General features: G+C 41.6%; 12 protein-coding genes and 2 long non-coding RNA genes across 32 annotated transcripts in view; 8 read left to right on the top strand and 6 right to left on the bottom strand.

Moving 5' to 3' along the window:
• Positions 1-2572: 2572 nt before the first annotated feature.
• On the bottom strand, positions 2573-21537 carry hk2 (hexokinase 2). 7 transcript variants are annotated; one of them, XM_076104226.1, is made up of 19 exons: positions 21231-21531; positions 18514-18676; positions 17912-18060; positions 16432-16551; positions 15347-15442; positions 13732-13831; positions 11599-11782; positions 10145-10306; positions 9372-9605; positions 8235-8539; positions 7968-8116; positions 7730-7849; positions 7046-7141; positions 6240-6339; positions 5876-6059; positions 5409-5513; positions 4556-4711; positions 3601-3837; positions 2573-3350 (listed from the first exon to the last, which is right to left on the bottom strand). In XM_076104226.1, exons 1-19 carry the CDS (start codon positions 21291-21293, stop codon positions 3206-3208), a joined length of 2868 nt encoding a protein of 955 aa, XP_075960341.1. In that variant the 5' UTR covers positions 21294-21531; the 3' UTR covers positions 2573-3205. The 7 variants fall into 7 exon arrangements, 5 of the variants coding, with proteins under 5 accessions (XP_075960341.1, XP_075960342.1, XP_075960343.1 ...); XM_076104227.1 differs by lacking the exon at positions 5409-5513 and having other exon boundaries at positions 21231-21530; XM_076104230.1 differs by lacking the exons at positions 2573-3350; positions 3601-3837 and having other exon boundaries at positions 4572-4711; positions 5383-5513; positions 21231-21535.
• A 1956-nt stretch (positions 21538-23493) lies between these two features.
• figla (folliculogenesis specific bHLH transcription factor) lies at positions 23494-27191 on the top strand. Its single transcript, XM_076104994.1, has 5 exons — positions 23494-23679; positions 25168-25314; positions 25432-25521; positions 26797-27030; positions 27183-27191. The coding sequence occupies exons 1-5, from the start codon at positions 23494-23496 to the stop codon at positions 27189-27191; spliced, it is 666 nt and encodes a 221-aa protein (XP_075961109.1).
• A 4643-nt stretch (positions 27192-31834) lies between these two features.
• LOC142964346 (uncharacterized) lies at positions 31835-36460 on the bottom strand. Its single transcript, XR_012957523.1, has 2 exons — positions 35298-36460; positions 31835-33263 (listed from the first exon to the last, which is right to left on the bottom strand). It is a non-coding gene; the product is annotated as an uncharacterized LOC142964346 (long non-coding RNA).
• On the top strand, positions 35777-49930 carry add2 (adducin 2 (beta)). 6 transcript variants are annotated; one of them, XM_076104620.1, is made up of 16 exons: positions 35777-35853; positions 35964-36017; positions 37027-37219; positions 37604-37745; positions 38074-38225; positions 39936-40016; positions 40428-40577; positions 40819-40962; positions 41253-41351; positions 41820-41996; positions 44417-44665; positions 45988-46104; positions 46212-46298; positions 46399-46525; positions 47471-47554; positions 48552-49930. In XM_076104620.1, the coding sequence occupies exons 3-16, from the start codon at positions 37073-37075 to the stop codon at positions 48806-48808; spliced, it is 2013 nt and encodes a 670-aa protein (XP_075960735.1). In that variant the 5' UTR covers positions 35777-35853; positions 35964-36017; positions 37027-37072; the 3' UTR covers positions 48809-49930. The 6 variants fall into 6 exon arrangements, with proteins under 6 accessions (XP_075960735.1, XP_075960739.1, XP_075960734.1 ...); XM_076104624.1 differs by lacking the exon at positions 35777-35853 and adding an exon at positions 48365-48398 and having other exon boundaries at positions 35861-36017; positions 48552-48692; XM_076104619.1 differs by lacking the exon at positions 35777-35853 and having other exon boundaries at positions 35861-36017.
• A 295-nt stretch (positions 49931-50225) lies between these two features.
• Positions 50226-53652, top strand: snrnp27 (small nuclear ribonucleoprotein 27 (U4/U6.U5)). 4 transcript variants are annotated; one of them, XM_076104630.1, is made up of 7 exons: positions 50255-50398; positions 50999-51100; positions 51473-51608; positions 51927-52021; positions 52130-52209; positions 52926-52990; positions 53338-53652. In XM_076104630.1, exons 2-7 carry the CDS (start codon positions 51076-51078, stop codon positions 53390-53392), a joined length of 456 nt encoding a protein of 151 aa, XP_075960745.1. In that variant the 5' UTR covers positions 50255-50398; positions 50999-51075; the 3' UTR covers positions 53393-53652. The 4 variants fall into 4 exon arrangements, with proteins under 4 accessions (XP_075960744.1, XP_075960743.1, XP_075960745.1 ...); XM_076104631.1 differs by having other exon boundaries at positions 50256-50398; positions 51013-51100; XM_076104629.1 differs by lacking the exon at positions 50999-51100 and having other exon boundaries at positions 50226-50398; positions 51930-52021.
• Positions 53653-54539: 887 nt separating this feature from the next.
• On the top strand, positions 54540-68667 carry mxd1 (MAX dimerization protein 1). Of its 2 annotated transcripts, none has more exons than XM_076104627.1 (6): positions 54540-55417; positions 56065-56164; positions 60352-60381; positions 64120-64234; positions 64429-64576; positions 65249-68667. In XM_076104627.1, the coding sequence occupies exons 1-6, from the start codon at positions 55351-55353 to the stop codon at positions 65443-65445; spliced, it is 657 nt and encodes a 218-aa protein (XP_075960742.1). In that variant the 5' UTR covers positions 54540-55350; the 3' UTR covers positions 65446-68667. The 2 variants fall into 2 exon arrangements, with proteins under 2 accessions (XP_075960742.1, XP_075960741.1); XM_076104626.1 differs by lacking the exon at positions 54540-55417 and adding an exon at positions 55444-55880.
• A 6544-nt stretch (positions 68668-75211) lies between these two features.
• On the top strand, positions 75212-79702 carry neff1 (neuronal intermediate filament family member 1). The gene is made up of 4 exons (XM_076104248.1): positions 75212-75961; positions 77800-78117; positions 78517-78641; positions 79205-79702. Exons 1-4 carry the CDS (start codon positions 75212-75214, stop codon positions 79545-79547), a joined length of 1536 nt encoding a protein of 511 aa, XP_075960363.1. The 3' UTR covers positions 79548-79702.
• Positions 79703-80238: 536 nt separating this feature from the next.
• Positions 80239-87076, bottom strand: LOC142964109 (uncharacterized). The gene is made up of 3 exons (XR_012957500.1): positions 86706-87076; positions 81775-81891; positions 80239-80365 (listed from the first exon to the last, which is right to left on the bottom strand). It is a non-coding gene; the product is annotated as an uncharacterized LOC142964109 (long non-coding RNA).
• cds2 (CDP-diacylglycerol synthase (phosphatidate cytidylyltransferase) 2) lies at positions 86288-97876 on the top strand. The gene is made up of 13 exons (XM_076104250.1): positions 86288-86510; positions 89691-89833; positions 90274-90370; positions 90719-90816; positions 91315-91454; positions 92104-92162; positions 92725-92807; positions 93019-93106; positions 93284-93352; positions 94190-94342; positions 94980-95099; positions 95323-95426; positions 95919-97876. Exons 1-13 carry the CDS (start codon positions 86439-86441, stop codon positions 96052-96054), a joined length of 1362 nt encoding a protein of 453 aa, XP_075960365.1. The 5' UTR covers positions 86288-86438; the 3' UTR covers positions 96055-97876.
• A 2006-nt stretch (positions 97877-99882) lies between these two features.
• Positions 99883-112601, top strand: arhgap25 (Rho GTPase activating protein 25). Its single transcript, XM_076104249.1, has 11 exons — positions 99883-100305; positions 103135-103337; positions 105016-105103; positions 105892-106005; positions 106602-106806; positions 108709-108841; positions 108975-109048; positions 109282-109403; positions 109883-110037; positions 110451-111001; positions 111624-112601. The coding sequence occupies exons 1-11, from the start codon at positions 100242-100244 to the stop codon at positions 111826-111828; spliced, it is 1914 nt and encodes a 637-aa protein (XP_075960364.1). The 5' UTR covers positions 99883-100241; the 3' UTR covers positions 111829-112601.
• A 2378-nt stretch (positions 112602-114979) lies between these two features.
• Positions 114980-117016, top strand: bmp10 (bone morphogenetic protein 10). The gene is made up of 2 exons (XM_076104821.1): positions 114980-115385; positions 115950-117016. Exons 1-2 carry the CDS (start codon positions 114980-114982, stop codon positions 117014-117016), a joined length of 1473 nt encoding a protein of 490 aa, XP_075960936.1.
• Positions 117017-121235: 4219 nt separating this feature from the next.
• On the bottom strand, positions 121236-123728 carry LOC142964362 (cholesterol 25-hydroxylase-like protein). Its single transcript, XM_076104650.1, has 2 exons — positions 123273-123728; positions 121236-122683 (listed from the first exon to the last, which is right to left on the bottom strand). The coding sequence occupies exons 1-2, from the start codon at positions 123710-123712 to the stop codon at positions 122308-122310; spliced, it is 816 nt and encodes a 271-aa protein (XP_075960765.1). The 5' UTR covers positions 123713-123728; the 3' UTR covers positions 121236-122307.
• A 2784-nt stretch (positions 123729-126512) lies between these two features.
• LOC142964205 (cholesterol 25-hydroxylase-like protein) lies at positions 126513-130097 on the bottom strand. The gene is made up of 2 exons (XM_076104422.1): positions 128413-130097; positions 126513-127370 (listed from the first exon to the last, which is right to left on the bottom strand). Exons 1-2 carry the CDS (start codon positions 128850-128852, stop codon positions 126995-126997), a joined length of 816 nt encoding a protein of 271 aa, XP_075960537.1. The 5' UTR covers positions 128853-130097; the 3' UTR covers positions 126513-126994.
• A 150-nt stretch (positions 130098-130247) lies between these two features.
• erlin2 (ER lipid raft associated 2) overlaps positions 130248-140549 on the bottom strand; it is a 12909-nt gene continuing 2607 nt past the window's right edge. For all 4 annotated transcript variants that reach the window (XM_076104418.1, XM_076104420.1, XM_076104419.1 and 1 more), the window contains 10 exons: positions 140479-140549; positions 139966-140012; positions 139640-139701; positions 139301-139426; positions 138427-138500; positions 137335-137393; positions 134490-134581; positions 134305-134394; positions 133080-133159; positions 130248-132973 (listed from right to left, as the gene is read on the bottom strand). The exon at positions 140479-140549 is cut by the window's right edge and continues 11 nt beyond it. In XM_076104418.1, coding sequence (XP_075960533.1) covers positions 132794-132973; positions 133080-133159; positions 134305-134394; positions 134490-134581; positions 137335-137393; positions 138427-138500; positions 139301-139426; positions 139640-139701; positions 139966-140012; positions 140479-140549 — 881 coding nt within the window. In that variant the 3' untranslated portion in view covers positions 130248-132793. The remainder of the gene's footprint in view (positions 132974-133079; positions 133160-134304; positions 134395-134489; positions 134582-137334; positions 137394-138426; positions 138501-139300; positions 139427-139639; positions 139702-139965; positions 140013-140478) is intronic.

The raw sequence follows: 140549 nt of genomic DNA on the forward strand, positions 1-140549 counted from the left end.
TCCCTCCTTCCCTTAATTAAACCACCAACTTCCAGGAGGGCCACAAATCCTTACTCTTCACATTGTGACTACTGTGAATGAATTAACTTTGCCCTCCAGGTTGGCAATCTACACACAATAATGCAATTATCTGTAACTACAGGCTTTGTACAAAATCACATGAGATCAGGCTTTGGCTCCAATGAAAGTCTTAGTATTTTAATCCATCATTAATAAGGTCTGGAGCAGATGAGGCTACGCAACAGATTCACCTTTACATTTCTCAATCCATGATGATACTCAAAGGTTTATCATGAGACCTACTGTCTGTTGTGGTATGAGATATACAATGAGATTCAATTCTGAGGATTATTTACACTTTTAAACAAATGTGTTTTTCTTTAGTTATCATGTCAGTGATTAAAGTTCGGTGCACTGCAGAGCCGCCTTTTTGGCTTCAGTTGGTTTGCTGCTGCACCAGCCGGCAGTAAAGTGAACGGTAGCTGGACATTTCCAGTTGTTCATCTGATCTACTCTGCGGTAGAGTTGGGGGAGGCAGCACAGTGGAACATGGAGGTGATGTGGAAAGAAAAAGTAAGGAAATAAACGAGGGCACTAAATGGAGAAAGCACATCAACGACGTGAAAATGTGAGGCATGTTGAGAGCGGTTCCCTGTGAATCTATTTGAGCGCCAATCTGAGTAGAACAAAACGTGACTTCCACTGAATAGAGACCAACAGCAGCTCAAGCTTATGGTGACGGTCTTTGTTTGATGACACTGTAGAGTAATAATGATCAGATTAGTAAAACAGCTGTAGCTGTAGCTTGTATCTAAGTGACAAAGCGGACAAACTGTTGTTGGCTGAATTAATTCTAGGGTGTGTTCTCTAAGGAGATACTGAGTTTTAGTTTCAGAGCACATCAAGCTGCTCAAACATTATGGTGTCATCAGTGGGGTAAAAATAATGCCATTGGATACAGTCATTACTAATGTGATTATTATTTGTTCCATAAATAAGGATAGATTGTAGTGATTATAGGATGTTAGTTGTCTATGATTTTAATAAAACAATTCAGGAAAATGACTGATTCTCACAATTGTACTGAAATATCTCTCTGAAGCTGCAGACACTTAGTGTGTAGAGAAGAGACAATCTCTTCTTTATTTATTTATTTTTCAGGGACAATGCACACGAATCAACAGTTGCACTGTAAGTGAGCCAGAGTTAGCCAGAGAGGCTAATTTCCATCTGCTGTCCCCGGCCAGATGTTTCAAGGCAGCCTAATATAACAAAATCTCAAATTGAAACGGAATTAAAATTCATAGAGAAACAGACAGCAATGTATAGACAAAACCAATACACAGCAAAAGAAAAGTGTACGACATTAAAGCAGAGCAGACATAACAGGCTTCAGCATGCATCACGCAGAACAGACCCACCTGACAAGCACATAACATACACATCAAAAAAATGAAAAATAGCAACACTGATCAAGACAAATGCACATATAGGCGAAACAAGCAGGCAGGACAGACAGCACATCAATGCTGGCACACCTGATTGGCAACAAGCAATTTCTTGAAGTTATGCTTGAATGTTTGGTACGTGTTTTGTGTGCGTATGTGTGGTGGCACAGCATTCCACGAGTGAGCTGCCTTCACAGAGAATGTAGATTTACTAAACGAGCTTGACCTATGTGGAATGACACAATCACCTCTTGAAGCAGATCTAGTGAGTCTGCTGCTTTGAGTGCTTTGTTTAATAAAATCACTAAGTGGAGGCGGGGCCATACCATGTAAAACTTTAAAAACCAGACACACATCATTGAATTTAATGATGTTCTCCCAACTCAGGATATGGTGTTTGGTGAGGATATTGCAGTGATGGTGACTTTTGGGTTTTTTATCAAGTGTTTTTAGGGCTTGTTTATGGAGAACATGTATGGATTTTAATGTTGTGCTGCTGGCTTGTGCCCAGCTGGTTAAGCAGTAGGTCAGATGGGGGACAATCATTGCATTAAAATACAATTTTGCAGCTTGCATGGTTAGACAGTGTCTTATATATCTAAAATTCATGAGATTACATTTTAAGACATTTGTCACATGTTTTACCTGTTTTTTAAAAAAGAGATTAGAATCAATAAAAATTCCTAAATATTTCTAATCTGACACTACCTGTAGCCTCTCACCAGCAACATAAACATCTGGCTCCAGTGACACTTTGCAAGCCCTCTTTGTGAAGAACATAGTCTTTTTAACATTCAGGTGAAGGCAGGGATCGTCTTTAACCTTTTGTATTCCCTCCAACTACCAGACCCAAGAGAGCTACTAAGCCGTGCCCTTTACGTTCTGATCAGTTTAATCAACTCGCCCCTCCAGGTAGGCAGTTAAAGGTCTCTGAAACTAACAGTGTGACTAAAAGAAACATACTGTATGATTAAGCTTTGACTCAATTATCCAATCCATTCATTCTAGAGTGAAGAGATGGAGAGTAACACATTTATTTTGTATGACCTTTTTAAATGGTTTATACTTGCACGAGGTAAGTTGATATCAAGAATAAAGTAAAAGTTTACAACTTCATAGAAGAGTTTCAATTCAAATCTCAAGTTTAATCATTCTTACTACAGAGCCCAAATAAGAAAAGCATTATAGAACAAAGTATTCTAAACACAAAAAGCATGCAGACAGGGTTCATTTTGTAGATCGGCTCATTTCCAAGTTAAGATACACAATGTCCTTTCCAGCTTCCTTTATTTCATGTCTTGCTTTTGACTTTTATTGTGAGGCACTTTGTGACTTCAGATCTTGAAAAGTTGCTGTATAAATAAACTTTTCCTAGCTATAGTCTCTACACAGATGACAGACGTTATATTCATTATAAAGAAATGAAGTCAGCCGGCTGGAAACCTGCAGCTTAGAAGTTGCAAATAAAAAAAGGAGGGAGTGTAAAAAAAGAAAAAAAGAACAGCTTCTCTAACACACAAGCTAAACTGAAATCATTCTCCACCGTCCCATGCAATGTCAGCTCATACAATAAATATTTATTCCAAAAACAAACAAAAAGCTAACATGCATATTTGTGTACGTGGAAACACACAAAATAAGTCAGATTAAACATTTCAGTACTAAAGATCTAAACTAACCAACTTGTTTGTAACTATATGTTGGTGACCTCAGTAGTTGTAGCTCTGGTTCTACCCGTCCACCCCAGTCGTGGCGGTTCAGTGCTGCCCTTCACTCTTCATCCTACAGGCCACGGCTGTGATCAGCGCTGCTCCCTTCCCACTTCCATCCTCTGACTTGTGGAAAGTCACCTGGCACTGCGGTGCCAAATCCTGCAACGTCTCTTGCATGATGCTGGAGAAACTAAAGGAAGAGTGAGGGGGGGGGAGGGAGGGAACCAGGGTTACATGAAAATCCTCTCATATTTGATGCAAACTTGGTAGCTTGGTAGTAAAGAATAAATGAACATTAAGTGGCTGTAAAACTCAAAATTGAAGAAAACTTGAAAATGTCATCATGCTTCTGCATGTGGTCCATCCAGGAGGATGACCTCCTGTGCTTAAGTCAAAGTCAAGCTGCTTAGTACTCGTGTTGGGACACGTTTGCTCCTTACTGAGGGTGCGTCTTGTAAAGGGTGCCATCCACTCCCACGGTGATGGACAGCTGATTCAGGTTGCGGTTCTGTCGTATCTTGTCGACCACAGCGGCTAAACCAGCTCCACAGAGCTGAGCGGCGCGGCGTGAGACCACACTGCACACCTCCTTCACCAGCACGCTGTCATCACACGTGGAGCTGGTGAGGCCCAGGTGCTGCAGGATTGAGCGGACCTGTCGCATGGCCAGACGGTCACTTTGGGGTCAGAGAGAATTAGGGTTATACACATCAAAGAGATGGCTAACACGCAGGGTGCGTGATGGACTTTCTTTGTAGCAATGATTTTAATTTACTCAACTTGCTTCAAATGGGTGATTTTACTGTAGGTTGAATGCTGTTGTGTTATATAGACTAAAACACTGTTAAACTGCACTTCATCATTAAAAACAATGGGTTTATGCAATATTCAGTACTTTAATCTTAACGTAAAGACACTTAAGTATGTGTGGCCATAAGTGCACTGATATAATCAGTTAACTTTAACTTTGCTCACAGTGCTGACATTGTTTCTTTCCTGAGCGGATTGCTGACAGAGATTCGTTCGATGCAACCTTATTTGTCTTTCAGCAACTTGAGAACATGAGGTTATTGTATTTTAGATGAAAAAACACAGATAATAAGACACTTCTTTTGTGTAGACATCTCTTGAAGATTATTTGAGCGGTTGAGCCCCCACAACTCTTCAGTTGTATGTGTATCAATGTGTTTGAGAACTGATAAGGTACATTTAATATATCCCTGAAAGGATACACAAAAACATTTGAGATTTAACTTTAACTTGATGAATAACTGTCTTTATTCACTCCGTATCCATTTATTCGGCATTGAGATAATTTCAGCATTAGAACGTATCTCCACATGTGTCTAAGACCAAGTGTGAACAGGGTTACTGAGACTAGTCTGTAATACTCACCTTTCAATCTGTGCCAGGAACTTGGTCTCGAAGATGCACCGGGTCTTGAGTTGCTCAGACATTTTTCCTCTGAACAGCAAGCCCTTAGCAGTGAAATCTATCAGCACATTCCTCACTATCTCCCCCAGGTACATGCCACTGATCATCTTCTCATACCTTAGAGAAAAAGACACACAGCGACACATTAACATTCACAATATTCAAATGAATAATATAATTTACTATTTTTATCATACTATAAAGCTATTTATTGTAGTGTCACAACCTCCAAAGAGAATAGATCCGACTTTATTTTCGTGAATAAAACTGAATAAACAAAGACGTACTGGCAGCCCAGTTGTTAGAGAGGTTGGTTATTTGGCCTTTTTACACTTCATAGTAGGAGGTGTATTCAATAACATCAATGATAGCTGCATTCAACCTCACAGCAAGAGGGGCCCGGGTTCGATATGGCAGCCCCCCCCCCCCCAGCTCAGCAGGGACCCATGCTTCTGTACCCCCCCCCCCCCAGTGACAACTCTCTCTATTCTGGAGGGAGACGTCAACCGGCTGTTTAAAAGTCAGAACCCCCGCAAAGCAGCCAGCCCAGACCCAGTCTCCCCCTCCACCCTGAAGCATTGTGCTGATCAGCTGTCTCCGGTGTTCACAGACATCTTCAACACCTGCCTGGAGACATGCCACATATCAATCTGCTTCAAGGCCTCCAGCATCATCCCCGTCCCCAAGAAAACAAGGATCACAGGACCTACAGGCCCGTCGCCCTGACCTCTGTGGTCATGAAGTCTTTTGAGTGCCCTGTCCCGTCGAACCTAAAAACCCTCACTGACCCTCTCCTGGACCCCCTGCAGCTCACTTCAGCTCTTCCTTTAACACCATCATCCCGTCTCTGCTGCAGGACAAGCTCTCTCTCAGCTGGACGTGCCCGACTCCACCTGCAAGTGGATCACAGACTTCCTGTCTGACAGGAAGCAGCACGTGAAACTGGGAAAACACGTCTCAGCCTCCCGGACCATCAGCACCAGTTCCCCCCCCCCCCAAGGCTGCGTTCTTCCCCTCTGGTCTTCTCCCTGTACACCAACAGCTGCACCTCCAGTCGTCAGGCAAACAACTAAGTAATGTCACTAACTAACACCCAGTTTGAGGCTGCGTCTAGGACTCTCAAGCTACTCAGTGCTCTCTGTCCTTGGCACCTTCTTGCTTATTAGTTTTAACTTTATTTATGACAAAGTGATGCTGTTTGATGAGAGTATTGGCACTTTTTGGTTGTTTTTCATGGACATAAAGTTGATTTTATAATGTCATAAACTACTAATCCAATACCTCTGTTTCCCAGGATAGTTAGAGCAATTATCGACAATGCGGTCAAACTCGGTGCAGAAGTCATCAAGTTCGCCATTGTCACCAAATGCTCCCCACTCCATGTTGACACACATACGGCCATCATCGCCCTCCACCACTTCGATGTTCTGCATTTCCTCCATGAAGCACGCATTAGTCCCTGTGCCTGAGTCAAAGAAATGTGGAAAAGTATTTATCCAAGTACTGACATGGAAGGAAAACATCCACCAATCTTTGATGAGCTTCATTCCAAAGTGAAAACATAAACCACTCAATGTTTGCTCATAGTTAATTGATTATAATGTTTAAAAATGGCAAAAATAGAGGACGGGGGGGACAGACTTACCCACGATGAGTCCCACTTCACATTCGGGGTCCTCATAGCTGCAGGTCATCATGGTTCCCACTGTGTCGTTAACCACCGCCACAAAGTTCAAGTCAAATTCCTGGAAGCAGTGATAACGTGATTGACATCTATAATACTGGAAACACAGTTGTAGTGCAATTGTTTGTAATTAGAAATATCAGATGTATCGTAATAAGTCGTTACGTATTAAAAGTCCGTCGTCCCTATTCAATAACCTTTCAGCATATTGCAATTCAAGTGATGTAAGACAAAACAAGACTTCTGCACCTCTTCTTGACTTGTATAATAAAGAAGGATTACTGGTAAAAAACACATAGAAGTCATAGATTTAGAGTTACATCTCCCTGTTACAGCGATAATGTAATTTAAACACATTTTCATAACTAGATGCTGTATTATGCAAAGATTCAAAAGAGAACCTGGTTTAAGATGAAACCATTCAGTCTGAAACCTGACTAGACAGTCCTTTTAAATTAACGGCTGATTAAATGTCCCCTCTAAAGGTTATACGTTGCTGCCTGTGGCAGTTTGTAACATCAGATGTAAAGGGTATAAGAGAGGGAGAAAGAATACAGCTGTAGACAATGAACTTAAGGGATACAAATATGACACCTACATCGAGAAAAACTGAACTCAAATACATTTCTAGAGGAAACAGACAAGATCAGTGTGACCATTTAGTATATTGCCTTAAGCCTCTTGGGAGTACTTTTTCTTGTGTCAACATTAACAGGCCACATTTCTCAATAAAGTTGAGACAAAGTATTTGTAATGCGTTTACTGACCTGTCTGCGGTGGACAGCATCTTTAAGTAATGTAATGACATCTTGTCCCTCACACCCACTGGCTTTGAAACCCTTTGTCCACTTCAGAAGAATGCCCTGAACAAATGAGAACATAGATTTGCGTGTGAGACTTTTACAATTACAGAATTTAAAATCTTGAATGGCTTGTACGAGTTTACTCGAGTGGTTCTTGCATGAGGGCCATTGTCGCTCTGTAGACCCAAGATTACTTTGCAGGTAACTGGCCAAACCACATTTCAAATAACTGAAATCCTTTGCACGGCAGCTGACATAATCATTTACACAATTCACCAAAATATGTTTCTTTTATGGACTTTAAACCTTATTTTGGAGGTTAGAAATTGAAGAGCTGGTGATTCAGAGTGTAGTTTAATAGTTCAGAGCTTCTCATTGTCGTCATCAGCTGAACCACACTTCCCATAGTTCACTGATGGCAACGCTGTGGTTGTGCTGGTTTGCCTAATGAATACAAACAAAACATGTACCCTTCTTCCTGAACTAATAGTGACGAAGCAAAAAACAAACGGATATTGTTTCTGCCAACTTTATGTGATTCACACCTTAAGTTCAGGAAAATATGCAAAACTACTGGTAGAATCAATATGTTGCGATACAAATTATAGCTAGTATTACACTTATAATACATCTTGAATCAAACATTACCTGATCCAGTTTGCTTTGATGACAGGGGAAGGAGAATGTAAATCCCAGAGGTAAGGAGGCTCCTTTCATGCCCATGTACTCCAGAAAGTCAGCGATGCAGTACACGATGTGGCTGAAAAGCTGGCACGCAAGAGAATACTGAAGTTACATATCTGTATGAACTGAATGCAGCATCATGCAGTCATCAGAATCCTTTTGTCAGAGGACCAGTTTCAAATATTAAAAGAGGGGTTTATACTTCGTCCCCTGTGCCCTGCATAGTCTCCTGAGGAATACTGTAGATCTTTTGGTGCATGTCCACATTGTGTCTCTTTCCACTTTTCACTCGCACCAGCAGCACCCGAAAGCTGGAGCCCCCAAGGTCCAAAGCTAAGAAGTCGCCGTGCTCTGATGAGGGCAACAAAGGACAAGAATCCTGAACATACACATAACAGCAAAATAGACAAAAGAAACCTGAACTCAACAACAAGTCAATTGGAATAACGGATTTTCTTTTAAAAGCTACCTGTTCCATCTGGTGTGTCTCTAACAAAGGAGGGAAGCATCTTGACACTCGCCTGCTCATGGGTTTGCTTTGACAGGCCTCGCAACATCTCTTCACTCATTCGCTTCTTCACCTCCAGCAGCTGGCGCCGGCTCAGACGCAAGGTGTCAAGGACGCGCTGACGCTCAGCATGTTGAGTGGCAAGACGGTAGGCTACTGCCGTTACCATGGCTGCACCTTTCCCACTGCCACACGGCGACTGCAAAAAACGCACATCGCAGTCCGGCACAAGTCGGCGTACCATCTTGTGGAGCCTCCTGGAAAACCTAGGACAAGTGGATACACTTTGTAATATCTGTGTTGTTTTGCAATCGCTTCTGTCATCCCTTTTCTCTTCAACAAACAAACTCAATAAAGTAAAAAATAATGTGTAGTGTAATACGAGTATCCGTGTGTGTGTGTGTGTGTGTTATTTACAATGTATGAAGAGAAAAAGGAATTATAATGCTGAACTTCATATTCTATGAAACTAGCTTCATTCTGTACATTACTGTGCTGCTGCTGCTGTGCAGTAAGCACGAGGGGTCAGTATTGTGACAGGGACATTTATGTTCACATTATCTTACTAACATTATTCAAATGTAGTGAGTAATTAATGTTTAGAAGAGTTTGAATAGATTTGCATATGCTATACAAGCCGTGTTATGTTATACATGCTAGGTTTTTGGATACCCTGGAATTCTGGATTGGATTCTGGATTTCTCACTAGATTCTGAATTGGGGGATGGCGATTGAGGACTCTTGCAATTCTTCACCTGCCCAGCTATCAGTGTGGTAGGACTGAGGGGAGAGGCCTCAAAGAACAATTGAACAGAACATTCTTCTTGTTTTTGGGAGGAGAAATGTTGTATTGTATTTAGGGTGCACCCAGTTTCAAAAGACATTTCAATCAGAATAAGGTTGTTTGCCGGCAATAGTGAAGTAGTTCTATTAAATGTGTGTCATTACAATCATCTTGCTTTAAACTTAACTCTGTGTGCGGTTTACTCATTGTGGTGTCTTATTATTGTTCATTACCTCTCCTTATGAATCTAGATACTGGTCCAGTGTGCACTCACCTCACAGGTGGGTTACGCGTGTGTTTGTTGAGACACTTACTCCGGATGATTTTTGTAAACAGAGCCGTCCACTCCAATAGTGGTACGCAGCTTCTCGGCTGCTTTGTTGTCCCGGATCTGCCGCAGCACTGCCCCTAGAGTGGCAGCACACAAGTGTGCGGCTCGAGTAGATACTATCTGACACACCCTCTGAGTGGCTATGCCGTCCTCAACCGACGGGTCCAGACCCAGGCCCCGGAGCACTTTCTCCGCACTCGCCAGACCTTCATCATCCCTGCAGGTAAAGTAGAATACAAATATATATACTATAACTTTGACTGCTTATTGTGATTCTGAACAGTGTCAGCAGCTAAAACAAATGGATGAATGAATGGACACGTGGCGACTGTGGCTCAAGAGGTAAAATGGATCGTCTAATCACAGGGATGGTGGTTCCTTCTGCCCGCCAGCATTTTGAGCTGACAGCATGACCCGCCTGCATCTACTGCTCTACTTCACTGGCCTACAAGTAAGACTTCAAATGTAATGCAAACTTATATTTTCAGTCCTTTTCTGCCCTAGCATATAACATACAAGACAGTAAGAACAGAAACATTAGTGAGCATGTTCTTTGTGTATTTAAGTTAGTCAGTGATTAGCAGCTTGACTAACACACGTAAAGTTCTCTCTTTCATCCTGGTGATAAGATGTCGGGTCCAAGTTAAACAAACCATTGGAAGACCTTAAAGACGTCTTTTCAGTTCTAACTGGACACTTTTTATCTGCTTCTTACACTGTGTCATCACTGCATCAGACTCTCACAAACACACTAACTTTTCATTCTCAATGGAATAGATGTAGCTTGTGTTGAAGCTTCCGGTGGTGAGGAGCTCTGCTGTAGTCTTTCCCTGGAAGAGTAGCTTGTCTTTGGTCATCTTCAACAGGATGAGACGCACCAGTTCCCCCATGTACAGGCCACCGATCATCTTCTCAAACCTGTACACCAACACAAGAAACTATTGTCACGTCCTTAAGAGTTGGATTCATACCTTAAACAGAGCCACCAAAACTGTATCTACACATGCACAACCAAACACAGATGCAGCTAGCAGATGGTGAACTCTGATGAAATCAGTGATGTTTCAATAAGGACACCTCCTGATATATTTGTCAGTCTAAAAAGGGCTGGATACATTTCACATGTTGCAGTCTTTTTCAACTTGATCTGCCTTTGACAGCAGGTGATAATATCCCACAGGAGATATTACGTTCACAAGAATGGACTGGGTGGACAAGATGCTGTTGAATCTCACACTAAACCTCTTTTTGAGTGGTTCCACCAAGTACTTCAGCTTAAACAATATTAGATAAAGACAATTAATAGAGATATTATTCCACCTACTGCTTACTTTAGTGTAGTTAATAATAATGTAAGAATAACAGCAATGAGTAACGCACAAAAATACATAAATGTAAAGTACTAACCATAGCAAAACTATGGATAAAAGGAATTAACAGCCAGAAACACAAAACCTTCAAATGACTGAACTGACGGAAGTCCCAAAAAATCTAAGTAACACACCAGACTAATTTACATATAGATATATAGATATATATATATAAATATAAATAAAGAGCTTTTTGATCATAGAGACTGGATATAGCTGTTTTTGTTTTGCAATACTGAATCAATTAGGTTTAGGATCACACTGGCAAGGTGGCGTAATCAAGTGTTAGATAACATGTTAGCAATAACAAGGATTACGTCCCTTGAGCAGCTGGAATGCTTATTAAAGTGAAACATCAAAGCAGAATGTGTTGTGTTCCATTTACGCAAGCGTAACAGCGAGAAAGAACATGAAGCTGCAATGAGAACAGCATCCATCTGCTACAAGAACCAATCAGAGTTAGAGTCGTGAGTATGGCGTGATAATGCTGTGGAAATGTACATTATGCCGAATTAAACAAGACAAATTGTATGCAGTTTACATTAACAGCAAAATGAAATAGGAGTAGGTCAGACAAAAGGGAGGGCTCAACTAAAATATCATGAATATACCGATATGAATTACAAAACACTAAATCACGTCCATTGTATTCACAGTCGAGGCCAGTGTTTACATGATCGTACCGCATGCGTGTCTGTGGCCCCTCCCCCTTCGCCCAGAGGGTTGACTCTGACGCGATGACGTGATAAAAGGCATGCTTGTCTGCTGCGGAGTTAAGTGAAGCCACTACTGAGGGATGTTTAATGTTGTACCAGGTAAAATAAGCTCAAAGACACTCACAGCTGCTTGCCAGGGTTTAGAGAGCCTGCATCTATTTCCCGGTCGATGTCGGTGCGCAGATCCTCCAGGGAACCATCGTCTCCGAAAGCGCCCCACTCTGTATTAACACACATCCGGCCCTCATCACCGTCCAGCAGGTCAAGGTTCCTCATATGCTCCATGTAGCAGGCATTGGTGCCCGTTCCTTGAAGGAAGGGATGTTAGCACCAACATTACTAAGTAGTTCACATTCAACATTTTACTGCAGTATCAGTAAAACCTGGGCTCTTCTTCCTCCGCAGGCATGGGAGGTTTAGCATGAATTTCAGGATACTTCTACAGGTGCACCATTGAGAGACTGCATCACCAAATGCAGTTGCAATTGCACCACTCTCAACCGTAAGGCTCTACAGAGGGTGGTAAAAACGGCTCAGCACATCACCAGGACGGAGCAGCCAGGAGGACCTCTACATCCAATCCAACTGTCTCGACTGTCTCCATCGATGGCACCGCCAACGTGTTATCTGTTCGGTGGCTAATACAGGGTCACCTAAGATAATTGGTTCACAAGTAAAAAAAACTTTCACAAAAAGCTGTCCTTCACAAACTCAAGCAGCAAAACAAGCTTCATGCTTGTTAAGATCGCAATCTACTGACAGAGCTATAAAAATTAGATTGAAGGCCACCAGAGACCCAAATCGCCTCATCTGCCACAAACTGCTCTGCCTGCTGCTGACTGGCCCACAGACTCAGAACAGCTTTGCCCGCAGGCCATTCATAGGTTTTCTTATGGCATTGATTCAACCATTCATTGATTTTTTCTGTTTATTTCTGTACACATGTACAGTATATTACAGGGGTCACTAATAGGCGGACCGCAGTCCGGATCCGGACGCCGTTGTATCCGGACACTGGACCTAAAACCGATTTTAACCAATTTTAACCGGCGCAGCTTTTCTAGCCTCGTTTAGCGGTCCAAGAAACACCCCGACCAATTGCATGCGTTGTAAATCACATCACGTGATGCTGCTCAGCCAATCAAATATGTGTATTCCGATAAGTTTTCCGACTCGAGTGACATTTACACACACGGGGGGAGACGAGGAAAGAGAACGAGGAGCAGGAGAATTGCGTGAGTCAGAGAAGTTATTTCACATGACGTTCTCCAAAAAGAGAACAGTGGTCAGAGAGACCAGAGAGACCAGAGTCTTTAACCAAGAATGGACAGACTCGTATACCTTCATTCTTCCTACGGGCAGTTTTAAAACCAGTATGTCTCACGTGTTCAGAGACCGTGACGATTATTAAAAGCAGTAATGTGAAGCGTCACTACGAGAAGCCTGTTCAGCAGGGTAATGGGATCCAACTGGCTGATTAAAAGAAGCAGTTGGCAACTCCCATCTGAATCCAAGGAAACACAAGTCTGTCCAAATTTTCCCCAGAACGAGACTGGGAGTTAGCAGTGACAGGACCAGCAGTGCAGGAAGAACTGGCTGATCCAAAACTGGGAGAAACTGCCAGGAGCTACTCTATTTCCTGCAATAATTTCTTTAGTATGGATAGTAATGTTAAAATATATGTGATTTAATACAAGCACCAAGTCTGACATATAAAATGAAATAACACCATGACACTATAGCAAAGAGGACAATCGACTAGTAACATGTTATCACATGTCAAGACTTAGACTGAGGATCTAACCTTCCCTGCCTTACTTCTGCACATTATACACCTGTTATGCTCACATAAACAATGAATAGTAGCTTGCAGCACAGGAGACAAATCTGAATAAGAAACAGAAAAATGCAGCTGCTTCCATATAGAGGGATCACAGGAGGAATACTATGTAAATCATGTGCTACGGTCTTTACAGTCACCAAGTCTCAACACAACTTTACACCGGTGGGAGTTTATTTCACTGCCTCTTAACATGGTAACGTTTGCTCCACCAACGTTAGTTACACAATGGGCAGTGTAACATGTCAAATGTTGGCAATCCCCAAAGACAGTGCATTGTTTTCCCTGAAATGCTGCTCAGTACGTTGTGTGTCTTCCAGCATCAGAATCCAAATGCTCTGCTAACTGGCACGTGTGCAAACAAGTGGTGACTTTATCCAATCCTTCTTATTTGATTCACAGTTAGACTGGACTCACCCACGATGAGGCCAATTTCACAGTGATGATCATCGTAGCCACAGGTCATCATGGTTCCCACTGTGTCATTGATCACAGCCAAAATGTCAACGTCAAAGTCCTGCAATGAGATTGGATTTAATTGTATACATTGAAATCAACACAGACACAACGTGGTTTTTGGTTTGGCATAGAACTTTAGATTGACAGATATCCTTTGCTGGACTGTGGCCAACTATAAAATAAGGTTAATATACATTATTTTCCTAATATCTAAAAATATTTTAAGTCACTACTACTTACATTCAAGCAAGTAAAAATGGTCATAGATTTGGACCATACAACACTAGAAGTCTGGCTTTGTTTTTAATGTAAACAAATGGTTCCTTAGCATCTTACCATTAGCTTGTCTGTAACACAAATGGAAATTCTTTTAGTGGGCAAGAGTGATGATTTTATTTTTGTAAAAATGAGTTGCAAACATCCATGGCTGTTTTCCTGGGTTTTGACGTGGATTCTGCAGCACTAATTTGGTCATTGTGGCTACACTTCACAATCCTCGACGTGTCATCACACCTCGCCGTTACCCACGTCGCTCGCACAAGGTGCCTGCAGAGGTGGCCAACACATCTATACTTGACTTGAGGTATTACTTCAAGACACTGCTGTCTTACCTTAAGCAAGTGGCCAGCAAGGTTAAGGACCACTGGAAGGATCGCCTTTGTTCTTATTAGGACTGAGCGATATGGCCAAAATGTTCTACCTGGATATACAGTAGGTCATTTCATGTCTCGAATAATATAAATCAAAATATAGCAGGTTCTCTGGTAATTCAATAAATGAACAGTCTATATTATGAAATAACCACATGGTAAAGCCTATGTTGTATATTCCTGTATGAATTAAATACTTATTAAGTAAGGACAAGTACTTTGTATTTTTTCATTTTCTGGTCCGTGTCTGACTTTCTCACGAGCTCTTCTTGTTCGTGTTGGACTGAGTCTGAGACCCAAATCCACATGTTGAGACGCCTCTGTCTAGCAAAACAGCCGTTTGCTCCAGCTCCGCTCCCACCAGGCAAGGATCTGCATGTAAATCATCATCCAACTGACAGAAACTGTTGGCGAAGGCAACCTCCTGCACTGCTGTGTTTGCAGACTCATCTCTAAGGGATGCTGCAAAAGCTGGCAAATGTTCACTTATCAAAAATGAAATCAGTTCGTCATGACACGGTTGGAAAGCCACAAAGAATCAATATTTGTGAGCTATGAGAAATCCTCGTTCTCTCAGGGCTCTGAGAGGGCTACTGATCCCCCTGAATTGGATGCGTTTGCACATTGGCCACAACCAAGCTGTTGGTGAGTGCCAATGCGTGTTCAAACAGAACTTGCAGATGTTTCCCTCACGTTGAAACATTTTCAACTCATGCAGACACATATTTGCGTCAATTCGAGCTTTCCGAGCAAACTGGCATGTAATCTCGCAGCTTTTCACCTTTAATACCCGCACTGCATTCGACACTAATAATGGGTTGCTTTTACTGTTTTTTTAGCTTTGGTGGTTACATTTCTTTGCGTTATCTCCATACAGTAAATAGTACATAATGTAACATGAAAACTAGATTTTGTACACTTACCCCTCGTTTTTTGATGGATTTCCTCAGAAGGCTGACCACGTCCTTTCCCTCTACTCCGTTTGCCTTGAAGCTTTTGGTCCAAGACACCAAAACACTCTGCAAATAGGAAAATACAGACCGAGTAAAACCAAGATTATCTGCCCGTTTCTTTTCAGCGAGGCTGACCTTCACAGTGGACCAGCTATTCTCATTTTAGTGACAAGCTGCTCCTCCGAGTTTTAATTTATTATTTCAACTGTTAAACTGAAAGCATTCATCGGTCAAAATTCTTATTGTCGGTAAACAGATACATTATTAAAATGATTAACATCCCTAATACACACCGACGTAAAAAAAAAATGAGAAGGGCATTTTACTAAGCTTCAGAGCATAATAACCAGAATGTATGAAAGATGTCTCACATGTTTCAGAGTTTCTAGCGGGATGATTAAGGAGTTTGCTCCAGCTGAACTTTCTTATGTTTGAATAAAGTTTCTACTTTGAAAAAAAGGTTCTGAATGTTTCCAGTATTATTCTGTTCTATAGCTCCGTCTTTAACAACATTACACTTATTTTACTGCTTGTGATTCCTTTTCATTGAGTTTGTGAAGGCCATCTTTTTGTGGAATGTTTTTCTACTTGTGAACCAATTAACTTAGCTGACCCTCTGTATTAGTCACCAAACAAATAACACGTTGCTGCTACCATCCATAGAGACAGTCCAAATTGGTGCAGAAAATTAAGTGTTTCCTAGGCAGTATTAAAGTTGTGGCAACGCCTCTCACTATCACTGGAAGGAAGCGGTCACATTGTTCCTGCAGTCAAACGGTATCTCCAGCTAGGACAAGCTTCCTGGGTTTAGTCGCGGTGCACCTTACTTTGTGTTCTGTTGGATCAAAGCCTAACAAAACCAATGAGTCTCTGGTGTATTTGATGGATCGAAGAGCCACTGTTTACACCCATTTCTATTGTTTTGTACAAGGCCAAAACAAACTCACTGTATGCTATATTGACAAACTTCACCAATGTTTGTCTACGAAACCAAGTTTCACACTTATGGTTTGAGAATTACTTGAAGTAGATAAAATAACTTGTAAATCACTCACCTCATCCAACTTGGTCTGCTGGCAGGGAAAAGAGAAGGTGAAACCCAGAGGAAGCTTTTTATGCTTTATGCCCAACTTCTCCAGGAAATTAGCCAGGCAATCAGCTACGTGGTCAAATAACTACAGGAGAGAGAGAAAAGGTCAGTTTTCTTATTAACCAAGAGCTGAAAAATGAGGGTGTGTGTGTTTGCGAATAGCCCATCTTGTGGGGACAAAAAGCTGATTACAGTCACATTGTTTTTTGGGGACAAAATGGGGACATTTGCAAGTCCCCATGACATAATATCAATACATCCTATTGTTTCATTAGGTCCTCTTTCTACTTTCATTTATTTTTCTCTGAGTGGCTGTGTGACATAATCTATTTCATACTAGTATATAAATCCTAATCCGTCTTCTGATCCACTAAACATGTGTTTGTGAGAAGTAATACATTGGATTTTGTTGAATGTTGCCGTGTGCTCATTAAAACACTTCCCGCTGGGTTGCAACTCCAACTAAACGTCTCTTCTCGTCATTTTGCCGCAACAAATGGATTGTTAGTCAACACGAGCCACTCCACTTCTTGATTAAATCAATCAATCAATGGTGTCACGTGCACGGAATACAATCCTATATGTACACACATCATTCTTTCTCCTGACAAAAGCTTCGCTGCGTGTACACAGAAAGGAGTAATTAATCACTCTCATCAAACCTTTTATCTCTTTTAAGGCAAAGACTAATGTTGAAAACGTGCACATAATGTTAGCAGCAGGCTTTTTAATTTATAACTCCCACTAAGCGTTGTAGCTTGGTCAGTCCATACCAACTCGTCGTGACCTTCCAATTCATGTCATGGATTTACTTACATGTATAGTCCCATCAGGACGAACTAACATTCATTACCATTCATACACCGCAGGCACAGCCACAGGAGCAATTTGTGTCTTGCCCGAGGACACATCGACATGGACCAGAAAAATGTAAATCTCCATTAATTTCCCCTTTCTTGCAACCAAATGTTGATTATGTTTCATATTAATATAGTTCTATGACATCTAGATGTGTTCCTTGCTAAATATAACTTTGCAGCTAAAACTGAAAAACCAATTAAATGTATTATTAATTTATTTACTCCATAATAAAAAATAAAAAAATGTAAATAGCTAATTATTCTGAACTTTCACTGGCTGGTATATTACATAAAGTGGTTTTATTTCAGGCTTTCTAGCTATTTACATGAATACATGGTGCAAATTATCCTTCAGGTTTCTTGGATGTTCAGTACAAATTGCAACCCGGCCCAGTGAAAACTAAGCAATTGGTTAGAATACATAAACTTCTAAAACTTCAAAAATTCATAATGTAAAAAGGGATTTGGAGTGGAGCTATAGGGCTTTTCAATGTCCCATGACTTTAATAAAAGTTTTCCAAGACAATCCACGACATGTACTGTACACAACATTGTTTGCAGAGCATATTAGCCGCATGTTATTACCTCTGACCCGCTGCCTCTCATGAGGTGTTCAGGAATGGCATAAATCTGATTTTCCATCTCCACCTCTTGCTTGCCATTAGCCATAACTTTGACCAGGAGCACCCGGAAGTTGGATCCGCCAAGATTGAGGGCCAGGAATTCACCTTGCTCTTTGAACAAAAAACAAAACACAAGATATAATCACATATCACACATTGCACACATCACACACACACACAACACACATAACACACATAACACATGGAATTCAAGTTTCAATCAGAGTTTCTTACTGTGAAAAATAACTATTGACAACTGAGGGGTGTACAACATTATTGAAGTTCCAGCAATGACTGTAAGTCTGAATAACATACATCAAATTGTGTCATTCAGATATAATTGGTTTTCAGAGGAAGCATGGATGACATGGACCCTTTGCCTGATACTGAGGTACAAACAGCTTGTCTGATTTGTTTAACTTTAAGGAGGGAAAGTTACTGAATAATTTGGAAGAGAGGTGTTCAGGGGCTATTGATCCTTTAACAGCAATCTAATATGAATGGGTCTAACATGCGTTCAATGGACCCATTTCATACATGTTTATCTATAAAAAGCCGTATTACCGGTTCCATCAGGAGTGGAGCGCACAAACGTGGGCAGCATCTTGACAGCAGCTGTGGGGTTGGTGTCTCTGCACAGGCCTTTGTCCATCTCTCGTCTAAATCGTATTGACAAATCCATTAAAGTCTTATCCGACAGCTGAAAATGGTGCAGGTATTTGTCCACCTAAGCCATTGTAGAGAGGAGAAACCGTTACATGCCAGCCAAGACGTTATATATAACAGTGAGTTAAAAAAGTAAGATTGTGAATTTAGAATGTCATTAAAATAATTACAAATGTATAAATATATTACATTAAAAAAAATGGGCAGTTCTGCATTGAGAAAAGCTCAAAAACTCTTTAGATGGATTCCTTTATTTTGATACCAAGTTGTGTTTACTGTCTGTGAAGAAGGGTGTGTCAGTAGCAAGTGTGTCAAAGGCATGGTGCACCTGGAAAAGATGCAAAACAACATGTTTTGTTTGCCCAAAAGCAGTTCCGTTCATATTGCTGGCTGATACATACGTGTGAATATTGTAAATTAACTGAGCTGCATTTACTGGGCCAGATAACATCCCTAGTTGTGTACTAACATGAGCCAACCAGCTAACTGATGTCGTCACTGACATTTTCAATAAACATTTCCAACCTGCTTCAAGACAGCCACCATCATCCGTGCACCCAAAAGGTTTGCAGTGTCCCGTCAAACGTGAGTAAATGACCACCGCCTTGTGGCACTCACCCCCATTCTGATGAAGTGCTTTGACAAACTGGTTCTCCAGCATACCAACAACAACATCCCAGCCAGTTTGCATACAGAGCCAACAGATCCACAGAAGATGCCATCTCCACTGCTCTGCACTCAGCCCTCACACATCATGAAAATAACAACACCTACATCATAATGCTGTTTGTTAATGTAAGGTCAGAGTTTAACCCAATCGACCCCATGAAAGTGATTAGCAAACTTAGCACTGTGGGCTGGAGCATCTCACCCTACAACTGGATATTAGACTGACAAACAGACCCCGGGCAGTTGAGATTGGCAGCCATACTTGCTACACTTTAAGCCCCCCAGGGCTGTGTACTCGGCCCCCTCTTGTTCACGCTGCACACCCACGACATGAAGAGAACTCTGTTGGGAAGTTTTCCGATGGCACTACCATTATCTACGAACAATGATGAGACTTCATATTGAGAGGAAATAAACAATCTTGCAGAGTGCATCTCCAGCTCGGGGGAAGAAAACAAACAAACAAACAAACAAAACAAACTAATAAAAGAAGAATTTAAATAAAAATAATTTAAAAATCGCATGCCAAGTTCTGCAATTCCTTAATGCATCTGATGTTAGCTTGGATTTCTATAACCGAAAATGACAATTTCAACAGCCGCTCCACAGCTGAGTGCCGTAGCAGACAGCACTGATGTGATGTTGAGCGGACTTTGATTTGAGTTGGCTCAGATCTTTTACAATTGAAAAGTGCTCGTGGAATAGTTATGGCTCGTTAGCCCAAGTACAAATATGACTGCTGGTGTCAGTGTTTGTGATAAAGTGGATAAGTAACATGTGATAGGAAGTGGAAATAAATGTGAGAGAGGCATCATTTTTACGTACAATGACGCCTCTCATATTTATTTCTACAATCTAGCTGTCTCCATGTTGTGCGTAGAGTTTCTGTACAGGGGAAGTTTTATTTTTATACATCACAACTTTCGTAGACGAAGAAGATGCATCAGCTCTTCTACTAGGTCACCTTGCCCCCATGGTCTGCACATCTGAGCAAACCATTGAACAAACACCTTGTATACTACACAAGGCTCTGCTGGCTCACCTCACAGGCACACACTGTCTGAACTGCAATGTGAAACAGGAGATAGTGGATGATAGCAGAGTTTAGACACAAGTAGCGAGACAAAATTAGGTGAGAAGGCCTTTCCCCATATAATAGGACATTAAAAAAAAGGCCCAGTCTACTATCTGGCATGTTTTGTCTGACAAAGCAAGTAAGCTCAGGGTAAGGAGTGAGTGCAAAAAACACATGTAATACGGGCCTGGCATTAACTAATGCAAATGCTATGTTTTGTTTCAAGTGACACTTTATTTATTTTTATTTTTGCACAAAGAGCAGAGGCCCAATAAGAGTGGTGACAGCTGAAACCTTCCCAGAAACAGAAATTAAACAACAATGGCAGCTATTCCAGTACAATGGCAGCAAACAGCGAGACAAACGAGTAAATGAGTTCCATTCAACTATTTTTAAGAGTCAGTAGAAAGGCCCATGTGTAGTGTTACTGAGCCTATTAGATGCGATGCTTTCTATCACTGATTGCACAATACTGCAATCAGGAATTGTAATAAATAAGAAATAAAACAATAGGAAATGATAACCAGTATATGCAGTGTATTATAAAGGAAATTAAGATGTCTAGAAGTTGTTTTTTTACAATAACATTTCCCATAATAAAGAAAGCACAGGTGTTCATGTTAAAAAAAATAGCTACATTTAATGCAGCGTTATATAGCTGGAAAGATATGAATGCAGTAGATAAACATATTACACATGTTGTGCATTAAACACCATCTGAATGTATGCAATGACCTACGTGCAATATGCAGCTACAGTAGTGACTCGTTGTCACTGTCACACAGTAACGTTAGGCCTTCAAATATCCCGTCACGATTGACTATAAACACCCCAGAACAAATCCAGGCGAGTGTTTCACACCAGTACTCACTTTGTTCGCTTGGTCATCTTGGTGTTCGGTGCAGAAATTATCCAAAAGACTGGAGGCCAACATCTTACAGTGATGTGTGGCGACTTTAAATTAAATTAAGTCCTGCTCGTCAGCCTTGCTGTAGACTCGGAACAAAGTTGATCTCCAAAGATAGCTTCTTTAAATAATGAATACTAATTTCAAAAAATGATTATTCGGCTCGGCTTCTTGACTAAACTCTGGAACTAAAACTCTAAAGTTAGTTTAAAACGCAGCCGTAAAAAAAAACAACTTCCAGCTTCCTGGAGTTACGAGTAGCTTGTCGACGTCATCCCGGAAGGATGGCGCTGATTGGCTGCAGAGAGATGACGCAGGGCCTCTGCGTCATCTCTTGGTTCCTACTAAAATATTGTCCAAGGTAGGGGGGGGCAAACTAATACAGTCTTACATTAAGAGCCTTGCAACCTCTGGGAAGCATTTAATATTGTTCGGTTTTCGATAATAATTAGTCAATGAAGTGTTGTTGTTTTTTCAACTTACAGGCATCCAGTACTGTATTTAAGCACAATTTCAAGGCATTGAATTTTAATTGTTCTAATTTTATGCTGGGTTAGGCTACTTTACACTCACTACATTCAGCTGCAGACATACTTTGCAGATCATGACTTTTCATACAAAATGCATCATCTTCTTATAAAAATGTATGCATTTAGCTGTAGGTTAAATACCCAATATATATGTATACTGCATAGACACTTGTGACTAAGACGTTACAGACAGGAGGAGGGGGTGATATACACCACACTACCATCAGTCACTGTACATGTCTCAGAGGCTTGAAGACCTGTGAGTTTGATCGCTTTACATGTGAGTTGTCGTTATAATTTTCAATTGTTTTGACTCATTATTTGCTCATTTATGACCGTCCTATGAAAACGCACGTGGGCCTCATCAAATCAGGCATGTATTGACTTGTGAACATGTATGGCATACATATAGTTATGAGTTGTGTGTGAGCAAAGAACGGAACAGATCATTTAGAAGAACTAAGCAAGGGAACATGAGTGAGGTTCACAAACAGAGCCCACAAGCTGAAATAGAAGGATAGACAAAGTGATTCATCCACATATTGAGGAAAATAATGAGCATTTTTGAATTGCACACAAAAGAAAAGTTATTGAGTATGGCCCTGTAAACCTCTGCTCCTGCTGTTTCATTTGTTTAATGCAGCGGCACAAAAGATAGCAAACGCAGGAAGGCTGAGGGACACAGACTGTGAGGAACACTGCTCTTGGAGAATAATGGATACTTTGTATTTGTTGAACAGAAGCTGGCATGGAAACCACAGGGAAACAAGATGTTTTATAATTAGTTTCTCTGAGGTCTACATGGTCGGTGCATGGGGTCCATGTTGAACATGAGACTTCTTTGCACATTAGATGCTCTGTAGATTTGCTCAGAGGTCTGAAGTTATTAGTGTATTTTGCATGACGTGTTTTTGGTAAAGTAGTCTGGTAATAAGTTAACTTGATCCATGTTATTTTGGAGGAATTAGATAAAATAAACTATACTCAACTATAGTGACAATGTGTGTACCGTTATGTTGGATGGACCATACTGGCCATATCAACCAAAATAAATCTGAATGAAAGGTTTAGCTACTTAAGATATGGAAGCTGTGAAACAATAAGCATGGGTACAACAAGCACAAGACACGCGTTCTCCAAATGTCAATTCAAAGTTGAATACTTAACCCACTTCATAAAGATGCAGCTATCAAAGGGTCAGATTAAGAATTTAACATGATTTCTATATAAAGGGGAGTTTAAAAAACACCTTCCATCAAATATTTTTTCTGAGCAAATGTATTAACTTCTCAAATGCATCCCATAGAATAATTTGTCTAGAAATGCAAGGCACTGCCATGTCTTCTACGTTGGCCTTAACATATTATAGTTATTCAACTTTAACTTTTCATGTTAAGTTAGTAAAGTTCTTCTAATTCCAAAAACGATCTTAAAAAAATCACCTCGAGGCCTCCATACAATGCTTCTTTTGCCTGCATAGAGGGAAAACGAAATAGCTGAACGGTGTATAACCATTAAATCCATCTTGAAGTTGCCGCAGGGGACTAATTACAGACGTAGCGCAGGTGTGTTCACAGCAGCTCGCGCTTCTCCTGTCTTTGCCCTATTTACATGCGAACGTGATTTAGGCCGTAGGGAAAAAAATGCCATAACAGAATCAACAGGTTGTAAAGTCTAATATATGTAATTGGTTTAAAATGAAGGTGCCGGAGGAGGAATTAATGAGCGATATTTTGAAGCGGTTAACGGGCGAATCTGCGCTCCCCGCATACAGCAGCATTGAGAAGTTCAAACGGGGAAAGGACGGCTTGTACTTCGTCGCCGAGGACTTCAATCATACTGTGAAAAAGAGAGAACTGGTCAACGCCAAGGAACGACTGAGAGTGAGTGTTCATTTTAAATGACACTGTATTAAACACGAATAACTGTTTGATAGTTTGGTAATGTGTTTGACAGGAGGGGAGCTCTACTGCGCAGAAGCTCAGCATTCAAACTCTGTCAGTTCAGCTAACATTAGCTAGCAAGTAGCTTAATGTTAGCTGTTCCCCAGCGTAATGTTAGCTGTTCCCTAGCTAACGTTATCTATAACGTTAAAACGTATTAAAAACGGTCAGGCATTATATTTCACACACCACCTAACGTTATCATACAAACTAGCTGTAGCACAGCAGTAATACATTTCAGCCTTGAGGTTTTCCAGCTAAAGGTAGCTCAATTCTTTTGGGCGAAATATGCTAACCACTGTCAGCAAATGTTAGTTCTGGTGTATTTTCATGCTTTTTTTAAAAATATTTTTTTTTAACATGGTTGCAACATTAAATACAGAATTCCCCCGTGGACATAAGGTAAATTAACGTCCAGGCCTAAATCTTGTTTTAAGATTTCTGTATTTGGCAGTAAGCCTGACCCTTTTAAAATTTGTAAATATAGTTTGGCACAAAGTGGAAGAACTCAAACTTTTTCATAAACACTGTTAAACTGGGGAAATGAATAAATGGAGGTATTGGTTTATGGTTTATGATGTAATATAACTGTCTTATCTTGGTGTCTTGGTGTACTATTATATAGGCCTATATAATAGTATTCTGACAGTAAAGATTTGTACGGATGATTTTAAAGAGATAGTAACATTCAGTTGGCTAAATTACATCCATTTAAAACTCAACTCTCAAAGGTTGACTGAGTCAGTATTTAAATACCTTTGCTAGCTTGGGTTGCTGCAGCTGTTGATGTACAGAACCCTATTGATTTTATTGTTCGTCTCTATCTGGAAAGACAGAAATAATTTCACGATAATGGACTTGTATTCAGAGGGAAACCTTGTCTTTGCAACAATTACCACGGACCCATGGTTTAACATCAGCACATTTCTATAGGTACCTCCAGATTAGACATTTTATTATGGACCATATACCTCTCTATGAGCATAAACCCAAACATAATATACTGGTCCGCGTTCTTCGCCATGTACCCGGCACTAAGTGGTCAATCTCTTACTTGTATGATATTACACAGGTTCATGTAGAGGTCTCCAGTGACAAAATGAAAATCGATTGGGATCAGGAACTCGTTACTGAAACCTCTGTTGTAGTATGGGAGGCTAATCTTTATATTATGTATCGTAGCTCTATAAATGCTAGACATGCCTTAGTACAATTCAATGTAGATCACACCTCTCCGCCATGTGATAAGTGTAAACGTGAGTAGGGAACACTTCCCCATCAGTTCTGGTCCTGCCCAAAGTTTGGACTCTTATATTTGACAATATATCCAAGCACGGGCTTGTGTTTTGGTAACAGAACGTAGGATACCATTTTTTGTTGCTCTAATCTGGCTAGTTAATGTGAAACTTCAGCCTCTTCTCTGCATAGATTAGGAACTTGAACACCATGTTCTCCCGCTTGAAACGCATGGTGCCACTAATGCGACCGGACCGGAAGCCCAGTAAAGTGGACACACTCAAAGCTGCGACGGAATACATCCGATTGCTTGTTGCAGTTTTGCAGGACGCAGACAATGTAAGTACTGCATTCATCAGGATTCTATCAAATGACAAGTGCCCTCTGTTGTTTTCCGCTGACAGCACTGACACTTATTTTGAGATGTTGATTAGTGTGTTATTTTTTTTTCCTCAGGATGATGGCAGTGGGACTGATTTCCTAAAGAATGCAATCAGTTATGGTCAGACCGACGGCTTGAGCAATGACCTGTGGAGGGTGGAGGATGTGAGTATTAGTTTTTTTCCACTGTGTAGTTATGACGGGTGGTTTGATACATTTTAGTTTATATAAACTAGAATTAGGGCTGGGCGATATGTAGAAAATCTAAATATTACAATATTTATTTGGAGCAAATTCCTCCATATCGATATTGTGACGATATCGTAGAGTTGATTGGTGTTTTCACAAAATATTTACTTATGCCTTTTTACGGTATGCAAAATCTCAGTCGAGAATTGTAATCTCATATCATGATATCGATGCATCGATATATTTCCAAGCCTTAACTAGAATTGTAGTGGTACAATTTTATTTATTGGTTTATTTGGTTGGGACAGTGCACATTAATAAAACATTCCTGTGAATGCACCAGAGTTAGCCAAGAGGCTATTTTTCATCTGTAGTCACAACATTATCATTGAAACTAATCCGTTCAGTATGCAGGTGGGGAGCCACCTATAACGCTTGACACCGTTTCTTAGTGGATGTAGTGGCTTTGGGGTTAGACTCCTAACAATGGACCTGCCTACAGTACGTGTATTTGTAAAAGTAAACAATGAGCATCAGTACTGTAGATAGAACAATGGCTATGAGGTTTAAAAGCTGACTTTGAGCTTTAAGGGTGTTTGATGGCATTTATAAATGGATGGACGGATTACCTTTATTGAGGGTGAATTTGTCTTTGGGTACACTGCTACAGGTAATTGCTCTATTAAAAAAAAACACCACAAAAACATGGCGACCTTTACTGAAAAGATACAGTAAGAGACATTTGAAGCAAGGCCGAAGTGCTTAAGCCGTGGAGCTCAGCAGCTGGATGGAGGCTGGAACACAGGATAGTTTCAAGCAGTTGTTTTTTTTGCACTTTGGTACAAGGAGTCTTCTTCCTAATGGCGGAGGTTTATATTTAGAGAAGAGAGGATGTTAAGACTGCAATTATTTTTGTTGCATGGCTGGTGTAATTCAGTGCTCATGCTTATACTCAAATTGATATGTATCTTCCTTCTTGAGCAGGAACAACATCCTCTAAGCCTTTCATGATAAAAGCTGCAGGAACAAAATATTTTTATCCATAATTACTCCATATTGGCTGACAGTGTAACAATCGCCTCCCATTTTATCGTACAATGCAGCAGGTCAGTGCTCCTAAATTGTACAACAGTAATGTACTTTTTTGAAGGCCAAAGTGGAACACTTTTCAAGTCTAAGGCAAGTGGTTATTTGAAAGTAGAAGGTTATATTTTGTTCTAGTCTCTCCTGCATGCTTTTTTTTCCTGACAGTTGCTGAACATGTCAGAGGAGCGTATGGAAGATGGATTCGCGATGCCCTCAGAACCGGTAACGGAGGATGGAGATATGACCCGACTGATGTTGCAGCATTGTGTGCCTGCCTACCAGTTCATCATCCAAGTATCACCTGATCAGACTTTGGTACCTCATTTAACTTTTCTAGTATTCTGCCTAATCTTATGCTTGGTGTTTGTCGGCTACACTCCAGCTACATCTCTGACGCTGGTCAGGGAGCTGTTGTTGTGCAGCAATGAAGAAGACGGACAGTCATCCTGTCAGTCTAAAGGGAAAAAACTCACTCACGACTTTATCGCTAGGGTTTTACACATACATGTGCATTTGATGAGGTTGACATCACACTTGTCTCAATCGCGAAGGGAATGTGACAGTGTTAACAAGAATTAACTTCAAGGCTTCACTCATGCGCTCAATTACTGAGCTTCCATCCTAATTCCATAAAATACAGCCTCAGGTTAAAAACATCATATTGTTTCTGACATACTCTACAGTAGAATTACATAAAAAGGATTGAAATTAAATTGGAATGGAAATCTCTTAGTTTATTTTGCCTATATGATTAAACACAAAACAGTGGTGTTATGTATATTGAGTGGAATTATCTAATATTTCATCTTTTTACATACATGAGGGGGTAGAGAATATACATGCATACAAACATTGCAACGTTTTATAAATCAGAATGAAATTGTTTTAATTAATATATCCTCATTTTGTTTTGGCATTGATATGAACTATTAGAGTAGGATGAGTAGATGATTATGATGCTGCAGGGGGAGAACACAACTACAGCAACATCTGTATAATAGACCTCTAATATTACAGTTTTGAAGCTAACGATCAGAAGTGGTGTTTGAAGTTGTGAAACACAGCTGCTTTGTCACTCCTGAGGCACAAGGCTCCCTCTAGTATCTGTATGATACAAAGCAGCAGTATTGTTATGACCTAGGATGGGAACACATTGTTGTATTGTTTCTATGTGCTTTAGGCCCCCCACACACAAAGCCAACGAGATGAATTGTGCCTTTTGTCTGCCTTCATTAAAAACCCATCAATGCAACACCCTCCCGCAGGGCAGATGGGTGTCTTTATTGGCGTTTTCCAAAGTGGCCTCCATTATCAATCAGGAAACAATGTTTTCTTTCTCTAAAGTCACTGCTTTGTTCTCATTAACGCTTCTCACGCTTTCTTCCTCTTTCTGCTCGTTGAGTTGTGGCCGACTTTGAATGCTGTGTGTTAGCATGCCAGCATATTGTACCTTTTTTAAAGTTCTCCAGGTTTCTTCATAACATATTTACCTACTACATTTTTAAGTTTAAACATAACAAATTAACTGTTTAAGGAATTCCTTTTCGTCCCGGCTGATGAGGGGAAACGAACCATCGCTCTCTGTTGACTTTGTATTGTGTGAAGGTGCCTCCTTGTCACTTTTGTCTGCTAGCAAATAACAGAAAAATGCCTAAAAGCTGCTGTGAGATGGGTCGCACTAACGGGGAACTACGTTTTTATAAGCTGCCCAACCAAAAAACTGAGCTTTTAAAGTAGTGTGTACGATTCTTAGTGACAAGGGATTATACACTAATGAAAACAAAACTTACTTTATCAACTAAAACAACTCATTTACAGTTAGCAAGGTTCTTCAATCTCTCATCATCAAAACAAAAGTGACTCAATTTACGTCACTAATATATAAAGTCTAACATTTGGAGTGTTTCTATCTTGTGTCTGAATGGCACTGCCTGCCTAAAGGCCGTATACTGAATCTATGTAGGATTTCTACATAAAAGATATTGCTAAAGGAAGTATATTAGCCATTCAGAATAAGAAAGACGTTTGTCACATTTTTTATTCATTCTAGACAGGCACAGTTGTCTTATGCTTATGACCTTAAATATGAAACAGTATCTGTGCATTGGTAGAAAAATACAAGGATTATAAAGACAACATGAGCCTCTTTTAACATAAATTCTGACCTGTTCAACATACTAACACTAGCTTCAAGCAGCTTATAATACAAAATTAAAACTAATGATGACGAAGATGTTTTTTTTCAATGACTCAAGGATCATTTATTGTCATTATGCAACACAGGGATGCACGACGAAACTAATTTGTGATTTTGGGCTATACAAAAATAAATTGAATTGAATTGTTTGATTACCAAGCATCATGATGTCGACACAGAGTCCACCTCCTCTCGTCCCATGCTTCCTTTTCACATGTTGATCAATGTATTCTGTCATATGCCATTAGTGATGAACACACAAATAACAAAGACAAAAATGTAAATTGTGCCAATAGAAATACAATCTTTTATCTCGTTATTCTTTTAATTGTGTGGTTTTATAGATGATGGATTTAATTGGATAATTCAGCTTTTTGATTATGTAAATGAAAAATCCTCTTCAGTTGTAGACAAATGATGTAACCTTTTGAACACAATGCAGGCTGCCTTCATACTGTATAATGACTGAATGCAGACCCTTCAAACAATACGCAATCAGACACTCTTGATTCCTGAAATCATCCGACAGGAATACGCCACGACTGCATCTGGCAATCAACACAAAGAATTTGATTGTCTTCAGTGTAGCCCTGTCATCACTCATTCACAGCATCCTCACAAGTACCTCATCATTTGATTGGATAAATCAAGGTGAAGAGGTTTAGATAAATACAAAGCTACTTTTTTTTACTATTCCATTGGCCTGACATGTTATCACAACAGCTGCCCAGATGTGGAAATCTGTCTAAAGACGAAGCTGAACCTGTAGCTCAAGAGATTTGTCGTGGCCAGTTTATCTTAAAGTTGCTGAAAAATGTTTTGAGGGCAAATGTATTGCTTATGCTGTTTATTCCTTGAACATAATACGCTGTTCAGAACTCGGACGTAATCACCGTCTTCTTTATTCCACAGCTGTCTCAACCCTAAAGCACATGGCTTGGACCAATATTGGAAACCTGCCAGGTTGGATATGTTTAATACATGAATATCTAATCAGTTAAAATCCAGATGGCTGAAATCATACCAAAAGTTGGTAAGATTTCGTCTTTTCCTTTTTCTTCTTCTTCCTTCCTTTCTACCTTTTCTTCTTCTTTCACCTTTTTGTCTTCATCTTCATAATGTCATTAATAATATTATTAATTGTAGAAGTAGTAATAGTACCATTGGACCACATTGATCTAATAGTATACAAGTGCTGCCCCAGTGTGGTCTGATAGATGATTGTCAATTTTCAGAAATTGACAATCACCGGCCTTGCACCGGCCTTGCTCACAGGAATATTTTTTTCATGCCATATTAGGAAGAGCACATGTGTAAAAAAAAAAATAGAATTAATGACGACTGAATTGCATTTGGCTGCATCGGTTTCAGGGCCCTGAATGCTGGCTCACTCATTGATTAGAGCCCTCGTTAATGTTATTAGTAACACCTGTGCTGTTCCTGTTACGAGTCAAAATGTCTGCTGTGAAAAAGGCCTGTTGCTTGATATTGTTTCCTTTCAGAGGGCTAATTAATTCAGAGTATATGTTAGTTTGTTAACTGACCTATTCATAACTGAACTGTATTTTCAAGTGTAAAATGTGCTCACAGGCCAGCACACTGACGCAGATGAGTTCAGTTATTTTGGCTGATTACACCTCTGCTTCTATCGAAAGTAAGCGCGACTGATAATTTGCTGAGGTCACCAAACCCTTGAGCAAAGAACTAATCACCCCTCTCTGAAGTTGTCATGCTTTTATTTTATTTTTAAACATTTGAGCACAGTGAAAAGAAGTAGAGTATTGTTTCCCAGTGATTTGAAAAGCATTGCTACAGTGCCCTCTTCTGGTCGGATGTTTCACTCCTGAGTGTGATCAGCAGTGTGCTGAGCTGAAAGTTTATCACTTTCTATCAACAAGTCGCTGAATGTAGTAATTGTGTTAAAGGAACTGTGCTACTTAAGAGTTCATTTTTGTTTTATTTTTAGGGGCCTGTTGAAGAAGAAAGGATTTTTCTCGAAGAAAATGCTGAATTTATTTGTCTTATTTAATTTAACTTTTGAAATTTACATTTCTTTTGACTAAATATGAATGTTTTTATTTAACTGTATCTTTGGCCTTAAATAAAATAAGCAAGACTGTCTCTGTTTTTTTTAAATTACTCTCTGAAAGGGTTTGTAGTTTTTATTAAATCAAATGCCTTCTTTACATCAACTCTTCATTGTACCAGGAGTACTTACAGTACGCTGTACATGATGAATATTATCAGCTTTCATCAATTGTCCTTTGAAGGAAGACATTTGTACCAAGCGGACAGACATGTTTTGTTACGTTTCTGGCTCTCATAATATTAATTTACACATATAGCTGAATGCTGTTTGAGTTGTCTCGTTGTCATCACACTACTAGCGTCTACTAATCTGATTCCAAAAATACAACTGGAAATATCAAAAAGCCTGAACGTTATAATAAGCCATTGTAGCTGGTGGTTGTTTTTTATTAAATACATTTAAATTTACAGGAGCAAGAAGATTTTTTAATTAAGTAAAAGTAACAATACCACAGCATAAGAATACTCTATTATAGACGTGTAGAAGGCCTGCTTTCAGATGTTTACATAAGTAAAAAGGTCATAAGCATGTTACCTAAAGTTTAAAAACAACTAGTAGCCTTCTCATTCTATAAAATCAATGTATGTTATTATTACTGATGCATTAATAATTAAACAGCATTTTAAAGGTCGAGGAAACCTTTATTGTAGTCTCATGATCTATAGCAACATAATGTGTTTTGTATGTAAATCTGTATCAGCAGTGTAACGAATAAGAAGTACAATGTTTCCTTTGTATTTTATTTTGTGGTAGATTAGAAGTAGAACCTGGTTATAAATTGAAATGGTTAAGTACAAGTACCTCAAACGTGTATGTCAGTACAGTAATATACAGAAATATACTGTTACTTTTTTGTGGGTGTGAATCTTGGTTCAGATGTTGCAAAATAATCTAAAATGTCTTTTTTTTGGGGGGGGTTTACAGTGTAGGTTAGAGGCTCTTCTCCATCAGAACAGAAGGTGGCGCCTCTCTTGTGGGAAACATTTAGTCCGTATTGAAGAGGGCCTAGCTAACTAAACAACGTGTCAGGAGCCAGCATTAGATGCCCACCAGGGCTGCACGTAGGCTTTACCAACGCAACAACTAAGTGCTTTGCAAAAAGGTTCATTCCCACTGCAGCTGTGTGAGTGGGAGCCCTCGGGTGTCAGACGGTGGACAGGCGTGGCAGTGGGCTGGTCCAGGCGCACCGAGCGATGAACAACATCAGGGTCCACTGGCTTGGTATCAGCTGAGGCCCTGAAACAGTCTGACAAAGGATCCCTGGTGTCGCAGCCCAATATAGTGACAGATTGATTACAATTACCCACAGCTGCTTCTTTCTGAGGACGCGGCTCCGGGCCGTGGGTGTGCCGCACCCTCAAAGACGACTCTGTCCTGAAAGGATGCACTGAGGTGAGTACCGCCTGCAATCATCTGTGTTTAGTTGTGTCGGTACGAGGCACTCGTAGTTAAATGGCTGGGGCGTAGTAACCTACAAGGTCCTCCCTGACGCGTGTGTGCGCCGATAGCATCCTTTACTGCCTGATGTTTACCATGTTGTCGGTCGTATACGGCGCATCCCACTTCCTTCCGTTGATGTATTGTACTGTGTGCTTGGATAACGCTATTTAAATAGCATAAATACTCGGCGCACAGCACCCTCTCCATATTGGCCATGCTTTTCTTTTTCTCCATTGTGCTCTGCAGAAGAAGGCCCGTGACGAAGGTCTCATGTGTGCAGTTTGCGACGTGTATTCAGATCGAGGCTGCAAGTCTGTGATGGCAGTGCGTTAGAAAAGCACCGTCTAATCTGGCTCATTAGCGTGATGGCTGTTTGTTATTTTACACAAGCTCAGCCTGTGTGTGTGTGTGTGTGTGTGCGCGTGCGCGCGTGTGTTTTCCGGACAGTGTCAGGATTAACATGCTGGACATTATGAGCTCTTTTGGCAATTTGACGTGATGTTTTTTTTGTTTTAAATGCGCGGTTCTTTACGGAGGGAGAGTCGGGAGAGTCGTGCGGTGTTGAGCTGTGGCTGCATTTTGTGGGTGGCCATTAGCGGATCCTGGTGCTGATGCTGCAGCGCGCGCGAGTGTTGCTAGGCAGCCATGCAGCGCGCGGGCCGCTAGCGGGTAGAGGAGCGGAGGAGGATAAAAAAAAAAGAGCAATAAAACGAGGTTGTTAATTCACGTTGAAATGTGGAGCTGTAGATACGTAATAGGTTGCCTTGCACTCACGTGACTATCTGATCGATAAACATGTCCTCCTCTTCCTCCCCCATGTCCTCCTCTTCCTCCCCCATGTGGCTCAGTGTTGTTGGGAGTGTAGATTGTAATCTCCCTCAGCACAATGGCAGTGGATGGATTCATCTGAGCCACAGAAGTATAGAAGTTGATGTTGGTGGAATTAAGTTTCTATTATTTATCCTTAATCTAAATAATGTCACGTATGTTGAATTACTGAATAGTCTTACATGAATAAATATAAACTATTCATACTAAAAAAAAAGAGTCTTGATATAGAAACTGTGACTATACATTATACAAAAATGAAAGGATGTTTGCTGTTTAAAAACACCTTAATATCAAGTTTGTAGTTATTGAAATTCAAACATGAGCTGAAAGGAATTAAACAATCAGCAATGATTAAGGGATATGCACCTCTCTGGCCAAAAGCTGTTTTTCCATTTGCTCCTTAAGTGTTTTGTATGTTTTGCTGTTGTATATTTACGTTTAGGTGGAAGCCAAATGTCCCATTAGAGACTAGAATCTCCTGCACCGAGTCAGCAAAATACCTCTACACCATTCATGCATTTTCATCTTGTGCATGCAGCACTTAAACACTGCTTGATGTTTAGAATTAATTTATTTTGGAGTTGAATACAACAAAGGTTCCCTTGTGAGTTAATAAAAATGCCATAATAATTTAGTTTAGTATAGGCTTATTTTAGTGTGTTGTGTTAGGCAGGAATATTAGTTTGGAAGTCCTTTTTAATTGACATTGTGTTCAATAAAAATGCAGTTGAGTTTCAATTATATGTAGGTGTAATCAATACAGAGGTAATCACTGTTGAATTAGTGAGGACTCATTCATTCTCCAACATGCTACTACATGACTCTAAAGAAGTGTAACATTGGATTACAACGTGTTGTCTACCATAACATTAACGGCAAATATGATGAGTTGCAGTGATTTTAGAAAGTAAAACCATGATCACAACACCTTTAACGTATTTGTTATAGAAACTGGTTTGTTGGAAAGTCGCTACTTAATGGTTGGGATCCACTGACGGTCATCATGATTTAATCCCAATGAAAGTGAAGCCAAAGAAAATCAATCCAGAGCTATTTAAGTAATTTATACCCGTCTGCCTCTCTGCTGATGGATGTCAGTGCTCTGACATCAGTCGATACCGGCATGTGTATGTGAATATATTCTACATCAAACTTAATGCATGGGTGGTTTCGTTGACCTCTTTTTAAGGTACAGATTAGGCCGAAGACCTCAGAGTATCTCGCAGCAGAGCATTACATCTATTTATCGTGTGTTCTGGTGAAGGAAAACACAGCGAATAGTATTTGTTAAATATTTATTTGTTAAACTGAACATAACAGAAATTCTTCTTTTGCTGTTTGATAAGAACGCGGCTGTAGAAGAGGAGAGACGGGCAGCTTTCCTTCTTCCTGGGATTTAATGAAACAAGTGTGAGGTGATGATGCGGCATGATCAGCCATCACAGCGCGACTAAAGATGAGAGGAAGAGGGAGTGATGTTGGGCCAACAGCCAGATCTATAGCTGAACAATTATTTGAAAATGTTATCAAAATGTTACCACAATTTTCAAATCACAGGAGGCGTAATATTGTGTGTCAGAATATCATTTAAAATGTAATATTGTCATGCCTACAAATCATATTCTACAGACTTAACAAAACATCTGTGTTTGTACATATGCCGGGTAAACGTTTTTCAATTAAAATGATTTTAAAATGGTCATTCCCTCTAATATTGCAATATTGGTCAAAGTAATTCGTTTTGTTTTCCAACGTTTTTTTCAGCCCCAGATCTCTAAGTCTCCCCATAGTCATTAGGAGCGTCCCTTGAGAGAGAGAGGCTTTATGTCTGCTGCCTGCCAGCAGCTGGGCCCCTCTACCCCCAGAGAGAGAGAGTCAGAAACACTCTGAACCAACCTCTATTGTGAGTCTGTAAGGCAGTAAGCTGCCTCACATTTAGGCTTTTATAGAATGACTGCTGCTTATTATTTTAAGATCAGCGACTTTGTTTAAAACGTCTTCCTGGATGCATTCGACTGAAGATATAAATATCCGTATGTGATGTGCATAAAATCTAAAAACTGACCATCAAATCACAATGAACACACCCTTTATTTGAAAGGCAAATACCTTGTATTAGTAAGTTGAACAGAGCAGCTCCTTCTTTATTATCGAAACAAGACAACATAATGCTCGTATGTCAGTGTATGATTCTGGAGTTTAGTTAATCCTTTAGTGAAGGGATGATGTGGCGTTTCAATGCTTTTCAGTGCAGGCAGCCTGGCGTTGTCGTCGGGTTAAAAGTTTATCCAGAAACTCCATTAAAGGTTTAGTCATTTAGTCAGAATTTCTCGTGTGCAAAAAAAACGAGATTTAGAAAAAGCACATGGATCTGATGTAAGTTGCTTTTGTGCTGTTAGAGCGAGTGAGCATCTTAAAAGCTTGAGACATCAGGGATGGATGACGCACGTGATTACGGATACACAAATAGTTATGTTTCAGTTATTCAACTTATCAAGTAACCAACGAATCATGTCAGTCCGTGAGATGTAGCACAGGAGAGAGGGTGTGGTGTGTCTGGGACCTTATCTGCTCCCTGCAGCACTGTGTTTGTGTTTGTGTGTTTGTGTGTAAGTGTGTGTGAATCGGGGAGTGGCTGGCCAGCTCTTCTCTGAAGATCCTTACGGTAACTCTTTACTCTTTCTCCAGTTACGGAGCCGTATCACTAGCTAACTTCCTGTTCGTGGTTCTGTCGCTGCTGCATGTGAGCTCTGCTAATGCTGCATTTTTCTATAGCTCTGCACTTCCACTGGCCAGTGCCCTCAGGAATACAGCATCCTTAATGTGAGGGTAGGTTTTTCATCTCAATGCTGCCATTTTAACAATACTAAGAAATCCAGGCTTGATGTGCACTCAAATACACTGTTTAGTTTTGCTCTTGTCAACAGGAAACACTGTTTTCATTGTAATGCAAGATGCAAACGGATTGTCATGGGTTTGAATTGTACATAAGGGAGAATATTGATTGAACTGACAATTGTTGTTTAATATTTGATCGTCTTTGTTGGATCTCTTCATAGCTTGGGTTGATGTGCTCCCCAGGATACCGAGGCAGGCCTTTAGTGCACTCCTACAAGCATAGGCAGCAAGATTAAACAATTTACTGCTCACTGCACTTCTCCCATTTGCAAATTTCTTAGAATACGCCAGCAATGACTCATCTGAACAGGGTTCTGGCTGCTGCTTTAGGAGCATATGGCTCGTATAATTTCAATAGTTTTATTTGTGTAACCTTTTTGTGATGTCTTTTAAGATATTATTCCTTCTTTAAGTCATATCTGCCCATCACCGTTGTACCGCACATTCAAAAAAATGACTTTGGCAAGAGAAAGCTCAACACTTGCAGCTTGTGCTGTATCTATCATTAGAAGGTTTGTTGCTCATCCTGCCTGAAGCTCCTGAAGCTCCTGCCATAAGGAAGGGCTGGTCGGTCCAGTCGCCAAGAATTGCTCCATTATTCCAATAAGCCGGGACGTGCGCTATTTCCCATGTGTTTCTGATTCAGGCTGTATCATGATGTTGATCTCCAGACTGTTCTCTGGCTGAATTCACTGTATTCTTTCTGTTTTGTAAATGGAATGCATCTCATCAGTAACTCTAACTTGGAAGTTAAAGAAAGTTGTCACTCGATGTGATAAAGTAAATTAGGGAGATATCTTAAGGAGTTGGGGGTCTGAGTAAAGTAGTCAATATTGGGAAGTCTAGATGTTTAGTGGTCTGCAGTTTACTTCTAACTCCTGTGTTAAGGTATTTCTCTAAAAAGTTCAACATTTATAAAATTGGAACTCTTTCTTTACAGTCATCTCCACCCACTCCTGGCTGTAAGACACCCACTGCGATACAAGATGAGCAAGTCCCCCACCCCCAAAGGCACCCCGGTGCAGCGCAGCCCCAGTGATGGGGTCCCTGAGGGCCTCCTGTCTCCTCAGCATTCCACACCCAGCTCCGGACCCCAGCATAAGAAACACATCTCCAGCCTTCTTCAGAGTCCGGTGAGATGGCCGTTTGTCTGCGTGTGTGTGTGTCTTAATGTCTCCGTCTTTTTCCTTCTCCGTCTCCGCTCCTCTAGATGAGTTCATCTCCTCACATTACAATAAATCTGTTCTCAAATGCAACTTGACAGCTTGGGCTGCAGCTGCTTCTACATATGTGTGGGAAGCTACATGACGCTGAAGAGGAGAGGGTGACCATGAAGTGAAAGAGAGGCTGACTCATTAAATATGTTTACTCCTCCTCGCCCCTGTGGTGTAGGAGTGTGTTCAAAGGCCAAAAACAGAAATGTTCAACTCCTACACATTGAGTATTATTATTAAACATACATGATTTATAATGTGTGGTCCGTGTATACGTGTTAATATCTGTGTTTGTGTGTGTAGTCATTCAGGGAGGAGCTGGATGTGCTGATCCAGGAACAGATGAAGAAGGGTGGCAGCTCATCCAACCTATGGGCGCTGAGACAGCTGGCTGATTTCATGGCCTCACATGGCTCCCCAGCCGCCCTGCCCGTCTCCCCTTCTAGTACGTGCTGAACACTTTTAAACAACTCTCTATTATACTGCATATACTTTATCAAAGCCATTTATAGGCCTGGTATTCTATTATTTGTCTGAGTATTTCATTCACACACTTTTATGTGAATTTGCACCACACGATGTTATGAGGTCACCAAAGTCCATGTGCTAATAGTAATGGTAAGAGTTGAAGTTGCCCCATCAATGCCATCTTCCTTATGTTGAAATGTGTACCTTGAAAAGAACTGATCAACCGCTCTCCCACTCGTCTTTTGTGTCTGCAAACCGTCATCTTTACGGCACTCTCTCACTCTGTCTGGTCCTTTCTCCCACAGACATGATGATGGTGACACCCATCAATGACCTGCAGAGCTGGGATCCTGGCAGCATGGTGAAGGGGGAGAGGTTGATGCGCTGCAAGCTGGCTAGTGTCCATCGCCTGTTTGACCTGTATGGCTGGGCCCAGATCAGCCGCACCTGTCTCACTGTTAGTTCCACCACCTTTTCACATTACATTCCTGACTTTGACTGTTTTTCCAAATGGCATGCTATTTCTTTTAGTACATACTTCGATTGCCCTTTCAAAGTACGTACTGTTGCATGCAGTATGCTTTCAATTGGAACACACTACTTCATCGTAACATTGCACATTGATTTGACTCTCTTGCTCATATATCCGCTGCACAAAGGATTGTGTATGAGAATAGCCAAAATAGCATGCTGGCTTGCACACTGCAAAATGTGACTGGACTGCATTGGACATACTATGTTATGGGACATACTAAATCTTTTTCTGGCATACTAAATAGTATGGTAGTATGTGTATCAAAATGCACAGATTGTTTTTTACTTTTGTTGTGAGGCAGAACACATACTCACGGATAAGACTTTTCCATCACGTCAGTGATCGGTACAAAAATCCAGTTTGACTGTTGGTGGTCAGAGTGAACTATAAATGGTTAATGTACTTGTGTAGTGCTTCTCTGGTCTTCCGACCTCTCAAAGCGCTTTTACACTACATGTTATCATTCACCCGTTTACACACATTCATATACTGATGGCAGGGGCTACCATGCAAGGTGCCACCTGCCCATCAGGACTCTAACTAACCGTTCACGCCCATTCATACACTGCAGGAGCAATTTGGGGTTAAGTGTCTTACCCAAGGACACGTCGACATGGATTAGCGGAGCCGGCGATCCTCTGATTGTAGGACGACCCTGCACTACCACTGAACCACAGACTATAAGATCACCCTTGGTCAGCAGTTTTATGTGGAAGGGTAGCTCATATGTGGAAAGAACTGAGTTGATCAGGCTATTTGTGCTATAGATACTAGAAGAGATGGGGTAGACAGTTAGTAATTTGTTGATTTAGTTGGCAGCAGCCTTAAAAGAATACTTCAACCACAAAATTACCATTTGCATATAAAATACTCACCCCGTGTTTCCTTGAAGTCTTGAAGAAAACTGTGTTATTCTTGCATGCCTCCACAGTGAACGAAGAATCAACAAACGGACAAAAGTCTTGATGAATTGAAGTAAATGGAGGTAGAGTTTAACAACAGCGAAAATGTATCGAAACATCTGTTTACAAACTCTGACAGTATAATCCAGGTCTCATTTAACCAGCGCGATGCTCACTTTTTCCCAAACGCATGCATCTTCGCCAAAACCTTACGATTTAAAACACTTCCGCATAAACGGCCTCATGTAGGCGCTACTCGTTCAAATGAGTCCAAATTGTTTTAAATAGTAAGGTGTTAGCAAAGATGCATGTGTTTGATGTTAAACGCGGCCCCCATATACTTCAGTCCATCACGACTTTTCTCTGTTCTTTAATTCTTTGTTCCCCGTAGAGTCAGGCCAGATAAACAAAGTTTTCTTCAATAATTCAAGGTAACACAGGGTGAGTAATGATGTACAAATGATCATTTGGTGGGTGAAGTATTCCTTTAAGGCACTGTAAGGGTTATTTGCAAATATGAATAGAGAAAAGCTCTGTTCATTTATTTATTAACTAAATCAACACAATCAACTCGATGTTTCTGTTTCCATATATTTGAAGAAGTTTGAATTTAAACACAGCGGACATTTAAGAGACATTTTACACAACAACACATTATTATGTTAGACTAGCATAGCTTCACTTCCATCGTCTGTCTGTCTTCACTGATGCTCCTCTTCCTCCCTGACAGCTGCGTGTTAGTAAAGAACAGGAACACTTCTTGGTGCTTCCAGACGGCCTGGCCTACAGTGAGGTGACTGGATCCAGTCTGGTGAGTGAGACTAACCACAGCCATGATCAAGGTCCCACGTACACACTCCGTGGCCACTTTTTTAGGTACACCTGTACATGCTAATGCAACTCAATACAACTGAGGTCATAAGGTTGGTGTTGTACTGGACTACATTATATTGAGAGGTGTTTTTGTTCCTGTTCACACACATGAAAGGGGCAGACTATTAGAAACACCTAATGCAGTTCAGTACCCATCATAGTGTGACCTTTGTACCTAATAAAGTGGCCACTGAGCGTATGTTGACATGGCTGTTTATGGAAAAGTGCATTTAGCCCTCTGATGTTACTGATATAATGCTATTTTGTATTACATTTTTATTATATAATTAAGCCAAAACCTGCTTTTATGTACACATGTTTTAAAACCTCTTTTTAATGTGGTGTCCAGGTAAAGGTGAATGTCCTGGGTGAGATGGTGGAGAGGGGCAGCACCAACCTGGGCGTGGACCCTGAGAAGTTCAGCCTGCACTCCGCCATCTACTCGGCCCGGCCAGATATTCGTTGTCTGCTTCACCTCCACACGCCGGCCACGGCTGCGGTGAGTCACCATTACACTTCCGCTGGTCACCTCCAGCTACACATGGATGAATGGGAGGTAGTAATAATACTCTTAAGATACATATGTTAGAGTTGGGTATCAGCGTTTGCAGCATCATCTTAACATAATATATCATTGTCCAGCATGGATTTGCTCGTGAAGCATATTGTGACGTCCACACTGTGAATATGAGCCTGTTTCGTGACCTTTGCTGCCACAACTGACAGCCAACCGTCTCCAGGTTTCAGCAATGAAGTGTGGCCTCCTGCCGCTGTCCCATGAGGCTCTGCTGGTCGGTGATGTGGCTTATTACAACTACAACGGAGCCATGGAGGAGGAGGAGGACAGAGTGGAGCTGCAGAAGAGCCTGGGGCCGACCTGTAAGGTGAGCCGAACCACCAGAGAAAAGACACGGGCGTATCATTCAGTCGCTGCTCCCGTGCGTCCCACATTCAGCTTTCTGAATGAATGAACAAAAGACACGAGGTGATGTGGTCTTATCCTAGATTAATTACTGAAGCTATTGCTTCTGCTTATAGGCTCAACTTTTGGAGTTGGTCTTAGTGTGCTTTCTCATTCTGCAGGGACATTTCTCAATAACCTGCAGCTGTTTTAAAATAGAAATAATGAGGGCGGTTTTCATTGCTTTGTAAATGTTGATGTCATGATGTGTAGGTTCTGGTGCTGAGGAATCACGGCATCGTGGCTCTGGGGGAGTCTGTGGAGGAGGCTTTCTACTCCGTCTACCACATCCAGGCTGCCTGCGAGATCCAGGTAGTTCTCACACACACACGCAAACACACACACACACACACACACACACACACACACACTATACTGACTAACAGCTGATGCACTGGAGACAAAGTGCTGCCACTGCATGTATGTATGTATGTAGGTGTGTGAGAGTGAGCTGGCATGTGTACATAATGTAGATGCACCAGTTTTACTCCGGTGCAGTTGCCCTTCTCTTGGTACCGTCTCACTGTAATTGAGCCAGCAGCTCTGCACTGCAGTATAATACACAATAGTGTTGCGTGCCAAAGAGACCCTGCGGTAATCCTACAGGGCCCACAGTGGCCTGTAGGAAGCAGATATGTGACTGTAAGGTCATTGATCCTTCACATTTATGGAGGTTGATTTGTTGAATTAAAAAGTGTGTGTGAAGAAAATTAGCTGAGTCACTTTGGCCTCAGAGAAGCTGCAGCTCGTTATAAATCTATTTCTTTTTTTGTTTGCCAGGTGTCAGCTTTGTGCTGTGCCGGTGGTGAACATAACCTGATTCTGCTGGACCGGACCACCCATAAACCCAACGTAGCCGGTACCGTGGGCTGGGCTGGCTCCACCTTTGGACCCCTGCACAAGAGCCGCATCGGGGAGCACGAGTTTGAGGCCCTCATGAGAACTCTGGATAACTTGGTAGGCAGCAGTTACTAAACAGAAACATGTGTACAGCCATGATTGAGGATTCATTATTTCGATTTTGTTAAACCACAAAAAGCAAACGAAACGAAACGGAACTAATGAACCGTAATCTGTCTGTCTGGTGATTTCCTTCAGTGCTACGGACAGAGGCGCAGCCCCGAAACACAACAACCAGCGCTGTCCGTGGTTCTGAAACAACAGATGAACGATAGTCACATGTACCCTGGCAAAAAACGTTGTTGTTTTTGCTATTTTTATACAGAAACATACATTTTAAACAGCTCACAGTGTCCGACACCACACCTTTGTTTTAAGCACAAGTTTTGAGAAAGAACACAGTTACAATTCAGACTTTTACTCATAAAAGTATTTCATCAGGCCCTCTGTCCCCCTCTGCTTCTAGGGATGCACTGAGCCGACTTTTTCAGTCCCGGTACCGATACCTGGGCTTTAGGTATCAACCGATACAGACAACCGATCCCATACCAGCGTTAACTTAATAAGCTAAATACTTCACTGCTGTGCTGGAAGTGACTGGGATCATTATTTTATGTGTAAGGCAACATCAGGCTTGACTTAAACATTCCTAAATTTGTAAAACAAAATGTAATAAATACATACATAGATATCAATTCACTGAATTGTTGTTTATTAATAAAATAATAAATCGTGCAGTAGCAACCTCTTTAAAAATCTTACATATTACAGTTCAGGTATAAACCTTTTTAATGCAGCAACAAAGTGGGTGAAACTTAAACAGGAATTTAAATTACATTATAAAACAACCAAACTGCATAAAACTAAACTAAGAGAACTAAATGTAAACATTAAGTCACATACAAGTGCAAAGCGTGAAATACCTCCATACCGCTGACATGTTTGTTGTCTCCCTCAGCTACGCCGTCTACCGGCGTGCTGCTGATTCATGACGTAGTACGTGCATGTGTAAACATGAACTGAATAGATCGGCCCATTGTCACCGATACCCGATCCAGCTATTTGAGTCAGTATATCGGCCTGATATCAATATATGATCGTCGCATCCCTAACCTTGACCCATACATGGGAATACAGGTTTTGTAGCAGTGCAATACTAATTTGCTAGATTACCCCTTTTTAAGATGTTTATTTTTACCTTGATGTGTGTGGGAGGTTTGCTGATTGATAGCAGGTCTGTCAGCTGCAGCTCTTCATCTAACCAGCTAACTGTGGCTGCTGCTTCTTTAACCACTCCTCCTATGCAATATTTAAAAAACGACATAACAAATGTCCATATCTTGCTGTGAAGAATAACTTTTACTGAACATTAACAGTTGGATACAATGCCACGTTCATATTATAAGGAGGTTACTGTATTTACTAACCACACATGTAAAATCCAAGTCAGAACTGACTGAGAAAACTAGCTTGCTAAAGTCCTTCAAGGTAATTCATCCCTCACTGAATGGATATTGTGTTATATGATCAGTGCACAGTATTTTTAACCCTCTCGCGACCGCCTTGAGTAGTCTGACGACACAATTGACTGCTGGTGGGAATCTGTTCTGTTTCTACCGTCTTTCGTTTATCATGTGAACGCAGCATACAGTAAGTGCTGCGACAACTATTCCTCCGTTTCCTGTAGCTGCTCCACAATAGAAGCATAAAAGCCTTCCTGTGGTTTGCTGATGGAAAACTATCGATGTTTAGAAGCAGCATGAAATGTTCAGTTTGCATCAGCAATAACTTAACAGCAACTACAAACCACAGACTCTTTATTACACAGAGGCTACTGAAGAACTGGAAGCTAAGCATAGTAAGACTTTCGTACTAAATGTTACTCTCTCTGGTCACCTACACAATCCCAGACATCAGTTAAAGGTTTGAGTTGCATGTCAAGATTGACACCCTTCTCATATCTGTCCATTGAATATAAAGCCAGCAAGCAATCAGTTAGCCTAGCTTAGCACAAAGACTGGAAACGGGGGGAAACAGCTAGTGTTGCTGTCTGAAGGTAATAAAATCCACTTTTTAATTTGGACTGGGTTGCACCAACATGGATTTATTTTAAACCAGACAAAATCATGTTTTAACTTTATATCATGTTGCACCAAACTTTAAAACTACCTTAAAATTTAAGGTAATATATATATTTATATATGGCCAAATATACAGTATATATATGTTAGATCTCGTTGCAAGAAATTTCCCAAAATTGTTATTCCTCTTAGAGCAATGACACAGCAGGTCTGGCTCTGATCCAATAAGGACTGAAATATTGCAAGTCAGTGCTGATATCTCGTGATTGATTGCAGTTTGACATGACATGATGCAGCAGAAGTGTGCCATAAGACCATTGGGAAGGTCCCGGCTTTCTGCACCATTCTGTCCACCAAACGGTGAATTGAAGCTTCTCTCTTCTGTTGTTTTTTCAGGGCTACCGTACAGGCTACGCCTACCGCTTCCCTGTGCTGCTGGAGCGGTCGCGGACACGGAGGGAGGTGGAGGTGCCCGCGACCGCCACGGCTTTCCACCAGATTGATGACGACGGAGTCCACCCGGCTCTGAGGCAGCACCCTTTTGCTCAGCGTCAGCAGCAGGAGAGGACTCGATGGCTCAACACCCCCAACTCCTACCAAAAAGTCAGCCAGGAGCAAGCTAGCCCGGGATACCAGCGCAGCACTGTGAGGCTCCGGGAATCAATACTTTTTATTTATTGAACCAGTCACACTATAGAAGCAGTTCAGGAATCCTTCTCGGGAAAGTTTCATGGTCCCAGCTGCAGTCCAGAAACGTGCATTATCTGCAATACTTATTCATTGCAGAATCCACAACATTGTGCAGACTCTGCTACATTGTGGCCATTGTCTAATGTCTGCTGCTCAGAGAGGGAGGGTAGACTGTCTGTAGGTACAAAAAAGTATGGAGTGCAGAGGGATCAGAACAAAGAGTGAGAATAAAGTGAGCAGTGAGGAGGGAAGGAACAAAAGCCTTGAGGCTGGTGCGTTTAAGAGGATGACTAATGCAAGGAGGTAACAGGCACAGAAAGAGAGCAGTTAACTCACCATCTATCTGATGATTTCAAAATAAATATGTGATGCGCATTCAACCAAGGGTATTTCTGTACCCAGCTCTGATTCACATGGATGTTGTTTTTATCTCTATGACCCTTGGAGAAAAGATGGAGCAGAGCTGCAGTGATGAGTTGTTTAGAGTCAAAAACAATATGAGGTTGATTGTCTTACATCAGTGGGAGGAGCTTGGCTCTCCCTTTCCGTTTCGTCTCCTCCTCAGTCCATTCCACCCTCCTCTCTCTCCTCTGCATTGCAGAGGAAAGTCCACTGCCCTGTGATGACTGCTGCAGTGCAGAGTCTTCCCTCTGGTGGACAAACATCCACATTATCAAAGCTGCTTGATTAAAAACATCATTGTTTTTAGGGGATAGAGTACTTTTTTAAGGAAGAAAGTGACTAAATAACACACGCGGTGCGAGATCCTCTACTTTTTAGGACATATTCAATCGTAAAGGGCTTATTTTTGTTTTGAAGTTTGGTATTTTTTGTTAGTTATTTGTTCAAATAATAAAACAAAACATAAAGAAAAGATAAAAAATGACACAGGTGGGTTGAAAAGAACCCTGAGAGCTTGTAAAACATACCGAACTAACGTTGAAATTAAAGACGGCAGTGTATGCTGGCAAACTATTTACAAACAGACATAAATATTTTTTAAATATCTAAAAGAGAAGAACAAGAAATACTATAATGAAAAAGCACCAGGAAGGAAGAAAATAAATAAAAACAGGATTACAATAACAAATATTTGTACTCCTCTCATACATTTGATCATACCTCATTTACATAGTTATATACTCCATCAAGAGGAGTTTTTAAAGCGGAACTTCTGTAGACTGACTATGTTAAATATAAACAGATCTGGTGTGATAACAAGGGATCTGATAGGTGGATTGTGAGATATTATTTGATGTTGGCTGTCTTTCCTTTAGTGGTTGAAGTCAGAAGAGGTGACTCAAGCCGGCAGCACAGCCATCAAGATGGAGAACCAAAACCAGTTTGTGCCTCTTTTCACCAACCCTCGAGAGGTGATTGAGACACGAAACAAGGTACCTTCTTGCTTTTGGCCTTTTCTGTCTCCCACAATTCCTATATTTGTAGTCTGCATAGTGTCACATGAATCCGAAATGTTATACAATTATTTTATATTCCTCAGATCCGACAGCAGAATCGTCAGGACATGAAGACAGCAGGACCACAGTCTCAAGTCCTCGCCGGCGTTATAACAGTTGACAGCCCTCCGGTAAACTGCTCGTGTAACTTCTGACTTTTTCCCTCTCTAAGTCCTCCTCTTCATCTGCAGCATTAAAAGTCGTGATTTCTGTCTCTTACTTGTCTCTTAGTCTCCAGTCAGCTCACCTAATGTCCCACCAGAGCCAGAACCTCCCAACCCCTTCAACCAGCTGACAGACCAGGAGCTGGAGGAGTACCGCAAGGAGGTGCAGAAGAAACAGGATGGAGGGACCAACGGTATGATTCATTCAGCTAAACTCAGCTGACTACAGTAACTCTATTTAGATTCTTAACCATACAGTTACAGTACTATAATAGTCATTGTATACAGCAGATGTCTCTTTATTCTTAGGTTAGAGCTACATTTGTCCAAAACGCTATTATTTAGAATTGAGCTATTAAACGTTATTTCCATATGTTTTATATGGCTAGGTATGTAAACATTACACCTGTATGTACGCTGGTGTATTAAAGGCATTGTCGGGAAAATATTTAATAATTACGAAGCCGGGGGAGAGGGGGGTATTCCTAGAAAAAAACCTAAATTCACAACAATGTCTCTTCAGAGTCCGGATACTTGATAATATGGTGATTTTTTTGGGCTAAAATCTTTGCTAAATCTGATTGCGAAGTATAATTTGATTCGTTTTTATCTCGAAGAATAAGGCTTTATAATCTCAGAGAATTATTTTCTCGTAAATCTTTCATTTTTCTTTCAATTTCAAATTCTTCAGTCTTCATACTTTTGTCTATATAGTACAGACGGCTTATTATGCTACCCCTCATCTTCGCTAATGCATTGCACATTTTCCTCTAACCTTCTAACCTTCAAGGCGCTGTGTGTAACATACTAACTGCCAATATAGACTTTCAGTTTCAAATAAATATTTCGACCAGGTTTTCACTTATTCCATCTTTCGTTGTAAGAAACTGTGAAATCTTTTGCTCTGCTTTCACCCTCCCCTGTTTTTAACTGTTAAAGATGCAGCACATTTCCTACAGAATTCCTGTTGCATGACAAAAAATGTTTGAAAATGACAGATACTAAACACAGCACCCTTTAGCAAACTTGATTTCCTGTGTGACTGCCATGTAAACTGTGTTCCCAACACTAACTTCCTGCACAGCTGAACCCTCACTGTCCCTCACTGTGTGTGTCTTTGTGTTTGTTTGTGCAAGTAGGGGAGGAGGTAGCAAATGACAAGGAGTCTCCCCCCGCTACCTCCCCCACAAAGGGCCCTCCGCCCAGCCCCCCTCCTACCTCAGGTGAGGCTTGACAGAGCCCTGCTTGCTTTGCGTGCTGCGTATCTGACCAGCAGCCTGCTTCAAGTCTCAAATGGACTCATCCAAAGCTGCTTCTGCACTCGCATGCTTCAAATACTCACTACACCTCTCCATATGCATTCTATAAAAATATAGACATTAAAGTGAGCTGTTCTTGTCAAAAGACGACATATTGATGTATGGCAACAAAAAATCAAACTAAGTTCACTTAACAAATATCTTTAACTTTTGAATCTGAATTTGTTTTCCATTTAATTTTAGGCTACAACTTCAAATACAAAAAACGCACAGTTAAAAAAAGAGCTTTAAAAACACAAAAAAAGCCCAATTTAAAGGTAGTTATACCATTTATCACTCACCAGCATTATAGTTACAATAGGTAAAAATAACTGGAGGAGCAGGAGAACAAAAACTGCAGGTCGTAAACCTCCTGAACCACAGGACCGCTGTGACTGACTGTGAATAGTGCAACTGCCGAGTCAGCAGTGGTGAGGGTTTCGATACCTGAAGGTGTAACGTGTTTTAATTTATGTTTCTCATGAAAGAAACGTATAGCATTAATAATAATGGCTCTGGTACACTTGGCTCTAACAGTCAGACAGCATTAAAAGTAAATGCACATGCAGACATTATTTCTGTTATTAGTGTGGTTCAAGTCTGTTGCCTTAGCTGTTTCTGTTTGATTTACATTTGCCACATTTCAGCCCATCTGTCTCTGTGTCTACTGTATCAGTTGTACTCTCTCCCTCTGTCTGTCTGTCCTTTTCTGTGTTGCTCCACACTCACTCACAGGGCACTCTTCTGGTGCTTTGGTCTTGTCTCACTAGTAAGTACAGAGAACAACAACTCTCTTCTCATTAAGCAAGCATGTTCATCTGCAGTGTCATGTCTAGCATGTAGCTTTGCAGCTCCACCCATCTTAAGGCTCTCTGTCTGGTTGCTGAATATTCAATGTTTTGCTTCTCTTTTTTTGGAGCAGAAGAGGCAAAGACCGACTCTCCAGCCATACAGAACGGAGGCGAAGAGGAGAAGCAGACGACAGAGGAACTCGAGAAAGGGATGAAGGCTCTTTCAACCAACGACACCTCCTCCCCACCCGCCGCTCCGACCCCAAAGCTACAAGGCGGCACCCCGGAGGGCTCGCCTTCCAAGTCCCCAACCAAGAAGAAGAAGAAGTTCAAGCCGCCGTCATTCCTGAAAAAGAGCAAGAAGCAGAAGGAGAAAGCCGAGACCTGAGGCATTCAGACACACCTGACCTTGGTGAAATACTACTGTGAAACATTTCTTAGTGTATGACGGAGTAGCAGATGATTTATCCACATCAGATGTATTCAAACACAGTCGGTTAAGATGTCATTCACAGACACTAAATTGACTTACAAATACTTTACTGTAACACTGGTACTCACTGATTTCATCCAAGCGGTGATTCATCTTAGAAAACACTGACAATTAATTTCACAAACTATTTGACCCAGGTCGGATACAAACCAACATTTTAACGCTTCTTGTCTCTCTCACACACACACACACACACACACACAAAGTCTCGTACTACTTGCATCTTATTTTCACCTGCTGTGCTATCAAACCATTACTTAACTTCACTGTATAGCCATTCAAACATGTTCCTCTCTGCAACTGGGATTACGAGTGTGATCTTGTGCACTTGCTGCTCAGAATTTATTTTTTTCCTTTTTTTATTTTATCCACAACTTTGCAAGACATGGTGGAAATTGAAGCCCCCTTGAAGTATGCACCCCTTATCCACGTATAGGCACTTGACATGTGTATATTGACATTCTAATATGTTGCTTTTGTTCATCACCATAGGCATCTTCTAGTCATGATTTGGTTCTAATTATCAGATCGATGTTGCAGGTTTGCTATGTGAGCACAGGTGCAGTACGTGTAGAAATATACTGATAAATACTTATTGTGCTCTTCTGAATGATGGTTCTGTGTAAAACTATCAGCCTATTGACGTTATTACAGCAGGGAAGTACAAGGGAAGAGAACGCAGGGAAAATGTGCTGGCTCGCAACAAAACACAAGTCGCTATCAATGCCTCTATTACCCAAAACAATTTGTTGCTTGCCAATGCAGTGTGAAACTCAGTAATAGAAGATACTAATGGTACTAAACATTCCGATTTTCTCATTTTCTTTTAAATGTATGTGTGCAAAATGCCCTCTTAACAGTTGTAATTACTTTCCGTTTTAACCAGTAACTGTTATCAAAATGCTGATGTGTGATGTTTGCTCATGGTTTTAATTTATTTTATATTAGAATGTATAAGTGAGTGTTGCAAGGTTACCATGTATCAGTCATTAAAGATCAAGTTTGATTTAAAATCAACTGGACATCTAGTTCATGTCTTTTTGTACTTTGAAGTCCTTCCGTTCCAGGTTCCGTTACTACCGCATTCATTTTTACGACTAATTACAATATTTTTTTAATTAACATAAAACATTTGTTTCTGTATTTACACTTCTATAAATGATCAGTCAAAGTACTAAGCATTATAGCCATCCCAAGTCCCAGTCCAGACCTATAGGTGGTGCTAATGCGCATCGATGTTGTCAACAGAGGTGAAACACTAACTCTCCTCCGCGCCGCTAGCGGGCGCTCTTCTGTAGAAACGTCACCGGAAGCTCGCGACCAGAAGCGACAACAAAAGAGCCTGACTTTAGGAAGCAGCCATTAATCCAACGAAATTCATATATTTTGCGGCACAAATTGTGTTGTTTGTACTACTACATTGAGTTGACATTTTATTTATTGGTAAAATGGGAAGAAGCCGGAGTCGATCTCCTCCAAGACGAGGTAAGAAGCTAAACGTAAGCTAGCTAATGTAGCTAACGTTAACACTACGTACGGGGTCAGCTGGCTGCTTCAGCTCCTGTTACGCAGTTTGTAATTTACACTGGGGAAAAAGATAACATTCATATGAATATAATAGTTAACCTATTGTCTTTCCTTGACGACTTTACACCATAACATGTGATTCATTGCGTCATTGTCGCCTTCCTACGTTAACAGACGTTACACAGAAAGTTCTAACGCTAGATGTTTGCTCAATTTATTGTAGGTTTGATGCGTTTCCGAAGCTGGCAGTGATATTTGACTGGTTTTGTGTTTGATTATTAAACTGTTTGAGTATATGAGGTGTTTAATTAACAACAGAGCCTGAAGAGCTTAACCTTTTTGACATATAGGCCAATACACGTGGTAAGATATTGGGTATATTTATCTGTTCAATCAATAAACCTTATTTCTGCAACTCAGATTTATATCATCTTATCTCTGACATCAAAGACCAGTAACGCTAACAGTGAGAGTCCACACATTTTACAGGTTTCATATCAAATAGTTTGCTGGTGTTCAGCATGAGGAGCAAGACTCTTGTTACAACTTTCTCAACAGCAAACGTTTTACAGAGTACTGGTTGAACTGCACCTCGTGAAGCAGGGACTGCATGTAAATTATAAAGGAACAACTGTATGCTAACGTGTTCTTGCATACTCGGTAATCAAAAGTTAAAGATTGAAGGAAATATAGTGTCTGTAATTATATCAACAATAACATATACACAAACACTTGTTTGGCAGTGAGAGTTTCTTCTCTACTAAACTTTAAATCAGTCACATAGGAATTATTCTGTTGCCTTGTGGCAGATAATTAGATTATGTCTTTGAGAAAGAATACATAACTCAATTGGACTGTTGCTGATGACATGTATACATGTATCAGGTGTAGCCTGTTTAAAACATGCTGCAGCAAAGTAAAGAGAATCAAATTCACTGTGTAGAGAAGAATGTTAAAAAACGTGGATGACAATATGCCCACTTATTATCCCCCAGTTTGAATGCTAACATGATCTGGTTTCCTCCTTTCTAGCAGAGAGACGGCGTTCCCGCTCAGCTTCCCGGGAACGTGAGCGGAAGCGAAGGGAAAGGGAACGCTCTCGTTCTCGAGATCGGGATCGAGAGCGTCGGAGAAGCCGCTCACGATCTCCTCACAGGAGACGTTCAAGGTGAGTTAACACCATCTCTCTACTCTTTGCTTTGTACAGTGTATATATATGCATGCACACACACACTTATGTCTGCAGTCATTCTATGTATATTGTCACCAAATATCAATCTAGAAGTGAAGTGAATTGTCATAGAAAGTAATCGTCTTTCAGAGTGTTTGGAGTTCTTTTTTTGTACACGTTTCCCTTTGGAGAAGAAGCACATGTATCTGTAAGCTTACTAGAATTACACAAATCATGAACACTATTAATCACTTTAAGGTGCAGATGTGGTAACCCGCCCTGAGCCCGTTTTAACAGCCATTTGTGTTCCCTCAGCAGGTCTCCCCCCCGACGCCATCGCTCCTCCTCCTCCCCCTCTGAGGAGCGCAAAGATTCTAAGGAAAAGTCAGTGAAGCCCATCACGATCTCAGGTATTATTGTTATGAATATGTCCCTATTTGCTATTTTGTCATGAACTCGGGAGTAGATTCAGCTTTTTCTATGCTTATGACATCAATGTTTTTGCCAAAATTCGACAGCGGAAGACATGGAGGGCAAAACAGAAGAGGAAATTGAGATGATGAAACTGATGGGATTTGGTTCCTTTGAGACCAGCAAGGTAATAGAACAAGGGTGTCCTATGTTGTGCACCCACAAGGAGGTGCAGTTTGTTTCAAATTAGGTTAATTCCACCTCTGAACTGAAGATAGGCATGCTGTTGGATTTCACTCATCCTTGTTTGGCCTGCTCGGTGTACCAATTCATCCCAGTTGTGCTCTGAATTCCCACAAACACAATGCTTACAGTATCAGAGTAGGTAGCTCCTGGTTATATAATGGTCACTATTCACAGTAGAAGGTCATGGCTCCATATTTAGACAAGCTAGCCCTTGATGACCAACTTCATGCTCAATTTACATCACTGATGGTATATATATGCAACTGCTGTACAGTAAAATCCTTCCGGTGGCTCCATGCAGCAGGCTGGAAGTGTTTCACTGTGAAGCAGCTGCAGACGTGTGATGTTGTCCTTTGTTAATAGAAATGTCTTTTCAGAGCATCAATGTGCCTCAACATTACGGAATACATGGAAATTCGTCGTTACTTTTATCTGTCAAATACAATTCAAGAACTTCCTGGTTTACCAACAGTATGACCCACGTTGTTTTGTCCTTTCTCAGCCTAATTCAGCTGTGTGATTATTTAGAAGTTTTGGGAATACTTATCGTCCAAATGATCTACTAAATTTTAACAACAAGCCATATTTTACTATTTAACTTGACCTGTAATATGTGATGTTCTGTATGTGTGAAGCAGTAACAATGTTTTCAAACAGGGGAGGAAAACTGATGGATCGGTCAATGCGTTTGCTATCAATGTGAGCATGAAGAGAAAATACAGGTACGTCAACAAAAAAATGTTTTCTAATTGCACAGAACTGTTTTTATAGCCACGGACAGTTTTTTTTTTTTTTAATTCTTTCACATTTCTATTATATAGTGATCATTTTGACGTTATTGTCTGAACCTCGGTTGTCTGTCAGGTTGCTGAGTTTAAAGTGTCAACTTCTCAGTCCCCTCACTCTGAGCATCATCCACTGTTATTGTAGCCAATCACCTCTGCAGGTGTTTCTATGCTGAGATCCCGGCTCTCCCATTGGTGCTCGATGATGTAATCTGCAAGTGTTGCGAGGGTAACAGTGATGTAATGTTTTCTTATATATATATATTTATATCTCTTTTTTTTAGGCAGTATATGAACAGAAAAGGTGGGTTCAACAGACCACTGGACTTCATTGCCTGAAAGTGTCAACGACTCATTCTGATACCCGAGAAGCTCCGTTCTCCTCTCCATGGTAGTGGATGATATTGTGTTATTTCAAACCTGTTTTGTGTTATGCAACAATTGTGTATATACTTTCCTTCTTTTTTTTTTAAAGAAGTTAGTCACCTACCAATACTCAGCTTTGTCGGAAAATGGACAGGAGTAACAATGCAGTTGGCTTTGTGTTCTTGAGGTGTGTGTTTGGAGTTTTATTTGAAATAAAAATAATTTTAAAAATGTGTTGCTGCAGTCCTGATTTATGAAAAATAAATCAAATAAGTGCAATTCTGCATCTGCCATAATGTGCAGGAACATTTCACATATGTAAATGAATGAATGTGATCATAGTATTATGGAGTCTAGAGTAACGGATAATCCAAAGACTAATGTATTCTACAGTCAAGAGATTTTACCTGGTTATGCATTCTTGTGTGGCTTGCTGGTATGTTTTTTTTTTTGTGGTAGGTGTCACCGAATTTAATCTAATTTGGTGTTCTCTACAAGCCAACTATCAAATTTAGTCATGGACGAAGGACATCTTCCAGGAGATACACTCATCCCATGTTGTTTTAGTTTAGGTCTAGGTTTGTTTTCCCTGCATTAAAATGGGCATCCGTCTCATTTTGAAGCAGTCTTTTACTGATATGATTCGGAAAACAGTGGGTGTGCGCCTGCGCAGATACATTCTTTGTGATTGGAGAAGCAACAGACCAACACGATAACATGTGAATCTGGCCAATAGCTGAACACGAGTAAAGACAAACAACACCACGGGAGCCAATCATGGCCATACACCGCGAAACAGCATGGCAGAGGGGCGTGTCTTCTGTTAGAAGCAGGCGTTGTCAATTTAGCTCGTGGTCGTTGCGGCCAATGGCTAAGGAGCTTATCAGAGAGCAACCAATCACGGTACACGAATGTGTAAGGTGGAAACTGTGCTCATTTTGGCTCCGCCGCCGTGTGCTTTCGCCAATGGAATCAAAGGACCAAAATGGCTGAACCAGGTTCTCAGTGGCAGTCAGCGCGCGACCCTCTCGACGATTGACAGCGTAACCGCCCAATAGGAGCGCAATAAGTTACGCCCAGTACCCAATCACATCGCAGAACACAGGAGCTTTGTGGGGAAGTACAGTAGTTTGCTGTCGTCCAGATCAACAAGCCACTATTTTTGAAGCAGTTTGATAAACACTTGTTCCTCGGTTGATGTCAGTCGCTAGCAGGACGTTTTTACGGGTGATCAGCGATAAGCCAGCACAAAACTAGCCTGCTACACAGCCCCGAACCGATAAGGTTGGATGACATCGTCCGTTGAACTTTTAAGACAACTAACGTTAGCTCGTTTTTTTCTATAATTTCCACAATCAGGCAAGACTGTGACAACTGAACAGCCAACGGTCTTTTTTCCGATTGGTCGAATCTGTTCACGAGCTAGCAAGAAGGTTTCATCGTTAATTTGGCAACTTGTCACGAGCGCTAACGTTAGCCAACTTGTTTTGTTTTTTGTTTTGTTTTTCAAACAGAGCAATACTCAACCGTTTTCTCAACCAGCCGGTTTTTTCTTGAAGAACTTCATAGAAAGCCGTTGTTTTTTTTAGCAAAGTATTTGCTTAATAAAGAGGCCAAAGCAACCGTAGCTGTTGAAGTGTTAGCCTCAGCTAACACCAGACCCTCGACGTTACCTGAACCATTTTTTTAACATTAAGGAGGGGGTTTGTGTAAACTGATTGGTGCTGTATTTAGGACATTCATTTTTTAAATAACCCGTTTGATACACTGCAGGAGTTACCCTTTAACGTTCGCTCTCACCTTTAAAAAAAACAACTGCCAGAACAGCAAGCCAGCTTTAGAAGCAGACCAGTGGTTTATGACCTAAAGGTTGTGTACAACCACAGAATATCCCTCATCGGATTGTTATATTATCAGTTTTATTGTTGAAAATGGCGGCGATCGGAATGGTGCAGATGTTGATCGAAGCAGCCGAGTACCTTGAGCGCAGGGAACGAGGTAAAGTGTATTGTTTTCTGTTTTCTTTATGAAAAATGACAATGACATCACTTCCCCCTGATCCATGCTAATTAATGCACCTGCCATTTTTAAGCTATTTTAAATCCTGTTGCTGCCCCTTATTGAAAACATTTTTACATTAAGTATTCGAGTTACGTTTTGACACAGCAGAATGCATCGCCTAACGTGACCCAAAAATAGGTTGCTCATAAATATTCATATTCAGACATTTTGGGTGATGATCTGCAAAAATGTGCAAAAAAACCAAACATGTCGTGCATTTTTCCTTTCTCTGGTAAATGAATAAAAAGAATGAATGAATGCATATGTGGCAGATGCAGTCAGATGTGCAGGGACACCTTGTTATCATGGAGGCCCCTCCTTTCCCTCTGTTGTGGTTTGCTTGTGGGGTTTATTCCAGTTCAAGATGACATCATTGTCCAGGCTGAGGGGAGAAAACACGGTGCAAAGACTCTGCATGGACTCCATCCATTAGTGCACTTAAACACAATACATTGCTACTGAATTATCCTTTTTGCAGCTGTTCTATTTTGGCTTCTTTTCACCGTGGCTATATTTTTGTATTGCCAGATATATCTGGACACGTGACCAACATGTTGTTTGTTTGTTTGTTTGTTTGCTTGCAGAAGCCGAACACGGCTATGCCTCCATGCCACCCTTCATCAGCAGCCAAGAGAGGGAAAGCTTGAAAAGGAAAAGCAAAAGCAAGAAAAACACAAGTAGCAGGTAAAGAGGCATATCAGCTCCTTGTGGCCAGAACATGTATACACACTGTATAATTGTTCAGCTCTGCAACAAGGCGCTCATAATACCCCCCATCAAGTGTGTCCACACTGAGCGCAGCAATGTTAATCCATTGTTTACTGGACTGGTTTTTGATTTTTACAATGCACACTTATAATTTGTCCTTTGTAGTGACAGAATCATAAATTAGGATATTTAATGTAATTTTGTTTTGCTTTATTTTATTTTTTTGGTGCTGCAATTAGATAATATAAGATAATCCTTTATTAGTCCCGCAGTGGGGAAATGTACAGGATTACAGCAGCATAGTGCAAACAAGAGACATAGTAAAAACAAGATCAGTTTTAAAGTAGAGTAATATGACGCCTATTGGGTTATGGAGTCTATTGGGTTATGGCCTTGTTTTGACTACCGCTTGTCTTCTTCAAAGCGTTTGAGTGACAGCAGCAAACATCAGTCGGTCTTAAAGTGAAAGGGCCCCTCAGTAAGGCAAACTGGGTCAGTCAAGGGGGCCGCAGATGACATTTCACCGAGGGAGCGCATCCTGACAGCTCCGGTCAATAGACACGACTCCCCACACGTACAATTCTATCAGTCAATCATATCGGGACAGATTTATGTTGCATTCACACCCCCACAAATCAATGTGCACTCCCGTGATTAGATTGCAGTTTGGCTTTTGTGCAATTGGGGAAATTTTGTTTGCGAAACTCGTTTTGAAACGCACAGCTTCTGAGCGCATCGATTGTTTCTCGTGGAGAGGATGAAGAAGCTCCTCGATCGAAGGCAGCACTAGTGGAACCGTACTCTATAGGACCTACGTGATTGAAGTGTGTTTGTATCCACCTGTATTTATGAGCATATGCACAATGAAAAACGCCACAATTAAACAGCTATTTGGTGCAAAAAAAAAAGAGTTTCAGACTTGCTTGAGATCGAAACATTGGCCTGTTAATATAGAGAAGATGTTCTAATGATGATGAAAGTGAACGGTGACATTGGGGGACCTGCTCCAGGGGGCGACTCCCCTCTCACACGAGAGAAGGGCATGAATAGGTTTTTATATAGACCTCTTACCTTGTGTAACTCAATGTACATCCAGCTGAAATAGCTGCAACAGACAACTGCTTCCATCACTTAGTATGTACAAACAAGGGCAACATCGTAAATGTCCTCAGTGAGTTAGTGTCCGAATGTGCGCTTAAACTATCGCGCCTGGCCCCCTATCTATGATGGCAGGCCTGTACACGCTGTATAAAGTTGCATGTTTGAAGAACATGGATGGCCAAGTATCCAATGTACAGAGTACACGATGTGAAGCATGGAAATTATGTTTCTGTTACCCCTCATAACCCAATGTACATATCCAGTTATATTGTCGGCAGATCTAAAGTTAGAAGACTGGTATACGCGGACGTTTGAGTAGTCCATACCTTCATGCGAGCTACCGGTTAATAAGTTGATTCTTTTTTTGAATTAATCGTTTAGTCTATTACATTTTTAAGAACATAGTGAATAGCGTCTGTCGGTTCCCAGTGTCTTCAAATTGTCTTGTTTTTGACCAACTGTCCAAAAACCCGAAGATATAAACACTGATACGTAAAAGCAGCGAATCCTCACACTGGAGAAGCTACAACCAGAGAATGTAAAATTAATGATTACTAGATTAGCAAAATTGTTAGTCGGCTAATCGTTTCATCTAGGAGGCATCTGCCAAAAGATTTAAGAAATCAGAATAATTACCTGCGTTTCATTGTCTAAATACACACGTGTGTAAATACTGCTCTTTTAAAAGGAACTTGTTGTTATTCAAATGTTTGGTTTAGCCTGTTGGTCAGGATTTAGTCCATTGAGGTTAGCTTAGTCAATTGAGTGCAGCAGGAATAAGTCAAAACCTGTATATGAGTCAACGTTTTTGGTGAGATGCCTGAAATGGACAATGGAAAAATCCCATTGGCTTTTTGTCGAGGGAACCAGCTCAGAACATGTCCCAACATGCTTAGGTGACCTGTATGTCAAGTAGACCACGAGCTGCTGCAGGTTTGTCCTCAAGCCATTCAATCTTTTCAGCTTATCGGCACTTTTACCATTTTATTTGTGTAACTACAAGTTTATGTTAAGCAACTCCCTCATCATTTGTGAGCTTTAAATCAACCATTGCTCATTACTATTCAAAGTCAGCTGAGCCACACTTGTTATTAATAAGGTCAGCTCGGATTATTTGATGTGGTCGGCCGTGAAGTTGCCTCTTGATCATTAATAGGCAGACCGGCACTATGGCTGAATGTATTTCTGACAGACGAGAGAGGACCATTAATTGATCAGGCATGATCAGTTATCTTGATGCTGTTGAGACTTGGTGAAATGTAGGTCGGGCAGCCATGTATGTATATATGTGAAACCAGTCAACCCAGAATGAACAAGCTCCTCCAGTTTGTGTTGTTTAACCATGGCATGGATGTGTGAGTAGTGGGGGAGGGGAGTCACTGTGGTTCTGACGTGTGTGTGTGTGTGTGTGTGTGTCGGTAGTAGCGGCGACTCCATCCCCCTCATCTCTCTCTCCCACTTGCGTTTTCTCTCTCTTCCCACCTCCTCCACCCCCCATGTGTCTTTCCTGCTCGGTTCTCACTGTTGGCAAGCGATGGAGAGCACCAGCTCCTCCATTACACAGGTCCGCCCCCACCCGCCACACACACACACACACACACACACAACACTGTGCAGCTACAGTGCACTGTGATCTTGCCATCCCTGTTGAGCAGGCAAATTGAGTCTTTGCATACTCACCGCCCTGTGTTGTTGTTAAAGGCTTGTGGGGCGAGGCTACAGAGAGCCTTCAGGAAGGAGAACGGGTTAATAGTAGATTCATGTTGTAGTGTCTTGTTGTCTACAATTCAGTTATCCAGTTTATGTCCAGGGAGCTGTCAGGGAAGATTGAATGCCAACACTGTAGGTGGAGTTTGAAGACTCAAAGTCATTATTAGAATAGTCAGAGTTATTACCTCATTATTACCTCATTATTATTACCTCAGAGGAACCAGGCTGACTTGGAACCCTCTCTGAAGGAATTGCGGCTTTCATACAGCCTTTGGTCTTATTTTTGTAGTTTTGGGCATCTATCCTGTCTTTAATAGTAATGTGTTGATATAGAAATAGAGCAACCCATTCATTATAGGGGGTAGGGTTATGGAGATGTGTCCCAGAGCCTGAAATGTAGCCTGAATAAGTGGGGTCATGTCCCTGCTAGTGCTGTTATGTCACCAGCGGCTGTCTGCCCTGCACAGGAATGCACACTGACCGGAGGGGGAGGGGCCAAGGGAGATAGAGAAAGCTGAAACAAGATGATACCACCCACACACACACACACACACACACACATACACACACAGACAGACACAGGCATGATACCCATTGCTGTTCGGAGGTTGCAATATTGGAAGACGTTGTTTCTAAGCTTATTCCTGACAGTAAGTTGTCAAACATTGAGGTGAATCAAAGTGTGGGTGTGTGCGAGGGACCTCTGAGATTCTTGGCCATGGCATGCAATGGGGACAGTGTCGAGCCTAGCAGAGCTGAAGGTGCAGACGGGCTATTTTGGGACCCGGGGTGGGTGGATATTTTGCCTTTTCCGCTGCCGGCTCAGCGGCCGAGCAACTCCGTTTAGCCTTTTCTACAGGACAGCGAGGTGGAATAACGGCTTGAACAGGCTGTGTGAAAAGGGGCTACTGCAATGCAGAAGTCCTGCTGGCCGCAAGCAAACCTCCATCTCTCAATTTACCTTTCGCACTGTACCCCCCCCCCCCCCCGCCTCTCTCAGTACTACATGCACAGTTTCAAAGGGCATAGTCCCTCGCTTCTGTTTCTAGTTACTGTTACTATGTTTACACCTGGCCTCCTCATCACGTATTTTAGTCTTTAAAAAAAGCACAAGTATCCTCCACAGAACAAGCCACAGGCATCAGAATGCTCAGCCTGTTTTTCTTAGAATCCCTTTTCCTCAGCTGGTTGTGACTGCTCATAAACTCCCACTCAGCCTTTTCTGCCTCTCTCCCTCCCCTGCATTAAGGCCTTGGACCGCTGTGATGGCACACAGAGTGGAAACCTTACCCTGTTTAAGCAGCGGCCTTGTTATTTTGTGTGGTTTCTCACATGTGTTTTTATCTCCACAGGTCTACGCACAATGAAATGGAAAAGAACAGGTACGTGTGTGTGTGTGTGTGTGTGTGTGTGTGTGTGTGTGTGTGTGTGTGTGTGTGTGTGTGTGTGTGTGTGTGTGTGTGTGTGTGTGTGTGTGTGTGTGTGTGTGTGTGTGTGTGTGTGTGTGTGTGTGTGTGTGTGTGTGTGTGTGTGTGTGTGTGCATATTTACTGTTCCTCTGTTACTATGGAAAGTGTCTGTAAATTATGGGTTGATTTTACCTAGAATAAGAATTAAGAGAGAATGGTAAATACATTATTTTCGTTTTAGTACTCAGGCCATAATTAAATGTTTAAAAGGAAACTGAAAAAAGCAAAATGGATATTGAAATTGATATTCTTTTATATATGATTTAATGGCATTCCCATCAGCCTTAGCAGTAGTTTGTGTTTATTGCTACTTAGAAGATGTTAGCAAGCTAACACGTGAAACTAAGAGGATGAACACAGCAAACATTACACCTGCTTAACGTCAGCATGTCAGCATTGACATTGTAAGCATGTTGCGTGCCGACGTTAGCGTTTAGCTCAAAGCGCCGCAGTGTTGACGTACAGCCTCACAGAGCTGCTGGCGTGGCTGTAGACTCCCGCTAGGAAACACCACATTAATACGTTTACTATAATAGTTTATGACAATGCTACAGCTGTAATACCAGGCTGTGAGGGTTGTAATAAATCAAAACATAAATCAAACATAAATTGTCAGGCTGAAATTTTAGGCCAGAAAACGAATATGTAATTAATTAATTAAATGATTAAGTCCCTGTCAGTGTCGGTGCTTTCCATCTTGCCAGCGCTAGTTGATCCAGACCAGCAGCCCAGTGAACAGCCTGAATAATATATGGCACCGAGGCCTGAGCATGAGCGAGTGTGTGGAGACACCTCAGGCCTAGCAGTAAGTCAAAATTACGACCACAGCATGTCGTATTACACTTGAGAACATTCACAGCCTTTAGCCAGTTTCTCCCACCAGTAGCTTGATCAAAGCCATCATAGGCAGATAGTAAATTACTCACGGCGACCCACTGCCGGCGAAGCCAGAGGAGTGCAACGAGACCCATCCCCCTCTCTGGTAATATCGCCTCCAGTGAATTCTCAACACACACATTCAAAGTCCTAATTTGTATGACTCCCCTCTGTCTCTGCATGCAGAACTAAGAGCATGCGTGTGTTTATGTCCGCGTAACACGACTTCGGCCACCACCACGCCTTTTCTTTTTGCCTTTCCTCCCAGCTGGTCATGAGCAGCTACTGTTGGGGGTCAGAGGGCAAGAGCGAGGACAGTGGGGTGATTTACTGCTGGAACAGTCGGGGGGCATTTAAAAAAAGAACACAAGCACGAAATTAGGGCAGAGGAAAGTTCAGAGAAAGGTTCCGGCCTTCGGCTGCACACACAAGCCTGTAGCTCCACACACACCTCATCTAATGACACACTGAAGCCACACTGAACCAGAATAGGGGTTGTTTTAGCCCAGCTGATTATGTTAGAGCAACACAGCCGAGGGCATTTGGATGTTATGTAATGGCAATCTTCATGCCCTTTGGACTGAGTCAGCTGAGAAACAGGCACTTGGGTTTCAGCAGCTCAACACTGTGTGTGTGTGTGTGTGTGTGTGTGTGTGTGTGTGTGTGTGTGTGTGTGTGTGTGTGTGTGTGTGTGTGTGTGTGTGTGTGTGTGTGTGTGTGTGTGTGTGTGTGTGTGTGTGTGTGTGTGTGTGTGTGTGTGTGTGTGTGTGTGTGTGTGTGTGTGTGTGTGTGTGTGTGTGTATAAAAGGGCGAGGGTCAATGACGGACTGGCTATCTGGAGCACTGGGCCTTTTCCCAATGGGCTGCTTGACAATCGTGACTGATGCAATGTGAAATAGAATAAAGTCAACACCTGCTTCAACAGAAGGATGCAAATATATTTGAGTGTGTCCTCTGCCCACAGTGAAATCAGTCTGACCCTCTTTCCATGTGTCCCATTTTTGAATAAATTCTTTCCGGCTGTAACGCTCACATCAGGATTACCTGCAGCAGACCATAAATGAACAGCTCCTTCAGCCAGCCCTCAGCTGCCAAAAAAAAAAAACACGCCCACTCGCTCAGGCACACACTGGCATACAGACACGTACACACTCCGCCGAGGCTGGAGGTGGAGGTGTGTGTTGTGTAACAGCGGGTCAAGTGGGCGCAAACACCCACCAGACCTTAGCGACTGCCAGCTTAGAGCGGCTGTGAACTGTGTTGTAGGACGGCTGACATTAGTAAAGAGTTCCCATCTGAAAATATGTCACAGACGCTCTTTGGATTTCACCACATTTCTGTTTAATTCCTGCCCAATGAGGATTTGTACACTTCCTCAAAAATCCTAGCATCATTATGTAGTGATGTTACACAGGAGAGTCTCATGACTTCTAGCTTACATGTGCAAACCATTCAGTCACTTCCGCTTATACGAATGAGTAACTCTAGCATCAAAAAGCAGAAGGATCAAAACACATGCACAGTGGCTCAGAGAGAAAGTTATAATTCTTTATTGACATTTGACTTTTATTTATTTTCGATCCCAAAGTTGCATTAATAGTGCAAGTATTGAACTGTCAAATATAGAGCGATATCTAGCCCAGATACACACTTTATTCAGACCGTTTATTTGATTGAAATTTTTATTTTCTAAATTTTATATTGTATTTTATCTATCTGTTTGTGTATAGACAACTCTTAACGTTTAAGAGGTTTGGCTTTTATTTTATAGCAAGCCCTTTTTGTATAGCAAGAATCTACAGCCATGCTAGCAGTTCTGTGAGGTTATGCTGAGGCACTTGGTGCTTTGAGCTAAATGCTAACATCAGCATGCTAACATGCTCACAATGACGGCGTTTACCAACTTAGTGTTGTTTTCTGATTAGCACTAAACTCAAAGTACAGCTGAGGCTGCTGACAATGTCAATGCAGGAACGTTGTCATAGACCAAAGTATTGGACAAACTGACCTGATGATGGCACTTGGTGAAACGCTAAGGACTCACCAAAGTTATGACAATTCATCCTTAGGGTAACATCAACCCAATGTTACCCTGGTGGTGCTAAAGAAAAAGTCAGGGGATCAGTAAGATTCATCATGTAGGGACCATGAACTCAAAACTACATATCAATCCATCCAGTAGTTGTTGAGATATTTCAGTCTGGACCAGAGTGACGGACAGACAGACCAACATTGCCATCATTAGAGCCAAATCACTAGCATGGTGAAAGAATATGTTTGTATTCCTCAAAGTAAGGAATCGAGAAAGGTACTCATTTCATATCTCATTGGGACTAGTGTTGAAAAATGTGTAAGCTACGTAAGGCTGAATGTGGACTTGCATCAATAACAAATCACAGTAACAAAATAAGAAATAATAATTCAAGATACACCCACTAGCTTGTTTTGGAGCTTTCAGTCACATCTCATGGTCTTCATGAGCGGATGAAGTTGTCCTGATAAGACGACTCAGTTGGCACCATGCAACCAAAGCTCAACACTAATGATACAACTGGGATGACGACCATGAGATGTGGTCGAAAGCTCCAGAAAAAAAGTTGTGGACTGGAAGTCGACCTTGAGTTATTTACTTACTTATTTATTGTCGAACTACCGTTTCCAAGGCCAAGAATAAACTTTGATATTAAGGCTCAACAAATCACATGCTTGTTGTGTAACAGACATTAAAAAGGCTAATGATGTTTGTGTCTCTTTGTTTCTTCTCTTCTGTCTGCAGACGGGCACATCTAAGGCTGTGTTTAGAGCGCTTGAAATCCCTCGTTCCATTAGGACCAGATGCTAACCGGCACACCACCCTCAGCCTGCTGATGAAGGCCAGAGATCATATCAAGGTGTGTGTGTCCATATGTAATAACCAATGTATCCATTTGTTGAGCGCTGTGGTGGGTTTGTGTGTTATTTTTGAGTGACTGAAATGTTGTGGACAAAGCACTGAGGGAACACACACACACACACACACACACACACACACGGAGCAACCTTTTTGACATTTTCTCCTTGTGTTTTCTCTCTTCCCTCCCCGCAGAGGTTGGAGGAGAGCGATAGGAGAGCTCAGCATACGGTGGAGCAGCTACAGCGGGAGCGGAGACACCTGAGGAGGCGTCTGGAGCAGCTTGGGGTGGAGCGGACCCGCATTGACAGTACCGGCTCCGACAAGTTCGACTCTGACCAAGGTACACAGACATGATGCACTCACTGCTCTCCATGGAAGAGTTAATGTATCAGGTGAATCCAGATCAGAGCAACACAACAATAAACACGTAACTGACATAAAGCCTCGTATCATAACATATCAAAGTTTGGTTAGAAGCTCAAAAAAACAACAAGTCCTTTATCTTGTGGTTAACCGCTGTCCTCCCTTAAATTAAGTTATGCAAAATACTGCTGGTCAAAGTCGATGCTTTATAAACGCAATAAACAAACTTGCTGCTCTGTAAAACTATATACATTACAAATGTTATTATCAGGGTTTGAGAGATGATGAATAAATCAGGCTATGATCACAATTGTGTGTCTTTTAGGACTTTAAGCCTGTTGGATCTAACTACTCTAAATCTAAATCACTGTAGTCTACACTATGGCCGTCAAAGTTATGTATGTGTGAACAATGAAACTTAGAATAAGGTAATGTCATATTCCCTCAACTGTTTCAAACATGGGGAACAAAGCGAAACACAATGTCTTTAGTAACAGAGATGGGCTGTAGGCGCACACAGTATCATGAACACACACATGCAGGGTTCTTTGTCTTCGCAGTTCACCAGTACAGCTGCTAGAACAAATGATGTATATTCAGTTATCATTCAGACCTATTACAATGTTTTGCGTCTCCTTTGCTCCAACAGAGGACCTGGATGTGGACGTGGAGGGCACGGACTACCTGCTGGGTGACCTGGAGTGGAGCACCAGCAGTGTGAGCGACTCGGGGGACGAGCGAGGCAGCCTGCGCAGCAGCTGCAGCGACGAGGGCTACTCCAGCGCTAGCCTGCTGCTGCTGCAGGACACTCAGGAGAGGGCCAAGCAGTTAGGCTGCAGCCTATAGACCCAACTCCAGCTTCTTCTTCCCCTCAGCCAATCCCATCCCTAAGATTGCCTCACCACTCCCTGGTCTCGCTCAGACCTCACCATCCTCCCCCCCCTCTCTCTCCATACATACCAGGACTGACCAAGTCTGATGCCTCTCGTCCAGCCGGGCCTCTTCGGACTTTCTATTCCCACAACGACTTCCATCCAGACTTCAATACACCCGCCCACATTCAGCGGTCAGTCTTTAGGGTGTCCTCTGCTCTGCACCAATCAAATGAGTGAGATTTTAAAGACACTCCGCCCTCTCCGCCCATTCATCAAAAACACAACTTTCAGCCAGAGAATGTTACCACACAATATCCCACTGCCTCTTTTTCTATGCCTCAAGAGCCATGGGAAGCACTTATGAGATTTCACCCCAACTTCACACATACGTTTTTTTCTGCCCCGCTCACCAGTCAGCCGTGTGTACATGGTATTTTGCACTTACAATTGCTTTTGTAAACAAAAGCATTTTTTTTTTTTTAAATGCTGTCTCTAAAAAAAACTTAAAGGGCCCCCCATCCCCCCCCACTACAGATGTTGCAGTGATGTTACAAGATGAAGTAAGTGTTTGAAAAACATGCCCGTCGTCTACTGATCTGTAGGGACACTAAAGTATAACAGCGTGTTGTGTTAAACTGTTTTAGGCCGACAGCGATACGCCCCCCCCTTAGCCCCCCTTGGCATTGGCAGGCTTGTAACTACCCTGTCATTTTCTGTCCACACCTGCCATTCAGAGGTAAAAACATGTGTGCAGCATGAGATTGTGAAGGGGCCGGGGGGGATACGGGACGGTTTTAGGGGTGGGTTTGATGTTTTTCTGCCTCTCTCTGATGACTGTGGCGTTTTTACAGCATCCCTTTTTATCATAAATGTGTGTTTGTCATGTCTGAGCCTGGCGACGACAAAAAGGTCACTAGCAGGTTTGGAAAACTTTTTAACTGCTGGTATATCTTGGCATGTGCTGGGACATTTGTGTGCACTACTTCATCACTGCCCCGTTCACCAGGTATTAATGAGAAGGGAGGAGCCTATCTACTGAGAGCAGTGGAGAGACTGGAGCACATTCCATTATGAAGAGAGGGCGGGCAGGTAGCATCGAGAGCATTACTTTTTACAAGATGTTCCTGCCAATTATTTATGAAGGTTCGAGACGAGCCGAGGCTTTGACTTTTCAGTGGGAACACGCGCTGTGTTCACACACACGAAAAGCACTAAAACGTTAAACACCGCAGATGTTTCCCTCCTTTGCCTTGCCTACATAGCTATTTATTGTTTCTGCAAAAAATGTTGTTGTAAATAGTTTACAGAAAGATCTCTATGTCTATCAACAAATGTATTTATTAGATATACTAAATATATAGATGAATATATAGAACTATATTTAATTAGTCATTGCTTCTGGTCTTCTTGTGAGGGTTATTGAGAGTTTCTAATGTGTAGTTTGTTTGCACAGCCTTGTCAACCCATAGAGTATTTAGAAATGTCTCTTGTGCCTCGAGGCTTTTGTGTGTCGAAAAATGAAATGTTTTCTCTGTGGTTGATCATAATTTTTTAGCTGTTTTCAAAGCCATCTTGCCCCTTTTAATGTGGGAATAAAAGGACAAAAAAAATCGGAATAATTTATGATAAAAAAAAATGTAATTTTAAAAAGTATAAAAATGAGAGGAGCCGGTGGCCAGCGTTGAGCGGCGGTGATGATTCCTCTGGCTAAGCTGTGTTGCCTGTTCGCACATCCCCGTGCCTACGAACCTCAAACAAAATGGCTGCTCCGCCTCGTAAGAATTCAGCGCTTTTGTTTGGTTCCATAATCATCACGGGCAGGGAGAGGACTGCAGCTTATCGAATGTAGACGTCCTCGACCCTGCAAGTGTAGCAGCAGCACAGTGCCAATGGAACGCCCCTGCTCCTGCTTTCCACCGCTCGCAAATCTCAGTTAAAAGTATGAAGATGAGTCACAAAAAATAGATCTAGTAATGTTTAGTGTTTGATTGTGGAATGCTGCTTTTTTTTTTTTTCTTTTTTTTTTTGTCAAATTTAAACTTTTTGTAAAAACGGAGAGGTGCTGTGTAGCCACGTTATAAGAGAGACGGACTAAAGGGGACATGTAATGAAAATACGGTGTGAGTGGGCAGTTGTGTTCATTGAAATGCCATCTGTCGGTGCGCGTGTGTGTGTGTTTCGTCACTGTCTTCAGAGAGACATTTTTGGGGTGGTTGAGGGTGGGTGGAAGACTGTAAGGCTACATTTCTGTTCTGGTTCATTTGTTTACTAGTTAAATGCAACAAAAAAAGTCCACTTTACAAAGACTTCATTTATTAAGGTAAGCATTAATGTCTGTCTATGGGAGTCTACTGTTTTCTCCCATGTTCCATCCATGGCCTGTTGTCTGTCTTCCGCCTGTGTGTGTGTGTGTGTGTGTGTGTGTGTGTGTGCGCGTGTGTGTGCCTGTGTGTGTGTGTGTGTTTGCACATGTGTGAGCGTGACTCCCTCATGTTGCGTTGGCATCCAAGGTGCGGGCGAGGCAGGTATGCGCGGTGGGGCAGTGTGTGCGTCAACGATCGCATGCAGACTGTTGCTCTTCACCTCCACCCTTTCTCCCCTCTAAAAACGACCGGGTGCTCTCAGCATTTGCCTTTTTAAGAAGCAGGTGTGGAATCTCTCAAAGAACAAGACTACAGTCAGACCAGTTGTTTAAGCTACAGGTTTCAGCTTCAGGGGGAACATGTGTTCATGTGTATATTTGATTTTTGTCCCTGCATACAAAGTGGCTGATAATGCCTTACAAACGGACACGACCTAACAGAAGTATATGATATGTCTGAGAATATATGATATATCGACATGTATCACGAGGGCCATTCCTTTTCATTGTGACCGTCACAGGCGTGGTGCTTTCATGGGTTACACAACACACACATACAGCAACACACCGCGTCATAGCTCCATGAACATCGTCGTCGCCTTTCTCCTCAGAGAGGTCAAATGTGTGTTTATAGAACAATAACTTAAAGGAGGGAGTTTTGTGCACTTACTTTTTAAGAATTGGATAATTTGGACACTGTCGTCTAAAGAAATCACTTTAAATGTGGAGAGAGAAAAAAACAACCTTTGAAAATGAGTCGTGGAGCAGCAATTTGTATTTGCCATTGATATTAAAGGAATAAAACATTTGAAACCCTTGTTTACCTACCTATCACCTTGTCATTGTCTTAATTTGTGGTTCAAGTCACAAAAGCCTGCAGAGTAATTGGGAGCAAATTAAGGTTTTAACCAGAGAACCCAACACACAAGTTTCTCTTACAATGAATAATCTTCATGGAGAGGTTGAGTAGACGGTAATAAGGAGGTTTTTGCACAGCAGATGAAAGAGTCTCCACCAGGGGCTTCATCCTCGCCAGCCATCCAGTGTTTTTCAGAGTAATCTGCGCGCCAAATCCCAGGTTTGTATGATGACAGCCATCTGTCTGCTGCTCAATAACCCACACACACACAAAAGAGAGCAAAGAGGGGGATGAGCATCTTGAAAAGCATCCCGCATCCCTTCTGGAGCTGTCTGGCTGCTGGGGGGGGAGGAGAGCCATAGGAAAAGGCTTTTTTTCTCCCATCATGGGGAGTCCTAGTTCATTGTTAGCTCCAGTACCATTTCAATATACTGTAGGTCATTACAATCAAAAGGATTTACAATTTCAATGTTATTTCAATCATTATTGAACAGCAATATAGTCAAGTGTCATATCAATGTCCATAATTTCATCTCTACTCCTAACGGGTCATAAATTAGCAAACTGACATTAGATTAATTGTTAATTTAGCATCTAATCTAATGATCTCAAAGATTTTCATTCAAATCTGTTAACACACAACCTTTTAGTATACATAAATAGAAACGCAAAATAACCAAATATCTGTAATTATTTGTATCAATAAAATACGAACACTCTGTTTTCTGTTAGGACGTTCCATATCAGTACACAATGAAACCGTCAAGCAGTTGAAAGATGTCTACAAATATCAGATAATGATATATCCTATAATATTAACCATTGTTGAAAGCAGAGCTGTGTGTCTCAGCTGTATTCTTAGACAGTGTGGTGTCGAGGTCAAGACAGTGAGTCCACTATGTGGCGGGGAATGTGCAGCAGGGTCAGGACGGTCAAGGAGAGGTCTCTGTGCTTTACTATAGTAGTATCTATCCATCTATCCATCTATCTCTCTCTCTCTCTCTCTCTCTCTCTCTCTCTCTATCTCAGTGTTGGTATATTATAATCCTTCTGTCCCACTGTAAAGCACTTTTGGCGTCCACCAAAAGACACACCTTACGTTTAATCTGCACATGAAACACGAGACAGACACCGCAATGCAGCTCAGCCCGAGCCAAGCAGACCACGCTCCCGCTGAGTGTATTATTGCCATGGCCTACAGTCTGCTGGTGTGTGTATAGAACTGTTATTGACAGTAGCAGAGTTGTGTAAGGAGGTGTGTTTATCCGTGTCAGGGTCACAGGCCTACTGACCCACCTCTCGTCAGATTAGTCAAATACAGCAGTTTATCGGTGACCTGCACACACACCTTTCTTTGACCTTCGCCTTCGGAGTGCCCTGACCTATCTTGTGCACTCACACCTACGAACAAGCACACATGAAAACGTGCATTTAGACACGTAGTGCAGGGAACACACCCGCATAACACACACACACACACCAAGGCATCACAATCAAACAGAAAATGTGACTAAACAACACAACAAAAGGCGAACAATTGAGGTAGTAGCGATATAATCCCTTATGAGCTTCAAGTCACCAGTGGAGAGCACATAATGACTGCCTCCACCCCCTTGGCTCTCTTCTCTCCACACTCATGGTTTGATGCTAATCACTGCATGATATTTGATGCTCAGTTTGTGTTTACACAAATACACGTTTTACTTTTTTAAACACTTGATCCTGTTTTGTTGTTTACTTTGACAAGTGTTTACCTTATATTTATTGTTCATTTTGACGGAAAAGCACAGGTGGAACCAGTCACATTTATAATGACTGCATTCCATTTAGGTTAGTCAGTACCTGGGTTTATATGTGCATGTTGAGTACATCACAGACTCTCAGCTGCTACTCTGGGCCTAGAGACACAGTAGGGGTAAACAGTTTGCTCCATTTCATTGTTGTTTTGTACAGTGTGAAAGGCTAACAGCTAACAGCTAACTGAACTACCAGTACACACACTGGTTTATTGTTTTGGATGTTGTGTTTGGCTAACAGCTAACAGCTAACTGAACTACCAGTACACACACTGGTCTTAAACAACGACTTCGAGACAATTGCCTGCTTACATCGCCGCTTGTTTTAGAGTTTGAATAAAGTGTGTTTTACAGCGACTTGCAACCCTTTCGTGTCTAGTCGGGGGGTTAGCCAATTGTGGGTTGTATTCATTCAATCGCACAATACAGTCGACTGAGTGCAACTTTCTAGTTGTAGCTGTACCTGCACTTTTAGTCAAAATGTCTGCTGTGGAAAAAAAGGTGTGAATGATAGCTCTGGACAACACACGCTGTAATGGGTTTTACAATAAATATGTAATCAGTCAAACTGTATCATCCACCATTTTGAAGGTGGTCCACAGTGTCTCACTGGAAACTGATTTAAAAAGATCAATAAGCAGTAGATGACACATATCACGTTACATATCCAAAGTGAAGGCATTTATCTGAGCCTTAGTGGATTTCATCCCCTCAGTAGAAATCCTGCAGTAGTGGCTGTGTGACAACCGCCTTACATGATCATCCTCCATCACAGCCGGCAGCTCAGATCAAGAGATAGATATTTGAGTGTGTGTTTATGTGTGTGTGTGTGTGTGTGTGTATATGCAAACAGATGGAGGAGGTCGTCTGCATGCTGGCTGAAAAGAGGCATCCCGGGGGACCTGAGTGAAGAGTGCACATCAGACAAGATCAGTGCATCCAAGACAGAACAAAAGCGAGGGGGCTGAGTGGCCTGTACGTGACACGTAGCAAAGCTCTTCACAGAAACCCTCGCTCGGCGAGTAACACCTGGTATATCAAAGCACCAAAGTGAGACGAGTTTCAAAGGTGCAGGGCTGCTGGAGAGGGTTCCGTGTCGGGACGATCTGGGAATTTCTGAGTTATTAGATGCCATTATATATGTAAAGAAAACAATGCCACTCAAGGATTAGCCATTAAGATATACAGTACAGCACAATAGTTCCCCTGCAGCACTGAATGCAATAAGTGAACAGAGGTGGACCACACTAACTGAGCCACATTCAATGATAGTGGTGTTTTCTTCAGACTCATTCTGAATGTTGGGCTGCAGTTGACCAGCTGAAGTGTACTGACTGCCATGTGGAGCAGTGTTTACAAGTCTATTAGCTGAAACCACAGTGAGGATAGAGTGGCTGTGCTGGCAGCAGCAGCGGCTGGGACAGCAGAAGGAGACAGGCTAGAGTATAGCAGGCTGGTGAAGGGAGGATAACTGTGTTTGAATCCCACCGGGGGGGGGGGACATGGTAAATGAATCATATACTTTCCCCACCCTCAGCACATGGTATTACAGCATGCAGGGTGAGGGACTTAATATGTCTTTCACTCCTGCCAATACATTATATTTATAGATTTTCAAAGGTGTAGGATCTGGCCAAACAAATAGGGGGAGGTTTTTCACCTCTCCTGATAGGTCCATACAATCTAAATTTACTGTCATTATCTACAAAAAGCACAAGAAGCTCCGGAGATGGACCTTCAGTTAGCGGAGCTGTAGCAACTTCAGTTGACCCTTCATGAAGCCCTGACCCCTTCTGCTACTCCGTCAGGCTGGCAATAATAATTTCAGAGAGTAGCAGACAGAATGGTTTAAGAATATGCATCGCATTTGCACAACAAAAGGGCCTTAGATCTGACTGAAATAACTGGAATGCAGCCAACATTTGTTAGCTTTTCTTACATGTCAATATGTCTGCTGATAAAAAGGGTTTATTACCTTGCATTGCTCTACGTGTCTTTGTGTTGTTTTCTTTTTTACTCTGAAGAGGATATTAGAGGTTGTTTTTCTTTCACTTGTTCCACCATTTGCCATTGCCACAATCCCTGAAAGCTTCCTGTCTGTTTCTGCTGGAGGAATAGCGCCCTCTTCCTGTTTATTGTTGTAAAACACCACAGCATATTTCATGTGAAATCCAACCAGTGGCACTGTCTGCATGCAAAAAGCAGTGTAGGGTCTGCTCAAGGCTGCTAACTGTGGTCTTGTTTATTTACACTGTTTTCTCAGTATTCATGTGGTAGTTTATTGATGCAAAAACATTGCAAGTTGTACCTGTTCATTGAGTAATACACACCCACACACACACCATATGGTCTCATTTCTCAGTCCTGATTATCTGCAGTGGTGCTCTAGATGTTGGAAACTGTCCAGCTGAATGACCGTAGTGGCTGACCAATACCATGACCAAGTCTATTATAGACCTGCAGGCCACTGTCTGTAGGCTTAAATGCATGATGTCTACATTATATGCACAGTCATTTCCACAACTATACACTCAGAGAGGTGTTTACTTAGCCTACCCTCATTGATATAAACCTGCCTGTAAAACACAATACAGTTCAACAGCACCACAAACTACATCCTCTAAAATGATCATATAGTTGAATCAATGTAACTCTAAAACAAATATAAAAACAAAAGCTGAACATAATAACCTTCATAGAGATCTATTGCAGGACTGTTGTGTTGGCCTGCGTTAGATGGAGAACCTTTTAAACTGGCTACTGCGTCTGTATGTTGAAGACAATGACCTCAGTATGAAGAAGTTATAACATAGACGTGGTACCCTGTAATAAGAGTGAGGATGTGACTCTTGTTCACACGTGCTCTGCATCAGATCAGGTCTGCTGCACAGGTGAAGCACCACAACTGATGCTTGAGCACCCTCTAGTGGTTAATATATGTAAGTAAAAAGCAAACGACTCCTTCCAATGTCATCTATTTATAATGTTTGCATTGCTTACATTGCTTACTGAGTTCCAAATCCAATACACAAAAGACTAAAATTATATATTATATTGACATGATTCCAGTTTTCAAGAGATTGGACCACATTAACATGACATGAAGGAAGAGTATGTGTTTAAAAACAAGGTTTCAAGACTGACTGTAGTGTTTTGTAATGGATACGTTGTTGCTGCACAATACTTTCTCCTACTGTGTTGATTTACGGCCAAATAAAGCAGTTGACTTCTGGTATCAAGAACACTGTATATTATTATATTATATTATCTTCCACTTAGAAAAGCATTATTGTTGAGGTGGCTTTTACTTAGCTCTCTCTTCTTTCCCATTGTAACAGTAGCATCAACAGAAATGGCCAGAGGAGATCTAGGATGACTTGGCAGTGGCTGTGCTGTTGCACATTTTCATTGTTTTGGGCTGTTTTCCAGACTGGCGGTGTGAACAGGGGCACTAGAGGCGCCGTGTGCGGTGTTTGTAGGTGGTGAGGCTGCAGTCTTGTGGGTGGGGGGTGGGGGGGTTCTCTCCTTTGCATGGGCGTGGTCCTTCTCCTGCCTCCGGCCTGGATCAGGACCAAGGCCAGCGACAGCTCTGCGCAGTACTTAAACACCACACAGGAAATACGTTTTACCAACAGAGATAGTCTTTCTCGGGACAAATGTATAAGTCATATTTGGATATAATGTTGACTCAATAAGGCATCAACTTCTGTCCACCTTTGGTTGTCTGGAAAATCTGCTTTACGCATCTTAAGGGAACATGAATAGTTCAAGTTATCCAAGTTATAGAGATACAAAATGCTGATTGTTGGTGCTTGTGATGCCGTTTAGCGAGGACTGCAGTGTTATGTGTGAAAAAAAAATCATAACTTAATATTTTTCTCATTTATATAAGGACGTGTTTTGTTGTGATAGATATGACGATGACCGACAGGGGGTCACAGTTACATCTAATTTACAATTTACCAATCCATCACGTTCCAGCGCTGCAGATGAGAGTGCGATGATGTGGGAATGCAAGAACCAGCCACTATAATGAGTCTCATCCCGTATTCCGATATTGCGGCGGTGGTTTGGGGTGGATGAGGGCGACTGGATGCAGACTGCAGCACCAAAAACAAACTCTGGCGCACAGCTCACGCATCGATCCCATTTGCCATTCTGCTGGGACGGCAAAGAAAAACTGCAATGACAGTGGACAATGTGGTCTAAGGTAACATGAGATAGTCCAGCGGGATGATACATGTACTGGGAAAATTAGATGACACGTGATTCTATTATAATGTGATTGTATTTGAATGTCATTAAGTCAGAACATGAAAGGAAAGGGCGCGTTAATAACTTAATGAAAGTGAAGTTCAATAAGCTCTCGGGTCAAACCGCCTTCAATAAAGCCCCTTGTACAAAACGTGTTATATATAGTTGTTGTGTGTTGGTGCCTGAGCCACAAGGCAGAAACGAGGAGCTGCATGAGTGAATTCGTGTCTCCCCAGAGGGTGGAGGCTTTCTGCAAAAGCTTGCAGGTTTCCCCTCGTCTTCTGTTGTCCCTGCGTCAAATGATGCGCCGGCGCCTTCGCTATAAAAGCACCTGTTCGGGCCAGACATCACTCGCATCTCACTTGGTCTCTCGCTCACACACTCACCCTCACGCACTCCTGAACTCCACACGCTCACTCTCTCTCTCTCCCGTACAGAACAGTGGGACCGGACACCAAAAGGAAACATGAGTTACTCCAGCGATATTTACAGCAGCAGCTCCTATCGGAAGATCTTCGGAGATGCCCCCCGGTCCGGCCGCGTGGGTCTGGGCAGCAGCAGCAGCCCGTCCCGCCCGCACTCTGCGGGATACCGCAGCAGCCACCGCACCAACTACGGTTCCTCCCCCGGGATGTCCTCCACCAACTACCGCAGGACAGCGGCTTCTGGCCGCGTCTTCTCCTCCATGCCGGACTCTGCGATGGACCTAACCCAGTCCACCGCGGTCACCAACGAGCTCAAGATCATCCGCACCAACGAGAAGGAGCAGCTGCAGGGCCTCAACGACCGCTTCGTGTCCTTCATTGAGAAAGTGCACAACCTGGAGCAGCAGAACAAAGTCCTGGAGGCAGAGGTCACGATGCTGCGTCAGCGCAACAATGAGCCCTCGCGCCTGCACGAGCTGTACGAGCAGGAGATCCGCGAGCTGCGGGCGCGCGTGGAGGAGCTGACGCACGAGAGGAGCCAGATGCACCTGGACTGCGTGCAGATGAACGACACGCTGGAGCACGTGAGGGAGAAGTTGGAGGAGGAGACCAAGCTGCGCGAGGAGGCGGAGAACACCCTGAAGGGCTACCGGAAGGACGTGGACGACGCCACCATGTCGCGCCTGGAGTTGGAGAAGAAAGTGGAGTCGCTGCTGGACGAGATCGCCTTCCTCAGGAAAGTTCACGAGGAGGAGCTGCTGGAGCTGCAAGCGTCTCTGCAGTCCACTCAGGTACACCTCCCACTGTGTGCTGGTGACCTGTAGGTCCCAACACACAGAGACGTGGTACCCAGGGCCACTTGTCAGATTATCAATAGTTGTCAATGTCACACTGCCAACAAATACTCCTCACTCCTTATGGCCTTCAACTTTGATAATATCAAAGTTAACATCCACACATGTTTGACTATAAGCGAATGTAATATTGCTACATGGAACTGTGGCTTGTGCACTGACTTTACAGTGACCGTATCAAACGTGATGGGAGGTTATTACCCGTACTCCCTAATAGATTTCAACATTCACCATACAATTATTGATTTGAAAGAAATGACCTATACACAGGTAATAATACTTAGTCAAGTGCACAGGTCCACTACAACTGTTGTAGGCCTATATATGATATTGTTTATATATTAGGCAGTTTCCCACAGTCTTACAGGAATTCAATAACCTGTTTGTTTTTCTGTGTGCACGACAAACTGCGTCCTCCTCAAACTAAACATTGCGCACTTGATAATTGATGACACTGCAGTTCCGTTTCAGCCCCACGCGCTGTCCTTCCCTCCTCCTCTCCTCATATAGGTTTATTGAGCGTCCCTGCAGCGTCTCGCGCGCTCTGTCACGCGCCCGCTCAAACTTTAAGATGTTCTGACTTGTAAAGAGTGTTTTCTTTCGCGAGTAGGTACCGGTCGTCGATCCCGGTTTGCGGGCTGCAAAGTATGCCGTAAATCTGATTTCTCTGTGGGAATATTACGCGAGTATCATGCTGCAGTTGTGCCACTTCAAATATAAATACTCTAAGCGCAACGAGGTTATTATAAACTTTACGCTATTAGTCCAGCTGGCGTTTCGTTTGGGGTTACTGGCGATATTTTCATAAAAGAAGGCGAGGGAAGGGGGGCAGAGGGGGGAGGGAGGGAGAAAAATGCGGAGAAATAGCGCATAATCCAGGGGTGTGGTCGTCCCAAAGGGGCAGCTGGCAGGACAAACCCCGTCAACTGCACTGGCAAGCAGTTATTTGCGTAGTTTACAAGCTAAACAGTTTTTAACAGCAGCGCGACAGTGAAAATAATGTCACTGTTTGACAAAAAGTTTTGGTATGTGAGATGAGGGCAGCAGCAACTATCACCGCTTTGAGCAGAAATCAATTTATTGAATGTGCAGTAAGTAACTGTTAAATGAATGGAGTGGAGTTATGGTTGTTGGGTAGATTTCTCCAGGGTTTCTCCTCTTCCCTGCAGGGAATATAATTGCCATGTAAGCTATTGACAGCACAGCTCACATGGCAGCAGAGAAGTCTGAGTCAGCAGTTGATTCATCAGTCCAGCAGCAAGGCAACACATTATACATACATGTCACCAGAAGAGATGCAGTGCATCTATAGAGGAGTGTGCATTGAACACAGCTGTATACAGAAAATGTAATTTATCTATTGGCAGTTTATACTTTATTACATTACATCACATGCATGCATTATATTATTTAATACAGTTCGATTTTAAATCTGTATCTGAGTTTGTGTAGTATAAAAAGCACATTTCCAAGTTCACTGTTTTCATCGAACTGGTCATTTTCATCAGTTACAGGTAGTCCAGTTGTTCAAAGAACAGGCACAAATAATCGGTAAAAATCAACCTAAAATAATATATAAGCATTACGCAAAAACAAAAGCATTTAAACAGAATGTGAACAATTATACAGTTTTCTAAATGTATACTCACATACATAGTGAAATATAAGGCTTATTGATTATTCAGATTTAGTTTGGTGCTGCCTTTATTTACAGATGTTATTAAACCTACTAATAATGAGTACTTGTGTTAAAAAAAAAACTCTCCTACATCCAGGTGTCAGTGGAGATGGACATGAGCAAACCGGACCTGACTGCCGCCCTGAAGGACATCCGGGTTCAGTATGAGAACCTGTCGGCCAGGAACCAGGCCCAGGCAGAAGACTGGTACCGCTCCAAGTTTGTTAGCGTGACCGAGGCCGCCGCCCGCAACCAGGACGCCGTCAAGCACTCAAAGGAGGAGCTGAGCGAGTACCGCAGGCAGGTGCAGGCCCGCACCCTGGAGATCGAGGCCCTCAGGAGCCATAACGAGGCCCTGGAGAGGCAGGTTGCCGAGATGGAGGATCGACACAACAATGAAATGGGAGATATGCAGGTACGGCAATGACCCATTTTAGTGTGTGTTACGATTTGATTAACCTTTAATTAAGCAGGTATAGGGAGACACTTGTTAAATGGAGACCTGCATGGCCGAGATGGCAGCATAAAAGTTCATTAGCAATGGGGTCGTTTTTCTCAGAACTAACAATAGTCTTGATTTCCGCCAGAGATATCACACTCATGCATTTAAGTCTCCAGGACACAGTGGACCCTGATGAAGGACACAACCGGATTATGTGTCTTTTATGAATCACTTTAATATTCAAAATGAACGCACTCCTTATTCAGTGCGACAAGACAACAGTGAAAATCTCTACATTCAATTTTCAATCTACCTCTATTCACGAGAGCATGAATTATTGGGATGTCATAATATGACTTTGTGTGTGTGTAGGATACCATTCAGGAGCTGGAGAATGCTCTGCGCAGCACCAAAGGAGAAATGTCCCGTCACCTGCGTGAATACCAGGACCTGCTGAACGTCAAGATGGCGCTGGACATTGAGATCGCTGCCTACAGGTGGGCTTCACTACAAACACAACCATAATCCGTTTGGGAGAGTGAACTAACCTGAATTCAAGTGTTAGCTTTTACACTGTGCAACACCTGCTTAACGAGTTTCACTTCCACTCATTTACTTGAAGCATTTTTTAGAATTAAACTCTCCTGCAGCGTCTGGTGGCCTGGTTTTTAAGACACAAAGTGTACAACTGTATAAATACTCCTCTCTCTTTACCCACAATCCCTGTTTATCTCAACAGTTAACTGTCCACAAAATAATAATTTCCTTTCCATTTTAAATGTGTGGTTTAAAATGCTTGCATTAATAATCTGATAGTCCCTCTCGGTTCTTCTCCCACTGTAATAAGATGATAGAAGGGGAAACCTTACAATGATCTCACTCAGCAACTGTGGTAATGTTTTGCGACAAAATACCAAAACAGAGCAGAGGTGTTGCCATTGATACTCCGGTGACATTAGATCCCTCAGCAGAGTAACACTGAGATCATTTTAGTAACGAAACAAGACCATAGGTGACGTCATCTCTTGTCCCCCGTCTGTCTCTCTTTCTGTCTGAGCAGGAAGCTGCTGGAAGGCGAGGAGTGCCGCCTCAGCTCCGTGGGCGGGGCCATGGTCCAGTCGGGCTACCCGGGCTTCTCCTACATGTCAGCCCGCACCTACTCCCTCGGAGCCTACAGGAAGTCTGAGGCCAAGCCTGAGGAGGAGGAGGAGGAGGAAGAGGAGGCCGAAGAAGAGGTGGAGGAAGAGGAGGAGGAGGAGGGAGAGGAGAACAAAGATGAGGGAGATGAGGGAGATGACCAGGAGGAGGGTGAGGGAGAGGAGGAGGAAGAAGAGGAGGAGGAGAAGCAGAAGGAGAAGGAGAAGAAGAAGGAGGGCCCCACCGGCAAGACCAGCAAGAGCTAAACTGCTAGTGTCAACATTATCTTCATCACAATAACACATTCCTCATCCTCATTCCAATCACTTATATGGATCTGGTCTCTGTTCACATCATCTCTGTCAAACACAGTTCTGCACACCGTCTGTGTTTTTCTGTCTCTTTAATTCAGAAGTGATTAAGCTTTATTGGGCGGGGCTTTAGAAGGAAATAGATGTATTACAATGACAGAGGAGTTGGAGTCATAAACACGCTCTGCAGAGGTCGTCATTATTTTTACGTCACATTAAAACAGAGGGATGTGAGGGAAAGTTAGCATGATGCCACTCATTTTCTTAAGTTTCAACCAGGATGATTTTTCCTCACGTGAAGCAACAATAAATGTGCCATTAATGATCAATATTTACAGTAAGAGCAATCAAAACCTTGAAAGTAACAACTTTTGTCAGCACACAGGCTTTAAGAAAAAACGCACAGAGTAACAGCCAGTCCAACTTTTACGGTGCTATTTGATTTTTACATATAAAAGTTGGAGAGTACGTTAAAAGAGATTTTATCATAGACCGAAGCTCCACCAGCTCATTCCTGAATGCTTGTTACACGTTTAGAGGACAGACTGCTTCTATTGGAGCTGTGAGTCAAACCCCACATTTCCCACTACATCGCTCTGTAGTTCTGCATGTCATCCCACCATGACAAACGGAAATGTACCACTTACCATTCAAGCCCCTTTCTCATTCTCTTTAATTCACTGCAGTGCCACAGCAAGTGTGTTGGGAGGGTGGGTGGTGTTGCCAGTTGCTGGAAAGGAGGAGTGCTGAAGGTTCTCCATGAGGGCATGCATCTTTGGGAATGAAAATGTAGAGTTTAAATTGCCGCTATATATATATATTTATTTTTTGGATTCTTTGATTGATTCATTTGTCAATGAATTTAACGGCTATCACACCTGTCAGAGTTTAACATTGATCTGCAAGGTTATTCTTCCCTACATTATTTTTTTTAGAGAAAACCAACCCTTTTTTATTTCTCCTCATACAAATGTATGCTTTTGTTTTAATTTAGCTGGTTAAAGGATTCGAGGTGAAGGTAAGCGTGGCTGTCAGTGTCAGGCAGCTGATGATGACACTGACGGCCCTCAGCTAAGACTGTAAGTGGCAGGTGGGGCAGAAGCCGCAGGAGTTGTGGCTGAATGGTACAGAGTCGCATATAAGGGCTACTTTCACCATAACCCCTTCTATCACTCTGAACGGTTTAATTTCACCAGTGTTCATCAGTTCATCCTCTTGGAATTTTCTGTTTGACAAATTAATCAACCAACGGGCATGAATGCATGGCCTGACTCTTCGAGCTTGAGTATCTGCTGGATGGGATAGATTTTTTGCTTGTTGTGTGTTCAATTAAAAAAACTTGCCTTAATCATGACTGAAAGTTAAAATATAAAGATATGTTCCCCTCCATCTCACCTGTTTCTTGAGAGGCTGAGGAGTGCTGACACTTTCCAGACCTCTGCTATACAACTGTGACTGTATACGTGCTGCTATCTCATGCAGTGATATTCCTCTCAAAGCCAAATAAAGACATTTATTAACCAAACATTTGCTGCATCTCTGCGTCTTTAATGTCGTGAGAAAGAACTGACATTTGTAAAGGAAACTATAGATGATAATAGTCTTCCGCTGACATTCTCTTTTCATATTTATGTATGTTCATACTTGCAATGGTGTTATGCAGCTGGAGTCTTTCCCAGCATGCCTTAGCATGAAAGGCAGTTGACTACAAGGCCATCATGGCTCATCGGACCCGATTTCAGCAAAAAATATGATTTCAGCGACGAGGGACAAATAATTTGAATGAATTAAGAAATGTAGCCGCTTGACTTTCCTTATTTTCATTTATCAAGGTTATGCACTTTTTTCCCGTATACCTTCTTCTACAATCCAAATAGTCAAGCTAGCATGAATACTGAAAAGTAGCCCGTAGACGCCTCTGGTTGCGTCTGTCGGTAATCGTCGCCTTGAAGGTTTTATTCTTGCACAATATACCAGGACCTTGAAACTAAGGCAGCAAAATGGAATTAATCATTACTATTATAATTTGCACCTGTGATGTTCCCTCTGTGACATGTCAAAAGGCCTCTGTGGAAAAGGTCTACTGATGTATCAATTACAACCTATTCAGGTCTCGATCAGTTAGAGCTGTCTACTTATTTACGTTTCCTCGCTCAGGAGTACAGTAATACAAACGGTTTACTTCCAATCCCAATCTGCCGGCCTCCTCAGCCTTCAGGTTGAAGTCCACCTGATTGATGGGCAGAGCTACATAATGTCTGCCGGGTGTCGCGATCAGCTCATCGCAGCTTCTGCCTGCCTGCACACAGAGGTGAAAGATGGGGCTGGCTAAGATGGATGATAGTTGCCTATATGCTGGCCCACCAGCACAGCTGCTCACACACTGTAGTCCTGTGTGTGTGTGTGTGTGTGTGTGTGTGTTTGTGTGTGTGTGGGAGGGAGAATCAGCACAGCGGCAAAAACATTATCAGCACTAAGAGACAATCAATAAATCTGTCAGAAAAGCAGGGAGAAAGAAGCAAGGACAAATGTTTTGGTCTGAAGCATTAAATGAAAAGGAACACGCTTGAGTTTCAGGAAAGGAAAATGCAACGTGATACAACAAAGTAAAGGAAATGCTTCCCTGGACGTGCAACAATCAATAAGAATTTAGTTCACCATAATGCTGCATTAGACATAAGGATCTGTGTATTGAGTTTAACTGCACATTTGCATCTTTTAGTGTATTTCTATCCTAAGGTCGCGGTGCTTTCTTGCTGAGAGTCTTATGAGAAGAGAGTTTGAATCAATCTCATCTAACTCTCTGCAAGCAAACTAATAAGCGTGTTTCCCTTCGTATTAAACATTTCCTTTAAATGGTACATCATTTAAATTAAAGACTGTGCCGTACACAGCTTTGTTATCAGCCTCTAACTATGAAGATGAAATACTGCCACAGTTACATTAATAACATTAATCTTTTATTTGAATTAATAATGTGTCTGTAATTGTAAATCAATGCAGTGTATTGTGTAAAAGTCCCTGAGGTGCTGCATGCTGGACTTAGAATGGTTGATGTATCTTTCAGCCGTGACACAAGGAGAGTTATGACTTAGCATTGACCTCTTCGATGAAAAATCAGACAGGGAGCGTGTCAGAGGGCGGATTTATTAAAAACTCAAGAGTCTGATCACTCCCACACCTCTGTGGGCTCGTGGCCCGCTGCTGGCCGGATTGTAGAGCCGTCCTTGATTTGGCCGTGCCGCTGCTGTGTGCGTGCTGAGCGCTGCTGTCAGCAGATTCTGTTGTTGTGGAGGTGCATACATAATTGAGCTGGTCACCTCCTCCTCCTCCACTGGCCTCCCGCGAGACCCTTTGAGATAAAGCAATAAATACTCAACCTCAGCGTTTAACAACCACCCTTCCCTGTTTCTGTTGCTGGGAGTCCACAAGCAAGTAATTCCATTTCCTCCGAGTTAAACACAGAGATACTGGCAAACTCACTTCACTGCAACCATGCCACTGCAAGTGCTGACATCCTGAGTGGACACTTGGTTTGCTTGGTGGTTCTGGGGGTTTCTTAAGCAAATTAAGTGTTTCAAAGCTTTTAGTGTGCACAAATCAGGAATTTACTTTGTTTAAGCTGTAAAAGTTAGCATTTGCCATCGGAGAAAGTTGCATTCTGTCGGCCTTGTATTAGTTTCCAGCTCCTTTTCAGTTCAAGGTTCACGATTCACTCCTATCGTTCGTTGTTTCTCTCTGTCTTGTCCTTCCTCTCTGTCTCCCTTCACCCTCCTGTCTCTTTGTCTGTCTGTGTCTCGCTGTCTCGCTGTCTCCCTCTCTCCCCCTGTAACTCCATGGCTATATATAGACTTCTGCATTGCAGATGTCCCAGAGCCCTGCAGATCTGAGGGAGCTACTGAAGAGTCCCAGCCCAAGATTTGGGCTGCCTGGCATGACACACACACACACACACACACACACACACACACACACACACAGAGCAGAAACAGCAGAGTAACTGTACACTACAGGATGGGGAGAGTTACAGCATGACAGAAGTCTTCACAGTACATGTGCAGCGTGCTGTGTAACACGGCTGAGCAACGTCCGAGGCGTCACACTGCAGCAAGGATGAAGTGCCCCCACAGAATAGAGTCGAAAGTACTGCAGTCATAATCTGTGGGTGGGTGGGTATGTGAGTGCATTCTTGTTGCCAATGCTTCTGAACCAATTCTCCATGTTCTTACATTCATGTTTTCTGCTGAGTCATGGCTCCATGTTTTCAGAAGCTTTAGAAAGGTTGAATAATGAATAAACACACATTCAATAACAGCGTTAATCAAATAGTTTGTTTTTTGCATTAAATGTATTTTGGACGATGCAAGTCATGCAAAGTGATTGTAATTAATCATTCAGATGTCAGTCAGGGACAGATACATTTTAAATATTGAGAATAGAATACTGATGATGAGAGGAAATCAATGGAGCCTTTCAGACATTAATATCGACGTTCACTATAATTAATTACCTGCAACAACATACTTACAGAAATGACAGCAAAGGTGACAAAAACATCTTTATTGTTCTCTGATTAATCACAAAAACAGCATTCAAATTACAGGTCAACGTAGGAAAAAGTCAAAGTGCTTTATAGTAGAAATAGAAAGGCATTAACTTGAACAAATTGACAGAAAGCCAAGATAAAACAAAAATAAATGTAATATATTTAGGCTACTATTTAAAAAGATTAAACTAAAACAGAAGAGAAAAATAAGCATGCCTCAATGAAATACATAGATGAAGTAAGTGAACTGTATATTGACAGCTTTATTAGTCTGTTTAGTTAGTCAGTGATCTGTAAATTTGGATGTGTTGAACATCACCTGCACAGGTTTATTCCGTCTCTTCTCCATGATGATACAAAGATCTGCTGAGTCATGATTGAGTGTGCAGAAGCTGTGTTCAAAGGTAACATTAGCAATGCATTTTGGAAAAAAAAGTCAGACAGTGGTGCATTGTAATAAAATATTTTCAACTATGTTAGTCTCAGATTCTGCTGCCCCCCCAAAAAAAAGTGGTCTCTTTCATTGGTGCTCGTTCCAGTGATCCAGCCTGTTAATACCATCATCACTGGCTACTGAGACAGAGAACACCCCACAGTATGATGTCACGTCCTATTGAACTGTTGTATTTGGCCTGCAATGCTCACCCCCCTTTCACTTCTGCTGCAACAGCGGTAGGGCATTAAGTATTTATAAATGCTGGCTGCCGTCAGGCCAGAGAGCTGACACACACACACACACACACACACACACACACACACACACACACACACACACACACACACACACACACACACACACACACACACACACACACACACACACACACACACACACACACACACAAAAACAATTACAGTGAGCTTTTGCTGCCACTTGGTGTTAAAGGTGAAAATTACAGATCACTTGATGGCTGATCGCCTCAGCCATCTAGTCTTCAGAGAATCTTGACTGGCAGACATTACTACAGTGAACTGATAATGCCATAAGCTTGTCGAATAAATTGTCCCCTAAGATATTAAGATGCTATTTTATTTCCCTTTTTTTGAATGAAATAGACACAGACTATATTTTTCAAGTCCTGAAGAGAAGGAAGCACTATTGTTGATAAAAGATTTAAAAAAAATGTAACTTGCATTGCAGTTTGTGAGGTTAATGGAAAGGTTAAGTTGACAGTGTTATACACTCGGTTATCATATTTACAGTTTGAGTGTAGGTCATTATGTTTGAGAAAATGTGTGTATCAAGAGCAACAGTAACATTTCAGAAGGCCTCACTGGACCTGAACATCAGGAAGCCACTATCATGTTGTAATGAAGAAATAGCTACACATAGTTATAGCTAATGCTGTATTGTTTATTTGTATTATCTCCAACTGTAGCAGTACCAACACATTACACTGTATTTGTCTTGAATATAGCCCACTCCTTCCATGACATCAGAGAACTCTGATAGCAATGTAGGCAGCTATACCTTCAGAATAAAAGCACGCATTTGCCATTTTGCAAACTTGCACACAGCAAGCCGTAAAAGACAGTTCGTGTCCACCAGTACTCCATGTCTGATATATACATATATATATTTTATACCTGATCCATTTAGGAACTGTACACTTCCATGCCGGCCCAGTGTACATAGATGTGCTTCTGCTGCTCAGTTAAGTTCATAACTAGTTCCAGCTGTAAGAGCACAGCTGGAACTAGAACATGCAGAAAAGTAGATGCAGTGAAATGAATCATTAAAATGTATTCACTGTAAAAACAGTATGAGGACATTTTTACATATACATACTGTACATAATCATCCAGTCGATTTATATCCATTCAGTATTTATTTCTTTGCACTTTTATTGTTTGTAACTTACAGAACACTTGACTTGTAGATCTACATTTTATATATTATTTTATTGTTGGTCATTGGTGCTTTTTAAAAATATATATTTATATAATTTTTAGATTTATTTACTATTTGTGTACATAACAGTCTTGCCTATTCTTTACCTTTAGCTGTTTATTTCTATTTATGTGTAAGTAAATTGAGAAAGATGCAAAAAAAAAAAGACAAATTCCTTTTATGTGCTCGCATACTTAAAGCTGATTCTGATTTAACATGGACATTATTTTGAAAACCGGAAGCTGTCTGTATCCTTCATCCCTGCCAACTTGACACCAATTTGGTTCATCGAGTGAAAAGTGTTACTGTACAAATAACAAACTTAGGAGACCTGTCCCCCGAAAAACGAGTCAGTGTCCCGGAGACACACTGGACCTTCTCTGTAGTCGTTAGGCTACAACCTGCTAAGATGACAGAGATGAGGCACCGTGGAGGCAAAGACACCGACTCACCGTTACAACAGCAACCGTCAGAGGACAAGGTACCGTTAGCCTCCGTCCTACCTACCAACTGACAGCGATGCTAACGCTAGTTAGCCTGCTAGCTGTTGTGTGTAGCTACAGGAAAAGTAATGTCAACATCGATTTTAATCCGACATTTTGACGTCGCTCACGTATCAGGAGAAGAACAACTGTCACCTAAAGGCTTCATACAAATCATCCGCCAAACTACTCACGTTTTAGAGCTGATTGGTTGATGCTACGTGCAGGTCTTCCTGTGTGCTTTCGTCGTGACAACAACAGACAAACCAAATGCACAAGTTAAAATGGTATCGAAATAAACTCTGCTCTCTTTATCATATGACGTTATATGCCGACGTATATAATGGCTTGTAAGTTGTATTTGAATCGGTGTTGTTTATGTCATGCAAAGCAATAGTTAAATTGTAAACGATTTGAATTATGTGTGGAAAGATGTTTGTAGCCACATAAACGGTGTTGACGTCAGGTCTACGACGCGTTGAACAACAACTGCTTCCGGCGTTCTGCTGTCTAACAACACATTATAACTACTAACTATATTCAAACTGAGGGGTAAACAAAAGGCATTTTCTGGATGTCGATGTTGCTTCCCAGGGAATAGTCGGAGCCCACAAAGGGGCGTGGTTATGGACTCGAGGACATGATGATTACAGATAATTGAAGAGCAGCTTGAAGCAGATGTGAAAGTTCTCGAGGTACTCGAGGCATTACCGACATCCTCGCAACAAAGCCACACATTAGGGCATATTAGGCGAATGGTGACTTACTAATGAAGCGCACTCAGTCCACAAAGTGCCTTGACTTTGTGTTATTTATTATTGTGTGTCTAGGCCGACAGTGAGCACTTAAATAAGCTTCTGTTGAGGAGTGCTTGTCATGTTATACAGTCAGTTAATTACTTTCCACAATCCGGTTTAGTGCTATTTAGGTCATATTCCTACAGTTTTAAAGAGGATCTCATGTCTCTCTTTTATTATTTAAATTAAAAATTGACATATCTTCAGTATGACCTGGTTTATTTAATTTGTCGTCTCTACAAATATGGAAAATCCATCCTGTATTTTTTTAAAGTAACCTAACCATTTTTTTTGCCAGTAGTTGGTGAAGTAAAGCTCAAAAAGCAGGCACTTGAACCTTACATGTGGACTGAAACCATCTGTGAGATAATCTTTAACCGTTTTTACATGTGGAATTAATACCAAAGCAGATATCTGGCTTAATCCTGCGTAAAGACAAGATCCTGGAATCATATAATGTACAGGGTGATGGTATAATAGTAGTTTATGGTAGGCTGGTCAAAATGCAAGTACAGATGTGGGAACCTATGTGTCCTATGTGGAAATGAATATTTAATAGTCATGTGGTTTAGGTGAGGGAGGACCACATGCCACACAACAAGTTAATTTCTGTAGGACATATACAGCTGTTCTGGTGGACTCTGCTTCCAGCAACAAAGTGATCATACCAAGTAGAAGGTGGGGATAAAGTAAAATAAAGGTTAAATCTATTCTGGTCCTGCCATGACCTTTTTGTGTTGATCAGCTTAAGAGGAACAACTCTACAGATAATGACATTGGTTTATGAGATGAGGAGGACAGCAGCTTAGGTTAGGTACTTTGTGTTTATGGTGTTTTGCATAAATGGTGATAGTAAAATGACTAGTGAAAATCACTTCACAGATTTATGAATGACTCACACTGTGATCAATCTATGTAAACATTAAAGACGCCTCGAAATTCCGCTGCGAAACCCATTTCTCAATACGTGCGTGAAGCAACATCTGGTTGTTTGTAATTATAGACGTTGTGTGTTCGGGAAGTCTCGTTCTAAATAAGCATCTGAACACACGCGTGTGGTCTTTAGCTATTCAAAACATTTCAAAACAGTTGCTCTAAATTATTTGTGTCGGTTGAACTCGCAGCACAACACAGCTGAGAAGGTGAGTCACAAACCTCCTCTTTTCCTTTTTTGCAGTATTTCTAAAGGGCTCACACTCCTCTGGGTTAAGACGTTTAAATAATCCCAGTACACATAAATGTTTCCTTTCACAACTGGCAGATGTAGCTTTTTTTTCCAATGAATTGGAGACAAACGACACGGAGACACTCGGTGTTGAAAGCATGAAGGGGGAGGAGCCTTTATGTGAAACGAGCGCCTATTATTAACTCGAGCATCCTGAGTGATGGATGTCGTCTCCATAGAAACCAGTAGGCGGAGAATGGGCCTCTGTGTTTTCTTGTTCTGCATTCAGTTGAGCTATTGACAGTGTGTCTTGTCAGAGTGTTGCATGAAGAAAAGCCAATGGACTTTTCCAAAATCATGGAAAATGTACAGTTTTGGTGTCATTTAGCTGAGTTGATCCAGAGTTAGAGAATCAGTGTTTTGTGTTGGGACACTGTGACAAAGGAGGACACACACCGACTGTTGCAGCTGTGAAAATGTGATCCTCAGTATTCAATCTGAATTAAAGCTGTGAGCTAGAGAAAACATTGCTATTGAATAGATTTGATGTTTAAAGGAGCAATATACGACATTCAGAGCATCAATATAGCAGCAATTCTAATAGTTAAAGTGTGAGACTGACAGTGAGCCGACCGTCTGCTGTGGGGATGTGAGGTGAGACCTCCGAGCCTAATTTGGTCACCAGCAGCAGAGACGTCAAACTGACCTCAAGAAAACTCTGTGTTTGCATCAGACGAGCTGTAACCGTGTGTAACCGCCACCGCCTGATGACGGCCGTCCTTTGATCGTAGCATAGAGCGGTAGAGACCAGTGTGTTGTGAACGGGCCTCCGCCAATGAACAGATGGTTCTGGGAGAGCAACAATATGGACGGAGATGATTTGGTGCAGCGTTTAGCCGCCCACACACACACTCACTCCTACACTGGCAATCCTGTTGCTGGTGTTTTGCTTTATTCTGATATGATGAAGCTGCTGCTGCTTGTTCAATGACATATACATTTGTTTCACTACGCATCAATTCACAGAACACAGAAGATGTGTGCTTTGTGAATTCAGTGGATATCAGACAGAAGTGCCAACACATTACACTCGGTGTAGTGGGCACATTCAAAGGCCTGGATTTTAGATTTTAGTGTGATTCTGTGGTTGCACCTGTTGTCCTATTGCTACAGCTTTATATCTTTGCCAAATGTCCGTGTCTTATTTCTCCTCTCAGGGTTCAGACAGTGAGCTGAAGGTGGAAAAAGATGCGTCGTCGGATAGCGAGGCCAAGGTGGACTCAGGAGTCCCAGAGGTGCCGGTCCCTGCTGATGACACCCCCGAGGTTCTGAACAAGGCCCTGTCTGGACTCTCCTCAAGGTACCGTCGCTGTTGAAGAGAAGAAACAACAACATATTGCTGCGTTTTGTCTGCAGTAATAATAGTTGTTTCTACAGTATATGACTGTAAAGCATGGGGTTGAGGTTGTATTCTGAGTTGTTCATTGAGTAATTACATTGTTATATATAGAGTCACTACATTTCTCTATATAGAGCTACAGGCCCCTGGTTTTCCTGTATTTTAGATCACTGCTACACCTGTGGAGGTGTCATGATTCATACAAAGGAATCCCTCGTCACACATAGTTTCCTTTAAAGAGCAGATGTAACTCAATGAACTCTTCAACCTGTGTTCCTTGCAGAAAGGTTCATGTTTAGGATGGATGAAGGAGTACAGTAGCCGTATTGATTTTAATCTCTATTTAACAGTAATCTTATGGGTTGTATGCAGTAATGCCTCTCTGGCTGTGTTTCCTTCAGATGGAGGAACTGGTGGGTCCGAGGTATCCTCACACTCGCCATGATCTCCTTCTTCTTCCTCATCATCTACCTGGGCCCCATGGTGCTTATGATGATCGTGAGTACCAACAACGCTGATGGTGCGGTGCAAAACCTCGGAAGTTCATTTTCTCAATGAGTTGTACTGTGTATTAGGGTTCGTACAGTTATTTGTCTCCGCAGCGCGTTCAGTTGAACTTTACCACATAAATGAAAAACGTAATCTCATGGATTAATGGGATTCAGGATCTTTAATAGCGTGCTGGATTTCTGCTCCTGTCATCTGGGAATTCACTAAAAATAGGCCCGTCAGCCATTTTGTGTCACTAGGACAGCAGAACGTAGGACACACACACACACTCACACACAGAGACTTGGAGATGCTCCAGTAGTCTCCTCCCTGGTGACGCAGTGTTTCTCTGTGCAGGTCCTCATTGTTCAGATTAAGTGCTTCCAGGAGATCATCACCATCGGCTACAGTGTGTACCACTCCTACCACCTGCCCTGGTTCAGGACGCTGAGCTGGTGAGGGCGCGCACACACACACACACACACACACACACACACACACACATTTTATAGAGGTGTGTCGTTAACATCATCAAATATCCTCACTGGCTTCTTTCTTATGGTGTATGTTTCATGTGTTTATTTTATTGCAGACTTCCTGAGGTTTGTTTTGTGACCTGATTACCTTTTGAGTAGGTTGTAGATTATTAAGCCAATCAACGAAAAGGGCAAAAATATTGTGAATCATCAGAGCTGGTTGATTTTTAGCAATAGTGGTGTACAGTATAGTGTGATAGATAGCAGAGTCCTGACATTCATTATGCCATAAGCCTGAACAATCTAAAGTGTTCTGCATGTAGTTAGTAATTTGGACTTGCAGAACATTTGACCATCCAACTGTAGTCATACAGTGAGTTTACTCACACGGCCTCACTGGCTTTCTGCAGGCATACTGAATGCAGAGTGTGATCAGCTGCTGTCATAAAGCCGTGATACATGTCCTCCACCCCACAGGTACTTCCTGCTGTGTGTGAACTACTTCTTCTACGGAGAGACCGTGACCGACTCCTTCTTCACACTGGTGCAGAGGGAGGAGCCGCTTCGCATCCTCAGCAAATACCACCGATTCATCTCCTTTGCCCTCTACCTCATGGGTACAAACGCTGAGACCCAAACTACAAAAAAATAACAATGTCTGTCTGTGAGAAGTCCCACTTCCTGTACTGCAGGTTTTCAGTCGGTAATTCAGTTCTACTGCAGCTGCAAACAGGATGTGGTGAGGAAGGAAGCACCCTGACTGTTTGCTATCTCTTGCCTACTTGATTCAAGGTGAAACTGAAGGGCCTGGCTTTCTCACACGTCTTTAAACAGAAGGACTCTAAAGATAACGGTCTCACACCTTCAAGTCCCAGAAAATACTCCAATCTGCAGTGTTTTGGCACGACATGGCATTTAGTTTTTTAGATGCTGCAGATGTTGCGTCTTGGAAAAGAGTAAATGTCCTTGTAAAACATTACAGTGTGTCTGGTTTGACTCTTCTCCCAGTATAAGCACTTTTTTTTTGTCTCACACATTCTCCTCACCTCAGTCTTGTGTTCGGTATAAAACGCTGCAGCAATCCTAACCTACTCACTGCACATTAACTCATCTGAAAAAGGTCAAGCTAAATGTAGTCGAGTTTGACCGAAGATGACCGGGATTCTGACTTTAATTAATCTCCCTCTTCTCTCAAGACACTGCAGCCCTGATTATTTCCCCCCTTATTAAGTATTTCACGCAGTATTTGTCTTGTTGTTGTTGCAGGTTTCTGCATGTTTGTGCTGAGTTTGGTGAAGAAGCACTACCGCCTTCAGTTCTACATGGTAAGTGGCACCCTGGGCTCCAGCCTCGAGGCTACTGGGTTATTGATGGGGCTCCGTAAAATACGGGCCCTCAAGTGTACGGAGAAGTGGGTTAGGGTCATTCCGACTCTTCGGTTGTGTTAACCAGATGGACTGAGCCCACCCCACGTAACTATCTCATGTCTTAAACTAATTCTGAAAGAAGATATTGATGCTGGGAGAGAGTGCAGAGCAGAGGCAGTTCAACAGCTCGTCGGTTGAGTATGACCACAATATGTTCCTCTCTGAAAGTGAGCAGTGCTGCTGGTTCTTAATGGCGATGATGAGACGCTGCCTCCACTCACAGTATCCAACCACATTATTGATCTAATCAAGCTGTTATCTGGTCACGTTTGAGCTGAAGCCCATCACAGTAATCTCTGGGTGGTGTCTGACCAGAATACCCTGTGTTCTTACTATTTGTCCAGTCTGTCAATAGATATTTAGAACAAAGACACAATCATTAAATCAATAGTGCGGCTCTCATTTCAGACTCATCCTCGTGGAAACATACTCGGCTAATCTTGTTATTTTGTCCCCACAGTTCGGTTGGACCCATGTGACTCTGCTGATTGTGGTGACTCAGTCTCACCTTATCATTCACAACCTGTTTGAGGGGATGATCTGGTAAGAAAACATATATAATATATCAAATGTATATTATTTTTCGCACAGAAAAATGGCTCCTTTCTGTAAAATGATGTTTGAATCCGATTCTGTTAACTTTGTATGTTGATTTGCAGGAGGATTAGCTCGCACATTGTATTACTTTATCGTACATGTTTAGTTGTCATAAAACCTGTTTCATGTCTCATGTACACTCTTCTCATCTGAACAGGTTCATCGTGCCAATTTCCTGCGTGATCTGTAACGACATCATGGCCTACATGTTTGGTTTCTTCTTCGGCCGCACCCCTCTCATCAAGGTTGGTCGTATCACTGTTATTTCTTTCTCCAGTTTGGTTGTATTGCCAGGCTAGGTCAACCATCACCAGTGTAAGAGGTCTGGGTATTGACTTTATGTTATGGAAACAGAAAGATGATTGTGTGGTCCATGATGATATATTAACCTGGTATCCACACCTTGACTGTGTTCTCTGCAGCTCTCGCCTAAGAAGACATGGGAGGGATTCATCGGTGGATTGTTCTCCACTATTGTGTTTGGCATTATGGTGAGATTTTAATCTCATGTCTTCGTAGACATTTTTACATTTTGTCTGTTTTGATTCTCATCACAGCGTCAACAAGTTTTTACCAATTCCAGGCATTCCTTTTGTCTAAAATCACAATCTTGGGAGTAGTTTTAGTCTCTGGTTTAAATTTTCATTTTTATTTCTTTTGGAATTTTTTAGCTCAGAAAGATGCTGAAATACTCACTTGTGTTTTTATTAGTAGCTGTTTAGACTATTGTAATTACCTTTTCACTGGATTACCTAAGAATTCTAAAAGATCAGATAAAATACTCCTTTATTAGTCCGACAACAGAACATGTGCAGTGTCACTGCAGCAAAGGGAAGAAGTTTAGTTCAGAATGACAATGGATTACATTTTTGCACACTGCACTGGCTGCCTGTATCATTTAAACATGTATCTGAAAGATCTTTTACTTGTTTATTTAGCTTTTAGTGACTTTCATTGACACCAAATGACTTCATGCTTTGCCTCTAAAGAATTTGCCCATTCGTGTGCTAGTCAAACATTTCCCCCCCCAACAGTCAAACAACCTAATTTACTTCACCATTGTGTTTGTAAAAGGACGCCTGTGTACACACAAGTCAACATGCAGTGGTGTCACCTGCAGCGTTGTCTGGTTCTGACTGTATTAACAATAATTACATATCACTAATGCAACAAGTATTCATCTTGCCTCTGGATATTAGAACGGCAACAACTCAACAAACACTGCGGGATTGCAGGATTTCTTCTTCTTTAGTCATTGTTTGACTGAAATGAGAGCGAGCAGGCCAGTGATGCGACTGCAGAGTAACTGAAGCTTGTTCTCCTCTCAGTTCTCCTATCTGATGGCCGGCTACCGCTACTTTGTGTGCCCGGTGGAATTCAACAACGACTCCAATAGTTTCCAGGTGTACTGTGAGCCATCCGAGCTTTTCCAGCTTCAGGTCTACACTCTGCCCGCCATCCTGGAGTCCTTCACTGGATGGGTGAGACTCACTCCTCCTGCTCTCTCCGCCATCTTTTTGCTTTTCCTGTGTCTCTTTGCATTACGGCTCCTCAAGTCACATACAATCGAATGGGAACATGAAAGGAGGAAATATTTATATAATAATAATAATAATAATAATAATAATAAATTGTATTTATATAGCGCTTTTCAGAGTACTCAAAGACACTTTACATTAAAATCATTATATATAAAAGCAATACACTAAAAACATAAAATACACAATATCGGTCACACATTAAAGCAATTTTGAACAGGTGATATTGCAATATCCAGTAAATTGTGACAAAGTATCAGAGGAGTCCTATGTTTTCGTAGCATAGTGTATTGTTGCAGCATCCTTACCAACCTTTCAGGGGTGGACCATGCCTGACTGATATAATACAGCAACACTGTAAACGTGTGGAAAAATATACTGTAATATCTAACTTTTTTGTTAAAAAATTAAAATTCAACTTTTTTTATTTCTGTCAGGACCTAGCTATAGTTTTAGCTCACATATTATAACAACAAACTTATAAAATGGGTAAAGGATGTGGAGTTACCCTTCTATAAGTCAGTCTGTTGATAACTGCTTTCATCTGTTTTGGTCAAACACTTCCTCCTCGTCTCCACAGAGCACCGTGCGTCTCTACCCGTTCCAGATCCACAGCATTGCTCTCTCCTCCTTTGCCTCCATTGTGGGACCTTTCGGTGGATTCTTTGCCAGCGGCTTCAAAAGAGCCTTTAAGATCAAGGTAGGAATGACGGACGCCTGTACCTGCAGTCTGCTGACGGTACTCATTGTACTGTTCAAAGATATATTCACGTAGTCTACTTGGTGTTGTCCTGCTCACGTCTATCAGATATGAAATATTCTATACTGTGTTTGCAAAACTTAATAAATGACATCTGTTAATGTCTGTTGACTCCACTCTATTTTTATATATTATTTATTTATTTTCTTCTTTGTCCTTTCAGGACTTTGCCAACACTATCCCGGGTCATGGTGGCATTATGGACCGATTCGACTGCCAGTACCTCATGGCCACATTTGTTAATGTCTACATTGCTAGCTTCATCAGGTAAACACACTTGACACTTGAATATGTTGATTAGCAGTTTATGGTAATAACATGGGAAGATTTAATCATCAAAGTTAGTCGTCATTTTTTGAACACCGGGTCCTTGATTTCAGATTTCTTGCCGGCTACGATTCATTTTGGCAGTTGTAATCCCTTCTGTCGGTGGATCCTGTGTGAATGTGTGAATTCAGCTGTCCATCACACAGCACTTCATTTCACTTGGTGCTCAGAGTTCGCTCTGCCGATTAGACTTGGGTCAGTTCAGACATAAAAAGAGAACTCCTGTCGTATTCGGGTAGGGCTTGGTAACGTTAGAGTTGGTGATGTTAGAGCAGACTCGTACACTCTTTAATCCACTCCTTACAGGCGTGGCTAGGTTGCTAAACTGTGATTGTTCAATCCATGTTTCAGAAGAAAGGATTTAATAAAAGCTCAGTTCTGTCGAGGTCATTTTGGATAGAGGGTGTATGATTATCTTCTCCCTCCTCTCAGGGGCCCAAACCCCAGCAAGGTGATCCAGCAGCTCCTGGCCCTCCGTGTCGATCAGCAGCTCTACATCTTCAACTCCCTGAAGGCTCACCTGACGGAGAAGGGCCTGCTGGCAGCGCTGGAGGACGCCGTCGCCTAGAGCCACCCGACCCGAAACACCGGCTCGCCCTGAGAGGAGGACCACAGAGGAGGGCAGCACCCGAGGGGCCCCGTGTAGCTCCGGAGCTCTGAGAGACTGGCAGTGCTTTTGTGTGAGCGAAAAAAAACAAAGAAAACTACAAAAAAACACCCTACAGTCTTGGGTCATTCCATTTCATTTGGGTATGAGAGTGGAGTGTGTTTGTGTTCACGCAGTCTGTGAATCATTCAGTGTTTTCAGGTTGAGTTAGGGAGTTACTGTACCGTTACATATTTCCATTATCACCAACTTGTATCTATTCACACTGTTGACCAAAATGTTGGTCCGCTGTACACTTCTACCTGCATACAAGATATCATCTATGTACCTATCGATGTGTGTTCACATTTTATTGTACTCTTGATTGTGTTTTTAGTTTTAATGCACTGCTCTCAGCCCTGTCACTCACCCCCTCCCCACTTCAAGTTTTTATTTTCTTTGTTGTGATTGTTTCTATTTATACATAGATGGTTTTTATATTTGGTATGTTTTCTTATATCTTAATGTTGTGTGTTTTAGACTGTATTCACCTTTGCCATCTGCCACGTGCATTCGTGTGTCTTTTCTCTGTGTTTTTGCTGCCGTTCATCATTTTTAAAGAAAAAGGCCTCTCCTGCTCAGCCAAACCATTGAGTAGTAATAGTATGATTTATTGTCAAAGGACAGGAACAGTTAGTTGGTGCTGTAAGGCGCAGTGAGCGCTGCTCCTTACTAAATGCTTTATTATGAAGGCCAGTGCGACGGATACCAGCACCCCTTTCAGCACGTCACAATGTTCCCTCACCTGGTTGCCATTTCATGTCAAAAGCAGAACGACTCTTAGAGATGGAACACAATCATTTTTTTCTTTTTTGTTTAATTGACTCGTTCTGCGTTAATACTTATTTTATCTCTAACGAGGAGCTGGTTTGGGTTTTATGCTCTGTAAATTGGTGGGATTGTTGCGTTATGGCTTCTGTTTGAGACGACGTTGGGATTGGACCGTACAAATAAGGCACAGTAATGGGTCCTACGCTGCCGAGATCTGCTTCTCTCTGTTGTCGCCATGTTCACGGCTTCAGAGCAGAAAGCCAGAATATACAGTCTGTCTGTCACGTGGTTGAGTTGACCTGTGTGTGTGACAGCTGTTGTGATGTCATGCGTCTGATGTTCAGGTTGTTTGTCAACAGCAGTCAGTGCTCAAGAGGTTCTACAGTAGGATTCTGTGATATTTATACCACTGGCAAATGTTTGCTTCATTTGTTTGGTGGTAAAATATTAAAGGTGTCGAGTTCATTTCTGGAGAATTCTATGTTACCAGCTGTTAAAGGGACGCCCCCGATCTTAACCGTGAGGATGAGTTTACTCGTATTACGACCCTGTGAGACGTTCTACAACCGTTTTCACAAGAGTCTGAGAAAATGGAAAATAGCCGTGATGATGTCATAGTGATGTTGGGGTAATCTTGAATTGCGTTTGGAGAATTTTAACATTAGGCCTGCGTTACGAAAAACATGGACATTTAACAGTCAGGGATTGTGTTGCCTTATGGGAAATGTAGGAGAATGTTATGCACATAGGGACTAGAAGTCAGGATGTCTCCGCCTGTGGTGCATCAGTCTGTTGGATGCTTCACTAAGCAGATTAAATAGCATTTTAAGACTTGGGGAAAATGTGTAAGACTTTTTGCTGATATTGTTTCCTAAAAGGTTTTGTAAATTTGGCTCATTGACATTTTTGAAAGACTACAAAATGTTTATTATGTTAAAAGTTAAGATGATAATTAAATCTAATTACATGGCCATTATTATTCACATGTTTGTGGGTTGTTTTGTAGAAATGGTGGCGCTATAAAGGAGCAGCAAACACAGCGGTGTATTCAGTGTATGAGCACAACTCTGGTTAGACAAAGATTAGACTCTAATTACCATAATCATCAACCAATCACCTCAAGCTGTCCATGTTTCTGCACATTCATCAATTTGTTTTTTTATCCATTCGGAGACAATAATTGATTTATCGTTGTCCTTGAAAGCCACATAACTCTGGAGGTTTAATGTAGTATTATAGGTGTTGATGTCACCCCGACAGAACTACTTCTGTGCTCAATGTTTGAGGACGAAACAGCAATATGAACAACCATACAGTAATCAGTGTAGCAGGGATGCGATCAGTATCTAGGTGTCCCTAAATGGTAATCATATAAAACAGCTCTTATCTGTCTCCAGTGAATGACTGCTTCACTTAATCAACACTTGGGGAAAAGTTTGCTCCCTTAAATTTCCTCTCATCAGATTCTGTCTTCAAAAACGTCGATGTATTTTTAAGAAAAGGACGCAAATGTTTTGTAACGCAAGAAAATGGCTTATTCTATATGCCAAATCAAGATTCGGATGAAAAGAACCACTGTATAAACCAAGCCTTCGCTTATCTTGTCTCCTCCTATTTGAATGTCGCTCCATTCATATTTTTATTGATGTCATGTTTTTGGTTTGACCTGCGTGATAACCAACCTGTCTTACGCTTAAACTTCTTAAAGTATTTATTTTATTCACTGTAAGAAAACCTTTTTAAAGTCACTATATTGTATATTTAAGAAGATGTTTAGAGAAATGTTGAGTGTTCTTTAGTATTTTTGGTTAGAGGAATATTTAAAGTATTATTATTGCCATATAGGAGAGAGTATTGAGATAGCAGAAAAGTATTTTCTCTCCGTCTTGCTGTGACTTCAGTGCAGTTTGCGTGTTTTCTAGGCTCTTCCCCTCGTAGCTGTCATGTGTCAACTTCTTTGTCGCGGTGCAAGTTGAAGCAACGCAGATACTTGTAGCGCTGTGTTGCATCGTCTCCCTTTTGAGTAGGCAGGAAGTCTCCAGAAAGTAACACCAGAACTGGTGTCTCAGCATTCGTAGATATCTTATATTTCTTCTGGCATCACCGCCTGCTGTGGTGGTTTGATGTCTGAGTTTTTAAATCCCTGCAGCTCTGTACTGCCATTCCTCTGTCTGGTGTTACAGTCGGCCACTAGAGAGAGCTGGAGCTCCTGGTGTCGGCTGATCGAGTGCAACACTGATGCTGCATCTGAGCAGAAAGCTTTGACCCTTTGCTGTTTGATACATTCCAGTTCCCCTCAGATTTGCTCACATGGAGGCAGAATATAAGAGACAAACTTACCACTATTAGAAAAAATAAAATAAAGATTGTTTTTGTTTCGTGGCACCCAGGGAACACCATGCCATTTAATCAACACAGTGCCACTTTGCTGTTGTGAATCCTGCCCAGCCAGGACCCTCTCAAAGGAATGTATGGGAGTTGTGACTGTCCAACATGCTGTAGGCTCCCCTTTGTGGACGTTTTATTTTGTGGTTATAGATTCTCTTATAAAGCTGTATGATTTCAGTATATTGTTCTTAAACTGTGCAATGGTTTGTGTTGAGTTGTACACTTGTCTAGAGAAAAGTTGTACTCTTTGATGCTGAAATGTGCTTTCCTTTGTTCAAAGAAAATTAAAGGTGTTAAAAAAAGGGCGATGTGTGACTGGTTTCTTCCCTCTTGGTCTTCTTCCCCATTCTCAAATAGATATCCATTCAATCTGTTTCCACCAACTGACCCATTTTACAATAGTAGTTTATGTCTTTAAAGATGGGGGAAACATTGCTTCCACTGTATTCAAAGGTCAGTAGATGATCCCTCAAGCTTTGACCTCAAGACGTATACTTTTATAAATACTCCCTCTCTGCTGCAGTCGCATGGCAGCCTGAGCTGTGAAGCGGCAATGAAGGGGTGAAAACCATTTCCTTTAAAACACACCCGTGGTTTCTTTTTGTTACACCAGTGAACGTTAGTCATTTGAAAAGTCCCCACATGAAGCCCTGGAGCCCTGCACCTTTTAGTGAATCAGCCTGGAAGCCATTTATGCAGATCGCTATCAGAAGAAGTATGAACATGGAAGTAAAGGCAACATGAGGGGACGCGTTTAGAAGGGCTTAAAAAAAAAAAAAGAAGAAGAAAGATTAACACAGGAAGTAGGAAGTATGATCTGCGATATCTCCAGTTTGTGTGATTGTGTTGTTTGAGTGTGTATCAATTTGTGTGCGTGTGTGTGTGTGCGTGTGCTCTGGTGGGCTGTACGTGTGAAATCAGACCCTGACCTCTGGTATGAGTTGAGGACAATGTCTCTGAAACTACCTCGCAACTGGGACTTCAGCACCTTCAAGGCTGAGACAGCTCGCATAGGTAAGCCGTTGGTCGTGCTGCGTTCACTGTCAGCAGACTGGATGCTGCACTTCCATTCATATTTGGCACTTTACAGTTTGGACATTTAACTGCTCCTTAAACTAGCATTTTCTGTCAAACCAAAGTAAAAAAATGTATCTAGCACAATGAACTTTAAAAAAAAATGGTGTTTCTCTTTATTATTAAGAATATTACTATTGCATATAAATTCATGGCAGCATAATTGAAATTATGAATCTGTACTTTGTTGGTTTTTGACCATGTTGATGGTTGCTTGCTATGTGGTGATGGTAACCAGTGTGTTATTGGACCATTTTTCTTCACACAAATCACTGTCATCTAATACAGAATGTATACGAATACATTATGGTACTACATTAAAACATGACTCGACGTTTAAAACTTTAAAGTGCTTTTCTTAAAGGGACAGTAAACATGAACAACTCTCTCATGTGGGCCTATAAAGTCTGGTGCTTATCCATAGACAATGTATTAGGAAAGATGTTATAGATTACACTAAGAGCACCGTGAGAACACTATGTAATAATTTGACACCAAATATTGATTTAAAAAAAGATTTTATTGTTTTAAGAATGATTTTATTTTACTTTCCTAAACCATGGAAATAACATTTTGGAATTCTTAATTTTGGTGATGCTCCCCTGTAAGTCACCAGTAACCAACTGCATGCAAAACTATGATGAGTATTTTAAAGTGACTGTACAGCCGTCTAGACTGACTAATACAGTGCTTACCACAGTTTGCATTGGGCGGAAACAGTGCAATAACATGTCTTGTACCATGTGTCAGGTTTGGATGGCACAACAGTTGCAACATTCATATAAAAGAGGATTGCACACAAGCAGTGATAGGATAAATGATCTGCTTCTGTTCATGGCATGCATCATTTTCTCTCCAGCTCTAATCATTTTCACAATCAGTGGTACTGGTTGTTCAGCCTGGTGGAAGGAAGTATCTGCCCGTTGCATATTTATTTTATCTGCTTCATGTTGACTGAATATCAGCCGCTATTATTGTCACGCTCTTGCTTTAGTATGAAAGCATAACTTCCTAAAAGATGTTTTATGGACCATGACTGTGACTGATTTTATACCCATGAACTAAAGTGATGCAGGTTTTCAACAGGAAACTGATGCAAGAGCTCCGTTTCTGCAGAGCTCTGACTTTGAAGCTGCCTGTATGTAACTCGACCAACATGTGTGTGTGTGTGTGTGTGAGACGTGTGTGCAATGTATGTTTGTGCAAAGTCCTACTGCATCTAGCCTTTCAGACAGATTTGGAAAGGACAACCACAAACCAGACTGACCTGACTCTTCCTGATTTAGTTAACGTCCCTCATCTGCTGTTTCAGGATTAAAGACAAGTGATAGTTGGTCATTTTGGGAAATATGCTTATTTGCTATATTGTTGAGAGTTAGATGAGTAGATCGATCCCACTCTCATGCATGTGCACTATATATGAAGCTACATCCAGCAGCTTAACATAAAGACTCAAAACAGGTAGACAGGGGGATTTTTGTTACCTTAAGACAGAGCCTGGCTAGCTGTTCCCCCTGTTCCAGTCTTTATGCTAAGCTAAACTAACCAGCTATCAGACAAACATGAGAATTGTATCGTTCTTCTTAACGCTTAGCAAGAAAGCAAATAAATATATTTCCTTTGAATATTAATTCTGTCATCTCTGACTGCTACCAGATCATGAATTAATAGGAAGTGTATACAAATCTTGATCCTATTATCAATTCATTATTGTGCATGATCATGGATATTTAGGCATCTACACCCAATTTAAAATATCCAATCATGGATATTTAACCATGAAATCTGATGACATGACAAATGTCTCCCCCACAGTCAGTAGAAAACTTTCTTTCATTCTCCCTTGTACTTATCTTGATGTAAAAGTATTGCACTTAACATTATCTTCTTATGATAGTGGGCACTGGACGCGTCTTTGTAGTGCTGTGGGAGCACGAAATGAGGCCAGTTTGAAGTAGCCGTGTGTTTGTCAGCTATGGGTGTGGTGTGACGTCGGCCTCTGTGTGTGGGCTCAGGGTTCCTCAACGGCACTTTAACTTTCCACGAATCAAGGGAGCGTGATGCTTATAAAATTAGACCAAAGGACTCTCAAACGTCTAGGTGGAGACCTTCAAAGTGTCGCCGGCCATCTGGCGATGATGTGGTAGCTTCCTGTTTACCCCAGTGTGGCCCTGCTTCTTCTCTTCTGCGCTGTCATCTTGCTTAACAAGACACGGTGAATTTAAGAACAACTAGGCGTGTGGGCTCAATCTCAATCTAGCTATCTCTGCAGTCCACAGCCCTGCGTTACTCAGTCCGTCCCCATCTGACTCTGCCTTCTCTGGGCCACGTAGACCTCTGCCTCTGTTCTTTCATCAAACCATCAACTCAACTGAAAATGAGACTTTGTGCCAGTTTCAGGATACTCAATACAGAACTTAATGTCGGATCTTTCTAGCTGTTTGATGGCCGGACTTTTGCAAACCACTGTGCTATTTAGAACAATCATAGCTGCATTTGTGCACCTTCCACAGGAAACATGGTCAGTTCAGACCAACAGTTTCCACTCAGCCTGAAACTGTGGGGAACAAAAATAATCTACAGTGAGCAGGTTTCTCAAACTTGATAGGCTGATGCATATTCATGTCAAAAAGAGGAAGTGCTCTCCTCCAGCTCAGTAGAGCGCTGATGTGTTGGTAATGTTTCACAGCTCCGGCTGTGACACAGCGAGTCGGCGTATTTTGTTGTTCACAAGACGTTTACCAACAGCTTTCTTGTGGTGTTTGGCAGCGCGATCCAGGAGCGTGGTACCTGGAGAGGGAGGCCCCAGCCCGGGCTCACCGCGCTCCCCCAGATCCATGGAGAGGCCCCTGAAGGCCGGCTGGCTCAAGAAACAACAGAGGTCTTTAGTCAAGAACTGGCAGCAGCGTTATTTTGTGCTGAGAGGGAGCACTCTGACTTACCACAAAGATGACAAGGAGACCACTGTCCAGGTGAGACAAAGGGAATTTAGTCGATTTTACCCCGTACTACTATTATCTTAATCATGATGTAATTCGTTGTCCTTTTTTTTGGCACAACACACATTATTTCCAAAGCAATTCATACAAAAAATACATATCAACATTGAAATACTACAATAACTTCTTTAATTTGACACATGCAGTAACTCATATCAAAATCATTTCAATACCTCAATTACATGTTCTACTTCTTTTACACATCCGGTGATGTAAAAGCAAACCAGCATTATCTAACTATAACATCTAGTTATCTTAAATTAGCATTTTTCGGTATTAAACGTTGTTGATGGATTCATTCATGGGTTAATAAGAAATGTGTCAGTTATAATTTCCAATGAAGACCACAAACACTTTAGCTGTGTGGCTAACTTTGCACACTTCCTGTAAACAAAACAAATGGTGCTTGAAGCCTCGAAAGAGAGGCTTGCTGCCATTGAAAGACTTTTTTGTCACAATGTTATCTAATCCACTGGTTTACGCTCTTGATCAACTATCCAACCAAGATCCCACGGTCTTTGTAATGATGCTGTAGATCTGTCTGTGTGGGACCAACGCAAGATGTTAATTCTCTCCTTACCTGTGTGGACATACCTTCACAAATGCATTGTAGAGACAACATGACTCTTCCATTGTCTCATTACTTGCTTGAATTTCAACTGCTTTGACACCATATATGCAGGGAGCTTGGTCAAATACGCAGACCATATTAATAATGTGTGAAATATTCAAAACAAGCAAACATAAAAAAAAACAAGTTTACTTTGTGTTCACCCCTCCTCTTGCATGTGTTGTTCTTCTCCCTTTACTTCCTGTGTCGAAATGAGTGATGGTGAAACAGGAAGGGAGAGTAGCATTCATGTAAATAACCTTAATCGCATCCAGAAACACTAAACAAGCACAAGCACATTTATTCTTCTTTATATGTTTCTGCTTGATTTGAGTTGCTTACTTTACGATTGCTTTTGAATTTGTGTTTGCTTGTGTTGTTTTGTTGATTATTTGACTTTTGTGTGTGCTGATAGTGTTTGTTGAGGTGAGATTCCTCCTATAAACCCAGACGGGTTAAATCTCACCTGTACAACTTGCTTCTTTTCTTCTATGGTTGTGTTTCTGCTGCTTTGTTTTATTGTGCAAACAAATAAATCTCAAATATCATCTGCAAAAGTCAAAGAGTCGTTTCCCCGTTTGGCTTTGGTTTTAATACAGAAATAAAGTAGTGGAGCAGTGGGTGGAGGTAGAGGAAATGGGCTGAGTATATGGTGAACTGGGGAATATACTGGACTGTACTGTGTCTGCTGTAATGTAAAGAGTGAACTCATAGAACATAAGTAGACCCTTGTGAAATGATAATAGATGTTTCCGTGTGTTGTACATCTGCAAAAGCCCTTTTGATACAACGTTGCCACAATAAAATAACACCTGCAGAGGAAATACCTGCTGACACCTTAAAAAGACGCAGACTGCATGGACTCTCTGGTAAATCTGAAAAGTGTACAGTTAATATTAGGGTAGCCTATGGTGGTCTATGAATGAATGAATGTAAACATTAGTATAAATATCAGTGCTTGGTTCTTGGCTTCTAGTTTGGACATGACACTAACATGCCTTGTTCTCTGTGTGTTTGTGCTCCTGTTTCTTTGGTCTGCAGGGAGTCATCCAGCTGCGGTTCAGTAAAGTGAATGACCTCAATCCAAGCTCAGATGACCCCGGGAAGTACTTCTTTGAGATCATACCACGTAAGCATGTAATCGACCCTTAAAAGGAAGCAGAACTGAACTGACTTTACAGTGGAAAAAAAATCAACAAACAATGAATGCAATGTGTTTTTGCTTGTAATAAGAAAAGAAATCTGCCAATGGAATAAAAATGATAATTTTTAAGATTTCTTGAAGTAAGACAGAATATATCACCTATTATATAAAATGTTATGTGATTGTGTCTTATATTAATGGTGCAATATACGACAGCAAACAACTATTATCTATGTAAAGATATAGTGGAATAATGTCTACCTGAGCAGAGAATGAAGTCGCTTTCCTTCTGCGTGTATTGTCAGCCAAACTCCTTCTTAATTTGTTGACATAGCTTCTGGTTGCAAAAAAAACAAGATGGCAACGACCAAAATGTCAAACAGGCTTCAAAACTGTAGTTCACAAACCATCCGGTGACATCACAGTGACTACGTCCCCTTCTCATAGACAGTCCGTGTGTGGCACTTGAATGCATCTTTGTGTGCAGCAGTGATACATCAGTACTGTCCACTTCATTGCCTTCATCGTCCTGTGTGCTACTAATTACTAATTTCAAATCAGGTTACATGTCATTTCGCGGTATCCGTTATGTGAGTCAGCACTTATGTACATGTGTCGTGGAAAGTCAGAAACTAGCACAAACCGATAGCAATCTCAATCTTCACCGGACATATTTATAGAAATGTCCCATGTTCTGACTGGCGTATCTGTTCTGCTAAAGGTTTTTCTGTACCAAGATGGATTTTTTTCCAACAATACCCATCATTTCACAGGTACAACTAGAGACAGAGAGCGATGTCCCTATGTGTTCATGGCAAACTCCCAGAGTGATATGGAGGAGTGGGTCCGCACTCTGCGCAGAGTCATTGGAGTACCAACAAGTGGAGGTTCAGTAAAACCTTATATTGTTATGGAAACTATGGTTATGTATAACACTGCAACTAGAGAAATAGTTGGATATTTTGGAAGTGCATTTATTCACTTTCTTGCTGATAGGTAGATGAGAAGATTGATGCCACTCTAAAGTCTGCACACTGAATATGTAGCTGTAGCCAGCAGCCAGTAAGCTTAGCTTATCAAGACTGGAAACGGGTAAACAGATAGCCTGGCTCTGTCCAAAAAGAAAAAAAAAGAAGATATATATATAAATCTGCCTCACAGCATTTCTAAATCCAGCAGCTGCTAGCTTAGCTGAGGATAAAAAGAAGGAAGTAAGAAAAACACTGCTCGCTGCTCAGAAATAGTTTGTGCTGGTTGGGGTTTCTTGTTACCTTTGGACAGAGCCAGGCTAGCTTTTTCCAGTCTTTATGCTAAGCTGCTGTAAGCTAACCAGCTACTTACTGTAGCGAGAGAATAGGCAATTTCTCAAAATGTCAAACTACCACTTTAAAGTAAATAAATGTTTACTTGTGCAACATGTTTTCTGATTATACTGTATGGACATTACTGGTCCAATATGTTATGTCTTTCTGTCTGTCTGCAGTGTTTGGAAAGGGTCTCATGGACACAGTAACATACGAGCAACGGTTTGGGCCTCACATGGTGCCAATCCTGGTGCAGAAGTGTGTGGAGTTCATCAAAGAGCACGGCCTGGATGAAGAGGGCATCTTCCGTCTCCCGGGTCAGGACAATGCTGTGAAACAGTTCAGAGACGCCTTTGATGCAGGAGAGAGACCCTCCTTCCCCAGGTAAGGAACTCATGTTTCCCTCTGTATATCCTGGAGCCATATGAACCATTCAATGAAAACTCTTTAATTACTTTATTATTATTATTGTTTATTGGAAGCCTCTGACATGAACTGACTCCAAAACCTTTGATCTGACTCCACACAAGCATGTTTCAGACTTAGTAGTAGTATTGTGCATTTGTATGTACTGGGGGTTTGTATTGTTATTGAAATACACAGGCAGAACTGAGTATAAGTGATCATAAAACATCACACATTTCAAAAAGGCCAAAAATGTCCTTGGAAATCCTTTTCAGCCTTCTTTAAACCTCGTTGGTATGAATGGTGTAGAACTTTAAGAAGGTCACTGCTATAAAAGGAGAACAAAAATCCTTCCCTCAATCAACCAGCACAAGCTTTCTGTCTTTCTCAGAAAGCAAGGAGAGATGAGAGAGATACAGAGCGTCTGATAGATTCTGTTCAGATCTGAAGGCGATACCACATCCTGTTCTAGCCAGCACACAGGAGGAAACCTGTATTACTCAACATCACAAGCTCCTCTGACAGAGCAACTTGTTTGTCTTTATTAATCTTGTGTGAGCAGAGCCAAGGAGCAGCCAGGGCTACTATGACATGCTTTATGTCAAAATAATGAACACGAGTTTTACTTTTTATTCCCCTTGAGTTGTAATCTTGGCAAACAACAAAACTGAATCCAAGCCTGCTGCACCAGCTCCATATATAAAACTAGGCCCACAGGCCCAAAATGTCCAAGAACGACAAAATCTTTGTAAATCTTATACTCAGTACAAGGACTTTGTAAAGACCTTGTTTATGCTACAACCCCATGTAAATGCTATTTTGTTAATCTAGTCTTTTTTTGGCATTAGTTGCCTAGTTTTAGAAATATCAGTCGTAGAGATGTTTTGTTGGCTTGTGGTACTCAAAACACCCCAAAAAAAAACAAAAAACTTTGAAAAACTTAACAATAATGTCTCTTTTCAGAACTCATGACCCAGTTACATGACCTTGTTGTGAGCAGTTTCATGTAGTTTGTGTGGAAAGAATGTAGTTCCGACATGAATCTGGCACTATAAGCACAAACAGAGTGCCATATAGTTCCATTATATTGGAGAGAAGGCACAAATCTAGCCAATAACTGCATCATTCAGCAACTCACAACTAAAACAATCTAGATTGACAAATAGTTCTAGAAGTAAAGGGGAAAATATGCACTTTTGATTGTGGGGTGAACTGTCCCTTTAAGTCAGGTCAAAATTGTGTCAAAATTTCTATGTGGGCAGATTCCATTTCTTATAAAATACAAGCCCTCCTGGAGGCAGGCCTCCTGGAAACATTATACACATGTCTAACATTGCGTTCTGTGTTTAAAGTGAGCATTCACTTAGGTGACTTAGGTAGTTTTGGAAATACCAGCAGTAGAGATTTTCTGTCTTCTCTCCAATATAATGGAACTTTATGGCACTCAGCTTGAGGCGCTCAAAGCTCCAAAAAAAACATTTGAAAAACTGCTCACAACAACGTCCGTGGAGTTTCTTGAGTAGCTGGGTCGTGATTTCTGGAAAGAGAAACATTGATGTTGACTTTTTAAAATGTATATTTTTGGCGCTCTGGTCACCACAAGCCGAGTGGCATCTAGTTCCATTATATTTAAGACATATTAACGGCCGATAAATCCAACGATGGCATCTCACACCAAAACAATCTGAATTGATCAATTTGATTTTTTGGGGTTAACTGTCCCTTTAAGTCAGGTCAAAGGCTTCCATAAACATGTAATCAAGCAAACTGCGTGTCAATGTCTACAGGTTCCTTTCAAGGTTAACTGTCCCTTTGAGGTTTGAATGTCTATTATACTGTAAGTGGAGGTTCATTGGATGATATGCATCATATGCGCCGCAGTGACACTGATGTCCACACGGTGGCGTCTCTGCTCAAGCTGTACCTCCGCGAGCTTCCTGAGCCCGTGGTGCCCTGGACTCAGTACCAAGACTTCCTGGACTGCACCAACCAGCTGGACTCCAGCAGCACAGAGGTGGGCTTATCTAACAGAAGGCCACAATATGTGTTTTCTTACTGCACATTGTGTATGTGTGAACATGCAGGAGAGGTCCTGTGGTATTTTGAGTGCGTGTGTCCTTCAATCTCTCGCTCATGTGTCCTTTCAGGGTTGGGAAAAGTTGGAGAAACAAATTGCTCTTCTCCCCAGAGTCAACTACAACCTTCTTAGTTATGTTTGCCGGTGAGTAGAAGCTGGGGCACAAAGCATTATGGGAAATTCCAATAAAATAAACCACCTTTGTGGTTAGAGACAACATCCCATAATTGGAAAGATATGTGTTCAGTGACATGTCCTTGACTGTACATCTACCAGATGTTTGTCTGGTTAAAAACATCAACTAAATGCGGTTCTGAGATCAGTTTCCATCCTTTGTATCCGTTAACAATGCCGATCATTGTCTTTCTGCTTTGCAGGTTTTTGTTTGAGGTGCAGCTGCACTCCAAGGTGAATAAGATGAATGTGGAGAACTTGGCTACAGTGATGGGCATCAACCTGCTCAAACCTCAGATTGAAGACCCCATAACTGTGATGAAGGGTAAGAACGCGCTGCTGATGTGTGCTGAACTAAGCTGTGTGCAGATCCACGTTGAAATGATGTGGATGTGTCTGATAATCTGATACAAAACATTAAATAATGCATTTTACTGTATTGGCTGGGAAAACATCCTGAATCCAAATGATGTGTTAAGCAATTATTTCTAGTAATACTTTTCCATGACTGCATCCTTCTCCTTTTAGACACTATATTTAGTGCAATAAACATAAAAAGTATTTAAATACCCTAGTATAATTTGGTACTGATGAAGTATCAAAAACCATGTGCTACTATCTCCCAAATTGCTACTGACATGGCTTACAGTATGTCTATGTCTATCTGAACTAATAGCAAAATATGAACAAGAAGAAATTCAGTATCTTTATGTGAAGAAAGTGAATTGAGAATTTGCATAAGAACCTAAAGAGAAGACTTTTTGATGCTAATCTTTTCACGTTTGTGTTTGTTTTTCTTCGCAGCGACTCCTCAGATCCAGAAGCTGATGACAGTGATGATCAGACAGCATGAGACTCTGTTTCCTCTCTCTAAAGACGTCCTTCCCTCCCCTCCCTCAAAAAAGGCTGAAAGCCAGAAGAACACTCCCCGAAGCTTCGTCGGCTGGGAGTCTGCAGAGGTACGAGCAGTTGACCACACATTAAGCCTCTGGGATGTTTTGAATGTCCCGTTTTTTAGGGCATGTTCAAAATGAAACAGCATTAAACAGCCTCACAGTCAGAAACAATTACATTTAGTGATAAAGTTGCCATGTTTTCAAACAGTGATAAAAAATGTAATACGCTTTCACTTCCTTGCTGATAGATACCACTCTCAACAAACACTATAAAAGGCCTAAAACATATGTAATTGTCATCTCTTTAACCAGATTTATGTCTGTGCAATATTCATATTTTCAAAGCGGTTCAGTTAACGGTTGCTCTTCAACTGAAGTTTATTTCTTCCTCCATTTCTTCCCCCTGACTATAAAATAACATTTACACATAAAAGATTCATATTTGTATTTCATTTTGAGTGATGTGTTTGTCTCAGATGGGTGATGCGTCGCTGTCTGAGTCTCCAGAAGAGGAGGAGGACATTGACAGTCCAGGTCCAGGCAGAGGAAACTGCAGCCCCCAAAACATGTGTCAGGAGCCCCGCTCCACTTCCACAGACGACTGGACGGGAAGTTCCCGCAAACGCACTCAGACCCTTCCCGCCTTCAACTGCCCGCTCACCGGGATGGCAGCCAAGGCCGACGCGCTCAACCGGTGGAGTCACATCCATGAGAGCGTGGAGGAGAAGAGCGGGACATTGTCAGAGGACATTTTTAAGATCCTGGACCTCCGGAGTTCAGGTTCATTGTTCGGGGGGCCTCAGATGAGCAACAAGGAGGGAGAGGATAAGTTATTAACAGCCCAAAGAGGAAGTGACAACACGGGTTCTTCAACTGCTGACTCCCAAAAACCTGACAGCGAGGCCCGGCCTGCCCGGCCTGCCCGGGTGCTGCTTCATCAAAAGAGTGTGGGGAACCTGACGGGTTCAGACCAGCAGGTCAACAGCCGGTCTGAGCAGAAGAAAGACAGCCCACAGCTTGTAGACAGGTGAGCTCAGCTGAGGAATCACAACCAACTGGCTGCACACCAGACAGACCCTCAACAACCATTACATGTGGTTCACACTTTTTAAGATTTAAGGTAATATTATCAATGAAACGGTTCAATGCTGTCAGGTGTTATAGGAACTATTTGGGCTTCAGGATTTTTAAAAAGATTAAAAACACTTGCAACCCAAAGAGGAGAATGTAGTCCTTCAATTCAAACACTTAGATTGGAGTGACAAATAAAGTTAAAAGGAAAATTATATTCAGCTTTTTGTTGAGTGTATTTGTTCCAAGTACAGTATTTCTTGTTTGGGGAATATTGTAGAAATGAGACCAAAGCAGATCACTGGGCTGGAATCAACTTACTTACAGGAAATTCTTGAAACAAGTTGATTTATAGTGAAAACAGATGTTGTAATTTCGCTCCACTGGCAGAATTCAATCTTGAGAACATTAGGTTTTAGAACTCAATACATGACAGCGACAGACATCTTTTTGTGTTGGATTCATATGTTTTTTGACTTGCGAAACTATACGACATGGATAGTTTCCAGTAGAGTTTATTTTTGGACTTTTTTTTACTGTAGGTCTGATCCCTCTGTGTCTCTCAATGTCTCTTGCAGTCTGCAGCAGGAGAACAAGGAGCTGAAGGCCACAGTGGCAGAGCTCCAGTCTGTCCTGGAGGCAGATCGCCGCCACGTGGCCGCTCTGGAGGTCTGCCTGAGAAATGCAGAGCGCAGCCGCGACGAGGTCCAGAGACGCAACGAGGAGCTGCAAAGAGACATTCAGCAATTCCTCACCAAAAAGACACAAGCTCCTACCCAATAGTAATTTTCAGACTCACTAGTATTTGGATTTATGACTCCATTAACCTCAACAGAGCTAACTTCACATGAACTGGTTATGGAAAATGATATTGTCCTTCAGTGGGATGACATTAGATTGTTTCCATTTGAGCTCTGTTTGGTCCTCAAGATAAATTAAGATAATAAATATCATTATTCACATTAAAGACATTAATAACACAAATTCGTTCCTCCCTACGATGAACTGCCTTGATCTGGTGTGTCCATGGGGCAACATCAGCTTAGACTGAATCCTTTGAACCGAGGTCAACTGGACTGAATTAATGTTAATGGTGGACAGTAGAAATACTCTGTCATATGTGGATTGACTGGTTCATTATTTCATGTGGTAAAATAATAAAACAGCACACATTTAAGTGATTTTTGTTGATGTATAAATATATCTTACACCCCATATTTACCACTTCTTCTTAACATTTTACATATAAATTGAATTATTGGATATCAACCAATCAAACTTTATTTATAGAGCACCTTTCAAACAAATCAAATGCATTTCAAAGAGGTTTACAAGCCATTGACAAAACCTGGTTGATGTTTAAAGTAGTAAAATATGAATACAATAAAATATCAAAGATTATAAAACACAACATCCTCTCCAGATGCTGTTCCAGCGGCTTGGAACGTAATGGCTGAAAGCAGCATCGCCAAATGTTTTTTTCTTTCTGCTTTCTGGAACAATGAAAGAATTGTAAAATTGTTGAAATTGACCATAAATATCAAACTGTCATGTCAGTCCATGTCATAGTTATTGATATATTTAAGTCTGGTCCAGCAGAACGACTGAACAACATGCTGCTATAAACATCAGATATCACTATAAATCACCTCAGAGAATACAATTAGCTTCATTAAAGCTGCACTAATTCATATTTTTTATATAAACAAATGAGTCTGTTTAAGGTGAGTAGTTGCTTGTTGTTACAAACCCACAGAGAATCCTCACCCAGCTCTAGACTCCCTCGGCTCAGAGCTACAGAGCATCAGTGTTTTTCAGCTCGTCGTCTTTTACAGCCTGTAACTTTACTGTTTTAGTTCGCTCTCAAAGTCTTTTTTGCAAAAGAAGTATGTGCGATACTTGACCAGCAAACAGCAGACTGACAAAAAAGATGTTTCCCCTCAGGAGTGTGTATATCGGTTGTAAATGTGTTAGGCAGCCAGAAACACGACTGTAAAGGAATGCTAACATTACTCTGTTTACTGCATATGTAAATAGGCAATTTTTGGTTACACATTCATCATAATGACTTTATATGGTGGTAATATGTCAGTGTAGTTCCAATGCAGTCACTTAATGCTGCTTTAAATATACATTGATTTCCTAAAAATCTCTTAAACTTTATTGATTTATTTTGGTGTTGTCGGTATTATCTGGGAGTGGATCATAAACAACATACCACTGTGGGGGAAACGCAGATGAAAATCATTGAATTCGGATCTTTGATATCTGCACAAAATATTGTCTGTTGGAAGGTTCAATCCCAAAATAGCAACTCGGGCCTTCATAAATCCACAATTGTTACACCCATAGGTCCATAATACAGACCATATGTATGGGACCGACTGTGTGTGTGTGTGTGTGCAAAAGGACATTGCCATTATCAAGCCCTCTTACGGCCATCAGGAAGATGTGCGGCAGCAGTTTAACAGAGTGACAGATAACAGCACGTCTGTCAACTGTCAGCCTGGCAGATGAGTGGCAGAGGCAGGAAAAGCTCATTCCTTCCCATCTCTGTGACGTGCAGCAATCTGGAGTGTATCTGCAGGTCACACAAAGAAGCTCAGGAATGAAGGACAGTTGTGTAGTGAGATGAGGGTTCAGGTGACGAACGGAACAGTTATTCAAATCTGCAGAGGAGCCCCAGCGTGAGTCATTATTAATCTGATCAGAAAACATCTGACCAGCCTCTTGACTCCATGTTGGTAGCAGTGATAGACAGTCAGCTCCATCATGTTTAATCATGTCTCTATGACGCTCTGTTTAGGCCTCACAACACATGCTTCATCTATTCTTGCCTTATTTTGCGACCTTGCGCTTGCATTTTTAAAGGATCCCTTTTGTGCCCAATTTAAGCCACAGTGTCAATTTACCAGAAGAGGAACTACACACTGAACATTTCAGCAAGCACAACAGGGGTTGATTGTTACTCTATTGAATGAACATGACTGATTATTTTGCGCGACTCTGTTGTCCCCGTGAGCTACTTGTAATGTCCTCCAGACTCACCGTCAACCCAGCATCTTTCATCTTCGATCATTAAGGCCTCACACCTCATTGCCTTTCAATTTCATTTGGCCAAGTGTTGTCTACTAGATGTATCCTGTTACATTCAACGATATCAACAGAGCCTCGGTGTATTTTGTCAAAAATAAATGGTCAATGGAGCCTAGGCGGCAGCTCGCAGAGCTCCACCATTTACAAAGCAAATAAACAAATGAAGAATATCAACCCTGGAGCACCCACCCAAACAAAATAGCGCTTCCACAAGGAAGAGGCTACAGCACCGTGTTTACAAAATCCTCATTAAGGAAGTTGTGAGATAACACACGCTCGCTCGTGTGCATCACACAAAGTTGAAGGCACGCACACACACACACACACACACACACACACACACACACACACACACACACCAGCAAAGAGACCAAAAGCACTGAGCAATGCAGAGCCCACCATGTCATAGATAAGGGACAGAAAGAAAGAGCTGGGAAGAAGAGAGAAAAGCGCAGAGAGAGACTAACAAGAGGAGAGGACACAACAGAGATGACTCGGACGGACAAAGCCAAGCCTTGGCCACCCTGTCACCGGAACTGCTGCCCTGTCACAAAGGACATCAAAAGGTGTGCATGAGAATAAATGCTGTGAGATCTGGAGGAAAGCAGCAGGAACACAAACTCCTGCAGAGGCTCACACTGGTCAGTGCAGGGGTCAACAACACGTCTGTCTACTGGATCCAGAACTTTCTTTGTCTACAGATAAACTGACCACAATTTCAATTAACCTTTGGATTAAGGTGTTCAGATATCACAATCATTTTGTCTTACTGCTGCATCAGCTTGTCCATAGAGAAGCCCAGAGGGCATACAATAGAAAGCTGCAGATTGTTTTTCTCATGGCGAGAATTTGGGTCTTTCCACTGGGAACCATCTGCAGCTCCAGGACTTTGCTCTTGCTCTTTTCCATCCTACTGATCCAGGGGCTCTGTGGAGAGAGCAGCCCGATCTCCAACACCCATCAGAGGTATCGCCCCGCTCCGGGGCTGGGAGACGGGCATGGAGGGGTGGTGGATCCTTCACTGCTGGAGCAGGTCGACAACATGAACATGCAGAGCTTGCTGGAGAGCCTGAAGGAACAGTTTCTGCGGAGTTTCAACCTGTCTGGCTTAGGTTCCCCTCCGCTGCATCCTGGAGGCACTCGAGAAGAGCCACCTGAGTATATGATGGAGCTCTACAACCGTTTCGCTAATGACCATACTGCCATGCCCACCGCCAACATCATCCGCAGCTTCAAAAATGAAGGTAAAGACCCTCTGCTGAATATGATTATGCTCTGTTGATCAATTAGATTTACAAAATAAATTACAACTTTTTTTCTTTCAGTTGTTTCCATGTTTATTGAATATATTCATGACATATTTGATTTAAATATCATTTGTATTTTACTCATCACACTCTGGTCTGCAAGGCCAAAGTATGTAAGGAGTGAAACTGAGAACAAAGGACTTCTTGTATATTTTGTATATTCTTGTAGTTTTTAATTAGACTGTCACTAAATCAAGATGTTGTTGTTGTTCAAATCCAAGCCTTAGTCATGGCCCTGTTTCTTTTTACTTCTCTGTTCAAGGCAATGTTCATGTAAATGCTATTATTCTTTTGTAATGGGACAACTTGCAGTACCATTATGTTGATAGTAATGATAGTTAAATGTCTCCAAATTAAGTGGGAAATTGAAGATGTCATCCTCAATAGGGTTAGAATAGGATAGGGTTAGTATATGTTGCAGAACTCAACTGAAAACTTCATTAAAAAGATTATACAAAATTAACAGAAGTTCAAATTTCACCATTTAATTCTCTTCCCCAGATTCATCTCCCAGTGTTGTGGGTGTTGGTGGGGTAAGGTGTCACCCACTCCTCTTCAATGTGTCGGTCCCACATCATGAACGCATCACAGCGGCCGAGCTTCGCCTCTACACACTTGTCCAGACTGACCGCCATCTCTACGCTGGTGTCGACCGCAAGGTCACTATCTACGAACTGGAATTGTATGTTGGAGATGACAACATGACCGATGAGAACACTGTGAGAGGTGATGGATTCAGAGGGGGAGGAGAGCGGATAGAGCTGGCTTCACGTCAGGTCTACGGCACCGATAACGGCTGGGAGGCCTTTGACCTCACTGCTGCTATTCAACGCTGGCGCAAATCTGATCATGACACCACGCACCGGTTGGAAGTGCACATTGCCAGCATGGCTAATGAAGACAATGTTCAAGGTATGACAGAGGACAACAAAGACTCAGCTGAAGGAGACATGAAGATTGACACCAGCCCTGAGGAAAAACACAAACCTCTGCTGATTGTTTTCTCTGACGACCAAAGTAGCGATCACCGTGATGACAAGCGCGAGCTGAACGAGATGATCGACCACGAAACCTCCGACATTGTTCTCCAGAATGACTTGGGGATGGGTCTGAATGGGCTGTGGGGGGAGCTGGGTAGGGACAGGGATGAGGCGGATGAAGAAGCAGAGCCAGATGAAGAGGACCTCATCCAAATGCGCTCCAATCTGATCTACGACTCAGCGTCCCGCATCCGTCGCAATGCCAAGGGGAACCACTGCAAGAAACAATCTCTGTACGTGGAGTTCAAGGATATTGGATGGGACAGTTGGATCCTGGCACCCACTGGTTATGACGCCTTTGAGTGCACTGGCATTTGTTCCTTCCCACTGACAAAGCATGTCACACCCACCAAGCATGCCATTGTCCAGACATTGATTAACATCCACAGTCCTCAGAAGGCGGCACGAGCTTGTTGCGTGCCCACCAAGCTGGACCCCATCTCCCTGCTGTACTTGGATGACACAGGCGTGGTCACCTACAAGTACAAGTTTGAAGGCATGGTGGTGGCAGAGTGCGGCTGCAGATAGTCCATGTTTTGAGAGAGTTTAACTCTTCGTAAAGTCTTAAAATAAGAGGAAAGACACAGAACTAACAGTGAGCTGTAAAAGGAGGTTGGAATCTCTGTAAACGTTACTCAGTGAGATTGGAAGTGCACGTTCACTACTCATGAAACTAGGTGCGCTCCAATTGATGATCATTCAGACAGTGGAAAGACAGTGTGCTGCAGATTTACAGTCAACAATAGAGATGCCAAGGTGTGTCCTCAAACCCACAAGAAGGAAACGGCACAAGACTTCCCAAAGGACCAAACCGAGCACGTCCTACAGTGTGTGGTGGGAACCAGTGGGTCAGTTATCCCCCTCCCTCTCCTTCCCCCTGACATCTGTCTTCCTCTCCACTTATCTCTGGCCTCCCCGCTCGATGCAAACACTAATCAGCACTTCATGTGTCCTGGCGCAGTGAAAAGACCCCCAAGAGGCAACCTGACAAGACATGAACTCTCCAGGCCCACCTCCTGCCTCCTGCAGCCTCCTGATACGTAGACGCTGTGCAGGGGTCCTATCTATCCCAATCCTGTTTCCAACTTCACATGCCTCTTGTCCACTCCCCCGAGCTACAGCGATAGCAAGGTGTGGGGGGGTTGAGAAGCATGTATGCCACCACTCAGGCTTGGAGAACTGGACGGCATTCTGTGCAATTCTTTGAGGTGGTGGGATGGGGGAGTGGGACAGGACAAGGGGGCAGGGGTTGTCCACATTCCGAGGCAACAAACAATCTTAACTGGCTCAACTTACTGACCTAGCACCATGTGTCCCTAACATACCTCCAACTACTCAGTTGAGCCATCTATCCCTTTTATGGTAAAAATGGCCTTTTTGGACAGTTATCATCTGACGGCCAAACTCAAGAGTTGAAAAGGGGGCACTTTGTCACATTCCCTTTATGGATATGACCCAATGAAACACAGAGCTACAGAAATACAGTTTCTTTGTTTACCTCTGCTGCTTATGTCGAATAAAAGACTATTTATTGTTCTAATTTATTTATTATTACAACAGAGTAGATAACTATATATATATATATATATATATATATATATATATATATATATATATATGTATATTGGTAAGTTGCTTAGTGTAGAGCAGGTTTTGTATCCGTGACAATGCATTTGCAGCACAAAATGATTTCTGTTGGGAAGAGAAATGGTAATTTCTAAAACAATAAATTACTTTACAAATCCGACATGAAAAGTCTCCTTAACTGATCTTTTGTCTTTCAGAAAGTTTACAGACCATCAAAATGTCATTAGGATTATCTTATATCAAGATGAATGTAAATATTTGGAGCTGAAATGCCATGCTGATGTGTATATGATCTATTTCCCACATTACAATTATCAATCAAAGGATCTCGGTCTGTCAACTTTCCTTTCCATTATTTCAGGAGGAAGCCATTAGACCAATGATACAATGCATTTCTGACTTTCAGATCATTTAGTCCGACAGTATCAGCTCTCAGGTCACAGTTCATACATGCACACAAACATAGAACCATGGGAAACTGAGAGGAAGGCCCGCTAATGAACAAAATGGATGGCCTGCTGCTCACACTGACAGCTAGCAGATGCAGACAGCTGTGATGGAAGACCTGTTCATAAAAAGAAAATGTGAACAAAAAAAAGATCTGGACTCCAGTATCTCTTTCAGTTCTCACTCATTTTTCTATGAATGTTAATAAACTACATCACAAGAGCATCTTGTTGTTCGTTTCATGGACCAACGCACATCGAAGAAAAATTAAGGATAGAAATCTGATTCGTGCTCGGAAATGTGTAAAGGTTTCTATTATTTCTTTGTTTTTCAGAATGTGCATCACACTAATGTTCATTGAAAGGTGACATTACTGTGCTCTGTTTGGGTGAACTCCACAGCTACAGCAGCAGAATTGAAGTCAAGAATGATGAAAATCAAAGACGAAGACACAGACAGGCATAACACAAGATTTGGATAGCAAAGTAAAGATTACTGTTGGCATATTTGGAAGTGTGCTCATTTGCTTTTTTGCCAAGAGTTAGATGAGAAGATCGATATCAATCTCCTGTCTGTATGCTAATTATGAAGCTATACTGTTTGGGGTAAATTAGCTTAGCTTAGAATAAATACTAGAAACACGAGGACACAGCTTAACTAGCATTGCCCAAAGAAAAAAAAATATTTGTTTGATTACAATTTTAGTTTTTTACTGGGGATTATTTGCTGGACTATTTCAGGCACGGTGACTTTCTAGATTCTTGTTGTCACTGTGAGGTTGTAATGCAGTTGGTGTTTACCCCATTTCCACCCTTAATGCAAAGCTATATATGCTATTAACAAACAGATATGAGTGTGGTATTAAATGCACAGATTTCCTTTAAGAGGTTACTGCAACATTAACAATTCTAATGCAGTCGTTATAGTCACTTATTTAGTAAGAGTTAACAAAAAAGAAGGCGAGAGATATGTGTTGGGTAAATATCACTTATGCAATCAGAACACGATGGCTACATTATTACAATATGATGATTGTGTAATGCTTCTGCTACCTCCTACTGTCCTCTTTTGTGGATCACCATACAGTACAATTCTGATGTTGTAGATACACTGGTTTCTCATCTAACTGTGTCGTAACAGGAGTTGCAGTTCTAGAAACATGTTGTTCAAAGCTTTAATTTAATTTTTTTTAAAAGCCTTTGGCAACAGCCCACTAATGACAAGTGCACTGAGATGTTTCAGAAAGCAAACAAGTCACTGACTGACCTCTCATGTAAGATGAGAGCAGAGGTCGTCTAAAAATGGTTCCAGACCTGAGGGCAAGAACCTCCACCAGTGTGCCTCAGCTGTGTGAAGCTCACTAATTGAATATTTACAGAATGGTGGAAGAAATATGAATCTGGCCTTTGTCACTGAATAGCAAACTTTCAGGAAATATGATGAAATGGGAAGTCTTTAGTGTTTGCTCTGTTGATAAGGACTGGTGGAGAGTGCTCTGTGCTTTTTCCTCTCTCTTTGTTTTGACATGGCTCCTTCTGTCGAAACAATTTGAGTCCCTCTTCTGGAGTTTGTGAAGTATTCTGCCTACGTGATTGATTTAGGAGCACACCTATCAACAAGTAAACAAACTGAACGTTTCAAAATGTACAGACGGTTCAAAGTGCTTCAAAATCCTGTGACGCTCCAGTGTCTGACATCGTGACGTCGGCTGCAGGAACGTCGCCGTGTGTCTCGCTGTGAACGTGTGTTTCGGTGTGTGTCATCCGAAGCTGCATGACTCGCCCTGACTCTGACGTGGGGTCTGTAATAGGGCCTGATTGTTTCCGTTTTGGGTCACATGTTTATCATTCCATCTCTTGGCAACACCACCACCCTGCATTCATCGCTCCCTCTTTCCTCTCATCTCTTTTTGTTCCCATGAAATAACCCAACATTTGTTTTTGATCATGTAATAGTAACTCCAAATGTTCTAACATCTTTTAACAATTTGCATTTGACTCGGATGTTGCAAAATTTCAAAATGCCCATTGGAAGAGAGAGAAATGAAAAACAGATGTTCAGTGTGGTTATGACTTCAACTGTTGTTCTTCAGTAGAAGTGATGACTTTCACTCGCCAGAGACCCTCAAAAAATAAATTACAGGTTGTTAGTGAGAAGGCTGCGGCTTGTGAGAAAATCCAATAAATAAGGGGTTGTATTATTACACGTTAGGACCATTTTCAAAATGGCACATCATTGCTGAGGTAAAGAAATGATACATAAACTTGTTATCTCTCTACAAGAACTGCATTTGGCCCCCTGTGGTGATTCAGTAAGTGTTAGACCCCCTATCTCACTGTGATGAGTTAAAGGAAGCTCTTTCATGTGAACACAGCATGAGTGCCAAAGGAGAGGAAAGCTACAAGTCATCTGGCATGACTCCAGCTGCATTCTGTTAAAAATAAACCCTGTCCTCAGGGCATTGTTGGATTTTAAAGGTATGGATGACAACGCATGTAAAACAAATTACAAAGGTTGCAACTGCAAATAATGACTGAAAGTCTTCTCATCTCTGAAAACATGTGGTTTCGATAACTCAGTAAAATCCACATGGAGCCAGTTTACAGAGAGTAGACAGCTGGGAGGCCCAGGGCATAACAATCACTAACCTCGGTACCACAACAGAAACCTGAACCTGAAGTGAACAACAAAACCACAAACATGTGTCCTGTTTCCATGTTTTCTCATGCGTGGATAAACAAAATCTTTACAATATACTCATCAAGAAATATGGTACAAATTATACAACAGCTTTTGGCTCAAATATCTAATTGTCTAGGAGACAGTTTGACATTTTGGGAAATACACTTTATTTGCTTTCCTGCCAGAATACAAAATCGATGAACGGTAAATATGAATCTACAGCCAGCAGGCAGTTTTGCTTATAGCTTAGCATAAAGACTGGAAACTATAGGGTAACAAGATCAACCTACCGAAGGACCTTAAGCTTACCTCGATTGTTTAATCTGTCTGGCTTTACGGTTTGTTATGTGCTGGCCAGGCGCACTCACCTCCCGCTGAGGCAGGCTAGCTGTTTTATGGTTTACAGTCTTTGTGCTAAGCTAAGCTGACTAGCTGCTGGCTGTAGCTTCCAATTGTACTGTACTACCTTGAGAGTGGCATCAAACTCCTCTTTCCTTTAACCAGTTTGTAAAGTGACCTGGCATGAGTGAATACCAGCAAATATTTACTCAGATTTGTGATTTTCTCTTTAACTTCACATACGATCTGCACTGACGGAAATGAAACTATCTGCCGTACGTCGACTGTACAACATGAAAGCATGAATCCATCCTAACACACTCACATGTCATGAGGGCACATCAGTTTCACATTTGTTCATTGTTTCATTGTCTTGATTTATTGTGTCATCTCTACTCTCTTCTCATCTCGTGCTACAGTCACTTGATAGAGAACAGCTGTAGATATCAGCGTTTCACATTGTAAATACTGCACCTGCACAGGATGTTTGTTTATGAACGTGGTGAATTCTGAGATTAATGACAAAGAAACATTGATAATGTAGTCTTGTTGAGCAAATTATACAGATTTCAATTATCTTCAGGATGTGTGACTGAAATGGGCGTAGTTGGTTTGCTGTAAACCGTGGGATGACATATCCCTTATGCAACATGAAACAGGATGATCAAGAATGACCAAAATCTGCAGAAATTATCCTTCAGTGCATCTTGGCAGCTTTGCTGGAACTTGAGCAATCCTCAGTTTTTATATAAGCAACAGTTTTGTCACTTTGGACGAGAATACTTCTCTGGTGCACGGTATGTGCCAAAGAGGACGTCCCAGTGGATGAAGTAGGGGGCGTAGTTGACACTGTGGAGAGTATGGTGGACTTGGTGGTAGGGGGCTCCTCCCAGACAGGGCAGCAGTCTGTGCAGAGCCCAGGGCAGTTCGTAGCCACAGTGGTCCTCCACCGCCAGCCAGCTGTTGACGAGGTGGAAGACGGCTTCGCTCAGAGGGTGGCAGCCCACCGCCCAGGCGCTGCTCAGAGCCAGCAGCAGCAGAGACAGCAGCTCCAGAGAGCCGCTGTCCTGAGCGGCCAGAGCGAAGGGTGTGTGGTGCTGGTGGTGCAGCTGGTGGGCGTTACGGTAGAGCCAGGTAACCCTGATGAGAAACACACAGACAGCTGAATTATAAAAGTTATGGATAAGACAATATTCCCAGAATGGCATAATGTCAGTGTGTCTGTGGAAGTCTACTACTTCTACTGGTACCTCTACTACAACAGTACAACAACTACACTATACAATACTATTATGTCGTGTCTTATTAAAGGGCAACTGTCAGGGCACCTATGGTCACCTAGGAATTTAAGGATAAAGGGAATATTAACACTTTTGGACTGAAGATGCCAACAGCTCATTTTTGCTCAAGTATACAGGCGCTTTAATGTTGGGCGAACAGTGAATCCTGAATGTTACAACACGACCCAGAGGCAACTGAAGAGTGAGGAGTCAATTTGCTCTGTTCCTGCGCTGTCACTGGTTTTGGTGTACTGTCTTAAAGACCAATGCAGCTCTTCCCTCGATTAAAAAAAAACATGATCACTGGAGTCACGGACTCCTGTAGGTGGCGTTGTTGTCTGCTATTATTTTACATTTTATATTCATTTGTTTTAAGATAGTTATTGAATCTTATTTCACCCTATTGGGCTTGACAATAGTACACAACTAACGTGACATGGGGTGCTCACCTGTGCATGGAGACGTGCCATATAAAGAAGAGCGTGTCAAAAAGCAGCAAACACGAGAAGACTTCCACAAAGAGCTGCCAGCAGGATGGAGCCAGCTGCGGTAACGCGGGGCTCCTCAGCGTGTGAAAGAGCGCGGTGGCCGGGAGGACGGTAGTCAGGTATCTGTACAGCACCCTCCAAAAACAGTCAAACCAGCGGCGGAGAGACGGCGGCGGACCCGATCCTGCAGCGATCCTCCACGAGCGGACCCGCCGACAGACGCTCCCCAGCGCGTCCAGCGCGAGGAAAGGTGCGCAGAGCAGGACGTGGGTCAAGAAGGCGTAGGACGCAGGCAGGTAAGGGGACAGCAGGATGTCCTCCTGCCCTGATCTCACTGACTCCCATAGCCCCTGGAGGATAGGCGCATGCGCCTCTCCATGCTCTGTGGCGGTCACATTCATCACGGCTCTCAAATCACGATCTGCATCTTATTTCAGGTAGGTAGTAGGTTATTCTTACGAAATAAAGAACTTATTTCCCCCTTTTAAAGCTATCCTCATAGGAATGATATCCACTTTAAATTTCTCCGTAGGGATCAGTCCTGGATAAACTCTTCCATATATTCTTAAACACAGGTAAATTAGATGCTTTTCCTCGGCTGCTGCCTCGCTTCTTACTGGAGAAGCTTCTTCCTAATGCTGCTGGAGAAGTTTTCTCTCCACACAATAGAGGAGGAGGAGGAGTCCCAGATCTACCATTTCTTCTATGTTGAGTTAAGTGTAACTCAATAAAAGAAGTGTAGGCTGATCCTCATCGCAGCCTTAACTTTACGCACTAGAACCACCTACTAAAAGTTGGCTGTTGGAAATGCAGGGGGTTTCTGGGAGAGGACTGTCACATTAAAAAATCTTTTTTTTTTCATTGGAGACTCAGAATCTATCATTACACTACTGACTGAAGACAGATTTAGATAGTGTCTCTCAATTTCGGGGATTTTCCAGGAAAACGTCTTCCTCAGCTCCAGGATTAGTTATCAGACTGGCAAAATATGAACGAAATTATGATTGAAACCAGAGGAAGAAAGCCTGAACATTTCAACATTTCAACATCTCATTGCTTTCAGTCTGTTCACCAGTGAATCACCATTGCTTTCTCTGAGTAACCGTTGCAATGCAAAGTGCATTTAAAGTCACTCATCCATGTTTCGAGGAAATCTGTAGACCTGCAAAATAAAGTAATCAAGTCTGTGCCCCAAGATACAACCATGATATCAAGGTACACAAATAGTCCAACACAGTCTCTCACTCTATATAGCTGTTACTCTTTGTGTAATAACATTTTTTAGACCACTGTTACACCACAATAAGCGGGGCCTATCACGCCGTCCCTCGTGCTGCACTGGGACACTCAGACCACGGCATGGTCCATCTGTTGGAATGTTCATTCTTGGAATATATCAAAAGAGAAGAAAAAGGATTCTTAATAAAGAAAATAGTTATGATCAATAGGAAATAGAAGTCTGAATCTGATGTGTGATTAGAGTGCTGCACACTGTCACACTCTCTTTTACAACCTGGATAGAAGACCAATCATATTTAAGGTCAAAAGGAAGTTTGTTAAATGATTTGTGATGGTAAACGCAAACAGTAAAAACGTTTTCATTTACTTGATAGTACTTATTTTCTAACTTTTACATAATCCGATATGCAAGAGTTGTTTAGATACATTTTTTAATTTTAAACCTCTATTAATGACAGACATCCTAAACATCACATTGAACTTGCAATGAAACTCTTCATAAGGCCATTAGTTTCTCGGTGCACCTATAGCAATAAGGGACGCAGCATATTGAGTTATCAGGGAACAAATGACAAATGGATACAGTGGACTATTAGTTAATGAGTAACTCATAATCACACTCTAATATGATTCGTCTAGTTAATGATTAGTTCATTCAGAAACGAGTAAAGAATGAATCAGTGGCGACTTGATAATTCATGAATCTTTAAAAAAAGTTCCTTCCTTAAACTTTCGGAGGACATACAAGACGATAAGTCAAGAGAACAGACTGGGAGATCCTATATTAATGAATCATTAGGTAATGATTAGTTCATATCTGTGAATGATCATACTGAACACCTTTCATGAGCCGTTCATTATTAACTCGCACCACAAAACTAAAATAGTAAACTGCACTATTTTACCTGCTCTGTGCCATTGATTATAACCAACCCATACTTTTTCTTACCAGTTTAAACCATATCCTTTTACAGGAAGCAAACTCAGTTTCCTAAAATGTCATCGTATAGCATGTCATGGAAAATGTCCTAAAAGAAGCCTTGGTTTAGTATGTCATAAAAAAGGGTGTTCATGACATACTATGACATTTTATGACTTTTTTCAAGACATAATATAAGATGACAATTTGTTTGGCTTTATTGATGACGTACTATTATATACGGTTTTTAATATCTTTTTTATGAAATACTATACTAGGACCTTTTTTTTAGGACTTTTTTCACATCATACTATACTATGACATTTTTCATGGTATTTTTCTTGACATAACATACTAGGACTTTTTTCATGACACATGATACTAGGACCTTTTATGACACTATACTACAACTTTAGGAATTTTTTATGACATACTATACTATGACAGTTTTGGACATTTTTCATATACTTTTTCTTGACATTGTGTTCTATAAGATTTTTTATCATGACATACTATACTATGACATATGACATTTCTCTGGATGTTTTCCATGTCATGCTATACGATTACATTTTTTAGGACTTTTTCCATGTCATACTTTACTATGATATTTTTGTATAATTGTAAGAGGAGACACACTTTGAAACCTTGAGCTCTATGGGGTATATTGGAGTCAAAATATTATTTCTGATACAGCTTTAAGTGTAAAAGTGATAAATTGCAGACTTCATTACATGACATAATGCATCTTACGCCTCACTTTACATATTTTGCTTTACCACACCATCTTTACTGTTTTTGTACAAAGTTTCTTAATCAGTGTTGGCCTGAACGGTGCCAATATGCCGTCATAGGTAATCTTTAGGTAAAAGCATATTTCTTTTGAAAATGTGTCCGTGTGAACTTTCCGCGGATGAAAACTTTGTATTTAAAAGCATCTATGCTTTAGTTGTATAATAAATACACGATATCAGATATCAGGGTGCATTGGTGCAAATATAAACAAAATCCAAGCAATACGTGAAGAATTACATGAGATTAAGTAGCACATTTTAATCGTAAGATAAATGTATCCAAAAACACTCCCATGTCACGAGTGCACATCATTTGCATATTAGCTCAGGCATTTGTTCATTGTTTCAATGTCTTGATTTATCGTCATCTCTGCTCATCTCGTGCTGCATTCACTTGATAGAGAACAGTTGTAGATATGAGCGTTTCACATTGTAAATACTGCACCTGAACAGGATGTTTGTCCATGAACTCAGTTATACAGATTTCAATCATTTTTTATTAGAAATAGCATTTTGTGGTCACAACTCTGAAAATGTCTTGGCATTGTAGGATGTGTGACTGAAATGGGCGTAGTTGGTTTGCTGTAAACCGTGGGATGACATATCCCTTATGCAACATGAAACAGGATGATCAGGAACGACCAAAATCTGCAGGACTTATCCTTCAGTTCATTTTAGCAGCTTTGCTGGAACTTGAGCAATCCTCAGTTTTTATATAAGCAACAGGTTTGTCACTTTGGACGAGAATACTTCTCTGGTGCACGGTATGTGCCAAAGAGGACGTCCCAGTGGATGAAGTAAGGGGCGTAGTTGACACTGTGGAGAGTATGGTGGACTTGGTGGTAGGGGGCTCCTCCCAGACAGGGCAGCAGTCTGTGCAGAGCCCAGGGCAGTTCGTAGCCACAGTGGTCCTCCACCGCCAGCCAGCTGTTGACGAGGTGGAAGACGGCTTCGCTCAGAGGGTGGCAGCCCACCGCCCAGGCGCTGCTCAGAGCCAGCAGCAGCAGAGACAGCAGCTCCAGAGAGCCGCTGTCCTGAGCGGCCAGAGCGAAGGGTGTGTGGTGCTGGTGGTGCAGCTGGTGGGCGTTACGGTAGAGCCAGGTAACCCTGATGAGAAACACACAGACAGCTGACTCAGCTTATACTTTCACTGTTATGGATAATCACTATACCCCCAGAATGGTACATGTCAGTAGTATTCAATCCTGTGAGGGGCTCATTGGGTGGAATATAGACTCAAAAAATATAAAATGCAAGTCTCCTTCAAAAACAATCAAAGGCACACTGTAGGGTTTGTGCACTATTAAAATGCCTTTATTTAACATGGCAATATGTATATAAAATGACTAACACATTACCATCAAGGTGGTAAATTGTCATCGAGTCTGTGGTAGATAGTTAGTTAGTTCTACTACTTCTACCGTTACTAAAATAGCCCCAAAGGCAATGGGTTTATTGAAAAGGTTTTTGATTTTGATGCCTTTAATAAGTTCTCTACAAAAGTTTAAGAGATTTAACGTTTTGTTCAGCAAAATAAAATATGTCAGTCAATATCCCTTATGTGAATACAATTTCAGAAGATCTTACTAAACAAAACGTGGAAGTATGTTTGTTTGTTTGCCAGAGCGTTTTTGTCTTTTCACAGTAATCCAAATTCCAATGGAAAAATCTCATTGTCTTTTTGTCAAGGGAACCATTGACAACTTCCGGGGGTTGGACTACAAAAATAACTCATCCCAGCAGGACTCTATAGCCATGCTGTTGATGCCTGTATGACGGGCAACTTCCATTGGAAAAGAGTTGGCAACATTGCCTGGGTTTTATGGTTGGATGATTTTTTACTCTCGCTAGTTTCTCCAGAATACCTACCCTGGCTTTGAGTGTGGTACTTGAGTAAATAATATACTTAGTTACTTTTCACCACTGATCACAATATGATCAATACGATATTTTTCGACAACTAATATTTTGCTCAAGTATAAAGGCTCTTTAATGTTTTCTATTCTTGCCAGGATGGAAGAGACTTCACGGGGGAACTAAAACTCTGCAAGGAAACCCAGCGCAATGATAAATAACCTAGCTATGTAACATGGAAAAAAGTCCAGTCACATTAAAATAGTAGACAACTAACGTGACATGAGGTGCTCACCTGTGCATGGAGACGTGCCATATAAAGAAGAGCGTGTCAAAAAGCAGCAAACACGAGAAGACTTCCACAAAGAGCTGCCAGCAGGATGGAGCCAGCTGCGGTAACGCGGGGCTCCTCAGCGTGTGAAACAGCGCGGTGGCCGGGAGGACGGTAGTCAGGTATCTGTACAGCACCCTCCAAAAACAGTCAAACCAGCGGCGGAGAGACGGCGGCGGACCCGATCCTGCAGCGATCCTCCACGAGCGGACCCGCCGACAGACGCTCCCCAGCGCGTCCAGCGCGAGGAAAGGTGCGCAGAGCAGGACGTGGGTCAAGAAGGCGTAGGACGCAGGCAGGTAAGGGGACAGCAGGATGTCCTCCTGCCCTGATCTCACTGACTCCCATAGCCCCTGGAGGATAGGCGCATGCGCCTCTCCCTGCTCTGTGGCGGTCACATTCATCACGGCTCTCAAATCACGATCTTCTGCAAAATAACTGCAGCAGTTTTTTTTTTCTTTCTTTAAAATATCTTATTAAAGCTAATATGGTCATGCATTTTATGTCTCCACTTTGAAATACTCCAGATGGAACTGTCCTGGATAAACTCTCTTCCATATATAGTGTATTTTTCCTCGGCTTCCTGGAGAGTCAAAGCTTCATGCTGCTGAAGTTCTCTCTCTCTCTCCACATAGTGGAGGAGCAGCTCCAGATCCACTATATCTTCTATGTTTACGCAAGTGGTAAATTAAGTAGGCTGATCCCAACCAGCTTACAGTTTTACGCACAATAACCACTTACTTACACACAGTTGACTGTGGAAATGCAGGGCGTTTCTGGGAGAGGATCCGACACCGATACCAATTAAAGCAAATTTAGATTTAAAGAATGTTTTGCTCAATTGGATATTTTCCGGTAAAAGATTAAAAAAAAAAAAAAAGAACATTCCAACTTGTCATTGATTTTCTTTTTCTTTTTAAATTTCTCTCTTTTTGTATTCAAGGAGACAGACTATGCAGCTGTGAAATCAAATAAATCGTTGCAAATGTCTGCAGATTTATTACTGAGCCATCCAAATCAACCACAGAATAGTCTCAGGTAAATTATTCATATTACAGAGGATATCGTCTACAGTCATATCAATCAAGGCTGCATTAACAGCCAGTCAAAGTAGGCAAATGCCCCAGAAGCCCAAAGCCCCACATTCAGTTGTCGCTACCTAATTAGTTAAATGTGCATTTGTGTGGGATTGAATCTGTGCTGTGTACTGGTTCTTTATTTCTTTACGATTCCCTGGAAGTTGCCTGGAAGACAAACCCATTTGACCATCATTACAGGTAAATAATACCCTTGAACAAAAGTCTACAAAGCATATGGTTCAACATTCAGCCTATAGAATATAGTTCAGGGTAAAACTTTACAAAAAGGTGGGCGCAACAAAAGTGTTAATAATGGTGATATGATGAAGAAGTAACGTGGGTTTAATAGGAACTTCTCAGTATGATGCATCTCTTTACTTAAGGCTCAAGCTTAATTCAAAAAAATAAATTAAAAAAACCTTTTCTCAAGAAAAGGGAGTCAAAAATATTCATGAGTAACAATCAGGAACTGGTCTTCTCAGGAACTGGTGTGGAGTATGTCAGAAGTGACTTAGAGTTCAGAATGTGAAATACAAACAGGACGCTTTCATTCTGGTGTAGTCGTAACTCAAAAGTGCTTTTTTAACTTTTAAATAATCTGATTTGCAACAATTGTTTAGATACTAAATGTTAGTGTTTGAAACTCTTATTAACGACAGACATCCTATACATCACATTGGACAATGTAATGTAAATAAAAACTCTTAATAATGCGATTGATTACTCAAATAACACACAGTACTTTATTGTCAAATAACAATATCTTGATTGTATATTCACAATTGAAGTGCAAAAACATTTGCCTTTCAAGTCAGTGTAATAAAACGACAGCTGGAAGTCAATTTGAGGACCAACTTTAAACATCAGAGGGGCGCCAATAACACATCATAAAATCACTGTTTGCACAAGAAGATTATTGGAGGTTGTATTGGGTTACAGTGAATTCAGGACACAAGCCATTTAGCTTCAGAAATATTTTCTCACCGCGAGAGCGTCTGCTCAACCAAAAAAAAAAGAAAAGAAAAGAAAAACATGCCAAGTTCCAAGAATCAACACCTAGACAGTCCCCCCCCCCCCCCCCCCCCCCAAAGCTACAGTATGAAATGAGTCAGTTTTGGATGAAGAACACATCCTTTGGTCGGTAACTCATGCTCAGATATTCTGTGCAACACCACATCACTTGCCAATTGCCAAATGCTGAGAAACAAACTTGGTATTTAGACGACGCATTTCTTTAGTATTCTAAGACAGAGAACACACGAGATCAAACATTAAGTGAAGTTTGGTTTTTGGTCCTGATCAAGTCAAGACTGTTGACTTGGACCCCGACAGACAATGGTGACACACGAGGTCGGTAGTATTTCTACAGCGAGTCCTTCAGTGTTAATCTGTACAGTTCAGTTCCTATGATTACTTCAGTGGGTCATGTTGTCAAAGGCTCAAAGCCAATTCACTACTGTGTATATTCTGTAACCATTCATGAAGTGGTTATATTAAATCATCCAACATAGCTGAAAACTGCCCATTGAGAAGAGATGTGGCCACATCTCTGTATCACAGAGATGTGGCCACATCTCTGTATCACAGAGATGTGGCCACATGTCTGTAGACATGTGGCCACATGTCTGTATCACAGAGATGTGGCCACATGTCTGTATCACAGAGATGTGGCCACATGTCTGTAGACATGTGGCCACATGTCTGTATCACAGACTTTATATAAGAGTATACCGGAGTACAAACGCTGTTCGTGTCATAACCCAACACACACTTCTCAGAGTGGGCCCTGTTTGGAATAAAACTGCACAATAGACATCAAGAACCAAACAAACAGATGCACAAATATAGTCTCTCCAACGTGCTACATACATGTACTGCACATGTGGTACAACTTCGAACAGTTGCACGAATTCAATTTAAATTCAACAACCCTGTGCACAAAAGATTTTTTAATTTTTTTACAGAAACGTAAAACAAAAAACAAATCGAGTGATGCTATTAAAATCTGAAAGGCAGCAGCTACGTTACAGTACATTCATCATCCCTGTGTTTGGTCTACAGTCGGGGCCCGTATTTTTCAAGCACTCAGAATAAGAAATCACAGTCCAACATCCTCAGAGCGACACATATTTGGTCCTAATTTACAGCAGCACCAGCATTTAAATAACTTTCTTGATCTCTTTAAGTCGTTCCTTGTTCTGTTGGATGTAGCGGAGCTGCAGAGCTTTCCCACCCAGACATGTGAGAGTGTAGTGGAGGCATGTAGCGGGTTAAAAGGTTTATTTTTCTTGGGACGCAACGGCTTCATTCACAAAACATTGTTGCCATTGATCGTTAGCAAAATCCCGCCATTAAACAGCGATGGTCCTTTAATAGTGTGCTTTGGGTTGCAGAAAGAGTGATATGACGCTTTTAAAAAGTTTGGTAAAACTTCTGCATCACCTTTTTCAAAACCAAAAACACAAGAAATGTATTCATCTTAGTGTTGATCTGCACCATCTGTTAGCATATCCAGCTAACTAGTTTACCACCTACAGTAGCATTACTTTCAAGGCAAATAATTAGCATAGCACCACTGACCAACTACATTCCTTTGTGAGGTTACAGAGAAAAAAGAAGCCCGTCCCCGACAAGCTTCACGTCTTCTGCATGAGTCATAAACTGATGACTTTTTGCCTGTAACATGCAGCTTTAGCCTCAGACGTTTAGCCATTTTAAGTGAATATTTAAAACCCAATTTTTCAACCAACACAAATGCTCAATGAGAACACAGGCTTGTGAATGGCTAACACAGTATGAACACATAGGTAGTAATGGATTTGTGATCCTTGATGTTGTGGCTAAATGAACTGGGCACAGTTGATACGTGGAGCTGAGCAGCAGGAGGGTGAGTTGCTTAACATGGTGGTTTCGGCTAAATGACGGTTTTAAAAGTAGCCAATTATACACCCACGGATGGTGCCATTTTATTTAGTTTCTCTTCCACATAATTTAATAGTCCGTCTAGACAATCTCATTCTCTATCAGAAGAGAGTAGAAGCTTAGGAAGCCTCTGAAATTAACTCCTCTGCTCTGAGGTTGGAGAATATGACATGGTAGTCATACTAACAGTGTGATTTATAGCAGTTATTCTGAAGTGTTTGAGAAATACAGACCCAGGTCAGCAGAGCTTCTTCGAGTCAGAGGGATAAGTTGCCAGCCAGCCTGTGGGCCGGGCGCCTGCCCTCCAGCAGACAGTCCTTCCACTCAGTCTGGGCGGTCCCTCACTAGTCCAGGTCCAGGATCTGCTCAGCAACGATGTCCTTGGCTGCAGAGGCCTTGATCGAGCTCCCTGCAGAGCCAGAGTCCACAAACATCTGGGGAATTTCATTCCCGAAGTAGATTTTGCTGTTGGATGCGATGGCCTTGTACTTCATTAGCTGCAGGTACTCTGGTGTTAACTTCAGCTGCAAGAGGGGACACGGCATTAAAATTACAAAATGAGCAGTCTGGACTTTCCAGTCCCCATTTGTCCCGGTTTAAGCGGGAAGTGTGTTTGCGTCATCTCTTTACCTTATTGGCCTCGGCAGCCCTCTGTGACGTGTAAAACTCTGCATCTGCCTTGGCTTTCTGCCGGGCCAGGTAACCGCTGTCTGTGAATCACAGACGGTCAAGAGTCAACAGCGGCAGGCCGGTTTCATTACAACACAAAGCTGCTTTCCTGTTTAGAAAGTAGGACGCTGACATAAATACTGTGAACTACAAGCATGAGTGACGTATAAACAACTGGGCCCCCGACTCAAAAACAAGCAAACCAGCGCTAAAAACAAACAGCTGCTGAGACCACATCGTGATCTACTCCTCAATCTGATCTGCACTTTCTTAGTGTTCAGCATGTTTGCTTCTTTGTTATATGAAGAAAACATTTTTGACTTGTCCTAGCAGGAGAAGCTCAGATAATCAGTTATGACAGCTGTTTCATTGCACTGCGACGTCAGTGAATCAACATGAGGGCTGTAGGATTAGCACACCTAAACCGCACGCAGCGATTATTCATGTTACTACATGTCAAAGCCCGTCTACGATACAAACTGTCAGTGGTGGGAACTGACTAAGCACATTTATTTCAGTACTTTATGCAAGAACTGCACAATTTTAAGGGTACTTTTACTACTTTCCAATTTATGACACTTAACACTTCTACAAAAACATGTCATCCCTGCATTGCTCTGTACATGCTAGTTACTTATTAAAATAAAAACTTCACATAAAAGCTTATTAAACCCAACATGTCCTACTTCTGCAGCTTCACTTTACAAACATTTAACTGGTCAAACACGAGTTGACTTTCACAAGATAAGATAATCCTTCATTAGTCCCAGTCACAGGAAATGTGTTCGTCAGTGAGCTCGACACTGATAACTATTATTAATCAAAAATGCATCTACAAAACAAAACAACTGTTATTTTGGTCAACATTTCACAGTTGATCAGTTTTAAATATTGCAGCGACAGTGAGCTATAAAGTAAGAGTCAAAACAGACAGAAAAAGGCTAATTATTGAATGACTTGTTCATTAAAATGACAATCGTTTGTTTTGCTGCGCCCAGTATTAAACCACATATTACTGGTTACCAGTGTCGCCTAGTCAACCAGAACTAAAATCTTAAGGATTGCCATTTAAATAGGATTTTGAATTCAGGACTTTCCCTTGTAATAGGAGTATTTTGACATTGTTGTACTGGTACTTTTACTTCAGCACAGGATCCGAGTCGTTCTTCCACCGCTGCATACAAACCTTCGATTTCAGAGATCTTTTTCTCCGTTTCCTTCTCCATGACTTTCTGTCCAAACTTGATCTCAGACACTTGTGCCACTTTCTCAGCCTCTATTAAAAATAAAAGAGGTATATTTCAATTTTCAACCCTCAGAGTGTTTTAAATGCACTTCTTCCCGATTGTGTTTTATTTCTCTCTTTCTCACCTATGATAGCTTTGATCCTTTCCGTTTCTGCCTCCTTCTCCACAACCTTCTGTGTCTGTTGAGAGATCAGCAGTTTCGTCTTCTCGCTCTCCCTGCAAACAACACGAACAGACGCTTTAACATTAAACAGTGTCGGCATTTACAGAGAAGGCTTTATTGACACTCTTCAGGTGGGGCATCTAACACTTTTAATTATTCTGAGTGTGGTGACATCATTTCCAGAATAATTCCTCCCAACAGGTCGTGTCACCTCAGAACAACCAGTTTAATTACCCATCAACTGGGAACAACATTGGGATCAATATTTGTTTACCTTCTCAGGCATCAAGTTGGATATAAGCTTTCAGAAAAAGTTTGTTATTATGACTTGGTTGATGAAGTGAATGGTACGTATTTATGGCCAGAAACCATCAATTGAATAACTTCCATATAATATGACTGCAGCATGAAAATTTTACTGCTTTATGCATGTAAAGTGGTTCTTAGCAGCTCTTTTTTTTCATGTTTCCCAATTTCTGCCATCATTTATAACATTACAATGAAAGAAAGAAAAGGAACTAAGCAGCTTTGCAGTTTTACTGAAAGCGTGCAGAAAGGGGCTCAACAAGTTGATTCACAGCTCTGAGCCCTGGAAACCTTTTAGGAAAGTCTGATTGTGTGAGAGGAACGTTGGGACTGGGCATGAAACGTCTAGAGTTCCAGTTCCTAACTCCTACTCCAGCAATCTCTGCTCTGCATCTTCATGCCTTTGCCTCATTGGAAGAATTCCCATCACTAAATGAACCACATCAATGAGTGTCTGAAGGCTTTTTATCTCTCGAGTGATCCTTTAAAACAACATGAGTGATGGTTTGAAGGGAAATTGAGTTTCTGTTATAAGTTTCCATTTCAACGGTGTGGACCGTCTTCTCTATGATCACATTTGAACTGTTGAGACTTGTTTACATTACTGGCCTCCAGACGTCTAAGCAACACCAACGCTCTGACTGTCTCACAGGGAGTAAGAACAGAGTTTAAACAGCTTATTAGAAAGTGAAACCAAAAGTAAGTCTGTAGCTCTGAAGGATCTAATGTTTTGCAGGAGAAAAAGGGACTCCAACATGGGAAACTGATGACTTCTGTGGTCGTCTGACTGCTTGTGTTGCTGCCAGCTGAACCTCATTTACAAGTATCGCTGCCTCTCCAGATCTCAGCAATTCAGTTGGTGAATAATTGGTACCATAACCCCCAGAAGAGAAGAATAAGAGTGTGTTCACTGTTTTACAATGATGTTAAAAACTGTTTTGCGTAACAAAATGTACATCAGTTTCTGCCGTCATTGCAATGACAAAAAAAACAAAAAACTATGCAGAATTGCATTTTTCCTTAAAGTGTGCAGAAAGGTGCTTGTGTAACAGTGTGTGATTGTGTGTGGATGCTATCAGAGTTTTGGCTGCTGTTAACGGCTCTGTCCTGCTCTTTGTTGGATTTCGGGAAGTTTACAAAAACTCTTTATCTGAAATTGCCAAACATTTGCAAAACACATGGCTCACCCTGAAGCCTTATTCCTCTTGTATTGTTCAAAGTGAAAAATGAACTTATTGAAAATAAGTATGCAGGCTCTCATTAGAAAGAAATAACATTATGACCTTACATTTAGAGTTGTTGGCTAAAAGTAAAAAGCATTGTGTTTTCCCCCCTTTGTCTAAAATCATGGAGCTGTGATTAAGAATTGTGATGCTAAATGTGCGATCGCCATCATTTGTGAACTATGCGCCACGCAAGGTGTAACAACTAACTATGAGCGACCGGGCTCAGTGAACGCTCCACTCTTCCTTTGGAAAGCACAGTGAAGAAGCTGCCAATGCTTTGCTATAGTTAAATATATAGTTTATGCTGATGCCTTGCAATAAAGAACTGAAAGATACTCCTGGCAAGCGAGGTCCTTCCCCACTATACGATGCCCCTTTGAGTTACACAAATACAACTGAACCATCAAACAAACATCTGTAAGTAACAAAGTAGGCGAGTCCAGGGACCCCTTACAGGAGAGAACATTCTCCAAGGACCCCCCTCTTAATAGTAAGACTGATTAAGCATCTACTATTTGTACTCTTACGCCATTGAAACTATTTGTATTCTATAAATACTTCAGCCCCGTTTCATACTATTAAACAGAAACACATGTTAACTTGAAAGCATTTATACTTTTCAGGTAATTAATCTTAAAAGCTTTCACAAAATGCACAGTAGGCAGACTGGCACAATAAACCAGACAATTAAACTCACCAATAATGAAGTCATTGCCGTGTTTCACAAAGGTATCAGAGTTTCTATTGGACACAATACTCTTGTTTTATTGGTGCAAATGGTCCCCAACTGTAGATATGCACTTTTTAAATGATGCAGCACAATTCTATAATTTATAGCAGACTATTTCACCCCCTGACAGAGTGTGACTGACCCCACTTTGAGAATCACTGGACCATTAATCAGGCTGTGTGGGGGTTCTGGACCTGAAGTCACACACAGTGCCTGACTTTAAATTAAACAAATCAAAATGATTTCCTTCTTCTGTCAATGTATGCACGCGACTTGAAGACTTCCACTTTCCACCTTGGCTGATGCCTCGCAGTGCTTACATGAACCTTACTACAGTTTACTGTAAATCCTCAATTTCCTCTCTTTATCACAGCCACTGACTGTGATTCATGAGGCGAAAGTGAAACGATCACAGACAGATTTAAAAGCAGCCCCGTCTTGGTAGGCTGGGGGAGTTGGATGAACATCAGGCTTATCCACTTGGGAGGGAAAATCATTACACAACACATGAGTCAGGGAACATTCCTTGATGGGAAAAACTCACATTAGCTCGTAGTTCCTGCGAATGCTCTCTGGGATATTGGGCTTTGTGACACGGACCGCCTGTGGATCAGTGAGACGGACAGACAAAGACAGAAAAACAAAGACTTAACACTGAAGTAGGCAGATAAAGACAGCGCAAGTATTAAAAGCAAGATGACTTTAAAAAGTGATTTTCTCCTCAAGGGGAGTTTGAGAGGAGCCCCGAAACAAAAGCAGTCCTGTTTTAAGGCCCTCTGAACTGCACGATTATTGGTTTTCTCAGAAAGACCCACAATTGTTATTTCAACTGTTTCTAGAGATTTACAGGAAACACAAGGCCAGAGTATTAAAGCCCAGCGGAGCATTTAACTCTCAGGAGTGATGTGTGTGTATGTGTGTGGGGGGGGGATTCATTAGTGGGGGAAAACCACTCGGGCTCCTTTTATAGTTTAAAGACATAACGTTGTCCTCTGTATCACTCTTCGGTCAAACAAGGTCTTGTGTTGTAATAATAAACTGTCTCGGAGAGCGGCTTTATTAAAAGGCTGTGAAAGTCAATGTCAGGCTGTTAAACTGTAAAAAGAATCTCATTATCAAGGACTCTGTACACAGTTTCATTAGGTTTACATTACTACTTCAATACCCGGGTTCTGCACTGCAGTCCAGTCTAGAGTTTAGATGTCTTACTGTGTTTTTAATAATCCTTCTAAAGAGAGACAACAGGGTGACAAACATAAAAACGTCTTTTTAATAAAGTGAAATGCTAGCGATACTCAGTCAGTCCAGACAATAAGAAATAATTATGTTCACGGTTAGATAATATCAATCCATGGTGCTCGGTGCATTTTCTTGCCCGTCCCCTTGCGGTTAACCACATTTCCCAGAATACACGTGAACAATGCCCAGAGAACGTGCATAAACCTGCTGCTTTCAATCAGAGGTGTGATTGTTATGACAATACACATAAAGCTACAGAACACAATGCCAACAGCGACGGCTCCAGAAGCAAATCTTTGAGCTGGTGTTACGCAAGGACCCGAGACGGTCATGAATTCAGCCGCTGCACCTGACTAACTCTGTCCTAACTGCAGCCTCCCTGGTGGTCTTACTGTACCTGTATGATGAGTCCAGGAGCCATGGATGTTAGGTCCTCTTGTAGCGTCAACTTCAGGTTTTCGTCGATTTGGTCTGTACGAGATAAGACACAAGGCAGGAGGGTGAGCTGGACTCAGCAGAAATGGTTTAGTTTCATTTCAACGTCATCCAACGGGGATAATGTCAGATCTGAGTCGAGGTCGCAAAAAAATCCAATGCTCATAAACAGGTATGTTTCAAATAATCAGACGGCCAGAGAGAGAGTACAGACACATTTCATGTGAGACTTCATATTTTAATAGTATTAATAACAATTATTCTGCAGTCAAGTTGCAAGAGCAGTGCACATTATCAATATCAGTCAAGTCACTGCTATCAGGCAATAATTGATCCAAGTACAGACATCATCAGTACTGGGCTCAGTATCAAAACGTACTTCTTTAGGAAGTAGTCTGCTTTTATCCAAACGTATGAAAGTAAAGACATAAGAGGATTCTCCACCAGAGTCCCCATAAGCAGAGATCGGTAACATAAAAACAATTTTAAATAAATGAAATCTCTTTAAAATACCGATGCCCCATCAGTATTTGATTATGGTTCACTTAGATGTATTGCAACATAGCTAGAGGGAACTTTGAATTTGCTGTTTACTGTAAAGAGACGTTTTCCACCCATCATAATAACCGCCTCTTTATAACGCCCCGGTTGTGTTTACCTCCTGTGGGTTATGTTTAGGCGGACACATTCACAAGTGTGGCCTCAGTTTATGCACAGCAGTCGTTGTAGCGGGCGGCTGGCCATGAAAACGTAGGGTGTTCTGAACCCTCAGCTGTAGGCTGACAAACACGATGTTTATGTAGATGCACCATTAAAAGAGTTGCTTCAGCACTTACCAAACAAGCCGATGTAGACCTCCTGCAGTGAGTGGACACTGCAGAACTGGTTGAGCTCATGGTGAACTTTGTTAAATATCAAAGCTTTGTCGTAGTCTGCCGTGAAGTTCCTCACTATGTCGTACACTGCAGAGAGGGATACAAGTGCTCAGTCGGTTCAGAAACGAATGTAGAAACACACGTACAGTATGTGGCTCTGAGGGAGACAGCTGCAACTAAAGGACGTCCGACGTGTTTGTCAGTGCCAAGTCGTCTTCAGATGTGAAAAGAAATGAACAGGGAGTTTAGGATGAATTCATTGTTTGCCGTTTTTGGCCCGTTGAACACTGGTGAGTTTACCTGCTGATGGGACGAGGAAGTTCACCACTTCTATACGGTCAAAGTAAATCATCACTCCTCCACTGAAAGAAAGCAAACACATAACTATTTGACGGGCACTTCCATCCAAAACACCACCAGAGATAAGATAAAAGGGTTTTGTATTTTCAGTGAGGGTGAAGCCGGTAGTTCAGATGACGAGATGACTCCAGCCGTGTTGGTGGTGTTATAATCCACTCAATGCATTGTGTGGGAGCGTGTAGGTTACAAGATGAATGCTCAGTGTAATACGTATCAAGAGAGACCACATCTGATACTAGTTAAGCCAATCACAACAGCAGACCTACCCTGTGCCACACGGTACATTCTTCACCTCATCTGTCTGCAACGTCGTCTAAGAGACAAAAACAAAAAGTCATGCTTTAATTAAGTTTTCCAAAAGTCAGGAACAGAAAAACAAGCTCCTGAAATCAGACAACACACTGTTTTAAATTGAAGAAACCTGGATCTCATTTGTACATGCAGGAGAAACGCAGTCACAGGAAGTCCCAGTCAGTGTCATGGAATGCAATATAACACCACAGAGAGCTGAATCAACATCTCCACGACACGTGAACCGTAACTCAACCGTCTGAAGTAACACCGGTTCATATTACAGGGCTGCGTTCACGACACTACAGAACAGATATCACCATCAAACTTCCACAGTTGATCTCTTACATTAACACAATTATTTTTTATGTTACAAGTTTTCTGAAAATAAATGTTTGTATATGCAAATTAGGCACTATCTTACGAAATATGTGCTAATTTGCATACATTTCCAGAACAGAAATCTAAACATTGGATAATTGACTCACCTGGACAGACTTGTAGGTGGTGATAAATGGAAGCATGAGATGGAAACCAGGGCCGCTGGTGGTGGTCAGGA

This window comes from Anarhichas minor, unplaced genomic scaffold, assembly GCF_050575085.1.
Source record: "Anarhichas minor isolate MPS153535 unplaced genomic scaffold, ASM5057508v1 ptg000030l, whole genome shotgun sequence".
NCBI lineage: Eukaryota > Metazoa > Chordata > Actinopteri > Perciformes > Anarhichadidae > Anarhichas > Anarhichas minor.

Excerpts from the sequence above, each read along its gene's own strand:
- mxd1 (XM_076104626.1), top strand. The coding sequence starts at position 55,730 with ATGAATGAATGCATATGTGGCAGATGCAGTCAGATGTGCAGGGACACC. Across the intron at positions 55,881-56,064 it reads GGCTGAGGGGAGAAAACACG|AAGCCGAACACGGCTATGCC; the intron begins GTGCAAAGACTC and ends GTTTGCTTGCAG. Across the intron at positions 56,165-60,351 it reads AAGAAAAACACAAGTAGCAG|GTCTACGCACAATGAAATGG; the intron begins GTAAAGAGGCAT and ends TTATCTCCACAG.
- bmp10 (XM_076104821.1), top strand. The coding sequence starts at position 114,980 with ATGGCGAGAATTTGGGTCTTTCCACTGGGAACCATCTGCAGCTCCAGG. Across the intron at positions 115,386-115,949 it reads CCGCAGCTTCAAAAATGAAG|ATTCATCTCCCAGTGTTGTG; the intron begins GTAAAGACCCTC and ends TCTCTTCCCCAG.
- add2 (XM_076104620.1), top strand. The coding sequence starts at position 37,073 with ATGAGCAAGTCCCCCACCCCCAAAGGCACCCCGGTGCAGCGCAGCCCC. Across the intron at positions 37,746-38,073 it reads CCTGCCCGTCTCCCCTTCTA|ACATGATGATGGTGACACCC; the intron begins GTACGTGCTGAA and ends TTTCTCCCACAG. Across the intron at positions 41,997-44,416 it reads TGAGAACTCTGGATAACTTG|GGCTACCGTACAGGCTACGC; the intron begins GTAGGCAGCAGT and ends TTGTTTTTTCAG.
- neff1 (XM_076104248.1), top strand. The coding sequence starts at position 75,212 with ATGAGTTACTCCAGCGATATTTACAGCAGCAGCTCCTATCGGAAGATC. Across the intron at positions 75,962-77,799 it reads CGTCTCTGCAGTCCACTCAG|GTGTCAGTGGAGATGGACAT; the intron begins GTACACCTCCCA and ends TCCTACATCCAG. Across the intron at positions 78,642-79,204 it reads ATTGAGATCGCTGCCTACAG|GAAGCTGCTGGAAGGCGAGG; the intron begins GTGGGCTTCACT and ends CTGTCTGAGCAG.
- hk2 (XM_076104226.1), bottom strand. The coding sequence starts at position 21,293 with ATGTTGGCCTCCAGTCTTTTGGATAATTTCTGCACCGAACACCAAGAT. Across the intron at positions 8,117-8,234 it reads AGACACACCAGATGGAACAG|AGCACGGCGACTTCTTAGCT; the intron begins GTAGCTTTTAAA and ends TGCCCTCATCAG. Across the intron at positions 4,712-5,408 it reads GTGTTAAAGGAAGAGCTGAA|GTATGAGAAGATGATCAGTG; the intron begins GTGAGCTGCAGG and ends TTTTTCTCTAAG.
- LOC142964205 (XM_076104422.1), bottom strand. The coding sequence starts at position 128,852 with ATGAATGTGACCGCCACAGAGCAGGGAGAGGCGCATGCGCCTATCCTC. Across the intron at positions 127,371-128,412 it reads TGGCACGTCTCCATGCACAG|GGTTACCTGGCTCTACCGTA; the intron begins GTGAGCACCTCA and ends GTTTCTCATCAG.
- LOC142964362 (XM_076104650.1), bottom strand. The coding sequence starts at position 123,712 with ATGAATGTGACCGCCACAGAGCATGGAGAGGCGCATGCGCCTATCCTC. Across the intron at positions 122,684-123,272 it reads TGGCACGTCTCCATGCACAG|GGTTACCTGGCTCTACCGTA; the intron begins GTGAGCACCCCA and ends GTTTCTCATCAG.
- cds2 (XM_076104250.1), top strand. The coding sequence starts at position 86,439 with ATGACAGAGATGAGGCACCGTGGAGGCAAAGACACCGACTCACCGTTA. Across the intron at positions 92,163-92,724 it reads ACCGCCTTCAGTTCTACATG|TTCGGTTGGACCCATGTGAC; the intron begins GTAAGTGGCACC and ends TTGTCCCCACAG. Across the intron at positions 92,808-93,018 it reads CTGTTTGAGGGGATGATCTG|GTTCATCGTGCCAATTTCCT; the intron begins GTAAGAAAACAT and ends TCATCTGAACAG.
- snrnp27 (XM_076104628.1), top strand. The coding sequence starts at position 50,362 with ATGGGAAGAAGCCGGAGTCGATCTCCTCCAAGACGAG. Across the intron at positions 52,210-52,925 it reads GTTCCTTTGAGACCAGCAAG|GGGAGGAAAACTGATGGATC; the intron begins GTAATAGAACAA and ends GTTTTCAAACAG. Across the intron at positions 52,991-53,337 it reads AGCATGAAGAGAAAATACAG|GCAGTATATGAACAGAAAAG; the intron begins GTACGTCAACAA and ends TCTTTTTTTTAG.
- figla (XM_076104994.1), top strand. The coding sequence starts at position 23,494 with ATGAAGGTGCCGGAGGAGGAATTAATGAGCGATATTTTGAAGCGGTTA. Across the intron at positions 25,315-25,431 it reads TTTTGCAGGACGCAGACAAT|GATGATGGCAGTGGGACTGA; the intron begins GTAAGTACTGCA and ends TTTTTTCCTCAG. Across the intron at positions 25,522-26,796 it reads ACCTGTGGAGGGTGGAGGAT|TTGCTGAACATGTCAGAGGA; the intron begins GTGAGTATTAGT and ends TTTTCCTGACAG.
- arhgap25 (XM_076104249.1), top strand. The coding sequence starts at position 100,242 with ATGTCTCTGAAACTACCTCGCAACTGGGACTTCAGCACCTTCAAGGCT. Across the intron at positions 106,807-108,708 it reads GAGAGACCCTCCTTCCCCAG|TGACACTGATGTCCACACGG; the intron begins GTAAGGAACTCA and ends TATGCGCCGCAG. Across the intron at positions 111,002-111,623 it reads AGCCCACAGCTTGTAGACAG|TCTGCAGCAGGAGAACAAGG; the intron begins GTGAGCTCAGCT and ends TGTCTCTTGCAG.